The 144,179-nt window shown below is 45.8% G+C and overlaps 1 protein-coding gene across 1 annotated transcript; it reads left to right on the forward strand.

Moving 5' to 3' along the window:
- Nucleotides 1–6,344: 6,344 nt before the first annotated feature.
- LOC147659613 (IgGFc-binding protein-like) lies at nucleotides 6,345–112,035 on the forward strand. The gene is made up of 8 exons (XM_086951603.1): nucleotides 6,345–6,444; nucleotides 7,584–8,029; nucleotides 12,161–12,725; nucleotides 13,478–14,076; nucleotides 14,583–15,144; nucleotides 31,165–31,364; nucleotides 64,711–65,103; nucleotides 111,745–112,035. Exons 1-8 carry the CDS (start codon nucleotides 6,345–6,347, stop codon nucleotides 112,033–112,035), a joined length of 3,156 nt encoding a protein of 1,051 aa, XP_086807729.1.
- Nucleotides 112,036–144,179: the final 32,144 nt, after the last annotated feature.

A 144,179-nucleotide genomic window follows, 5' to 3' on the forward strand; every position in this document is an offset into this window, starting at 1 on the left:
ACCAAGTTGTTTTCCCCCAGGTGAATAACCACAACATCTGGGCAGACCCCCTCCGCACAACATTATTCAAAACCAGCACCAACTCGTGCCAACGCATGCCCCCTTTGCCCCTCCAATGACACCTAAACAAATGCTCGTCCAGCTCCAGATTGAGGTTCCTGCATTTTTCCCACTCAGCCCTCTCCGCTCTTTTTACAAACGAATGGCCCACCACATATATGGACACTACTGCCGCCGTAGGCCCCGCCACCGCACCTGCAAAGAGACATATGTAAGCAGCGAGCCCAAACATCTATGCTAATCCACTACTACCCCTCGCAACCTAACATATGACTTATAGCAGTCTGATTTCCATCGCCCCAGCCGTTTGATCTCCTCCTTCCCCCAGCCCTTCCGCGCTGCCTCCGTCGCCGCACCGATGCGAAATGAATGCGTTCCAAACTCCCCCGGGTCCTCACCCATAGACCGCAGGGCGTGCCGCTGTACCCACAACAACTGCGCCGCCGTCACACGTCCACCCCCGCTCCTGCCAAAAACCTCCGCACCATCCTGTACCCCCCCTTCTGCCAGCCATCTCCCCCACTCCGCCGGACACACCGCCTCTGTTCCCCCCGGACCCAACAACACCCACGTACCCTTTCCCCGCTGATCAGTCTTGGACCGCCGAAGCCGCCACACCACCTCCCGGCCTCCGATCTCCACATCCCCCCACGTCAACCCCGCACCTCCCCTCAAACCCACCAACTCCGACACCCGAAAGGCTCCAAAGTACAACCACGACATCAATGTGGAAAACCGCACTGTCTCTGCCCGATCCCTGCACACCAGCGGTAACTGGCCCACCAGGCCTGCCAACATGTCCTCCATAATCAGCCGCCGCTTCCGCGCTCGAGCGCCTCTCTCCCTCTCGCAACCTTCCAGCAGTCGCCCCCCCAATTTTCCCGCCGAGGGGGCATACCCCCACCACAGCTTGCCCATGAAGGCCACTCCTGTCAGTTTACCCGCGATGGTCACTCTCGCCAAACCTTTGTCCATTAACCCCAGCATGAAACGCACCACCTGCTCCTCCCGACACCACTTGCCCCGCTGCCTGACCGCTCCGAAGCGCAGAAATTCCAGCCAGGCCTGCTCGTAACTCTTCCATGTGGACGCTGCCATGGACGACCTCACCAACTGAACGGCCCGCGCTCTCCCACCAACCACAGCTCCTTCGGCACCTCCGTCTTGACCGCCGCTGCCTCCGTGGCTAGCCCATGGAACCTCCGCCACTGAGAACGAGACAAAGCATCCGCAATGTCATTGTCCACTCCCGGCAGATGCTGAGCCTGGAACACGATATCGTGTTCCAAACACCTCAAGACAAAAACGCGCATGAGCTTCAGCACCTGTGGTTCCCTCGCGGGCTGCCGATTCACTACCTGCACCACTGACATATTGTCCACCTTGAACAAAACCCGCCTGTGCGCCAACTCCTGCGCCCACACTGTCACAGCCACCACCAACGGGAACAGCTCCAAGAATGCAATGCTCCTACCCCCTGCCTGCCACTGCTCCGGCCATTGCTCCGCGCACCATCTGCCCGCCCAGTAGAGCCCAAAGCCTCCGACTCCCGCCGCATCTGATGACATCGTCACGTCCCACTCCCAGTCTTCCGGGGGTGCCATGGGCACGCCATTGAACCGCTCCAAAAACGCCAACCACATGGTCAGATCCTCCCTCGCGCCCGCCGAGATCCGCACATGATGATGCGTCAGTGTCAGACCGGACTACGCCAAACCCAGCCACCGACAAAAAGTACGCCCCGCGCGCACCGCGCGGCAAGCGAAATTCAAATGTCCCAGCAACACCTGTACCTCGCGCACCAACACCTTCCGCCTGGCCAACATACTCTTCACCAACTCCACCATAACCGCCCGCTTCTCCTCCGGCAGGCGTGCTTCCATGGCCGCTGAGTCGAGCTCTATCCAGAGGAACGACAGCACCGTGCTGGGCCCTTGTGTCTTCTCTGCCGCCAACGGAACCCCCAGGTGACCCATCAGGTCCGTAAAACTGTCCAGACTCTGCTGGCAGTCCGTCGAACCGGGCCGAACCACCAGGAAGAAGTCGTCCAGGTAATGCGTAATCGCCTCAGAGCCTGTGCGCCAGGAAAAAGCCCACTGCAAAAAGGAGCTGAATAGTTCAAACAAGGCACACGACACGGAACACCCCATAGGAAGCGCTCTATCCACAAAGATGAGCCCATCAAGCTGAATCCCCAGCAACTGATGATCCGCCGGGTGAACCGGCAGCAACCAAAAAGCCGATTTCACATCGCATTTTGCCATGAGCGCCCCCGGACCTGCCGTCGTCACCAACCTCCTCGCGACGTCCACGGACGAGTACAACACGGACGCCAACTCCGCCGAGATAAAGTCGTTCACCGACGCGCCTCCGGCCACGAGAGATGCTGTATCAGCCGGAATTGGCCCTGCTCTTTCTTCGGGACCACTCCGATAGGGGAGATGATCAAATCTGGCAACGGCGCCTCTGTGAAAGGCCCCGCCATCCTCCCCTCCTTCACTTCCTTAATGAGCTTCTCCCGGACAATACCTTTGTGCGCGTTCACGGACTTCAGGTTTTCCGCCCACCGAGCGATCCGCGGACCCTCGTACCCCAACCGGAAACCCTCCCTGAAACCCCGACGCAGCACGGCCGCATCGTCCCCCCGCGGATATGCCTCCAACAACGGCTCTAGCCTATCCAGCCTAACCGGTGTACGAGCCTTTCCCCAGGGTACCTGCCCCCCCTCCCCTCCCCCTGCTGGGGCCTGGAGCCGGGTACTGGGCCTGTGCTGGGCCTCCCCCAGGCCCCCAGCATCGCGCCTCCGGGTGTCGCCTCCCACATGCGGAGGACTCGTGCCAAAAACGGCACACCTGCCGGAGACAGGAACCCCTGTTGAAATCCCAGCAGGTCCCGACGCTCTGACTACTTCCGGCTCCCCCCGCCCCCACTCCCCCACGGGTGGGGCGGGCCGAAAAGGGGGGCGGAGCCAGTGGCAACCCACTGGCCGTGAAAATGGTGCGGCCAAACTTTGCCCCATTCATCGTCTGTTGGTAGAGGTCGGCGTCCAACTCCCCCCACTTTGCCTCCGACGCCATGCGTGCCCGAAACTCCTCGTCGTAATGCGACCAAGCATTACCTCCGTAAGTCACCTGTGCCCGTCGCACCACGTCCATGTACTTGAACAGCGCAACCGCCCTATCCGGGTACTTCTCACAGTACACACTGGCATAGATCAGGAAAGCTGCCGACCAATTCTCAATAGTGACAGGCACCTTCGGACGCCTAGCTAATTCCTGCTCCTCCACCTTCGACCCTTCTTTGGCCATCAACTCCCTGTGAAGCAACCTCAAGATCTCCACATACTACCCCTTCCAAATCTTCTCCTTAGTAGCCAGCGACAAATGAGCCCCCAGTGGCTTCGCCACTCCCATGTACGGCAGCTTCTTGACCGGCACCTCACAGCTCTCCTTCGCCCCGGCGCTGGACGCGGCTGACCCGCCGGCCTTCGCCGCTTCCCCCGTCGCCTCAGTCCCCGACGCCACGCCCCTACCGCCTCCGTACCCTCCCCCGCATCTGCTACGTATCTGCCCTTCACCAATCGCACTTCGTCTCCGCCGCCAGCATCTGTCCCCACTGATCTCTGGCATCCGCCATCTGCACCCCCACCCGCCTGGCCTCCATGAGGCCTGCCCAAGCCACTCCCCGACCCCGTACTGGTCTTACCTGGCGTCAAGGCTTGCGTCCTCACCAGATCCCGCCGCCTAACCAGGTCTGTTGGGGGGCCGTCACTCGCGGCACCGATTGCCGGGGGCATACCTGCAAAACACTGCCAACAACATTACAGGTTTCCCCCCCTTCCTCCCGAAGTTCCCCTTCCTCTTCCGACTCCATCTCTCTATCCCCGCCCCCCATGACCGCTCCTGCCGACATCCTGCTCAGACCTCCCTTGTCCCTACACGCTGCCATCAACGACCCCAAATCCACACTCTCCATTCTCCTGTCCCCAGTTTGGTAATCAGTAGAGCCTGCCAGATTGCTGCTCCATCCCCGTCCCCCGGCAGCCGGAGCGACCCATTGGGAGGGGGGCGTTGGAGACCTATGACCCTGCCATCTGCTGTCCGCATGCACATGGTCCCTCGTTGGAGCGCGACCGCCCGTACTAGGCAGAGCCGGCCCATCCTCTCGGCGGGTTGGAGCCGCATGCTGCTCACCCGAGCCCCTTACCAACTGCTCCTGCCAAGAGAAAAACGGGGAAGTCCAGCATGCCGGGGCAAAACCAAATCCGTCGCCACCCCACCCACTCTCCCCCCTACCGCCGAATGCCCCCCACGCCACGCCAGAAACACCCCCTAACCACCCTCCCCGCCTCCCCCGTCCCTCCCACCCACTCCCCCTTGGCCCCCAACAATCTTGAAAGCTCCTGAGGCGGAAGCCGGGAGAAGAAACCCTCATTTTTAAAAATTGTATCTGTGTCACAAAAGCGCCGAAAATACTCTGTATTTTTTAATTTCACTTCACTCACCCGTGCTCCTCCTGAAGCGGGCTCTGAGTCAACAAAACAGCGACTCCTTCGCTGCAACGTTAAGCGACCAACAAACTTCCCTGCCGTCATTCTCGGCGAGGGAGAGAGGCCACGCCCACTCTAGGCCACGCCCACCCGCCACCCCTGGTACTTAAACGCTGCCTTCAGCGCAACTCGCTTAGAATCTTGAAAGCTCCTGAGGCGGAAGCCGGGAGAAGAAACCCTCATTTTTAAAAATTGTATCTGTGTCACAAAAGCGCCGAAAATACTCTGTATTTTTTTTAATTTCACCTCACTCACCCGTGCTCCTCCTGAAGCGGGCTCTGAGTCAACAAAACAGCGACTCCTTCGCTGCAACGTTAAGCGACCAACAAACTTCCCTGCCGCCATTCTCGGCGAGGGAGAGAGGCCACGCCCACTCTAGGCCACGCCCACCCGCCACCCCTGGTACTTAAACGCTGCCTTCAGCGCAACTCGCTTAGAATCTTGAATGCTCCTGAGGCGGAAGCCGGGAGAAGAAACCCTCATTTTTAAAAATTGTATCTGTGTCACAAAAGCGCCGAAAATACTCTGTATTTTTTTTTTTTATTTCACTTCACTCACCCGTGCTCCTCCTGAAGCGGGCTCTGAGTCAACAAAACAGCGACTCCTTCGCTGCAACGTTAAGCGACCAACAAACTTCCCTGCCGCCATTCTCGGCGAGGGAGAGAGGCCACGCCCACTCTAGGCCACGCCCACCCGCCACCCCTGGTACTTAAACGCTGCCTTCAGCGCAACTCGCTTAGAATCTTGAAAGCTCCTGAGGCGGAAGCCGGGAGAAGAAACCCTCATTTTTAAAAATTGTATCTGTGTCACAAAAGCGCCGAAAATACTCTGTATTTTTTAATTTCACTTCACTCACCCGTGCTCCTCCTGAAGCGGGCTCTGAGTCAACAAAACAGCGACTCCTTCGCTGCAACGTTAAGCGACCAACAAACTTCCCTGCCGCCATTCTCGGCGAGGGAGAGAGGCCACGCCCACTCTAGGCCACGCCCACCCGCCACCCCTGGTACTTAAACGCTGCCTTCAGCGCAACTCGCTTAGAATCTTGAAAGCTCCTGAGGCGGAAGCCGGGAGAAGAAACCCTCATTTTTAAAAATTGTATCTGTGTCACAAAAGCGCCGAAAATACTCTGTATTTTTTAATTTCACTTCACTCACCCGTGCTCCTCCTGAAGCGGGCTCTGAGTCAACAAAACAGCGACTCCTTCGCTGCAACGTTAAGCGACCAACAAACTTCCCTGCCGCCATTCTCGGCGAGGGAGAGAGGCCACGCCCACTCTAGGCCACGCCCACCCGCCACCCCTGGTACTTAAACGCTGCCTTCAGCGCAACTCGCTTAGAATCTTGAAAGCTCCTGAGGCGGAAGCCGGGAGAAGAAACCCTCATTTTTAAAAATTGTATCTGTGTCACAAAAGCGCCGAAAATACTCTGTATTTTTTAATTTCACTTCACTCACCCGTGCTCCTCCTGAAGCGGGCTCTGAGTCAACAAAACAGCGACTCCTTCGCTGCAACGTTAAGCGACCAACAAACTTCCCTGCCGCCATTCTCGGCGAGGGAGAGAGGCCACGCCCACTCTAGGCCACGCGCACCCGCCCCTTTTCTCGTACATATAGGATGTGCAACTACCGGACGCGCAGCGGACGGGCGCAGCGGGCGCGCCGTCAGCGCGCCGAAGGCGCGCCAAAGGCAAGCCCGTCTGGGCCCGTCCGGGCCCAGAAGACCCTAGGTCCCGTCACTATGCCTGGCACCCTTCAGGATCGAGTAACGTATACAGCGGACACCTTATATAACCTACGACCTAAGAATACCCTAGCCTGTCACCACTCGCTTACTGCAGGTAAGGCATTCTCTACCTGCTCACAATGCACTCTGATTCCCACCTCAAAACCACCCATTTCTGCTCTGAAACTAGGACTTCTTAATTGCCGCTCCCTTCCCAAACATGCTACCGAAATTAACCTCCTGATTCAGAACCAGGAGCTTGACCTTCTGTTCATAACGGAAACATGGCTCTCTGACAATACCGATTCAGATGTTGTCACGGCCCTCCCCACCGGGTACATCTGTCAAACTCTTAATAGACCAAGAGGGAGAGGAGGCGGGATAGCCATTATCCACAGGGAACAATTTACCTGCCGCATGACCAACGCTGGTATTGAGGACTGTGAGAGCGGCCATTTCTCCATCCAAGTCGCCCCAGCTCTTACCCTGGCAGGACTTTTAATCTACCGCCCACCAGGGGCCCGGGTAATTTCACCAACGCTGTTGTCGAAACCAGCTCACAACTAGCTTCTTCGGCCCCCAATTTCCTCATACTAGGTGACCTGAACGTCCATTTTCTGGACCCCATGGATCGAGCAGCATCGGACATTAGGATCGATCTATCATCTCTAGACATCCGTCTAGTGAATAATGAGCCTACTCATGACAAAGGCCACCTATTAGACCCGATCCTCACCAACATAGCATCAATGACCTCTGACCCACCGCTGTCCTTACCATGGACGGACCACTTTTTGGTACCTTTTTTTTGGGAAATCTCCACTCGCACTTACTCGATCCCAAAAACCGAAGTCACCGACCGACAATGGCGCAAACTATCTCCGGAGACCTGGGCCGCCTCTCTTGCAGAGTCCACTCCTGCGCTCTCATCTGATCCCAATATAGCTGACAAACAGTTCAACGACTGGATCACTTCCTCACTGGATACGTTGCTCCCGATAGTTACCACCCTTAAACAACCTAAAAGAATACCACCTGCTTTATGGTACACTCCTGAGCTTAAAACTCTGCGGCAAGAGTGTAAAAAAACCGAACGCGCATGGAGGCGCGACAAAACAGCAACTAACAAAATCCTCTACTCTACTTCTCTCCTGACTTATAAAACTACTATTCATAAAACCAAAAGTATGTTTTTTCAGGAGAGAATAGAGAATGCAGGTTGCTCCAGTAAGGAAGCTTACGCCATCCTTAAAGAGCTGTCTAAACCCCAAGGACAAGGAACAAGACCCATTGCCGACCCTGAAGCAGACCTGAAGAAATGCCAGGAACTGGCCAATTTCTTCCACGATAAAATCAGACTTATTTTGGAAACTATCCCCCCCTCCAGCCCCGAGGAAAACATCGTTTGCCCACACACCTCCACCTACCTGTCCACATGGGGCCAGGTCACGGTGGATGAGGTATCAAATGTGCTCAACTCTATGAAGAGCGGCTCCCCTAGTGACCCTGCTCCTATCCGTAACCTTAAAGAGGTAGCCCCCACTATCATCCCTTCCCTGACCCACCTGATTAATACCTCTCTCCAACAAGGAGCTGTACCCCCAAGCTGGAAGAAGGCGGTGGTAAAAGCCCTGCTGAAGAAACCTACGCTGGACCCCGAGAATCTGGTTAACTACCGACCCATCTCCCTATTGCCGGGAGTAAGCAAGGTCGCAGAAAAATTGGTCAATAGGAGACTCTCTCAGTTCCTAGAGGCCAATAATAAATTAAAAAGCTCCCAGACAGGTTTTCGACCTGGACAGGGCACGGATATCGCCCTCCTGGCTGCTGTAGAGGAGGCAAGAGCACTATTGGATGGGGGAGGATCAGTGGCAGTGATCCTCCTCGACCTCAGTGCAGCGTTCGATACAGTTGACCACCAACTTCTTATCGAAAGACTGGCTAGGGTGGGAGTGAAAGGAACAGCCTTATCCTGGCTCTCATCTTTCCTGGCCCAACGCTCTTACCAGATCTGGGAAAAGAACGCCCGCTCCTCCGAAATGCCCCTCCAATGTGGTGTTCCTCAGGGCTCCTCCCTGAGCCCCACTTTATTTAATATCTATATGTCCACATTGGAGGAGGTTATCATCCCTTTCGGAGTGAGCGTCGTCAGCTACGCCGACGACACTCAACTAGTGGTGTCCTTATCCCACCCCAAGCAACAGAAAGCTGATCTGCTCAACTGCCTTACCCAAGTCCATCACTGGATGAACAGATCAGCCCTAAAACTCAACGGGACAAAAACCGAGGTCCTTATACTGGGCCCGAAAGGAGCCTCACTTCCTCTGGACTGCTGGCCAGCCTGTCTGGGCCCGCCCCCTGACCCTAAGAAAGAGGTTAAAAGCCTGGGGGTGTGGATCGATTCCGATCTCTCCTTCACCTCACAAGCCAAGAAGGTGGCGGGGACCTGCTTCGGACTCTTAAAATCTCTGAGGAAAGTCCTGCCCCTTCTCCCCCCTAAATCCCAAAAACTTTTAGTCCAAGGTCTCATAATATCGAGACTGGACTATAGCAATGTGATTTATCTGGGTGCTCCTGAAGCTACCCTTACTAAACTACAGATTATTCAGAATGCGGCCGCCCGGATCATCACCAACACCCCGGCCAGATCATCTGCCAAGCCCGCCCTTAAACTCCTTCATTGGCTCCCCATAAGGGAGAGAGTCAAGTTTAAAGCCTTATGTCTCGTTCACAAAACACTGCAGAACCAAGGCCCTCCTGTTCTCAGTAAAATGGTCACTCCCTATAGGAACTCTAGGCCCCTCCGCTCCAATGCAGAAAACTTCACGAACATCCCTAGATTCAGAAAAACTCGAGCAGGAGGAAGACGTTTCTCGGTTCAAGCCTCCCGCCTTTGGAACGCACTCCCCCGTAACCTACGTCTTGAACCCCAATACCTGCGCTTCAGGAAACTGTTAAAAACTCATCTTTTTCCCTAATCCTGTACCCCCCCTCCCCTCCTGTTGCTTCAGTTTCCCCCTTCGTTTCCTGCCCTTCTTAGTCTCTGGCCCCGTTTGACCTGGTGAATTCAGGGTTCTTCAGCGCTGGGATACCTCCGGGTGACTATCGCGCTTTACAAAAATAAATAATAATAATAATAATAATAATCCCCCCCTCCCCTCGGCCCCCCTCCGCGACCCCCCGCCGCCCCCCGAACTCGACGTCTCCACCGCCGCACCCCCCCCCCTCCCCCTCCCCCCTCCCCCATCCAGCCCTGACCCCCTAGGCATCCTCCCCGCCCCACCCCGTCCCCCGCCGCCACTCCTCGCACCCCCTCTCTGCCCCACGCCCCTCCCTGCGCCCCGTGGCGAAACCGTCCTACTGGGAGCCACTATGTCATCTCCTGAAGACCCCCAGTCCAAACTGCCCAATCCCCCCTCCCCGTCCCCCCCTCCTCCTCTGATTCCTCTATCAATACCGGCGAACACCCCCCTTACTCTCCCTGCCCCCCTGCAACCCCCTCCCCCACCGTGTCCCCGCTCTCCCCTTCTTGCATCCCACCCCCCCACCTCCAGTGCTCCCTCGCGCCCCCCTTGTCTCCCCCCCACCCCCTGCCCCTCTCCTCCGCGTTCTCCTACCGCCTGCCCCCCATCTCACCCCACCACCGCCCCCAGTCTGGTGCTCTTTCTCGTGGCCTGCGAAGCCTGCACGCTCCCTCGTCCCCTGGCGGGCCCTGCCCCTCCCCCCCAAGCCTCCCGACCCCCCCTCGTGTATGACCCCGCTCCCCCCCGGCCCCCCCAGGTCCCCCGCTCCCTCCACAAATACCAGCGGCGCCTTCCTCCGGCCACCGCGCCCCCTCGCTGTGCCTCCTCCCTTCTTCTGCGCCCAGCCGCCATCCGCCCGCCGCCTCGCGCCGCTCCACCCCCAGCACCCGCCCCCTCCCCCTTCCTCGCACGCGACCGCGGAGGCTCGCACGCCGCCACTGCCGCCGCGGCGCCATCTGCAGCGCGCCGCGGTAACCTTACCCTGACATCGTCGCGCAGGAGGTCCGTCCTGCCCGCCTCCCCCAGGAGGCGCAACGCTTCACGCACCCTGGGATCTGCCATCGCCTCCGCCGCCATCAGACCACAGGTACGCTCTGCCTCAGCTCCGCCGCTTCAAGGTTAATCCCTCTTATCTACCGCCCGGCACACACCTGTCCTCCTCGTCGATGCCCCGCTCACCACTGCCACAGACCGCTACCGCTAACAGGCCTGAACCGACCCCAACACGCTACCACTACCAACCGACAACAACGCTCTCACTACGCCCCCCGGCTGCTGGGTCACTGTCCCACGAAATGGTGCACAGTGACCCAAAATGGCCGGTTTTATTACCTACAGCCCAAAAGGAGCCCAAACCCTACTAAATAGCCCAACCAAGCCTATGTCCCTTCCTGTGTCCTGGTTTAATTCTTCCCCCCTCCCTTCCTCCCGGGGCCCCAAACTTCCCCGGGGGGGAGAGCCTCCCTCCGGTCGGCCTCCCCCCGCAAAGCCCCAATGAGAGCGTCTCGAGTCTCGCCCGGACTCTCAGATTCCCCCGCCGCTTAGTTCCTCCTGACGTGACTGCACTCTACGCCGGCACATCCGGTCTATTGAACCCGGCCCCCATGGTGCCACGCCGGCGTTGATTTCAGCTGCAGTATCAACTGATGAGAGGGCAGTAGGCCCCCCCCCCCCTGTGTGTGTGAATGTTTCTAAAGCCGCGTGCAGCCTCGCTGGCGCCGCATTCAGTTTCCAGGGCAGATACATTGTAGCGCTGCTCTCAGCCACTCCACAGAGCTGAGAGCAGTCTGGTTATTAACTATTTGGGAACCCGGCTCAGCAACCAGCATCTCTCTCGGAGCAGCAGAGAGCCGGGGCACAGGCGTAGCTGGTGGTGCGCCTGGCAGGTGACAAAATGCGTGACAATGCATTTCAGTGCGGTGATGCGGATCACCGCACTGAAATGCGTGAGCGTCACACCTGTTGCGTGACGCTTGACAGGACTGGGCAGGAGCACAGCACAGCCGGATGCACGCAGTAGCAGGGAGCTCGATCCCCCGCCAGTAGACTCAGGACCTCTAGGAGCTGATCCTTGCAGGGTCGATATGTCCTCAGGTTAAGGATGTTGTTTTGTGATCATCGTGGCATCGCTCCCCAGCTTCCTGGGGTAGAATACATGAATTGTGCTAGCGGAGTGTGTACATAATCACCCCAAGCCCCCTTGTTACGACGGCGGCTTAATCCAATGGGGGTTCGAACAAATACTTGCACTCCCCTGATTGGCCAGGTGTTTCAGCGCCCTTTTCTTGGCATGCTCGCCCTTGACGGGGGTGTGGGCCACCACCCTCAACCACTTTTTCTCCAGCACTCTGACGCGACCAAACCGGATTTTATGGGTCCCCTGTGGCTGTTAATTGCACCAGCCTGTGAGGCCTCCTTCGGTGGCGGCCTCAGCAAGGGAATACGGGCCTTTTTATTTATGAGTGAAGGTGTATGTTTTACATGAAACTCTTGAACCTCTTGTTAGGGCTGGCTGTATCAGACAGAGGTATTGTTTAAGGAATACTGGTATGGCTTAGAGGACAGATCCGTTATTTCAGTTGAACATGGCTGTGGTTGAGCACATATTTGTATTACAGCAAAAGAGGGAAATTACTTAATATGGTACATGCTCAAGCATAGTGTGTGCATAGTATATGTTTTGAGAGACTGTTTACATGAGACCATGTGTGGTTGGGTCAGTGTGTGGTGCTACGTTCAGGGAATGCTGCTATGTAAATGTCCAGATAGGCGCAGACTCACAGATTTGCATGTTGTTTTTCGTTTCAGTTGAATGAATCACTGGTCAACCTCCCGGTTAATCTGCAGTCAGGGAGGATCCAGGTCGTTAAAAGCGGCTCCACCGCCAAACTGCAGACAGACTTTGGCCTCTCTGTGACCTATGACTGGAGCCAACATGTGGTTGTGAAAGTTCCCGTGGCCTACTCAGGGCTTCTCTGTGGCCTCTGTGGTGACTTTGATGGCAACAAGAGTGATGATTTCAGGGCTCCCAACGGTACCTTGCTTACCAGAGCAGGAGCATTTGGCAACAGTTGGCAAGAGGATGTCTCCCAGTTTCACTGCTTGGATACCAACAGCCAGCCACAGTGTAACCTGACTCTGCAAACTCAGTACAGATCCCTACAGTCATGTGGGATAATGGCTGATCCCACTGGGCCATTCAGGGGCTGTAATAGGTTGGAGGATCCCAGCACATTCATAGACAATTGTGTCTATGATTTGTGTGCCACAGATGGTGATAAACAGAGTTTGTGTGACAGTCTTCAAAGTTACACCCAAGAGTGCCAAAACCGTGGTCTCCCAGTTCTATCCTGGAGGAACCTGACAGGATGTGGTGAGTGATGCTCTCCTTCCACTCTCATTATTGGCACCCTTTTGTTGTTAAGATTAAATGCCCAGCAGAAAGTTCCATCTATAAGCTTTGTGAATCAGGCCTTACGTTCTCGCAAATGTTTATATTTTAATTCAAATGCAACCATGCTCTGGAAACAGGTACAGCTAAAGAGACCTCCTGGAAGTCCATATTTCATTCAGCTTGATGGTTAGTGAGCCTGTGTATACCACTTCATATTAAAAGGTTGGTTTACTCATGCATGTCAGAAAGAGGTTAAAGGTCTAATAACCGATTAAAATGTTTATAAGCTACTCACTGTAATAGTTTTCTCAGAGTCCCTCTCACTTTTTTTTATTTAGCCTTATTTTCTCTTGTTGTAAGACAAAGGGAGGGGATTTTGTTTCCTGGATCAAGTTACTTGCCTTGAAACTCAATAGCACAAAGTATTAAATCATATTTACTATTTCTGTTCATAGTATTTCTGTAGCTCATACTATAAATGAAATCATCCCAAGATGTAGAAGAGAAGGAAAGGTAAGCCTCGGACATTGGGGAATGCAAACCAGAAGATGCAGCTTAGTGTCTTGTTGGCAGCACAATATGAATAAAGCCCCACACAGACCATTAAATATATTAATTTAGGAGCTGCAGTAGGGGAGGATGAGTCTGCGGTTAAGGTTGCAATCCAGTATGCCTAGTCCTAAAGGCTAGATGAATGTTTATTCAACGACTGTATTACTGTATTTTTACAGATCTCATCTGTCCCAGCAACAGCCACTATGAGCTCTGTGGGTCTTCTTGTCCTTCGTCCTGTGCCATGCCTAACTCTTCATCCAACTGCCATTCTCCATGTGCAGAAGGATGCCAGTGTGACAACGGCTTCATCCTCAGTGCTGATGAGTGTGTGCCCCCTAATCAGTGTGGTTGCACCTACAATGGCCAATATCTCAAAGCTGGCCAGACCTATCGACAAGGAAGCAATTGTGAGACATTGTGTGAATGTGATGGATCTACAGGAACAATCCAGTGCTCAAGCTCCCCCTGTGCATCCACTGAGGTCTGCACCAGCATCAAAGGATTGTACGATTGCCACACTTTACCAGATGGTATCTGCCAGGCCTCTGGAGATCCTCATTACTCCAGTTTTGATGGACAGAGATTTGATTTCCAGGGAATATGCACATATGTCCTGTCTGAGCTCGTAGGGACAAGTGGGTCTCTCCCTTTCTTCAGAGTGGAGGTGAAAAATGAAAACTGGCTCGGTCTTCCTGTTGCTGTAACCACAGAGGTTTTCGTAACAGCATATAACACACTGATCCATCTTCAAAGTGGTAGACATGGGACAGCGGTGGTAAGAGTTTTGTTGTTTGCTGTTGAACTGTTGTATTATACCCCCTATTCAAGGTAGATTACAGATATCTCAGACGCCTTTGGACGGTCTATCTATCTATCTATCTATCTATCTATCTATCTATCTATCTATCTATCTATCTATCTATCTATCTATCTATCTATCTATCTATCTATCTATCTATCTATCTATCTATCTACTTTTATTTATTTTGCAGTTTTATCTAGTACGAACAGACCCTAAGGTATCAGAGTGCTTTACAAGAGCACCAGATTACACTATAAAAGATTCAGCGTTATTTTCGGCACAGAGACAAAAACATTTGCCCTTATATATATATTGAAATTTATCTCTCACTGCAGTAGATTTTTTCCACCCTTCAATGTCAGACAAGATAGTTTTTAAAATGCTCACACATCGAACCTGAGATTTGTAAACCATATTACTCTCTTGATCCTTTCAGTGGTGTATGTTACGACTGAACCTTCTCTTTCGGTCTTCTTCAGGTGAATGGAGCTGTTGTGAGTCTGCCAGCTAGCCTCAGTGGTGGAAGCATTATTATCTATCAGAGTGGATCTTATTCAGTCCTAAAAACAGACTTTGGTCTGCGGGTGAACTATGACATGGTCTACAGCGTCTTTGTTACCCTCCCTACTCGATACTGGGGGCAAGTTGGAGGACTCTGTGGAAACTTCAATGGCTTGACTTCTGATGACTTCACCATGCGCAATGGATCCATAGTTAAAAATCCCTTTGAGTTTGGAAAAAGCTGGACGTCAGGTGGCAGTACAGGCTGTGACCATGGGTGCTCTGATTCCTGTCCTGTATGTGACCAAGATATGCTTAGTCAATCAAAATCTGCCTGTTGGATCATTCAGAACCCTCAAGGTCCTTTTTCATCCTGCCACTTGAAGGTGGACCCAGCTCATTACTTCTCAGACTGCGTCTATGACTACTGCGTCACTGGTGCGAACGGCACAGTCCTCTGCCAAGCCATCCAGACCTACGTGGCCACCTGCCAGGCTGCAAACGCCACCATCTCAAGCTGGAGAAGTACTGACTTTTGTGGTAAGAACATTTCTTACTTATATGTATGTGTATTTATATTTTACAATACAAAACATAGCTGAAAGTACCGTATTAATGAAATTGATAAACCGCATAACAAAGAAATACAATCTTACTATTTGTTATTAAGTTGTTCCTGAGAAATATAACCACATCAAGAATATGCAGTGTATTGTAATCTCCCGATAGTTTTAAGTATTACTTTACATATGATAAATTAACACCAGCTGCAATATGTTTGAAGTGAAATACCCCTATATTAATAACAGCATTGGAGTGATTCTTCATGTAGTGGAAAGTATTGCCATGGAGAGGATGCCGACAATCCTAAAAAAGGTGCCAAAGCTATGTATTCCACTTAGATGAGACCCATCTAAATGCATTATGATAACAATTAGCAATTCCTCATCTCCTCATTAAGACCCAACCTTTATGTTCTTAAGTGGTGCATGCAAGATCCTTTCCCCCCAAACAGAATAATAAATGTTCCACAAAATAATTATACAAGAAGTAAGTTCCTCAAAATGTAAGCATGTTCAGCAGGGGGCTTGCCCTTACAGAAATGTAGACATCCCTATAGGAAACAGAACAACATATTTTATAGACTAGTTTGTCAACTGTTCAAACATCGAGAAGTACCCTAGAGTGGCCATAGATAAGCGGCATTAGGTGCTATGTTTCAATATGTTTTTATGTGAACCTCCTATTATTGCTAAAGTGAATGCCGGTACTCGGGTTTGTTACGGAACAGAGGACCCTAGTATTCAGAAATCAACAAATTGATAGACATATACTAAATAGTATATATGACTACTGTCCAGCCGGACAGAGTTTTCTTTATTTTCAGATATAAGGTTAATTGTGTCAGTATAACATTTATACAAAAGTGGGCACAACCTGTGACCCACAAAGGACAAGACAAGACATATGACAAACCAATTACGTAAAAGCGCACAAAGGCGGTCTGTGCTAATAATCCATTTTACAGACTGGAGTTAAACCATAGCAACCCATTGTTTAACGCAATATGTGAATTGAAATAAAACATATGGTGCAATAAGGTCGACGACGTTTCGATGCAATTACCAGATACATGCATCATCATCAGGACAAAAACTTTTGTGTCAAGTTTGTCTTGAGAGGTTTTACAAGTTCAATACCCCTATGGCAATTTACATAATGTTACAACAACATTTAAACAATACATAAGAAATTTGGGGAGAGACAAAAACAAAAAAAGTAAAAAAATAAAGAAATAATTATTAGAACTTGACTAGGTAAAATTACATCATACTTAAACTGTCAGCTAGCTACTTGGTGCTGTGGTGAAGTGGTGAGATCCTTTACACAGATTGTGTGACATGTTGACACATGCTTGTGACCACTCTGTGACGAATTAGTGACTAACTCCGGTAGGACTTCATTGTGAAGAGGATTTGGTTATGCACATGCAGTTGCAAGACATATTATATGCGGAAAGTAGTTCAATAAAAGCATGCTTGCGGTCTAACTTAATAAACATCGATTAGTGGTCATGTCGCAAAAGAGGGGGATTTTACACTTGCGCCATGTGTTTAATTTATCAGCTGCTTAATGAAACGTGCCAAGGTAGAGTAAGATGATCTGCGGGGCGTTTACTTGCTCAGTGTAGTAATAGCGGCGATTCGAGGTGAGTATTCTTATTTCATGCGGAACGGCGCAGTGAAAGTGCTTGTGATTAAAAACGAGACCGGGCATAGTGTGTTCAGAATTACCTTAACTTTGCATAATAGCATTCTGGGGGATTTATTTATCAGACTGTCCAAGAGTGTGGAGAATTAATTGCAACACCTTAACCATTGGGAGCTATGAAGACAAAATTTAAAATTAACCTATGGAATATGGACAGGAGTGGGAAGATCATAGGACATCGTGAAACTTACTTAAGGTAATGTTGCCATGCTCGCGTTCTTATTGGGAGTTTCACAGGGGGAGAAGAGGTATTACAATGCCCATGGATGTGAAGGAATAATCACAGCGCATCATCGTTTGTAACTGTGGGGAGAAATTGCTATATTAAGCCTAAGTTAAATGGACCAGGTCAGGAATGGGCATGATTCTGCCAGGAACTTACTGTGAGTAATGCTCGCGTTCTCAGCGAGTCAAAGATCCATGATAGGGTTATTTAAAAAACAGAGTCGTGCTCGCGTTCTCGGCGGTTCTGCATTCCATGGTAGGGTTATCTATGGGAGCAGAAGTAATGCAGCGGTTAGGGGGTTATCTTATTCGCTGGAGGGTTAGGGAAAGTGCGAGGCTCAGGCGTTACTTACAGTTTTGACATTGCCTGATAGCCGGACAGCTGGGTTCTGGCGGGGATCGCTTCGTGAATGCTGGCGGTAATGCGTGCTTATGAAAAGGGGATTGGACTAGAAACAGTGAAAGGACTGTTCCTGAGTGGTACTGTGGGTTTGGCGGCCATCTTAAGGTGGTCATTTGTACACGGAGGGCTGAACAGAGTTCCTGTATATACTCGGTGTACACTAGTTCTACGTAGATGGACATTAATATTTGGAACTGACATAATCATTGTTATCAGAAAAGGCGCCCTTACTGGACACTGTTAAAATCGGCGACGTGTGAAAATAAAAGAAGGGACTGTGCCTGGCGGTTCTGTGGATTAGGCGGCCATCTTAGAGTGGTCATTGTTCTAAGGGTTGAACATGTTACTGGTAAAAAATCAATAAACAATAGTTCTACACGGGTGGGAATCATTAGTTGGAGTATCATGAAAACCGTCCTTAGTGAACAGGGTTAAAAACGGTGATGAGGGTACGGAGGGGTAGTGATTAGGCGTCCTTCTTAAAGTGGTGAAACATGGAGTGACCAACGTGAAGTGAATGTGCTCGGTGACCTTCTCAAGTCATAACTATTAAACATTTTTTTAGCAGCAACATATTGGCAATATTATTGGCTCAGTTAGAGCAGAGAGGTCCAGTCCTCAACTCTATTGAGTCCCTTTTGTATACTCTCTGTCCTCAGGATCCAATGCAGCTCCTCCTTATTTAGAATTTGCGAAATGTCTGCTCCTCTTGGGGGAGCCTTGACTTGTGTAATTACGGTCCATGTGAAGTCGTTTTCAGAGTGCCCTTTATCTTTAAAATGTTCCACCAGTGGTGCATTGGCAGTTTGGCATCGGATTCGACTTCTATGTTGTCCCATACGCAGCTTGATCTTCTGGCTGGTCTGTCCTATATATATCATCATGCAAGGACAGAAAATTGCATACACCACATTTTGTGAATTGCAGTTTGTAAAGTGATGTCTCGTATATTTGATTGTACCATAAGTGAATATTTTACCCTCTATAGTTGTGTCACACGAAATACATTGCCCACACTTTGCATGGCCTTTCACAGGGGGTAGATTCCACATGTCATTTAAAGTATTTCTTGTGTCAAGTTGAGGGAGTGCAGCACACACCAAATGGTCTTTTATGTTTTTTGCTCTTTTGAACGCAAACATAGGTCGGTCCAAGTTAAGAATGCCAGCATTTAGAACTGGCCAGTGCTTTAAGACACTCTTTTTTATAGCATTAGATGCGGGGGAGAATGTAGTTACACAAGTAATTTTCTCATGAGCAGTCTTAGGGTGAGGCTCCAGTAAGGTGTCTCTTGGACAGTACCATGCTCTTTTCAATGCCCGACGTACCAGTTTTCGTGGATAGCCTCTATGTCTCAATTTTTGACTCAATGTTTTTGCTTCCGCAAAATAGTCTTGTTTGTAGTAGCAATTCCTCCGTATGCGGAGGAACTGTGAGTAGGGTAAGGAATCTCTAAGAGCACGGGGATGATGACTTTTATAGTTCAATAGAGTATTCCTTTCTGTAGGTTTACGGTGGAGAGATGTAATCAATTTGCCTTCTGAATGTTTTATTTCAATATCAAGAAAGGGAAGGGAAACCTTGCTGGTGGACATGGTGTACTTAAGTCCTCCACTATTGTTATTAAGCCAGTGAGTAAATTGATTTAGAGAGGTCTCTGAGTCTGACCAGATCATAAAGATGTCATCAATATACCTCTTCCACAGGGCAATGCCACTGTGGAAGGGGTTTGATGTGTCCAAAATGGCATAATTCTCAATATGGTCCATATAAAGAATAGCCAAGTTGGGGGCAAAAATAGCCCCCATAGATGTTCCGCGGACTTGTTCATAGAACTGTCCCTCAAACAGAAAGTAATTTTTAGATAGGCAAATCTCTAAGAGCTGCAGAATAAAAGTGGTAGGGACATTGTGGGGCCTAGGGCGTGTATCAAGAACTGTCTCTATCACGCGAAGTGACTCAAATTGAGGGATATTAGTGTAAAGTGATTCCACATCCAGCGTACACATTGTGCTGGATGTGGGATCAAATGGATATTCTTCTATGAGATTAATCATTGACATAGTGTCTCTGATGTAGCAAGAGGTATTAGGGACAAAGGGTTTGATAAAATAATCAATGTAGTGTCCTAGTGGTTCTAAAATTGAACCACAACCAGAGACTATGGGTCTTCCTGGGGGGTGTTCCGAATTTTTGTGAATTTTTGGGAGGCAATATATGACCGGGATTCTTGGGGCTTTTATGTTGAGGAAGTCATATTCTTTTTTTGATAGGAAGCCGGCTTCCAGGCCTTCGCCAGTAACAGTAGTTATCAATTCCTGTATTTCAGCAGTGGGATTACGTGGTAATTTGCTGTAATGTTCACGGTTGTCAAGTTGGCGTAGAATTTCCTGTTTGTATTGGTCAATTTCCTGAAGCACAATACCTCCTCCCTTGTCTGCTGGCTTTATAACTAAAGTTTGGTTAGTCTTTAAGGTAGATATGGCGTTCTTCTCTGAGAGAGTGATATTGTAGGGAATAAAGGATTTTTTATTTTCCAATTCAGTGAGGTCATTGAGGACTAATTTCTCAAAAGTGAGAATTTCAGATGGCACCATATTGCTTGTAGGTGAAAATTTGGATGGAGGTTTAAAAGGGGTGTTCGCATTTTTCTATGGGCAGGGGTTCAGTAGAAAGTAGCTGTGTAATCTAACTTTACGAAAGAACCTTAGAAGTTCTGTCTGGGCGTCTAGAAAGTTGGGTCTAATAGTAGGGACAAATGAAAGACCTTTACTTAAAAGTGAAATTTCACTGCTAGATAATATATGTTTCGTCAGATTAAAGATAGGAAGGACATTGTTGTTATTCGGCATTGTTAAGGCAGTATCATTAGTACCATTCTCTATGGACGAGGAAGCCTCCTCGTATAGATTGTGATTAGTTACCATCGGTAATGTTGCCGACGGGTGAAACGCTCGCCTGGAGGGTTCGGCCATTTCTGTGGTTGTTTGCCTCTGCCTCTCCCCGGGGGTTCTTGTTGACCTTGGCCTCTCCCTAAAAAATTCCTGTTGGAGGGCCCTGGGCTATCACCTGAGTCAGAATTACCCGATGTTTCTGCAGAACTGTCTGAAAATCCTACAAAATTTCTACGTCTGTTGAATCTACCCCACGGTCTTTGGTTCTGGGGACCGTTATATGAACGGTTTATATAATAATCCTTAACAAGGTAGGGATATGCCCTTTCTTGGCTGAAACTTTTTATATCTTTTTTAACTTTATTTGTTTTTTTGTCTGTTTCAAATTTGTGGAAATCGTCTACAGTTTTTTGAATTTGCTCTAATAGTTTCTTTGCTTCAGTGTTTGTATTGTCATCATTTATCTGTTTTTCAAGATCGGCTATTTCTATAGCCAGTTTTTTTAGCTCTTCTGTTGCAATATCAATTCCCAGCACCATCCAGTGCCGGGAACAAGTAGTACTAATGTAACTGAATCCGTTAAGGTATTTCGGATTATCTGTAAATACCCCAGGAATATTCCCCCAGAATGCTATTATGCAAAGTTAAGGTAATTCTGAACACACTATGCCCGGTCTCGTTTTTAATCACAAGCACTTTCACTGCGCCGTTCCGCATGAAATAAGAATACTCACCTCGAATCGCCGCTATTACTACACTGAGCAAGTAAACGCCCCGCAGATCATCTTACTCTACCTTGGCACGTTTCATTAAGCAGCTGATAAATTAAACACATGGCGCAAGTGTAAAATCCCCCTCTTTTGCGACATGACCACTAATCGATGTTTATTAAGTTAGACCGCAAGCATGCTTTTATTGAACTACTTTCCGCATATAATATGTCTTGCAACTGCATGTGCATAACCAAATCCTCTTCACAATGAAGTCCTACCGGAATTAGTCACTAATTCGTCACAGAGTGGTCACAAGCATGTGTCAACATGTCACACAATCTGTGTAAAGTATCTCACCACTTCACCACAGCACCAAGTAGCTAGCTGACAGTTTAAGTATGATGTAATTTTACCTAGTCAAGTTCTAATAATTATTTCTTTATTTTTTTACTTTTTTTGTTTTTGTCTCTCCCCAAATTTCTTATGTATTGTTTAAATGTTGTTGTAACATTATGTAAATTGCCATAGGGGTATTGAACTTGTAAAACCTCTCAAGACAAACTTGACACAAAAGTTTTTGTCCTGATGATGATGCATGTATCTGGTAATTGCATCGAAACGTCGTCGACCTTATTGCACCATATGTTTTATTTCAATTCACATATTGCGTTAAACAATGGGTTGCTATGGTTTAACTCCAGTCTGTAAAATGGATTATTAGCACAGACCGCCTTTGTGCGCTTTTACGTAATTGGTTTGTCATATGTCTTGTCTTGTCCTTTGTGGGTCACAGGTTGTGCCCACTTTTGTATAAATGTTATACTGACACAATTAACCTTATATCTGAAAATAAAGAAAACTCTGTCCGGCTGGACAGTAGTCATATATACTATTTAGTATATGTCTATCAATTTGTTGATTTCTGAATACTAGGGTCCTCTGTTCCGTAAAATATACTACTGCCCAAGGACCCAAGTGGCATTCCTTTTGGGTTTCCCTTGTCTTTTGAAAATATAGGTACTCGGGTTTGTGGCATGGAATAACATCACAGATTCATCCCGCACCAATGGATAAACGAGTTTGACTGAATAAGCAAACGGTTGACTCCAATATCATCCCTCAAAGTATTATTTCCTAGGGTTATCCAAGTCATGATTGGATACCAATAAAATCCTAACTTTTTGGGGGACCAGTGAGTGAGCTGGGCTGAAATAGACCGAGAATGAATCTATATCAAAGAATTTAGGAATGTTGGTTATAGTCCAGAGATCCATATTATTATCACGACCTGAAAGGTACTGCATGGTGGGTGTTATGTTTTTAGATTCACATTTATCATGACCATGAGAAATTGGGTTACTGGATGAAGGTGGTGAAACCCTATTTAAGTAGAAACCACATTATCTGTCATGGTGAAACATAAGCAAACCACACATTAACCTGTGCTTAACACTTTGGTAACTTGGCAAAAAGCAGCCAGGATTAATTTAGAGGCAATGTGGAAAGTAATTGTACAGCACATCAAACAGTGATAAAGGAAAAACACAACACATGAAAAATCCCATACAAATTTAGAAAAACAAAGTAAAATTGAATAAATTATTTGAAACCAAAATGACAAAAATCCATTTAGTAGAACTGAAGATATATTTAATGTTAAAGTTTGAAGTGAAAATAGCACCTAGGAGCAGAAAGCACTAACTATGGTTATCTTTTCGTGCCCGACCTATACAAAGTTACAATTTCAGGCCGACCCCGTGAAGTGCGGGTCGGAGTCAGTTACCAAGCTTGACCCGCTGCACAAAATACCATAAATCTTGGATGAAGAGTGTTGCGAGATACTGTATCAAGGGTGCCTTGTGGAGAGGCAGTTCTAAGAAAGGTGTTATGTTATATTAGGGCACTGGGGCTTGTAAAGCGCATACCTGCCCCAACAACGGGGCTTTCCAGTGCTGGACCCAGAGGACAATATGAGCTCCATATGCCAGCACCCGATAGAGCGGGTTGGGGGGTAGATAGAAAAAAGCCAGGTCTTAAGGGATTTACTGAAAAGCAGATGGTTTCGGGTTTTCCTGAGGGAGAGAGGGAGTGAGTTCCTGAGAGGAAGGGCCAGAACACTAAAAGAGTGACCACCCTTTCTTGCTCCTCTGACGCAGGGAATGATGTGCAAAAGGCACAAGGGTCAGTAAAGTGATATGAGGTTGAACAGGATTGGAGACCCATGGGACAAAGTCTTGAAGTGAATACGCATATCCACAGGGAGCCAATGCAGCTTGCGAATGAGACCAGATGCGGAGCAAAATTTGGGGAGGGGGAATAGCAGCCTGCAGGACTGCTATGTGTTGCATTGCACTTCATCAGTTTTTCCCACAGGACCACAGCTCGGCAGGCAGAGCACCTTCAGGCCCCCTTTCAAGTGTCCAGGACTTGCCCCCCCCGCCACCCACTTCTTGGTGGTGGCGGGGGGGGGCAAGGCCCACAGCAGATTGAGTTCAGGCACTGTCCCTAAGACTCTGACCAGGAGGTGAGCCAACGAGTCCTTGGAGTCTCTCAGATGATCCTGGCCACAACAAAAGTGACTACCACTTAATTTAATACATGCCAACATTATAGCACCATACACCCATGTGGCATAATGACAATGTGTACTAGGCACATAGGACACATGTTGGACACCCCCGGGCCGCACGGCCACCAGCTGCTGCGTGTGCCCCTTGCCTGCCCTCTGCCTCGCTGCTGCCTCGTTTGCCGGTTGCCGGCTGCCTCCGCTGCGGGGATTGTTTTTGCCTTGTTTTGTCGATTATTTGTGCCTGTTTTGTTTAACTTCATTTTTCCCTTGTTTTGTCGAATATTTGTGCCTGTTTTGCTTAATTTCATTTTGCCCGTGTTTTGGCTTTCCTTCCTTGTTGTCCGCCTACCTCGCCGCCCTCCGCCCTCCCTTCCCGCCACCGCCGCTTGTCCCCGCCCCTTTTTTTCTCTTCTGTAACCCTCCCCGCCCCCGCCTCCCAGCTGCTCCGCCCACCCGCGCACTTCGCCTTAAATGGCGACTGTGCGACGCAGGTGAGTGTGACCCACTTGTGGGACACCCCCGCGCCGCACGGCCACCAGCTGCTGCGTGTGCCCCTTGCCTGCCCTCTGCCTCGCTGCTGCCTCGTTTGCAGGTTGCCTCCGCTGCGGGGATTGTTTTTGCCTTGTTTTGTCGATTATTTGTGCCTGTTTTGTTTAACTTCATTTTTCCCTTGTTTTGTCGAATATTTGTGCCTGTTTTGCTTAATTTCATTTTGCCCGTGTTTTGGCTTTCCTTCCTTGTTGTCCGCCTACCTCGCCGCCCTCCGCCCTCCCTTCCCGCCACCGCCGCTTGTCCCCGCCCCTTTTTTTCTCTTCTGTAACCCTCCCCGCTCCCGCCTCCCAGCTGCTCCGCCCACCCGCGCACTTGGCCTTAAATGGCGACCGTGCGACGCAGGTGAGTGTGACCCACTTGTGGGACACCCCCGCGCCGCACGGCCACCAGCTGCTGCGTGTGCCCCTTGCCTGCCCTCTGCCTCGCTGCTGCCTCGTTTGCCGGTTGCTGGCTGCCTCCGCTGCGGGGATTGTTTTTGCCTTGTTTTGTCGATTATTTGTGCCTGTTTTGTTTAACTTCATTTTTCCCTTGTTTTGTCAAATATTTGTGCCTGTTTTGCTTAATTTCATTTTGCCCGTGTTTTGGCTTTCCTTCCTTGTTGTCCGCCTACCTCGCCGCCCTCCGCCCTCCCTTCCCGCCACCGCCGCTTGTCCCCGCCCCTTTTTTTCTCTTCTGTAACCCTCCCCGCTCCCGCCTCCCAGCTGCTCCGCCCACCCGCGCACTTCGCCTTAAATGGCGACCGTGCGAACGCGCAGCGGTCACGCGCAGCGGGCGCGCCGATTGTGCGCCGAAGGCGCGCCAAAGGTAAGCCCGTCTACGCCCGGATCGCGACCAGCGCCAGGACCCCTGGACCTCGAAGACCCCGACCGACCCGCAGGACGTACTCAGCCGCCACCCTCAGCGCACTCAACACCGGCCGACGCCCAGAGTGCCACCAAGCCACACCACGACGCACCCACGGACCCTTCAGCTGCCACGCCTGCAAGTTCTCCTGCATCCGGACCTGCCTCGCACCAACACCCGCCAAGTCAAACACCAGCAGCACCCACCTCAAGTGCATCCTGCTCAACACCCGCTCCGTCCACAGACACGCCATCGAACTCTGGAACCTCCTAGACGCCACAGCCCCTGACGTTGCCTTCCTCACGGAGACCTGGATGAACACCTCTTCAGCTCCCGACATCGCCATCGCTATCCCAGAGGGCTACAAGATCGTCCGGAGGGACCGAAATGCCAACCAGATGGGAGGAGGCATCGCCATCGTCCACAGGAGCACCATCCGTCTCACGACCAGCACCGACAACACCCTGACCAGCGCCGAACACCTGCATTTCCAGATCCACACCAACCCGAACACCACCCTCAGAGGCACCCTGATCTACCGACCCCCTGGACCACGCACGCAATTCAGCGAGGACATCGCCGACTTCGTCAGCCCGCATGCCCTCCCCTCCGCTGACTACATCCTCCTGGGAGACCTCAACTTCCATCTGGAGAACAACAACGACCGCAACACCAGCACCCTGCTCGACAACCTCGCCAACCTGGGACTCAAGCAACTGGTGTCCACCCCCACCCACCTCGCCGGACACACACTCGACGCAGTCTTCTCTTCCAGCACAGACATCGACTTCAGCCACGCCACTGAGCTTCAATGGACGGACCACAGCTGCGTCCACTTCACCTTCAAGAGAACTACGACCCACCACCACCAGCAACAGGCCGCCCGCAGAAGCTGGAACAAGATCACAGCAGACCAGCTCGCCACCTCCCTGAGCCAGCACCCTCCTGCCAGCTCAGCGAACCCCAGCCAGGCCGCCGACAACCTCACGAAGTGGATCAGCAACTGCGCGGACGAACTCGCCCCACTGAGGACCCCGCCTAGCAGACCCGGCAGCAAGAAGGCCCCATGGTTCACCGACGAACTCAAGAGCTCCAAGAAGAACTGCCGAGCCCTCGAGAAAGTCTGGAGAAGGGAACCGACACCGGACAACAGGACCTCCTTCAAACTTGCCACCCGGAAACACCACCAGCTGATCCGCGCCGCCAAGAAAACAGCATTCAAGGACCGGTTGGACAACAACGCACACAACTGCAAGGAACTCTTCAACATCGTGAAAGAGCTTTCCAACCCCAGCGCAGGAAACAACGACATCACCCCATCGCAAGACCTCTGCAACTCCCTCGCTTCATACTTCCACAACAAGATCGCGGACATACACAACAGCTTCAACAACCAACCAACGCACACCATGACCGAACAACCACCCCCCACCACTACCCTCCACGCCTGGACCCCGATCAGCACCGAAGACACCATCCGCACGATGAACTCCATCCACTCCGGATCACCGACCGACCCCTGCCCTCACCACGTCTTCAACAAGGCCGACGCGGTCATCGCACCCCACCTGCGAGACATCATCAACACATCCTTCGACACCGCCACCTTCCCTGAGAGCTGGAAGCACGCCGAACTCAGCGCTCTACTCAAGAAACCCACAGCGGACCCCACCGAACTCAAGAACTACCGCCCCATCTCGCTCCTCCCGTTTCCAGCCAAAGTCATCGAGAAGACCGTCAACAAGCAGATGGCCGCCTTCCTCGAGACGAACGGATCCCTCGACCCCTCACAGTCCGGCTTCCGAGCCAACCACAGCACCGAGACCGCCCTCATCGCCGCCACCGATGACATCCGAGCCCTGATGGACAATGGAGAAACAGCGGCCCTCATCCTCCTAGACCTCTCCGCGGCATTCGACACGGTCTGCCACCGCACCCTAGTACAGCGCCTCAGCAACATCGGAATCCAGGACAAGGCGCTGGAATGGATCATCTCCTTCCTCGACGGAAGAACACAGAGAGTCCGCCTACCACCGTACAAGTCAGAGGCCTCCGAAGTCATCTGCGGCGTCCCCCAAGGATCATCTCTGAGCCCCACCCTCTTCAACGTCTACATGAGCCCCCTTGCGGCCATCGTACGCAAACACAACCTCAGCATAATCTCCTACGCCGACGACACCCAGCTGATCCTCTCCCTGACCAACGACCCGCCGCCGCCAGAGCCAACCTGCACGAAGGGATGAAAGAGGTAGCCGAGTGGATGACGACCAGCCGCCTGAAACTGAACTCGGACAAGACGGAGGTCCTCATCCTGGGCTCCTCACCCTCCGCCTGGGACGACTCCTGGTGGCCTCCCGCCCTGGGCACCGCACCCAAACCGACAGACCATGCACGAAACCTGGGCTTCATCCTGGACTCCTCCCTCTCCATGACCAGGCAAGTCAACAACGTCTCCTCGGCGTGCTTCAACATCCTACGCATGCTACGGAAGATCTTCTGGTGGATCCCCACCGAGACCAGGAAGACCGTCACCCAGGCCCTCGTCACCAGCCGACTGGACTACGGCAACGCCCTCTACGCCGGTACCACCGCCAAGCTCCAGAAGAGACTCCAGCGGATCCAGAACGCCTCAGCCAGACTCATCCTCGACATCCCCCGAACCAGCCACATCTCCGGACATCTGAGAGACCTTCACTGGCTCCCCGTCAACAAAAGAATCACCTTCCGCCTCCTCACCCACGCACACAAAGCCCTACACGACCAAGGCCCGAGCTACCTCATCAGCCGAGTCAACTTCTACGCTCCCAAACGCCACCTCCGATCAGCCAACCACGCCCTCGCCGCCGTCCCCCGCATCCGAAGAGCAACTACAGGAGGAAGGTCCTTCTCCTACCTGGCCGCCAAGACCTGGAACTCCCTCCCGACCGACCTGCGCCTGACCCAAGACCACCTCTCCTTCAGGAAGAAGCTGAAGACCTGGCTGTTCGAGCAGTAGCGGCACCACCCCTCCCCCCCCGCGCCTTGAGACCCTACGGGTATGTAGCGCGCTTTATAAGTGTCACTGATTGATTGATTGATTATAAAGGTGGCATGTTCTGTCTTTTGAGTAGCAGTCACTTATGGTGGTATAGAGGCGACCCATTGTGGCAAGCAGTGCACATTATGTACTTCGGCGTACTGTTTATCTTCATCACATTCATTATTGTCCTATTTTATTAGACCATTCAGGGGATTGCCCCGGTCTGGGCATTTCTACACTGCTTCATGATGATGGTCTTGTGGATATTTAAAAGACATCTTAAGTGAGTGACACAATCAGTGCTGCAGGACCTCTAGTATTTAATTTACAGGCCCTGGGAACATGTAGTACCACTTCACTAGGGGCTTACAACTAAATTAAATGTGCCAATTGGGCATAAACTAATTATAGCATGTTTAAAGGAGAGACCAGAAGCCCTTTAGTGTTGGTTAGCAATGGTAAAGTGTGCAGTCTGAAAAGCCAACAAAAACAGGTACAGCAAACAGGAGGGTGAAAAAACGGTGATGGATCAAGCCCTGATCTGTTGACTGGGTAGTAGTATTCTGCTTAATTCAAATACTCTGTCCATCACCACCCCCTTTTCTGAATCGTTTTGTCCACCACAAGCGTGGAAGGGTATTTTCAGATGTGAGTCCCTTGCTCACTGCACCATCAGGATTCAAGCAAGCCGGGCCGAAGACGGCTGTAATGCCAGAAACCGGTCCCCGGAAGCTTGTTTCCTTTCCAGTAAAAGAATTGGCTTGGTAGTTTGGTCTGCCCTGTTCCCATGATGCACTGGGCCAGGGACAGACTAATTTGCATGTAGCCAGGTTCTGAGCTGGGATGGTGCAGTGAGCTAAAAAACGGTGATGGATCAAGCCCTGATCTGTTGACTGGGCAGTAGTATTCTGCTTAATTCAGATACTCTGTCCATCACCACCCCCTTTTCTGAATCGTTTTGTCCACCACAAGCGTGGAAGGGTATGCTCAGATGTGAGTCCCTTGCTCACTGCACCATCAGGATTCAAGCAAGCCGGGCCGAAGACGGCTGCAATGCCAGAAACCGGTCCCCGGAAGCTTGTTTCCTTTCCAGTAAAATAATTGGCTTGGTAGTTTGGCCTGCCCTGTTCCCATGATGCACTGGGCCAGGGACAGACTAATTTGCATGTAGCCAGGTTCTGAGCTGGGATGGTGCAGTGAGCTAAAAAACGGTGATGGATCAAGCCCTGATCTGTTGACTGGGTAGTAGTATTCTGCTTAATTCAGATACTCTGTCCATCACCACCCCCTTTTCTGAATCGTTTTGTCCAACACAAGCGTGGAAGGGTATGCTCAGATGTGAGTCCCTTGCTCACTGCACCATCAGGATTCAAGCAAGCCGGGCCGAAGACGGCTGTAATGCCAGAAACCGGTCCCCGGAAGCTTGTTTCCTTTCCAGTAAAAGAATTGGCTTGGTAGTTTGGTCTGCCCGGTTCCCATGATGCACTGGGCCAGGGACAGACTAATTTGCATGTAGCCTGGTTCTGAGCTGGGATGGTGCAGTGAGCTAAAAATTGGTGATGGATCAAGCCCTGATCTGTTGACTGGGTAGTAGTATTCTGCTTAATTCAGATACTCTGTCCATCACCACCCCCTTTTCTGAATTGGTGTTATAAAGGTGGCACGTTCTGTCTTATGAGTAGCAGTCACTTCTGGTGGTATAGAGGCGACCCATTGTGGCAAGCAGTGCACATTATGTACTTCGGCGTACTGTTTACCTTTATCACATTCATTATTGTCCTATTTTATTAGACCATTCAGGGGATTGCCCCGGTCTGGGCATTTCTACACTGCATCATGATGATGGTCTTGTGGATATTTAAAAGACATCTTAAGTGAGTGACACAATCAGTGCTGCAGGCCCTCTAGTATTTAATTTACAGGCCCTGGGAACATGTAGTACCACTTCACTAGGGGCTTACAACTAAATTAAATGTGCCAATTGGGCATAAACTAATTATAGCATGTTTAAAGGAGAGACCAGAAGCCCTTTAGTGTTGGTTAGCAATGGTAAAGTGTGCAGTCTGAAAAGCCAACAAAAACAGGTACAGCAAACAGGAGGGTGAAGGCAAAATGATTGAGGACTACCCTGTAGAGAGGGCCAAGTCCAACAATGACCGAGTACCTTTCAGAGCATTTCTGCATGAGGTATTTTTAAAATGATGTGATTCAATTATGCATAAACTGACTGTATAGATAAACATAAAGTATGTACATAACACTCCAGACACTCATTTAAGAGTAGAAGGGTCTGAGTTGCAAAATGCATGGCGAAACTGCACAATCATTTTGCCTATGCAAGACAAAATCTAAATGGCACATTTTACTTGATAAATTCTTTTTTTTAGACAATTAAGTGTGCTTACCTTTTGTGCATGCGCAATAAGAGGCTAGCTAGTGGGCATATTTCAATTTTCTAGAGGCCATTTGAACGAGGTCCATGATTCTCAATTAATTCTGACAGACATGCACATCTAATTAAACTCCTCATGATAGTACTGAGATGGTTCAGCAATCAGTAATTAAATACTAGAATGACAGTGATATTGCATGTAGAGGATAATGTTAGAAACACATTTGTGAAATGTAGCAGTGATATTACTACCCCTTCGAAAAATAAAGTACCATATAATAACTTTATCATTAATTAAAATGTGTTGTAGGTTGTAGATATAGAACAATTGGAAATGCAATAATATATTGGGTTAAAGACTAGAAGAGAATGGACATAATCTGTTTATTAAAAGCACTGCTTTATAAGGTACAGTCACAGAAAGTTCAATTGACAGATAATATAGCAATAACATCACGTGCCAATTTCCTCTCTCAAAGGTAGTGTTTTGATTTTTGATTTTAAAACACATTTCTTATTTTCCTAGAAGATAACTCGCAGAGATCTGGATAAATATCAGCAGGATGTCTAATCAAGAGACTTCCATTTAGTAGTTTCCAAATGCAGTTGTTAAGGTTATTGAGTGTGTACTGTCATGGATGTTCTAAGGTAATTCTCTTTTTGCTTTTATCGTTTCTAGCCATGCAGTGCCCAGAGAATAGTCAATACAAACTTTGTGGGCAGCACTGTCAAGATTTGTGTGCGAGTTCTTTAGTGATGCCCAAGTGTGATGCTACCTGCATCGAGGGTTGCGTCTGCAACAGCGGGTTCAAGAGAAGTGGAGATGTTTGTGTCCCAATATCACAGTGCGGATGTTCTTATAATGGATTATACTACAATGTGAGTAGTTCCACTATGTACCATCTCTACGTAGTGGGCAAAATATTATATATTTGAGTGTGTAACACCCCTGTAAATACAATCATCTGATCACAGTTCCTTCTTACTCAAAAAATGACTGGAATTCTGCTGCATCTATCAAAGGGAAGCAAGGATGTATACAGTTTAGCAGTGTTTGATAGTCGAAAAGTCAGGCAGTGACTGCCACAGACAACTTTAGGGGAGGGCATACTCGTACACACCCGCAAGAGCTCTGTAGCTCCTGGTACCACTGTCCCTGGACACTACTAATGCAGCATTGTCAACAAAGGTAGGTTATGAAGGTACACTGCTGCTCCCTGGTAAATTTGTACAGGCCAGGAAGAACAAACCGTATGAGAAGGGAATTTGGGACATTCTACATCTATATATATATATATAATCCATCAAAAAGCCCGACAGTTTTAGGGGCGCACACTACGATGTAGGAACCATCCGGTTTTCCTCATGGCAACCTACCCTGCTCTTTCAAATTCTATTTCTTTAGACCTTACGCTTTTCAAGGCTCCGGCCCCTTCTTTGGAGGTCAATTGCAAAATGAAGTTCTCGCAGGATTTCTCTGCATGCCTCTTATACTTCCCTAAGTGGGCCCCTCCCTTTGCGAGTGACAATTACTGCATGCTGGGACATCTAGCCCCGTTGAGATATAACAATGTACTTTGAGTAAGTCCTGCACATACAACATTTATTCAAAGCATTTTATTTTGCCAACAGTGGGCTTCAAAAATAGCAGGCAAGTCCATTTAGCTACCTCCACCGTGCTGCATTGCAAATCAGATTTAATTTAAAAAAACAATGGTCCTAAGCAAACAGTAAGATTTCAAAAAGAATTGAATATAGACCATGATAGGTTGCTATATAAATCCAATGCCCAGCCGGACAGGGAGTTTAATTCATACAATGTTTTGAAAATAAATCAAAGGATGAACGAAAACAAACATTTATAGTGGGGCACAGTCCTGTACACTGCAACAAGGGGGAAGTGCGGGTGAATGGAGTAACAATTCAAACAATTTTGACAAACAACAAATACAGGCAAAGACTAGGAGCAATGGCAACTTGCATTCAAAATTATGCAGACAACATATTATTATGCAGAATTAGGTGTGCTACCGGTGCCGTGAAGGTATCTATTCGGCGCGTAAGGAGCACAGTCGTGGTAGAGATTGAGCAGTGAAATAACGGCAAAAAATAAGTGCGAGACTGGACTGATCGCTCAATCAGCGTGAGTGGAAGAAGTTGCCGGGAGTCAAGTTGCAATGAGTTGTGAGTCACAATTCTGGTCAATATTGTGAGGCAAAACCTAGTCTGTGCGGTGCATGAAAAGGGGTGGAACAGGAGGGTAAGAATTACTATTCCCACTCCAAGGAGTGCAACAGTAGGGAAAGCGTTGGATAGCGTAGGGGCGAAAATTACTATTCCCACTCCACTGAGTGCAACAGTAGGGAAATCGTTGGTTAGCATAGGGATAAAAATTACTATTCCCACTCCAGAGAGTGCAACAGTAGAGAAAGCGTTTGATAGTGTAGAACTAAAAATTACTATTCCCACTCCAGAAATTGCAACAGTAGGGAAAGCGTTGGATAGCGTAGGGGTAAAATTTACTATTCCCACTCCAGTGAGTGCAACAGTAGGAAAAGCATTGGATAGCGTAGGGGTAAACATTACTATTCCCAATCCAGAGAGTGCAACAGTAGGGAAGGCGTTGGATAGCGTAGGGGAAAAAAATTATTATTCCCTCTCCAGTGAGTGCAACAGTGGGTAAAGCGTTGGATAGCGTAACACTAACAATTACTATTCCCACTCCAGAGAGTGCAACAGTAGGGAAAGCGTTGAAAAGCGTAGGGGCAAAGATTACTATGCCCACTCCAGTGAGTGCAACAGTAGGGAAAGCATTGGATAGAGTACACGTAAAAATTACTATTCTCACTCCAGAGAGTGCAACAATAGGGAAAGCATTGGATAGCGTACACGTAAAAATTACTATTCTCACTCCAAAGAGTGCAACTGTAGGGAAAGCATTGGATAGCGTAGGGGTAAAAATTACTATTCCCACTCCAGTGAGTGCAACAGTAGGAAAAGCATTGGATAGCGTAGGGGTAAACATTACTATTCCCAATCCAGAGAGTGCAACAGTAGGGAAAGCGTTGGATAGCGTAGGGGTAAAAATTACTATTCTCACTCCAGAGAGTGCAAAAGTAGGGAAAGCATTGGATAGCATAGAGGTAAAAATTACTATTCCCTCTCCAGTGAGTGCAACAGTAGGGAAAGCGTTGGATAGCGTAGGCGTAAAAATTACTATTCGCACTCCAGAGAGTGCAACAGTAGGGAAAACGTTGGATAGCGTAGGGGTAAAAATTACTATTCCCACTCAAGAGAGTGCAACAGTAGGGAAAGCGTTGGATAGCGTAGGGATAAAAATTACTATTCCCACTCCAGAGAGTGCAACATTAGGGAAAGCGTTGGATAGGGGGAGGGTAAAAATTACTATTCCCACTCCAGTGAGTGCAACAGTAGGGAAAGCGTTGGATAGAGGGAGGATAAGAATTACTATTCCCACTCCAAGGAGTGCAACAGTAGGGAAAGCGTTGGATAGCGTAGGGGCGAAAATTACTATTCCCACTCCAGTGAGTGCAACAGTAGGGAAAGCGTTGGATAGTGTAGGGGTAATAATTACTATTCTCACTCCAGAGTGTAACAGTAGGGAAAGCATTGGATAGCGTACAGGTAAAAATTACTATTCCCACTCCACTGAGTGCAACAGTAGGGAAAACGTTGTATAGAGTAGGGATACAAATGACTATTCCCACTCCAGAAATTGCAACAGTAGGGAAAGCGTCAGATAGCGTAGGGGTAAAATTCACTATTCCCACTCCAGTGAGTGCAACAGTAGGAAAAGCGTTGGATAGCGTATGGTAAAAATTACTATTCCCAATCCAGAGAGTGCAACAGTAGGGAAAGCGTTGGATAGCATAGGGGTAAAAATTACTATTCCCACTCCAGTGAGTGCAACAGTAGGGAAAGCTTTGGATAGAGTAAGACTAACAATTACTATTCCCACTCCAGAGAGTGCAACAGTAGGGAAAGCGTTGGAAAGCGTAGGGGCAAAAATTACTATTCCCACTCCAGTGAGTGCAACAGTAGGGAAAGCATTGGATAGCGTACACGTAAAAATTACTATTCTCACTCCAGAGAGTGCAACAGTAGGGAAAGCTTTGTATAGCGTACACGTAAAAATTACTATTCTCACTCCAGAGATGCAACAGTAGGGAAAGCATTGGAGAGCGTAAGGGTAAAAATTACTATTCCCACTCCAGAGAGTGCAACAGTAGGGAAAGCGTTGGATAGCGTAGGGGTGAAAATTACTATTCTCACTCCAGAGAGTGCAACATTAGGGAAAGCATTGGATAGCGTAGAGGTAAAAATTACTATTCCCACTCCAGTGAGTGCAACAGTAGGGAAAGCGTTGGATAGCGTAGGCGTAACAATTACTATTCGCACTCCAGAGAGTGCAACAGTAGGGAAAACGTTGGATAGCGTAGGGGTAAAAATGACTATTCCCACTCCAGAGAGTGCAACAGTAGGGAAAGCGTTGGATAGCATAGGGGTAAAAATTACTATTCCCACTCCAGTGAGTGCAACAGTGGGGAAAGTAAATACTTCATATATTAATGTTAATTAAATATTAATACCAATTACAAATTAATTAAAAATAATTACCAATTTAATATAATATAATAATAAATCAATTAAAAATACAAATGAAAAGTATTTATTAAAAATCATTACCTATTAATACAAATTATTTACCAATTAACAATTAATTAATTAGCAATTGAAAAATAATTAATTAATTCAAAATAAATACCAATAAATTAATAAAAAATGTAATCAATTATAATTCAATTACTTCCCACCCTATTCCCCTATAAACCCACAACCCGCTAGAGAAAATAAATTAATGAAATTAACATAATTATCAAATAGGAAATTAATAAAAAATAATTACCAATTATAATTTAATTATTACTAATTAACAATTAATTAACAATTCATTCAAGATAAATACCAATAAATAAATTAAAACATTTAATCAATTATAATTAAATTACTTCCCACCCTATTCCCCTATAAACCCACAACCCACTACAGAAAATAAATTAATAAAATTAATATTATTATCAATTAATAAATTAAGTAAAATTAAAGACCAATTATAATTTAATTAATTACCAATTAAAAATTAATTACCAAATATTTCAATATAAATAGCAATTAATAAATTAAAATATTTAAATAATTATAATTAAATTACTTCCCACACTATTCCCCTATAAACCCACAACCCGCTACAGAATTAAATTACGCTAAAATTAAACACCATAAAATTCATTACTTAAAATAAATTATAAAATAAATATACACTTTTCACACATATACTAACACAAAAAACACTTTAAAAAATTTTATATTAAAAAAAAGATATATTTAATACCTATATTATATACTTTGATATTTTGACTTTCTATATTTATGTAAATCGATATTAACTTATTTACCTCAAATTCAATATTTTTGTTGTCTATATTCTGTCCAATCGATATTTTGTCCATTAAATTGGATATTTTTGTTGTCTATATTATGTCCATTCGATATTTTGTCCATTCTATATTTTTTATTCGATATTACTGTAATTCTACATTTTTTACTAGATATTTTGACTGTATACCCATAAAACCAAATCAAGTTTTTGTGTCTCTAAACAATATGTACATTAAAAAGACAATATACATATTAACAAGCATTTACAATGCAACGGTCTCGGCATTGCAAAAGTTAGAGCTATTAGCATTGTAAATGAACGCGAGTTTAAGCTCTTGCCATTGTAAATGACAATGTCTTTTATTTATGTTTTAAAAACCAAATCATAAATAAAAGGCATTGTCATTTACAATGCCAATAGGTCAAATTCGCATAAATGCAAGACCTATTACATTGCAAATGCTTGTTTTCAAATGTTGGCAACTACGAATTTAATTAAGTGTCGTGGACCATTGCACTCTTGCAGTGTCAGCCATTATTTCAGTTGTGGTTAATAGGTGCTAAAGTGTACATGCAGTTGGTGGCTTGATTAGGAAATTGACTTTATGATTACAAGTTTGGGTTGTACGCAGCTGGTATAAATTTCTCAAATTGTAACTAAGATCCTAAAGGCGGGCATGGGTTCAGCTCTGCTACAATGTCTGAAAAAGGCACTCAAGCTTAGAATCACCACGGTTCTCCCCGCACGCTTTCACTGTAGCAGTGACCAGATGCTAGTGCATTCATACAATGGCTCTGCACCACCACCCCCCCCCACCCCTCGTGTTCTAATTTAGCGCAAACTTGACCCAAAGGTATTGAAGTGCTTTACTTGAGCACCCGTTACATTACACACGGTCACATGCGTTATTTATAGGCAATGGGAGATAAGTGATTTGCCCAGAATTCCGTTGAGCCGACGCCGAGACTCGAACCTTGTTCCCCAGTTCCAAAATCGGTATCTCTGGTTGTTACGCCACACCCTCTTCACTTTATTTTACCTCAAACTAACATTTGCGGGAAGTAAACCTAAATATAAAGCGTAACTAAACAAGTTGCAGCAGAGAAAGAAAAGCACATTAACTACTCGCAGTCGTGAAAAACATTTGCGCTGCTGGGAAAGGTGTGAAACAGAGGAGATTAAATACTGGATCAATCCATTCTCAACAATGCATGCCAGTGGGTTAGTAAGAATCGTTCCAAGCTCCCTTTATAGCAGGCTGAAGCAAGCATAAGGCACTACACAACTAACATGATCATGTTTTGGAGTGCGCGCAGAAGAAACCGAGGGGCTCTGGGCCAGAGCAGGTCTAGAGGGAGGGCCATGTGAACTAAGCCGTCCCAAGGTAGCCCCATGGCCCACCAAGGCCCATTTACAATTAGTAAACTTTCATTCTGTTTTTTAATGAGTTACCTGCACTTCAGCATCGCGTTCTCGGCTTGTTTAGTGTTTTGAAACCTGTAGTGCCTGGGACAGGTGTGGAGTCAGTCGGAATGGGAGAGATTGTGTGCGTGTGTGTGAGAAACAGAGTGAGAGAGAGAGAGACAGAGTGTGAGAGAGACAGTGTGAGAGAGACAGTGTGAGTGTGAGAGAGAGAGTGAGAGGGAGTGAGTGTGTGAGAAAGTGTGTGAGCGAGTGTGTGTCTGTGTACACAGCAGGGTACCTGTGACACACCCCTTACATCAAAAGCGACCTACCCAAGCTCCCATCACACAGCACGCAAGAGACGCGTATAGCAGAAAGAATCTAATAGGATTTTGCCAGCCCAAGAACAGTGATTGAAAATGTACCTACAATTCGGCAACTATAAAGTCAGCTAACATAATTTAAACGACCTTAAGACACAGGCACCGCACTTCGGCGCGCTGGTGGCTGTGTTGGTCTCTCAAAAATCCCAGAAGCTACGAATGGATTACAGACAGCAGTGCTGTTATCAGCGCCGCGCGCCCCAAATGAGTTGTGTTATAAGTGAATTAATTCTTCTTAGAAAACGACAAAAATCCCCTTCACATTAACACTAGACAAAACTGCATATTTCATGCCTTAAATCTGTAAAACATATGTGTTCAGGCTGCACACACCTTCTAGGACTGTGTAGTGCGTCGTAGGAGGAGTATGCAAGACACAGAAGAGCGAATGGTCCAAATTGCTATTCTTTCAGCAATCAGAAAGGCCACTCTTTCAACAATCAGAAAAGGGCCCTAGGCTGGGGAGGCAAGATGGCGGGCGCTTCAGCGGCCGAGTGAGAGGTTGTGCGGAGCTCCTACCTGTTGCTGATCTGCTCGTGTTATCCCACTGTTCTGCTGCCTCCTTGGTGTATCGGCGTCAGTGGGGCTTTCCGATTCCTGCATGCCGGCATTTGCTGTTGCTCTGAAGGCTCTGACGGCGTGCTCCCTAGGAGGTGCTTGTCTGACCGGGACTCCGCTCCGTGGCTACTGGAGGGGAGTTTGTGCCGTCTCGAGCAGTGTGGACTGACATGGCCGCAGAGCTTTGCCATCGCTCTATTGCTCCGGTCGAGCACTGCCCACATAAACCCGTTGGACGCTGCTGCTGACGGGTAGTGGGGAAGCAAGCATCGGGTTGAGTTGCGAGGAAGAGCCGGCTTGAATTATTGATATCAGCTTGAGGAGAAAAGCTGTGGAGATTGCCGACCGCCGAGTGCGGTAAAGTTTGACTTTGAGCACGGTTTCTGGGACTGCTCTTTACTACCACGAGGGCGTGTTTTCAACTACTGACGAGGGAGAGGCTGAAGGTGGGCGGGTGAGAGAAGAGGCAGCCAGAACAGCGCCGCGCGCCCCTCTGCAGACTCCCCCTGCATTCCAGAGAGGCGCGCGACGCAATCCGCTCTGCATTGCCATGCTGTGGAGACAAGACCTGGCCGCGCGCACAACGTTATCCTATGGGAAAACGCTGCGCGCGGCCAGGTCTTGTCTCCCTTCGGCGCTGAGACGCCGACTATAGTTCTCTGGCGAGAACGCGCTTTTCAAGCGCGTTATAGCCGAGACCTAAAAAACAGTATCAAGGGAAAGGGGATGTCAATAGCAGCATAAGAGGGAAGTACATAAAATATAGATATATATATATATTCACTGAAAAAAACATAGGTTTCACACCAGTTATAGTTAACTGGAAATTTTACTGACATAAAACCATTGAAATTCCACGTTATAGTTAGTTGGACTCACTATAACTTGCGCGCCTGCAATGCACTGCTGATGACGTCACATATTACATCACTCATGACATGGTCAGTGACATCACTCATGACATCACTGATGACACCATCCAGTGAATGTGTGTCTTTCTGAAAAATAAATATGTTTTATATATGTATATGAAAAAGGACGATGGAAGAATAAATGTTTAAGTAAGTGTCTAAATGGATGGTTTAAAAAAAAAAAAATGATTGGTTAACTGGCTTATTAAGTGTATCTTAGTGAATACATATATTAGTGAGTACATTTTAAATATTTAAATATATGTATCAGTGTTTCACTTTGTGTATAAGTGGCTGCATGGGTTGGTGACTGACTCACTGTTTGTATATGTTTTAAATACAGCATATGTGCAGGACTGTATGGGTGGATGAGTGTATATATGTGTGTGTTAGTGAGTGAATGGCTGTCTCACTAGTGTCTTTATCAGTAACAAGATATGTTTTAATCTAGTATATGTGAGTATTGATGTATATAAGTCAGTATATGTGAGAGTGAGAGATTGTAAGAGTTCCTGTTTAAATAAGTATGTGTTTCTATAAGTGATTGTTTAAGAGAGGAAGTATGTGTAAGTTTCCTTAGAAGTAAGGTGGTAGTGTGTGTAAAGTTGTATATGCAAATAAATGGATGTTCAATACTTTATTTGCATGTGTGAGTAACTTTTGGATGACTGTCAGTGTGTAACAGGATGAATAGGTGTATCACTACATAAGATGAGTGAGTATATGTATGAGTGACTATATAGAAGTGTTGGTGAATGAGTAGATGTGTATATAGATGGTGGAATTACTGAATTGGTTGTTGTAACTGGTATGGGTATCTCCATTTTTTCGAAAATGTTAGTTTCTATTTTTGAATATGTGTTTCAAGGGCTACATTACACTAAAAGGAGGTCTGTCACTCTGTCACAAGGATGGTGTCATCAGTGATGTCATGAGTGATGTCACTGACCATGTCATGAGTGATGTAATATGTGACATCATCAGCAGTGCATTGCCGGCGCGCAAGTTATAGTGAGTCCAACTAACTATAACGTGGAATTTCAATGGTTTATGTCAGTAAAATTTCCAGTTAACTATAACTGGTGTGAAACCTATGGTTTTTTCAGTGAATTTAATAGGTTTTTTAAATGCTAATTCCTAACTATAACTGGTGTGAAACCTATGGTTTTTTCAGTGAATTTCATAGGTTTTTTAAATGCTAATTCCTTTCTATATCGAGTTTGTAACCTACGATTTTTTTTAATATGCTGTTTTGTGTGAGTATTAATTAGTATTATTTTCTTTAATAATAATATATATTTTTTATTTATTTTTTTACTAGTTTTCTTGGGGTGCTCTGGGTCCGCGCACCGGTAAGCTCTCCGGAGAGCGCACCCAGAGCGCTACTTGCGTTCGTGTAAAAAAATATGAATGAAAAGTAAATAATAACGCAAGACATTTTGTACCATACATATAAAAGCAGTTTTTTTGAATAAGGAAATGAAAATAAATTTGCGTTTCCGTGAAACTATCAAAACGTCACTTCGGTGTGCCGCGTAAGCGCCCCCCGGAAGCGCCTACGTTCGCGCCGCGTATGCGCCCCGGGAAGCGCCTATGTTCGCGCCGCGTATGCGCCCCCGGAAGCGCTCCGGTGCACACAGCGTCAGCGCGTCAAGTCATGTGACCTTAAAATAACACTTTTCATTGGTTGCTTACAGATTTTTTTACAAAGAATGAAATCCCCACCCATTTCCTTCACTTCTTCTTTCACTTTTGTGACTGAAAGACCTGCCTTTTTTCTCTTCGATCTTGCTTGGTTAATCATGGCTGCCAGACCATCCAGCAGTGAAGATGAGCCTGAATTCATCGATGAAGAGCCTCCTCAGCCAAAGGTGAAAGAGCATTTCATCTGGAATTTTTTTTCCATACCAGATGACCAGAAAAAGGTGAATGCTCCAAAAGTGGAGTGCAGGATCTTCCAGTCCTGTCACGGGGTGACCCCAAAAAAATATATTCTTTTGGGAACTCCACAATGCTTCGCCATGTGGAGAGGAAGCACCCCCAGAATTTTGCCCGGGAAAGTGTCAGGGCTCTGGCACAAGAGGTTCCCAGTGATGGGGCCTCTACATCCACCGGAGGAGCAACTACTTCTGTGAGGGGGCGATCGCAGGAGCTGGTTCCAAACATTTAGCCTGCATTCAACAAAGGTGTCCTGAAATGCAGATACTGCGATCAACTACTTACCTTTGGGGAGCAAAGTGTCCTGCTCATGATTGATAGTGTGCATATGATTGTTGAGGTCCTGAGGCGGAAGCCGGGACTGCTGCTCGAGTGAGTGAAAGAATTCGCATTTCTGACCACCTTTTAAAAGATTTACTTTTTAAAAGTGCTTTTGTATGTTTACTGTGTACTTTGCTTTTAAAGATTTAATTTTAAAAGCGTAATTGCGACTTAAGAAAAACCTAGCTAAAAGCTCGCTTATCAAATTTCACTCCCCCCACTGTCCCCGCCCCGCCCCACGAACCCTGCCCTCCCTACCTCAGCCGACTTGGTGCTGCCGGGGATTAAAATCTAAAAGCACCATCTTTGGTGAGGAGCAGGTGAGCGGCACAGTGCTCGGCCCCTCCCACCTCTACGGTTACAAATGAACATCTTTCGCAGGCAGCGCAGCGGACGAGCGCAGCGGGCGCGTCGACGGCGCGCCGAAGACGAGCCAAAGACTAGCCCGTCTGCGCCCGTCCGCTTGCACGGGACTAGGGACTGGAAACTCTGCCTCACTAACTAGGGATAGGCCAGATATACCGCGACTGACTTACTCAAAAGACAAACTCATGCTTCTTAATACAAAACCCCCACAGGGCCATCCTCCATGTGCTATAGTGGAGCCTACCAACATCATGGGATCGTTTGGCTGCCAGACATGTAGATGGGTTAATAAATCCAAAGATGATTTAACATCAAGAAACTCCACTAATCTCAATATATCTTGTATCTATTTGAACACAAGATCACTCCCCAAACATTCAATTGAACTCTGGGACACTCTATACCAACTGCAACCGGACCTAGTGTTCCTTACGGAGACCTGGCTTGACACCCACAGTACTCCGGATATCGCAATTGCACTCCCTATAGGGTATAAAATGTTAAACCTTAACAGACCCAAAAAGAAGGGTGGAGGGGTAGCCTTTCTATTTAAAGAGAAGTTCACTTGTATCCAAGAAGCTCCCAAACAGGATAGCAAACATGAAGTAATGATTTACTCAATCTCCCTAGGCTCCTATCTACTGATGGGAGGAGCTATCACTTATAACCCTCCAGGGAGCACAGCTGAATTTAGTACTCAACTCCTCTCTCAGATTCTTCCCACCTGTTTAAAGCACAAAAATATCTTAGTATTAGGAGACTTTAATGTACATTTTGAGTCATATAATAATCCGCTCACCAGGCACCTTGCAGATAATATGCGAATCCTACAATTAACACAACTAGTCAACCAGGACACACATAGAGCCGGACACAGACTGGACCTGATATTTACAAATATCGAGACCACTACTATTAAATATATTACGCCTCTTACATGGACCGATCACTATAGAATAGATTTTAATATTAGACTACCAATAAATAAAGTGAGACCAATGACACAGAAACCAGTTACAACCAAAAACTGGAGCAAATTCTCCTTGGAGAAGTTTCAACAGAATTTTCACTATACTAATTTAGGCTCCTCCACTGAACAAGAAATACACCAACTACAGAAAAGTATTGGTGAAGCACTTGAACATTGCTCAATAAACTCCACTAAAAGTACAACTAGGCGAACGATGTCGGAAAAGTGGTATGGTCCAGATCTTAAGGTACTCAAAAGAAAATGCACTACGCTGGAACATAAATGGAGATTAAGCAAAACCATGATTGATAGATCCATTTATAAAAAAGAACTGAAAGCCTATAACGCAGCTATTCGAAAGGCAAAAAAAGATCACTTTTTTCAACAAATATTAGAACACAAACATTCCTCTAAAGAACTTAAAAATAGTTAAAGAACTGTGCAACCCCCCTAGCCTTACAACACATTTGCCACCCTCACAGGAGGGATGTGATAAAATCAGCAATTACTTTTTTGATAAAATAGATACAATGTATTCATCTTTCACCAGTAATGACCAGGAATTGAATGAGCACCATATTGATGCAGAGCCTCTCCCGCTGGCCACCTGCTCTGCCTTTGGCCCTTTTTCAGAGGAAGAAGTAAATAAAGTCATGTCAGAAATTAAATCGGGCTCACCATCGGATCCATGCCCACATCACATTTTTCTACAACTAATCCCCTTAATTGATCCAATAGTGACGCAAACATTAAATCAGTCATTAGACCATGCGGAATTTCCAGCTATCTGGAAGACAGCAGTAGTGACTCCCTTACCAAGTTTACCCAGGAATTAATTTTAGACTGCATTAAATTGGACCAGCACTTAAAAATCCCCTGGCTAAAACACATTTTTCACTGGTATAATTCCCTCTTTGGTCAAGATATTCTTAAAGACACCCCAACAGAATCAGTTTTAACGAAGCGTGACCTTAAATCCACCTACATGGATCATGCAAAAGGGATTAGAATGAAGGGGTATGCTACACAAAGTACTTTTAAATTGTACCTGGAATACAATTTAAGCACAGGATTCCCACCATACCTTACATTCGTCAGTATTAACTCCCATCGCTTCGTTCTGGCACGCCTGAGGCTGGGTATAGTCCACCATTTGGTGGCCTTCCCTACTGTAAAGAAGCCGGGGTCCTGCCCGTGCCCATGCAATGGGAAATCGAAACAGAGTATCTGCCACTTTTTACTACTTTGCAACTTTTATACTGGTTTTAGAAAGTTTTATCTAAAGCAACTATTTTTAGAATACAGTACGTGTGACATAAGAGCTGCAATGCAACTGTTGTTTGACCTGTCGTCCCCTAATGTATGTTACTGTGTAGCCACCTATGTTCTTAAATGCATCGGGCACAGGAAATCAATCATTATATGATCTCTGTTGGAAAAGACACCCATTGACCAACTGTGAGCTACTGCCAAACCTTTTGCATTTCTCTTATACATGAACTTTGGTTATTATTATGTTTTTAGATCCCGTATCAACTGTTCCCTTGGTTCTGTACCCCTCCGGATTTATACTTTTAAAACTGCTTGTATATAATTGCTGCTAAAATACGTAAGAGATTTTATAGACATTGCACTTTAGTTAACCTTGCATATTTTTGCACATACTATTGAACTTTATGCCCAGTTCAGGCCTCTCTTTGACTTGTACATAATTGCTGCTAAGATACGTAAGAGATTTTATAGACATTGCACTTTAGTTATCCTTGCATATTTTTGCACATACTATTGCACTTTATGCTCAGTTTAGGCCTCTCCCCGACTGGTACTACCTCACTTGGCATGTTTCGCACTAGATTTTAAAATTGCTGCTAAATACAACGGTCAATTTTTGCATATTTTGCACATATTATTGCACTTTACGCCTAGCATAGGTCTCTTGTCTAGTACCATCTTATTTGCATGCTGCATCAAACGTTTAAAATGGCTGCTACATATAAGTGATTATTCTATGGTTAATAAATGTGATATGTTTTGCATTAATTTGCTAAATTGCTGCTAAATACTATGTCCAATTTTTGCTTATTTTGCACATATTACTGCACTTTACGTCCAGCATAGGCCTCTTGTTTAGTACTATCCCACTTGGCATGCCTTGCACCAAACGTTTAAATTGACGCTATATTTAGTGATTATTTTCTATTTTTCAGGTTTTTAACTTGATTGGCTGTATTAATGTAATTGTTTTAGCAAGTTTCATCATTCTTTAATCCTTTATAAAAGTGACTTCAATTGTATTCATGAATGTTGCTATATGGTTGTACCTGTACAAACCGAATAAAGCATTTTGAAACGAAACGACTCCCTTACTTAAAAAAGCTGGTAAGGACATAAACAACCCTGCCAACTATCGACCCATTTCGCAGTTGCCATACCTTTCATAGGTATTGGAAAAATTAGTGAACAAACAGTTATCAAACTATCTGGAAACTAATGACCTGCTCGATGTCTCGCAGACAGGCTTCAGGTCGAACAACAGTACCGAGACAACTCTCTTGGCAGTACTGGATGACATCAGAAGCCAGGTTGATGAAGGTAAAACGGTGGCCCTGATATTGTTAGATTTATCAGCGGCTTTTGATACCGTATCTCATAACCTCCTGATGCAAATGTTAGCTGCAAAAGGACTGCAGGGAAAAGCCTTGACCTGGTTGAATTCTTTTTTATCAGACTCACAATCTGTCCGATTAGGCAGCTACACCTCTACACCCTGTAAGATCAAGTATGGTGTACCACAGGGGGCATCATTAAGTCCAACATTATTTAATGTTTATGTATCATCATTGGCCACTATCGGGAAAAAGTGGGGCGTTAACATCTGCTCATACGCCGATGATACACAACTAATGATTGCCTTAGATGGTGAAGAAGATCCCAAAAATAGACTGCTCAACTGCCTTTCTGAACTATCCAGATGGATGCATAATCACTGTCTGAAATTAAATGCCGATAAATCGGAGATTTTACTGTTCGGCGGTTCCCAACAACTTTATGATGACACCTGGTGGCCCAACATTCTTGGTGCCCCCCCCCAAACCAACCCAGATGGCGAGGAATTTGGGAATCTACATTGACAATAAATTGTCAATGAAAAACCACGTGACAACTATCTGTGGTAAAGGCTTTGCACTACTGAAAATGCTACGAAGAGTGTTTCCATGGATTCCCCTGGAATGTAGAAAGATCTTAGTACAGTCACTACTAATTAGTAGACTTGACTACGGGAATTCCCTATTCGTTGGCATGGCAGATTACCTATTCTCAAAATTACAGCTTGTTCAGAATGCGTCAGCAAAAGCTGTATGTAACAAAAGAAAATATGACTCCGCTACAAATTGTCTGAGAGCCTTACACTGGTTGCCAATGAGAGAAAGAGCCACATTTAAAATGCTGTGCATCACCCACAGAGCATTGCACAAAACAGGCCCAACCATCCTAAAAAACAGAATTAATTTCTATGTTCCAAATAGAAATCTTTGCTCCCAACACACAGCAAGAGCGATAACCACTCGAATAAAGAAGGTTAGGACGGGAGGCCGTGCCTTCTCACACTTAGCAGCAAACCTGTGGAACAATTTACCGACAGATCTGAGACTCACAGATGACTATCTTATCTTTAGGAAAAAACTTAAAACAACACTGTTCCCTAATACCCACTAAATCACAATATCACCATCAACAACTACCAGTTACATGTACATTGTTAATTTTAGCGCCATGATATCCTTTTAGGATGAATGTCAGCGCTTTATAAATACTTTTTACCATTACCATTACCATGGTTCGAGCATTGGAGAACCATCGCTGCCGTTCCCAGCCCTAATTCTTTTTGGGTTTTTTGCTCCTGTTGAGCAGTTTCCATTCCCTGTTTTTGTTTCTGTTCTAAACAAAGAAAAAAGAAGAAAAAAAAGTTATTTTCAGAACTACCTCTAATTCTCATCAAAGAGCTATATTCTTAAAAAAATGAAAAAGAGTAAGTGAAGTGGAGTGCATTGATAATGGAAAGGAAAATGAGTAAGAAAGAACAGAAAGGTATGAGAGGAGAAAGGAAGTGAAGTAGTGTTGGGAAGGAAAGTAAGGAGAAGGAGAGTGAACATGGGGAATTTGGATATTCAAAGAAAATGTTGAAAAGGAAGGATAAGAAAAGATGCATTGCTGGAGTTGCATCATTTTTGTGACACACTCCAGCAATGCATCACTTTTGCGCTTACAGATACGTCTGAAATACTGACGTATCTGTATGTATGCAAAAGGGACGTATTGATGCAAGAAAGGGTTGTAGAGGTGACGCAGTGAAATCTATGAGATATCACTGCGTCACTTTTAGGACGCTGTTGCGTCCAAATCTTGCGCCTGTTTCACAGCAGGCGTAAGACTGATGCAGGCCCTTTCACATGGGGCCTGGCCCCATGTGAAAGGATGCATTGCTGGAGTTGCATCATTTTTGTGACACACTCCAGCAATGCATCACTTTTGCGCTAACAGATACGTCTGAAATACTGACGTATCTGTAAGTACTTGCCACATAATACGTCATATATTTAATATGACGCATAACTAGAAGACTGAAGGCCTCATTTATGAGGCCATGCGTCACTTTAACGCCACAGGTAAATCACTTTTTGTGACGCACCAGTGCTGTAAAAAATGCACCTTATTCAGTCATATTTACAAAGTGACGCATCTAGGTAGATGCGTCACTTTGTAAGCTCCTGCACCACATTATACCTACGTCAGGTGTAATGTATGCAAAAGGTACGTATTGACGCAAGAAAGGGTCGTAGAGGTGATGCAGTGAAATCTATGAGATATCACTGCGTCACTTTTATGACGCTGTTGCGTCCAAATCTTACGCCTGTTTCACAGAAGGCGTAAGACTGATGCAGGCCCTTTCACAAGGGGCCTGGCCCCATGTGAAAGGATGCATTGCTGGAGTTGCATCATTTTTGTGACACACTCCAGCAATGCATCACTTTTGCGCTTACAGATACGTCTGAAATACTGACGTATCTGTATGTATGCAAAAGGGACGTATTGATGCAAGAAAGGGTCGTAGAGGTGACGCAGTGAAATCTATGAGATATCACTGCGTCACTTTTATGACGCTGTTACGTCCAAATCTTGCGCCTGTTTCACAGCAGGCGTAAGACTGATGCAGGCCCTTTCACATGGGGCCTGGCCCCATGTGAAAGGATGCATTGCTGGAGTTGCATCATTTTTGTGACCAACTCCAGCAATGCATCACTTTTGCGCTTACAGATACGTCTGAAATGCTGACGTATCTGTAAGTACTTGCGACATAATACGTCATATATTTAATATGACGCATGACTAGAAGACTCATTTATGAGGCCATGCGTCACTTTAACGCCACCGGTGCGTCACTTTTTGTGACGCACCAGTGCTGTAAAAAATGCACCTTATTCAGTCATATTTACAGTCATATTTACAAAGTGACGCATCTAGGTAGATGCGTCACTTTGTAAGCCCCTGCGCCACATTATACCTACGTCAGGTGTAATGTATGCAAAAGGGCCGTATTGACACAAGAAAGGGTCGCAGAGGTGACGCAGTGAATAAACTGAGTTTTCCCCATGCTACGCTCCCCGGTCCACTCCCCGGTGCGCGTACCGGGCGCTCCCCCCGTGAAAATCTATTTTTTTTTTTTGCCCCGCGGGCCCTTTTATAGCCCCCACATCAAACCTAGGGGGTCAGGGGGGGTCTACCCTGCCCCCTTATGGTCATTTCCCCCTTTGTTTTTGCCACCTCTTGTGTCTCGATCCTACCGAGACACAAGATGGCGGCCGCTCCGGACTGTTTCGAATGTTTACAGACACCCGAGAGCCAATCAGCTTTCCGTGCGCAAGTCGCGTAGCGCAGCCGGTGCGCTCCCTGGTGCGCGTACCGGGGCGCGCCTATAGATATATATATTTTTTTGAACCTAAATTACTCAAAAACCACTGGAGCACATATCTTGAGACACAGCAAAGGCACATCGGGCTACCAGTCCCTACAATTTTGCCAAGTTTGGTGCAAATCCATTCAGCCGTTCGGGCTAAAAGTGAGTTCGACCGCCCTATGGAAATTAACATGGAGAAAACATGTTTTGGGACCCCCCTTTTATCTCGGCCCCCGCTTGACGAATCCCCCCCACATTTTCAGGGAAGGAGTGGAGCGGGCCACGAACTTTGAGAAATTTGCGAAGATTCGTCCACCGGCGCCAAAGTTATTCCCAATAGAATGTTGCTGATTTCCTATGGAAAGTAGATCCTAACTATAGCGGTAGCCAGTAGGTATATATAGTTAGGACCTAGTTTCCATAGGAAATCCCCAACATTCTATTGGGAATAACTTTGGCGCTGTTTGATGAATCTTCGCTAAATTCTCAAAGAAGATGGCTCGCTCCGCTCCGCTCCTTCCCTGAAAGTTTGGGGGGGATTCGTCAAGTGGGGGCTGAGAAAAAAGGGGGGTCCCAAAACGTGTTTTCCCCATGTTAATTTCCATAGGACCTTTAGACTCAGCTACAGCTTGAACCGCTGAAGGGAATTACACCAAACTTGTCAAAATGGTAGTGTCTGGTATGCAGATCACGCTTTTGGTAAAATAGTGTAAATCCCTCCAGTGGTTCCTGAGAAAATTAGAAGAGAAATCAATTATATATCTATAAGCGCACACGCGTGCACGCACCCCGCGAATTTTCGGAATTTCTTTTTAGGGGGGGGGGGCTTGGGGGGCTTCTGTCATATATTTTATTGTGTTTTATTTTAATTTCGAGGGCGCTCACCCCTCGTTTTACTGCCGAGATCACCGCCGCGGCCCGAGCCGCCTTAAGATGGCCGCCGCCTGGTTGTGGGCGGGGCCGGGAGGATGTGGTTTCCGCTTCCCCCTGCCTGGGGGAAGCCTGTGCCTGCTGGTCTCCCGTGTCAAGGGGGAGACCGGATAATGATGCCGGCTGGTGCGGGGCTGGTGCGGGGCTCCCGTGTGCTGAGGAGCCCCGGGAAAAGAGGAGACGTCGTCGTGAGCGCTGATTGGCTCCTCCTGCAGCCCTGCCTGCACAGGTGTGTGCTCTGATCTCAGCGCACACCCGTGGAACTGGAGGGACCGGCAGTTGGAGCAGCATCGGCAGGGTGGCCGGAGTGTGCTAGAGGCAGCGAGGAGCTGGAAAGACGAAAGACTGGTGGCTCGAAAAGCCTTTGCTGTAAGGACGGCTGCGCTGTAAGGACGGCTGCGCGGGGGCTGTTGAAGCGGCAGTGAGGAGATGGTAAGCGCCGTATACGCCTGCGGTCTGTGGACTGCGGACATGGAGGAAGGAATTGAAAACCGGTGTTGTTACTGGCAGTGAGAGAGGAGTAACTGCAGTGGTGTTTAAAAGCGGGCACATTTTTGGCTTTAACAAAAAAGAATAACTACGGGATTTCTGCAGCTGGGGGCCAGTGTTAACAGCTATTGAAGCACTGCTACGAGTTAGCATGCCTCCCAAAATGGCCTGCGGGGGAAATCAAAGCTGTGACTGAAGCTGTGAGCAGGGCGCAACTTGCTGGGTGTTCTGTTAAGGGAGCACTAGAGGGAGCGGAAGGGCTCATGGAGAACCCACTGCAAGGTGGTGAACAAGGGGCAGTGAGCAAAAAAGTACCACAAATACTCCTAGCAGGAAATAGGAAAAAACAGCCAAACCCGCATGTACCTAAGGTTCACCCGCGTAGCTATGGGGGGGGGCGAGGGGGGCGGTCCGCCCCAGGCGGCACTATTTTCGGGGTGGCGGGCTTTATAATTTATTTGCGGACACTGACAGTGTCCGCAAATAAATTATGAAGGCCGCCATCATGGGCAATCAGTGCTGCGCAGTTGGCGGCATGGAGGGTGACTCTCTGATAGTGCCCTGGGTGTCGTATGAGAGACGCCTGCATATCTTTGGCACGTTTAACTGGAGAGCCTCCGTTGGATTGTAGCTGCCTTTGGGGGGTCTGTGAAGCATTCTGTGCCCATGTGCGTCCCAGGCTGCACTCCTGGCTTCACAGAAGCCTATAACACATTCTCTCTGCCGTTCTTATTTCAGTGGAGTATTTTAGTTGAAGTGCCTGTTTGGAAGGAGCACACGTACCGCCCCCTGCGCTGCAGTGACGACATCACGTGCTCCACCACTGCGCGCTTTCGAGTCTTGAGAGTGCAGGGAGATGTGTACCAGCTTATTGATCTTGTTTTAAAGAACACAACGAAAAGATGTTAAAAGCGTGTTTTAAGAACATTGGAACCAGTGCGTTTTTTGTTCCTGCTGAACACCTATCATTAACTGGGATTTTCAGCGGTCTCATTATCCCGTTTAACTGGCTACATGACTGCATTACCTGATTACGATCTGGACTCTTACGCTTCTGTGAGGGTATGTGATGGACCTATGATATTTCTATCTGCTTTATTGCTGGATGTCTGGCTGCATAGAATGGTGTTTAACATTGTTCTTTTTAAATCAACCCACCAATGTTAAGATAGGTAGAATACACGGTTATCATTCAAATATTTGGATCTTTGAGTAAACCTCTACAGCTGAGATGTTACTGTTTGAACCATAAACGATGTACGTGTAAGCTTCCTTTTTACTCGGATACCTAGGTAATTGATGCAACGTTCTGTTTTAAAGACACTGTATCCATTGCCTTATGTTTTGGATTTATTTAGTGCACCAAGACCGACTCAGTAGGTCCAGGAATAGCAGCTTGGAAAAGGAATAGATTTCTTTAGTGATCCGGTCCAACATGTGGTGTTTGCAGGCATTTTAGAAAGGGGCGGAAAGGGCAATTATATAGCAGATGAATCTATGGCCATGATTTCGATACAGTCCCAGGGTCTGACATAAAACTGTGGCTGTATTATGATGAATTTAAGAAATGATGGGGAATATTATTAAGAAGAATGGCAAACATACTACCCTGTCAACCCATCCATCCATTCATCCATCCATTGACCCATCCTTCATCCATCCGCACCCTACCATCCATCCACACAACCGTTCACCTATCGATCCACCTATTTTTATTCAATGTATTCTGCTACAAATTACTTGCATACCTTTCACCTATCCTCAAACACTGCTCACCCTGCACACTCACCCACCATTTACTACGCACAGTCACCCTGACATTGTGCAGGCAGTCTGATACTGCTCACCCACCACTCACACAGTCCACCATCCAGCCATCATACATCCATCCATTATTCATTCATTCATGCATGCATGCATCCATCCATCCAGCTATCCACCCAACATGCATCCACCCATGCATCCATCCATCCACCCTGCATCCAACCATCATGCATCCACCCAGCATTCATTCATCCACCCACCCATCATGCATTCACCCATCATGCATCCACCCAACAATCATTCATCCATCATGCATCCACCAGCCATCCATCCATCTTCCAGCCAACAATCATGCATCCATCCAACACCCAACCACCCTCCGGCCCACCAATCATGCACCCCATTCATCCACCCACCCATCCATCCATCCTGCATCCATCCATCATTCATGCATCCATTCACCCATCTATCATGCATGCATCCATCCATGCATCCACCCAACAATCATTCATCCATCATGCATCCAAACATCGTTCATGCATCAAAAATCGGATCCCTAGGGCTGCTCAGGTGGTCCCACAAGGATATTAACATATTTAAACGTTATCCGCTAAATAGAATTAGCATTTTCAAAACCTTGCAAATTCACTGAAAAAACCATAGGTTTCTGGCCTTATATATATATATATTAGCTTTTAAAAAACCAATGAAATTCACTGAAAAAACCATAGGTTATACACTATATATAGTTAGGAATTAGCCTTTAAAAAACCAATGAAATTCACTAAAAAACCATAGGTTTTAGGCCTTATATAGTTAGGAATTAACCAATGAAATTCGACATATAGTTAGTTGCACTAACTATATATTTCGCGCATCCGCAATCCAATGCTGATGATGTCACATATTACATCATTCATGACATGGTCAGTGACATCACTGATGACTGGATGATTCTGCTACCGGTGGCTGTGTGCAGTAACCCCTGCTGGTGTGATGTTCTCATTTGGGGCAACTTGTGTTTTACTATATTCAGCGGCTAGCCTGGCCGCAAAGATGTCCCACCGCTGTGTTAAGGGTCCTTGGCATTCGACATCGAGCGCTGTGAGGAGAGCAGGGGGCCTAACCGCCGGATTTTCATTGGCGGAATCACCAGCAGCCTTCCAAGAGCCCGTGCCCACAGGGGTTGACATTGAGTGAACTTTTCAATTTGAACTGCAGTGCCCAACCGGGTTTTTGAAGGAACTAATTGGTCTAAGCAGCGATGGGCAATACTACATAGACCATGATGCCTTGCTTTGCTGACGCCCATGGAGGCGGGACTAATATTTAATAGTGTGTACCACTCTAAAACCACTGTTCTTGCACAATTTGAAGAGAGCCAGTGATCAAGAGCGTTACCCGCTCGAAACGCGTTTGGCAGTCACATACGTACCTTGGATGGATGACTGGATGATTCTGCTACCGGTGGCTGTGTGCAGTAACCCCTGCTGGTGTGATGTTCTCATTTGGGGCAACTTGTGTTTTAATATATATATATATATATATATATATATATATATATATATATATATATATATATATATATATATATATATTCACAGAAAAAACCATAGGTTTTACACACGTTATAGTTAGGAAGTAGCATTTAAAAAACCTATGAAATTCACTGAAAAAACCATAGGTTTGACACATGTTATAGTTAGCTGGAAATTTTACTGACATAAAACCAATGAAATTCCATGTTATAGATAGTTGGACTCACTATAACTTGCGCGTGCAATGCACTGCTGATGACGTCACATATTACATCACTCATGGCATGGTCAGTGACATCACTCATGACATCACTGATGACACCATCCTTGTGACATAGTGACAGACCTCCTTTCACTGTAATGTAATCCTTGAAACACATATTCAAAAATAGAAACTGAAATAAAAAAAATGCAGATACCCATATCAGTTACAACAAGTAATTCCACCATCTATATACACATCCACTCATACATATACTCACTCATCATATGAAATGATACACCTATACATCCTGTTACACACCGACAATCATCGAAAAGTTACTCACAGACATACTCACACGTGCAAATAAACTATTGAACATCCATTTATTTGAATATAGAGTTATACACACACTTCCACCTTACTTCTATTGAAAATTACACATATTTATTCTCTTAAACAATCACTTATAGAAACACATACTTATTTAAACAGGAACTCTTTCAATCTCTTACTCTCACATATACTCACTTATATACATCAATATTCACATATACTAGATTAAAACATATGTCGTTACTGATAAAGACACTAGTGAGACAGTCATTCACTCACTAACAAACACATATACACACTCATCCACCCATACAGTCCTGCACATATGCTGTCTTCAAAACACATACAAACAGAGAGTCAGTCACTCATGCATCTATGTGCTAAGTAATACCCCCACCAAACCATATAGACACTCATACTGATACTAAGAGAAACATCTAATAACCCATATACATACGCATGTAGCTACTTACCAACACATGTAGCCACTTATACACAAAGTGAAACACTAATATATATATTTAAATATTTAAACATTACTCACTAATATTTATTTTTCAGAAAGACACATATTCACTGGATGGTGACATCAGTGATGTCATGAGTGATGTCACTGACCATGTCATGAGTGATGTAATATGTGACGTCATCAGCAGTGCATTGCACGCGCAAGTTATAGTGAGTCCAACTAACTATACCATGGAATTTCATTGGTTTTATGTCAGTAAAATTTCCAGCTAACTATAACATGTGTCAAACCTATGGTTTTTTCAGTGAATTTCATAGGTTTTTTAATTCCTACTTCCTAACTATAACGTGTGTAAAACCTATGGTTTTTTCTGTGAATTTCATTGGTTTTTAAAATGCTAATTCAGAAAAATGTCGTGTATGCAACCTATACTTTTGGCAATAAAGTTCTGGCAATATTTTTTTCGAAAACAAGCCGTTTTCTTCACTGTTCAAGTTCCATAGAGACTCCTTGTAAAGCAATACAGAATTCGAAAGTCTGTATCTTGCCTTTTTTTAAACACATTAAAATTTGTCTGTAAATAAAAATAGCCTTACTAAACTTTCGTGCGCGACCCGGTGTGCGCACTCTCGGCAACAGTTGTCAATAAAATGGATATCGCATTTCCTGGCTTTCGTGCGCGACCGAGTGCGCGCACAGACCTATATATTTCGTGAAAACGTTGCGATTTGAACTTATTGAAATTCTTCATACACCCCTCAAAGAACTTATAGTACGTCAAAGAGACTGTACCTAGACTTTTTTATTCTTATGAAACTTTTCAGTAAATGGAGCCGAATGTCTTTTTAAACTTTTGTGCGTTACCGGATGTACACACCTTGGTATTTTTTTTTAGAAATATAAAACGTTTCATACTTTAACAATTGTGCGCTTAAATCCAGCTCAGAAGATATACAAAATCATGATGGTAGTTGGTTCAACCCGGACCGTTTATTAGAGGTAGATCGTCCGACTCCACTGGAAGACACCCCTAATAAAAAGGACATATATATAAAATGCGGACTAGCCGCTGTATCGTGCTAGCAAACTATAACATATAAATCGTTAGAAAAAACAAAAGGAATCGAGCAAAATCAGTAGGCCACTGATGAGATCTTTTTTTGACCTCGCTAAAATAGAAAAATTAGGAACAACCCCTCATGAGAAATATGAAACTAGTGAGAGAAACCGAGCTCGACGCCATGATGGCTGCAAGACAGCTCGGCTCCGCCGTCCACCCCACCCAAAATAACGACAAATATTATAAAGATACACAACACACCAGCAAAGTAACAGGGTAAAACGTTTTATTAAATAACTATTTACATGGCAGCCTACTGCAACATGAAAACAACACTTTCAATTGGTTCTTAATAGTTTCAATTCTGGAATTTACACGCAGCACTCCACCCACTTCCCTCACTATCTTTTCTACTCTCAGGAGACAACAACGTCCTACATCTTTTGGAAGACTTTGGTGAAATGGCTACCGTATCTCATTCATCTTCCGAATCTGACCAAAATGATCGACTACCTTTAATAAGAAAAAATAAATCTTTCATCTGGCAATTTTTCACTTATCCTGAAGATCAAAAGAAAGTGAATGCACCAAAAGTAACCTGCACGATATGTGACTTGGTTCTCTTAAGAAGAAATCCAGCAAAAAAATATTTCTTTTTCCATACATACCATGGTGCGGCATGTCAAACAAGTGCACCCTCTGCAATTTGCAGAGGCAACGACAAGAGCCCTGGCCACGCTATTACCATTAGAGGTGGCCAGCACATCTTCTGATCGACGACCTGTATCTCCATGCAGTGCAGAGATGGACTTCAGATATTTAACTATATATGGTCTATAACCTATGGTTTTTTCAGTGTTTTTCTTTGTTTTTTAATAGCAAATATCAAAATCTTTTTTGTGGAAAATGACTACAATTAGGTATACATAAGCGGCGTTCATTTATGTTCACCACAGCCATTGTTAAAAGTAAAGTGAAAGTCGCGAAACAGTGGCCACGCCATCTAGTCCCTTTTAGGCCCCATCATGCACGTAAGTAACAGCCATTTTCTGTGTCATGGCCTCTCTGCCCACTGCCAATAGCCTATGATTGTTCAAAATTGGTTCTCTTTGGGTCATTCTCTGTTCACAAATAAGCATAAAGTCGCAATACTCTATTTAGTTTTTGCAGATAGTGAAGGATAGGTAGTGCACACTTTTGTCCCCTTTGTAACCCGTCATGCCTATCTCTGCCCCATTTGTTGCTAGTTGGTTCAACCCGGACCGTTTATTAGAGGTAGATCGTCCGACTCCACCGGAGGACCCCCCTAATAAAAAGGACATATATATAAAATGCGTACTATCCGCTGTATTGTGCTAGCAAACTATAACATATAAATCGTTAGAAAAAACATGAATATAGAGAGAGGAACCGAGCTCGACGCCATGATGGCTGCAAGACACCGCGGCTCCGCCACCCACCCCGCCCAAAATAACGACAAACACTATGCAAATATTATAAATATATACAACACACCAGCAAAGTAACAGGATAAAATGTTGTATTAAATAACTATTTACATGGAACCTACTGCAACATGAAAACAACACTTCTAATTGCTTCTTAGTAGTTTCAATTCTGAAATTGAACACCCAGTACATCCAGAGGTCATGTCCGACAAGTTGTGTGGGGGGATACCTTGCTAATGCCGCCACCCCCACCACCTTCTGTTGGAAGGACTCTGGATATCCCTGCCTTGCACAAATGTCATAAGTTCTGGATGTTGAGAGCCATACTTCAGGGTCCGACAAGTTGTGTGGGGGGATGCCTTGCTAATGCCGCCACCCCCACCACCTTCTGTAGGAAGGACTCTGGATATACTTGGTCCCTGAGAGGCTTCGATGTCCCTGCCTTGCACAAATGTCATAAGTTCTGAATGTTGAGTGCCATACTTCAGGGTCCAAGAAACGCGGACTCGGAGGGGGCGCTTGGCGCCTGCCCCCTCCCCAAATCTTGTTCCCCTGATATGGCCTGAGATCGCCCACGACATAGGCGGCCGGCTCCCGGGGTCAGGCGGAACTTCTTGCCTTTTGATGCCTCTTCCATTCTGGACCTTGTCCCACAATCCGTTTGACCTGAAGACACGTCCTGCGGTGCCCTGGTCCAACCATCACATTTACACCGTCTCACCCGCCATCCGGCTGAATTGCACCCACTCTTCCGATACAGCGACAGGCGGCTGCCACGGAGCTCAGGAAATGGCGGTCGGCTCCACAGACTTGGGCCTGGCCTGCAAGGATGGCTCTGGGCAACCCTGGAACTCGGACGCTTGACTGCTAGGGCATGAGCCCCATTCCCAAAAGCGTCCCGTCAGCCTTGAAGATTCTACAAGAGTCACCGAGGCCCCCAACTCCTGCAGACTTCCGGTGGGGAGCGACTGCCATGATTGCTCGCGGAATGGCCACGACGTAGCCACGAGGTGCTCTCATGCTGACGCCAGCTTCAGTCTGAAACATCCAGAAACACTGTAGACTACCAATTCGATCAGTTCCGGTGGAGCCCCAACGACGTATCGCGTTCTTGCGTAATCCATCATATGACGCGCCGCGTTAGCGCACCCGGAAGTGCTCCGGTGCGCGAGGCGCGAAGCGCAGCTTCCCGGAAGCAATGCGGAGCGCGTAACCTAAGCAATTACATTTCAGTTGGTTCTCCCTCACAATATTTTCAATGTCACATAAAACTCGCCCATCACCCACTGCCATCTCTGGCTGTTTCCATGGTAACACCTCATTCTGCACCTGGCTGAAGGCACAGGTCAAAAGTTCATATCTCAACGTTCTACAGCAAAGTAACAACACTGTTTTCCCTCCAGAAACACCTGCCAATCCACAGCTCTGTTACATGTCTTTTTTTTTCACACCCAATAGTACTTTTCGTTTAACATAAACATTAACATGCAACGTACTGTTCAATCTCCACTTCTTACAATCAACCAATCATTTTTATTTTTTAAACCACACCCAGCCTCTTCCTTTTTCTTTATTTAGAATTTCAACTTCTAACTACCATTCCACTTCCAGAACCGATCGGAGGACGACTACAAATCCCTTGAAAATGAACGTCTGGCTAATAGGACACAGTTATATTCACTGGAGTGAAAAATATGCAGTAAGCAGACGAATTTGCAACCTCAGCTTACCAAATGTACACATAACATGGATTTCCAAAAGAGGATTGAAATGTCACCAATTGATTCCATTGGTGAAAACTTTTATGTATCTCCCAGAACCAGACCTTATAATTGTGCACTGTGGTGGGAACGATCTAGGCACAATCACTGGGGTAGGTCTGGAAATGCTTCTAAAAGACACCTTTCGACAATTGATGACACTTTTTCCTCGATCTGCCTTGGTATATTCCAATATATGCCAAAGACAGAAATGGAATTGGTCCAATCACCATTGTGCACAATTTGAGAAAGCAAGGAGACATGTAAATAAATCTGTTTCTGCGTTCCTCAGAGATTATAGCATGGGTTCTATTTACCACAACAACTTGCGATACCACATGCAAGACGTCTATAGGAGAGACGGTGTTCATTTCACGAATGAGGGAAACAGAATCTTCCTCTGCAACATCAGGCTCTGCATCGGTACTTACTTATAAATGCAGAAAACACTCAATTAACACAATGGCTCTTTTCAGAGCCACCTTATATCTAAGCACTCAAACTTCTGATTTATCTCCATTTTCACACTCTTGTAAAAAGGTGTGCGCGACCGAGTGCGCGCACCACGCAACTTTAAAAAAAATATATATATATATATTTTCGCCTTTAAGGGCCTTACTGCACACCCTGAGAAAACCTACGCAGCAAAACAATCTCTACCTTCTCCCCTTTCCATATTCCAACGCTTTGAAATCAACAATATATTTACTCGCAATGACAAAATGGCGGTCAACACTTCCTGATTTCCTTCGAATCGAACGTTAACAGACGTCACGCAACAAAATTCCGCTCGCGCGCGCAGCCGTTTGGGTGCGCGCACGTGTGCGCGCGTATAAATATATAATTGACTTTAACTTTAATTTCCTCAGCAACTACTGAACGGATTTACACCATTCCAAAAAAAGCGTAATCTGCGAGCCGGACTGTACAGTTTTGCCAAATTTCTTATAAATCCATTCACCCGTTCGACCTGTAGCCGAGTCTAAAGGTCCTATGGAAAATAACATGGAGAAAACACGTTTTGGGACCCCCCTTTTATCTCAGCCCCCACTTGACCAATCCCCCCCAAACTTTTAGGGAAGGAGCGCAGCGGACCGAGCCATCTTCTTTGAGAAATTCGCTAAGATTCTTCAACCAGGGCCAAAGTTATTCCAAATAGAATGTTGAGGATTTCCTATGGAAACTAGGTCCTAACTATAACTACCTACTGGCGACCGCCAGTAGGTAATATATATATATATATATATATATATATATATACAGCACGTGACTCCTCTGGATCTCTCGGTGTTTCAGCAACCACGCAGCACACCAGCAAACAGGAAGGAGACGGACCACATCACATCAGCAGAGTTGTTTTTTATTGAACAACAGAAAGCAGCTACGCGTTTCTGGCAAGATGTGCCCTTGTTCACGCTGCAACTAGTACATCAAACTCAATGCTTTTTTATATGCTAATTATACATAGTGACCATCCCCTCACAGTGACATAGTGAGTCATGTGACTTCATAGAAATAAACAACATACTTCCACAGTAAAATGACAGTGTATCTAATGGAACATTACCAAAAGGACAGAAAAACATCACTGGTTAAATCCAGATATTGTTATACATGAATCATAAATTCTCACCGGTTAAATCCACCTATGACACTCATGTATCTCATACAGCCTATCCAGTGTATAATAGAAATAAAATCCCTTACTTAAAGAGCAGATAAACATCTACTTCACAGTAAACCATAACGGGGAAATTCTAATATCTACAATTCAGGCTTATGGGTATATCCGTCTATGTACCAGCGGTCGTATGATAAAGTGCTAAGTGAGTAAAGTGCTACATTTGTAAAAAGTGCATGAGAAAAGAAAGCTAAACCAGCTAAAGTGCAATACCAGTCATTATATCTAGTACGATAAGCAAATATATATTCACAGATGGATAGATGGTGGGTTATTGATAAACCTATCATTTCATGTGTATATTTCACGTACTTTAATAATAATAAATAGTATAAATAGTTAAAAAGGAAGGAACCTAGAACAATAAACTATACCTGGGTTTATGATAATCACATGTCGATGTATAATAACCTTTCAATTTCATAGGCCTATATATACACAATTCTAAATTTCATATTTACAACCCACATTGATTTACATATGCTTATTTACAAAGTTCACCTCCATTGTCCCATTAACTAATCATATATGTACAAGAGTAGAAAAATAGGAAAATAGAAAAATAGAAAAACAGTAGCAAAACAGTATCAAAACCGTATCAACGTTTCTGAAAAAGGGGAAAAGTAGAAAATTACAAAAGTACAAAAGTACAAAACTCTTCATATATATATACATATGTATAAATGTATATACAATGGATCCATATATACACATAAATACATACATACATAAATTAATACAATTCATCAAGGATTCTAATCATTCCAAATTTACAGACCAGTAGAAAAGGTTATGCAACCATATATACAATTTAGGTGACCAAAATAAGCAGACCCAAACTCAACCTCAAAATAGGGAACCTAACTAAGAGGGAGAAAGATAGTGGGGATGGGTCTGTGTCTATCAACAGAAAATATGCAGGGACAGGAGATTGATATGGTTATAAGAAGTGGTGTAACTCATCTATGTTATTCAAACCATTGGGCCAGCGTGTGTCGAGCTCCAATATCATCCTAGTTTCTAGCTGTCTTAACCGTGACTCCCTATCTCCTCCCTATCTCCTCCTATATGTATATATGTATATATGTATATATATATATATATATATATATATATATATATATATATATATATATATATATATATTCACTGAAAAAACCATAGGTTTCAGCCACGTTATAGTTAGCTGGACATTTCACTCGTACAAAACCATTGAAATTCCCCCGTTATAGTTAGTTCAGCTAACTATAACTCGCGTGCCCGCAATGCACTGCTGATCACGTCACATATTATATCACTCATGACCTGGTCAGTGACACCACTCATGAAATCACTGATGTCATCTCAAATGACATCACTGATGACATCATCCATTGGGCATTTATGGATCTATCCACTGCTTTCGATCTTTGCCTCATTACACCTCTCTGCAACGAGCCCCCTGGCGCATACTGGAGGTTCCTGGTGGGCTATTTGGCCCCCAGGGACCCCCAGTAGGCAAGGGGTATTAGTTCCTCTCTGCAAACGCGCCAGGGGACTGCGCTGCAGAGAGGTATAAAAAGGGCGTGGCCTCATTACACCTCTCTGCAATGCAGCCCCCTGGCGCATGCTGGAGGTTCCTGGTGGGCTAGTTGGCCCCCAGGGACCCACAGTATGCAAGGGGAATTAGTTCCCCCTCTGCAAACGCACCAGGGGGCTGCATTGCAGAGAGGTGTAATGAGGCCACTCCCCTTTTTACACCTCTCTGCAACGCAGCCCCCTGGCGCATACTTGAGAATCCGGGTGGGCTAGTTGACCCCCAGGGAACCCCAGTATGCAAAGGGAATTAGTTCCCCTATGCAAACGCACCAGGGGGCTGTGCTGCAGAGGGATGGAAAAAGGGGCGTGTCATCATTACACCTCTCTGCAACGCAGCCCCCTGGCGCATACTGGAAGTTCCTGGTGGGCTAGTTGGCCCCTAGGGACCCCCAGTATGCAAGGGGAATTAGTTCCCCCTCTGCAAAAGTGCCAGGGGGCTGCGTTGCAGAGAGGTGTAAAAAGGGGTGTGGCCTCATTACACCTCTCTGCAACGCAGCCCCCTGGTGCATACTGGAGGTTCCTGGTGGGCTAGTTGGCCCCCAGGAACCCCCAGTATGCAAGGGGAATTAGTTCCCTCTCTGCAAACACGGCAGGGGGCTGTATTGCAGAGAGGTGTAATGAGGCCACGCCCCTTTTTAAACCTCTCTGCAATGCAGCCCCCTGGCACATACTGGAGGTTCCTGGTGGGCTAGTTGGCCCCCAGGGACCCCCAGTATGCAAGGAGACTTACTCCCCCAACTTAGAAAGCGCTACAGGGCCTGTTTGCACATTGGTGAAGGTAGGGGCGGGGCTTGAGGTGATATCTGTGCAAACATGCCCTGTGGCGGGTTTTAAGTTTGGGAATTAATTCCTCTTGAATCCAGAGGTCCCCTAGGGGCCAACTAGTCCAACAGGTACCTCCAGTAAGCGCCACAGAGCTGAGTGTTGTAAAAAGGGGGTGTGCTCTCTGAACACCTCTCTGCAAAGCAGCTCCCTGGCGCATACTGGAGGTACCTCATGGGCTAGTTGGCTGACAGGGGACCTCAGGATAGAAGAGGAATTAATTCCCCAACCTAAAACGCACCACAGGGCGTGTTTGCACACATCACCTCAGGGTCCGCCCCCTTCCTTCACTATTGAGCACAATATTCCTCTAAAATCAGCGGAACTATGAATTCCGATTTACTCACCTGTTAACACGAGAGATGTCAGTGCTGCATCTTTGAGGCCCATACGGACCCTGAAAAGTAAATCTAAGCGTACTTACCAGTAACTTGTATTTCCTTCCATAGGAATCTATTGTGTGGTTTTCACCAGAAAAGTTTCTAAGTGTCTATTTTTGAAACGTACAAATATTCCTCTAAAACCAGCCGAACTACGAATTCCGATTTACTCGCCTGTTATCAGGAGAGACCTTAGTGCTGCATCTTTCAGCCCACTACTGATCCTGAAAAGTAATTCTAACCATACTTACACTTTTTAGTGTGGAATTTTGGAACTTTAAAAAAATTCCTCTAAAATCAGCCGAACTACAAATTCCGATTTACCCACCTGTTATCAGGAGAGACCTCAGTGCTGCATCTTTCAGCTCACTACTGTCCCTGAAAAGTAATTTTAACCGTACTTACCAGTAACTTGAATTTCCTTCAATAGGATATCATAGCCTGCTATATAAAATATATATAAATTTAAAAAATATAAAATAAAAAATAAAAATATTACAATTTCAATATTTTTAAAAACATGTTATTTTCAAATTATATTAAAAATATGTAATGTAATTTAAAAAATAAAATTTCAAAAAATAAATACTTTAAAACAATGTAGTAAATCAGTATAAAAAAATTAACAATTAACCCCTTCCATGCTCATGACAAGGTCAACTCGTCATGGGTGTTACCTGCACTGTGGGTGTTGACCTTGTCATGAAACTATAGTATTCATAAATCATCAGCACAGGAGGGGAAAACCCCCTAGCAGCCAAGGTGTTAATACATTTAAAAATTCAGTGAATTTCTAAGGTTTTTTAAATGCTAATTCCTAACTATAACGCGGCTGAAACCTATGGGTTTTTCAGTGAATATAAATATATATATATATTGTCCTTGCTTATTTGTGAGCAGCACATCTAGTTCTGGTTCTTACTGTGTATCCTGGGGAACCTATTTCATCTTGTATGACAGGGCAAAGCAAAACTGCAATCCCCAAAGGCAGTTATAGAAAACAGTATTAGGTGAGAAAGTCTAACAAAGAACTTTTGAATGACCTAATGTATTCACCTCAAACTCTAAATTGTTGGATTTTTTAAGCCTGTGTAGGATTGTGCAACTTTAGTCCATGACCTGTGGCATCGAAATCTTATTGCTGCACGCTAGCCCCATCCATAGTAAAGCTCCAATCGCCTAACAATATTCTTGTACCAAGACAAAGTTGTATAGGTTATCTAGTTCATAAAAACATTTTTTTAATACTATTTAAAATGTTGAACTCCTTTGTTAAAAGGCTTAAAATAGTGATACAATGCTTGCATTGTGTGTGTTTTAGTGCCATGTTTTTGTTGTGAAAGATAGTTATTGGCGTTTTTTATTTATGTTACTATCACAATGCATATTTTGCACAATTTGAAGCTAATAAGACTGAAAACTAATTTGTATCAGTCACAAGAGTGACTGTATTTTTCTTTTTTATATCTTTAAATGGTTCTCTTCATCTCTGTCTCTAAGGTTGGTGAAATAGTTTGGCTTCCTGGCTGCTCCCAAAGGTGTCGGTGCAGCTCTTCAGGCCGCTTCACCTGTGTCAATAGCAGCTGTGGAGAAGGGCAGGAATGTGCAGTGAAGAATGAAAAGCTTGGTTGCCAGATGCCGGGGGCAATCTGCACAGTCACTGGCGATCCCCACTACCATTCGTTTGACAAGGCTGTGGCCAATTTCATGGGAACCTGCACCTACGAGATCAGCCAGGGGTCCGATTCCTCATCAGGATTCTCCTTCCGGGTGGTGGCAGAGAACAGACGTTACCAGAACCCTATAGTGTCCTTCGTATATCGGGTCACCATCTGGCTCAACAGTACTGAGGAGATTGTGAAGTTGATCTTTGAACAAGGAAAAGCTCCTCTGGTAAGATATGTTTTTGTATAATGAATGTCAATGTACATCATAAATGTTGCTGGGATTTCTGAGGACTTCCTCTCACTTATCTCATGACCCAATGGGGCATATTCTCAAGGAGCTATCGCAGAGTTAATGGCACTTTATCATAGCCAAATTTGTGATACATTTATCACCCTATTCACAAGCTGGTGATAACAGCCCATAGCACCAATTTACCTGCGATTGCAGCCGCAAAAAACATTGCCACAGATGAAACCGGCAACTATTGCTAATGAGATGCAGAGTAGGTTTTCCCGTGGCATAAGCCGCGACAACACCACTCCCCAACATTCTCAACAACCAACCACATCAGCGATAAGAGCACCAAACATGGGATAAGGCTTGTTTGCAGCAGGAAACTGACACCTGCTCTGACCTGGTGCAAAGTAGGACCACAGCCTGCACCACAAAAGGGGGCCCAGCCTAGAGCCATATCTGTAGAACAACAGATGCCATGGAGACACTGAACATGCGGCCGGACACCCAAGAGTGCCACAAAATCCACCGCCACCACCCACAGGACCACCCCCACCCCCCAGGGCACTCACCCTGGGCTCACCCCACCAATACCGGACCAAGACACTGCACATCAATGGCCCAAAATCAGGAAAAAAAGCACCCGCCTGTTGTCACGCAATTGCAGAAATCAACACCCATGTGAGTACGGAAATCCTGAGTCATTCATGCACCATTGAAAGACCAAACACTAATTTGTCGCAAAACAATTATTGTGAAGAGTCATAGAGGGCATCCCTGGACAATCTGTGAGTCACAGCCTGCAAGACAATATCCAAGATGAAAAGGTGTGTCAGGCACTCAGCAAAGGACAGGGAGAGAGAGTAAGAGAGAGACTAAACAAGGAGCGCAATGCCAATCATGCCCTTGGCCCATGCAAACATGCAAACAGCTGCGTGTGTCTCGAAATTCGTGTTCCCCAAATCACAGGCCTGGCATCAGAGTCAGCGCCAAGGCCACATCACATCTCAGAAATGCAAGCAGTAGTCAGACTAAAAACAGGAATAAAGCTCCATTGTTCACAAACACAAGTCGGAAGGCCAATCGACCCTCTAATCTTGGTCTTGAATGCAGCTGGCACACTCTGCGTGAGATACCAAACCAGCCTCCGACAACTCACACACCACGAACAGCACTAATGAAAAACCAACCTGCCCACCCCCAACACACACTTGTCCCTGCATGACCTACACTTGCAAGGATGCCCTTGACACAAGAGTCAAGAACTACCCATACGTCCAAACATTGCACACACATAAGACTCATTGCCCTGAGCTGTAGCATATCGTCCACAGAAGTGCCGCCAGTCTGAGGAATACTGGTGCTACGAGACCAGCAAAAGCAATGGCAGGCATTCCCGGGCACATGCACAACCCCTTGTAGTGTAGTTCCTATTTCCCTTATAGACCCTGCGCATTGCAATAATATACACTATAGTTTTGACATTGGACTGAGGTCAGTATGTCTGTACTGAGTACATTAAACTTAATTACTTGTGTGTGCCAGCTAACTCAGAGGTCACTAGAAACTTCTGGAATGAACAAGAAGGGATTAGTTTCTGACAACCGCATAAAAATGACTACTTTGTCTTCTTTTAGAATCGGAGCAGTCTCAGAATCGTGGAAACAATCGATAACAGTTTCACTAAGTCAATCGTGCATGCTTCGTTTCTACAGAGTTACACAAAATAGGTAGACGGGCGTTTCAATAAAAAAAGTTTATTGAACAGTCTTATTTCTTATGCAAGAGATATGAACTGCTACAATCATAAGACAGAATGCAAAGTATAATACGTACAGCGTTAGCAGTAAGATAAGATAATACTGCAATAGCATAGTTTGTAGCTATGACATTTATCCATAAAATACATACATAAATAACACAGGCTAAAATGTGAATACTCACCTGGTGCTTCTAAATAGTTCTACCCTAGTGTACTTAACCTAAGTGTAGTACGATGTAAGCAGTAAGTGCTATTTAGCTATATTTAGTATTTGTCAGAATTGCCAAGAGTCCCTTTATGTTCTAGTCTGCTCCATACCTTAGAATGAGAGAGGTTGGAATCTCTTTTCGGGTCTTGATCTCTAACACCCCACAAAGGGAGTTAGAAACACTGGAGCTTTATTCTCTGTGAGGAGGATGACAGCGTCTGGTCAGTGCGTCAGGTGGGTACTCTAATTCCTTCCGAACTTTCCGTATTGAGCTGTGTAGGTGAGCCGAGCCGTGGCTTGCCATGGTAAGTGCAGGTATATTTATACCTGAAAGGTGTTTAGGAATGCCAGTATTGACGTAAAAGTCGGGCAGAAGAAGGTCATGAATGAACCCCTAAGGAATAGATGTTTATGCATAATTAATGAGTTCTTGGAGAAATCAATAATTCGAGCAAGGGAAGTCCTAAAGGCTTAAGAGTCTGGTTTTCCAAGAACTCGTTGTGACGTGGGATGGACGGATGCAGGTGGCCATGTCTGTATTTGGATTACATGGCTAATGCCTAAATAAGGGCTTGAATTCTATACCTAAATAAGGGCAATGAGAGTTGTGTCTCCATAAGGGCAATGTACGGGAAACCTATGTACGGTATCTAAATCACCACACAACACCCACTCCAGTTTCGTGTGATCAATATTACTAAATGCTAAACAAATCTAAAATATAGTTACACATGAATCGCCAAAACCATGGCTAAAACATATTTCTAAAAATGCATTTTAAAACTGTTGCTATGCATGAAATGCAATGGTGCTGTACATAATAAAGCAATGTTTCATTCTAAGCACATATTTACAGTGAATGCTAAATTAATGAACATACATATATATATATATATACACATGATGGAATGGCTCGTAAATACCGAAGAAAAAAGTCAGAAACCATTTCACGTCAAGTTACCTAAATAAATTGGTTGCTGACAAGGTGACATATTGTCTCTGGAAGTGTTCAAAGTATTCTGTTCTCTCTGAATAGTTCTACTGTAAGCAGATTACTTTGCCAAAAAAATAAAAATAAAAATCTGGAAAAAAAAATCATCATAGAAAAAATTTCCAAGCTTAGGGGCCCATTAAGGATGTCGGGCGGATTGCCCCCGCCAGGCTGGCGGTAGCCGCCACCAGCCTGGCGGGGGCAATCCGCCCGACATCCTCACTCGTTTTCCCCCGCCATATTAGTATGGCGGGGGGACCTCGGCAGACGGAAAGACCGTCCGCCGCTTTTCCGACCCAGTCGCCTTGCGGCCGGGGCGGAATAGGAATAATATGGTGGCGGTGTCTATCAGACACCGCCAGCCATATTATGATGGGCATTTTACAATGCCTTTCCGTGGCGGCAATGCCCCCACGGAAAGGCATGCGGTATTCACTTTGGGGGCCATTTGCGGGCCCCCAAAGTGAAGGAGTGGTGGGGGGTAAACACGGGGGTACCTGTGGTACTCCCCTGCATTTGCATATACAATGCGGTAGGCACCGCGCGGTGCCTGCCGCATTTTGTTTGCAAATGCATACCTGCATTTATGGCATTGTGGCGGGCGTTGCAGAGAGCACCGCCCGCCACAATGTTATAAATGCAGGATGCAGCTGCCACTGTGGCGGCCGCATCCTAATACCACCCATGGGACCCCCGCCCTTATGGCGGGCGGTCCCAATCCCAGTCAGGATGGCGGGCGGGCAAAGTCCGCCCGTCATCCTAATGACCCCCTTAGTCTTTGTTTTAAAAATTGAAGGCCAAATTCAGAGACTTTCCGGTACACTGTGTATCAAAAGTCAGTGTATGGGGATGGAGAAAACATAAAATCTTCTAATCCTGTAAATAAAAAGTTGTCTACCGTTGTAGGTGAAAGTTGGATTACCTCATTTAGAAGATTAACCGCACAAAGATGAGAAGCATTGCCTTCAGCATTGGAAGCATCAGCAATGTTTATTTCAGATGTTACCTGCGTGCCTGTTGTTTCCTCTCATACCTCAACAGTACCAATTTGCGTCTGTGAGATCTCAATGAATGTGGTCATCAGGATTGGTAGCCATTAGGGACCACACACAGCATGGGCTGTTACCGGTCCACCAGAGTATCGACAGCCGTTGGCATGACTGATGGGAGTGTTAGACAGATGTCTAGCTCACATCCTTCACCGCAAAGCAGGCAGCGTAGAACAGGTAAGATGCAATATTGCCAGATTGGTCTGAATGACCGAAACCATGTAGTATTTAATTCTCGTAGACAAGGTAAACCCAAAATTTGGACGATGCGCTCACGACACATCCTTTCCAGTAGAGCTTTCTCAATGGTACTGAGAGTGTCGCTAGTGATTTGGCTTGCCATATCGTAGCAGTAGGAATAAAAACAGGATTCCTGCAACAAGGGCTAGAAGTCGCGGCAGTCTGCCACACATAGAGTGCACAAAGTTTGGAATGATTCAGAGGACTGCTTGAAAAGGTGCTAACAGTCCTGCACACACATTCTTAAATACATGTACAATTCCGCTCGTATCAGACATGTTTAAGATGCATACCAACATTTCTGAAAAATGTATAGGGCAGTTTGTATTCAAAAGGGCCTGTATCTCAGCCGACGTCCTTGCAACTTGTATATCATAGGTCTCTTTGTACGAGGTCAGCAGCACGGTTTGTTGTAAAAGAATAGCTTTTATTCTGCTCAGAGTATCAATTCGTATAGAAGAGATGTTCAGAGAAGGCCATAAAGGCAACTCCCTGGCATTATCTATTTGGGGGAACAAGACTTGCATGCAACAAGTGACCCTGGATGTAACAGTTACAAGGTATGGGATGCCTGGCAACATGTCACAGCAGCTGTGATCATTCAACATAATGTAACTTCCATATGAAAGTTGTCCAGAAATTGGATTAATAACCGCGGCTGGTGAACCTTGCAGGTGGCAGGATAAGTTTGCAGTGGAACCAGTACAGGCCCCGTGTAAATTAATACCCTGACATAGGGGAGAATTGCTTAGTCCGCTTTCACAGTTTGTACCACTAAGAAACACTTCATGGCTCCCACTCCAACATCTGTGTGTGTAAGGTAAAGCCCAGGATGCCTTGATGTATTCTTTACCCAACCTTTTATATTTGCCCGCTGGTATATGTTTTAGGCAATACTGAAAATGGAAAGTTGTAACAGGTGGAGTAATTTTACCATGTATGATTCACTCATAGCTGTTTTTTCTGCCACTGTGAAAGGTAACTTCTCCAGTTTTTCAATACTCAGTACCATATACTCTGCTCCCCTTTGTGCCAGTGTGATCTGTTTATCAGTGAGATTGTATTGTGAAAACAGTGACGTTGTGTTGATTAAACAGATCACTGACAGAATATCAATGTAGAAAATATCAACGTCAAAAATATCGGAGGTGGAATATTGACATCAAAAATATCGAAGTCCTATCTACATTAAGGTAAGTACAAAAATATCGAGAAATAAAAATGTTTAAAAATAATATAAAAATAAATAACGAATACATCTAATTAAAATAAACGTAGTAAAAAATTTATTTATAAGTAATACATTTAATGTAAAAAAAATAACACACATATGAAATATAATATATATATACTTGATAATATTTACAATTAATTACTCTAATAACATAAATTGTTAGATTTGTTTTATAAATTATAAATACATACATACTCATACAACAATAATATAAATACAAATATCAAAACTATATATAACAAATAAAAAGAAAATAATTTTAAAAAAAGACACTACATTAACTTAAACAATAAATATTGGATAGCGTAGGGGTAAAAATTACTATTACAACTCCAGAGGTTGCAACAGTAGGGAAAGTGTTGGATAGCGTAGGGATAAAAATTAATATTCCAACTCCAAAGGGTGTACCAGTAGGGAAAGCGTTGGATAACGTTGGGGTTAAAATTACTATTCCAACTCCAGAGGGTGCAACAGTAGGGAAAGTGTTGCTTAGCATAGGGGTCAAAGAATTTACTAATAATTAAAATAATGAAAATAAAAATAACAATTTAATTGTTAAATTACAACAAATTAATAACAATACCAACAATAAATTTAAATATAAATATCAATTATTAATTAATTAACAATTAAAATAAATACAATTAAATAATAATTATTAAACATTTCTTAACAAATTATAAACAAATAAAAAAGTCACAACCAAAAAACAATAATTAAAAAACATTTAGCAAATAATATTTAATTAACAATAAATTATTGATAAATAACAATAAGTTATAGAAAATACAATGTAATTACCAATTAATAATTAATAAACAATTAATTTTAAAAATTGAATAATTAGTAAAAATGTATTACCAATTAATAATTAATTAACAACAATTTAATTATCAATACTCAATGCTAAAAATATATACGTACAATTAAATTATTTACCACCCTATAACCTCACAACACACTTCAATAATAAATTAATACACTTAATATAATTACCAATTAATCAATTAATTATAATTATTTACCAATTAATAAAAATTAATTAGCATGTATTAATTAACATTAAAATATTTTTTAATGTAACTGAAACGCTAAATCTATTCAAAAACATTTCATAATTCCTAAAAAATATTTAATACATTTACTATAATTAAAGTACTTCCCACCTTACTTCCATATAAACCCACAACCTGCTACGGTACTAAAACGCAAAATTTACTTAAATAAATTATTGCTAACTTCAAAAATGTAATACATTTATTTTACAACTAGTACAATAATTAACAAAAATTATAAAAATAAACATATAAAATTAAATACATACCACTAATATTAATATTGATATTAACATCAATATTTTTGCTATCGGTATTAATAACTTCAATATTATAAAAACTATATTCCTTACCTTCAGGTCGATATTCTGGTAGTCAATATTCTTGTTTTCTATATTCTGTCCTTCCAAAATTTTGGACTTGATATTATTGCCTGTCGAAATAAAAAATTTGATATTTAGACTGCTTACCGTTTAAACGGCAAGGCATATAGGCTGCACACAGGTTTTGTAGCGTCCAGCCTATTAGCATAATAGAACATAATTGAAACTGACCATGTTGCAACATCACCAAGTCTTGTTCCATGATGTCTATGGCAGAAGATACAATGTTGTCCAATGAACATATCCTGGATGACAGAGTCGTTAACCCATTGTCGACTACAGCAAGAGATTTCTCTAAATTAATATGATCAATTTCTCGTATTCTTTTTGCAGTTTCTGCTTGGGAACCTTCCATATTTCCTTATAAGCAGTGTAGATACTGGCATATATGAAACATTTTTGATGCAATTTTCTTGGTCCTAGCAAGTATTCCCTAAGGTCTGCGCCTTCTTTAAAGTTGTGTTGTTTTACATCCTCTAGTGTAGCTTTCTGTAGCCAATCAAGGCATAGTTTCCCTACACTGTTTGTTGGTATTACCCCAGGATGTTGTCTTTGAACATATTGTGGGTCTGGCCTATTGATAGTAATAGTGATGTGTTGGTTTTATCTTGTAGTGTTTTTCCTTTCACCTACAGGTCACATCACCTAAGTGTATCTTACTGGCAAATCGCAAAGTCACCATATATCCTTCCACAGGTGATATATGAACGCGCATTGGGACGCGCAGTAAATACTTACGTGCTCTTTCTTTATCTTTGCAGGCCCACGACTCAGAAATACTGACAGGGCTATAACTGTTCAAAATTGAATGCCATATTGCAGTTTTATTATAATCTATACACTTGTATATACACATAGCACACATTGTTGCCAACCTTAGTGAGTGACAGAGGGATCTGACCCCGTCCTGACGAAGAGGCAGTCAGCCTCGAAACATGTTGACAACACCAGGAGAACTAGCCCATTGTTAAGCTAGATTGTCTCCGCCACACTATTTTTAACGATACCAGCCTATGACTAATGAAGAATTTTTTGCTTTCATAAGGCCAGGTATTCTTTTAAATCTCACTTTTCCATATCACTCCTGACCCTACTCACACTCACTCAATACACATCACATAGCACTTACAATATCTAAGTGCTCCAGCGTAGTCGCCAGTCGTAGCACACCACGTCCCGCAGCGGGCGGGAAGACCCCGATGATGAAGCATGACACCAAGGGTCCTTTTGGTGTGTGAGGGGTATTTTAACAAATACTGTATATGCCTGATATACTCTGACTCACAGGAAACCTTCTAGAGGTGGACCTTGTTGTTTATTTATACCATTAACTGGAGGAGGGTGCGCCCACCTGAGTGTTTTCTAGCACTACCTCTTCACTCCCCCTTTTGATTCTTTGTTTAGAACCCTCTAAGTATTCCTGATTAGAGAATGCAGCTGACATTTCTAGATCAGACATCATGTTATTAACAGTCTCGAAGTCCCAATCATCAGAAAAGGTACTAGAGGTAATAAATTCACTTAATCAAACTTTAAATAAGTATGGAATCTTCAAAAGTTCAGACGGGCCAAAAATGTCATAAACAGTTTTGTCACTAATTATACCATCCAGTACAGGAACAGCTGTTGATGATTTGTGTGGATGGAGAACTAAGTTCACTTTTTTACTTGCTGTGTCCATTCGAATATATTTTCCATTGATCAGCATACCCATAGTCATTACCAGAGCTAGCCAAAGTAGAAAGAAACATATTCCTAAAACAATCCATAGTTCAATCCATGGTGAAAACAAATAAGTTTTTTTCAGATGATGAAAAAATTCTGTTGCTTGTTCTTTGAAAGTTCTTTGTTCTAGCGTTGTTTCAGGTTCGCTGGGACCCTGAGAAAACGAATCAAAGTTAATGAAATAGCCAGAGGCAGTTCTGTCAATGGTCAGAATTGCATCGGGATTCATTGAAATAGCTGGAACCAGTTGATCACTTGTTAGTTCATTGTAGACAGATGTATCAGGTTGAACTGTTATTTGGGTTTCAAGAGGAATAAGTTCCATAGCCTTGTTGCTTAGTCCTACATTTCTTACTGTAGAATCTTCAAAGGTGATGAGTCTCTCAGTTTGAACCTCTTGTATAGTACTTAGAGGAGTGTGTCTGCTACATTGTCGGAGTCCACTTGGCCTACTACTTAGTATCGGCCACATAGTCAGGTTTGATCAGGTCAATGGACACAAATCTTTTTTCCTTTTTACCAGCAAGGGGCGGTAGAAGTACTGTTCTTGATCCGTGGATTGCTAGGATAGGTACTGGTTGTCTGTAAAAATGCCCAAATTCCTTCTTCTCCGCAATCTTTTCTCTGACTAGATCACCAAGCTTTGGGATCCAGACAGGCCTTGCTGGGACGGCTGTTTTTTCCCCAGTTGTGGTTGGCTTCAGGAACACGTTGCTTTGTTTGGTTCTTAGTTCATTTAAGTCCTGTAAAACAGCCAAACAATCTTTGACATCAAATTATTTCAGATTCAGATTAGCTTTATTCGATTTTTGTTACATAAAATCATAAAACCAACATTTCATGTATATACATACGTTATGTTATGTTGTGTTACGGTTATTTGTTGTGCGCACAGATACTCCAGCCAAGGAGCGTCCTGGCGCAGAGACAAGGTAGAACGTAACACAACAGGAGAGTAAAAACAAAACAGCTAAAACAAGAAGGTTTTTATAGCCCTCCGAAAGGTCAAAAGGTCCTCCATCAGACGGATTTCAACAGGCAGGGAGTTCCATGCTGACGCGGCCATTACCCTAAACGAGCGGCCTCCCATGCGACTGAGCCTGAATCTGGGGACCACCGCAAGGGCCAGACCCTGGGAACGGAGGCTACGGGTGGGAACATAAAAGGAAAGACAACTCGACAGGATTTCCGGGCCAATACCTCTCAAGATCTTAAAGGCAAGGCACAAAACCTTGAAGAGGATGCGCTTCCTAACCGGAAGCCAATGTAGGGAGCGAAGGACACCTGTCACCGAGCAGAATCTGGGCAGGCCAACAATCGCCCTCGCCGCAGCATTCTGAACCCGTTGCAAGCGGGTTAGCTCGGCCTGGTTAGCCCCAGCCAGGAGAGAGCTGGCATAGTCCAGGCGAGAGATGATAGTGGCCTGGATCACCAGCTGCCTGGCTGGGGCATCAAAGAACTTGAGAACAGGTCTCAAGCCCCTCAGGAGTCCAAAGCAGCAGGCCGCAGTTTTTTTTGTATGCCCTACAAAGGAGATTTACAAAAGGGGGTGGTGATGAACAGAGTGTCTGAATTGAGCAGACCACTCTTACCCAGTCCAAAGATCAGGGCTTAATCCATCACCGTTATTTATCTCACTGCCCCATCCCAGCTCAGAACCTGGCTATATGCAAATCAGTCTGTCCCTGGCCCAGTGCATCATGGGAACAGGGCAGACTAAACTACCAAGCCAATTCTTTACCAGAAAGGAGACAAGCTACCGGGGACCGGTTTCTGGCATTTCAGCCTCTTCGGCCCGGCTTGCTTGAATCCTGATGGAGCAGTGAGAAAGGGACTCATGTCTGAGTATACCCTGCCACACCTATAGTGGCCAAAATCGATTTACAAAAGGGGGTGGTGATGAACAGAGTGTCTGAATTGAGCAGACCACTCTTACCCAGTCCAAAGATCAGGGCTTAATCCATCACCGTTATTTATCTCACTGCCCCATCCCAGCTCAGAACCTGGCTATATGCAAATCAGTCTGTCCCTGGCCCAGTGCATCATGGGAACAGGGCAGACTAAACTACCAAGCCAATTCTTTACCAGAAAGGAGACAAGCTACCGGGGACCGGTTTCTGGCATTTCAGCCTCTTCGGCCCGGCTTGCTTGAATCCTGATGGAGCAGTGAGAAAGGGACTCATGTCTGAGTATACCCTGCCACACCTATAGTGGCCAAAATCGATTTACAAAAGGGGGTGGTGATGAACAGAGTGTCTGAATTGAGCAGACCACTCTTACCCAGTCCAAAGATCAGGGCTTAATCCATCACCGTTATTTATCTCACTGCCCCTACAAAGGAGAGGCCCGCATCCAGCCATACCCCCAGGTTTTTCACCTCCGATACCGGGATCGGAGTAGGTCCCAACTCTGAGGGCCACCAGTGGTCACCCCACAGCTCCACTCCCTTACCGACGACCATCACCTCTGTTTTTGTGGCATTTAGCTGAAGGCAATTGCCTGTCAGCCAGCTAGCCACAGCCTTCAGTCCAGACTGAAACCTGGGGGCCTCAATCTCCGCATCCCCGCTGAGAGTAACCGCCAGCTGTGTGTCGTCGGCATATGAGACCAAAGTTAGGCCCCACTGCCTAGCGACATCAGCCAGCGGTCTCACGTAAAGGTTGAACAACGTGGGGCTCAGCGAGGACCCTTGCGGAACCCCCATGGCCAGCGGTTGGTAATTGGACTTGAAGGGAGGGATGGCAACACAGAAGGAGCGGTCATCTAAGAAGGAGCGGAACCATTGCAACGCCTGACCGCCAATGCCAATCTCCTCGAGCCGATGCAGGAGGATGCTGTGGTCTACCGTATCAAAGGCGGCGCTAAGATCTAACAAAATAAACGCCACCGTTTGACCTGCATCCAACCTTGCCCGGAGATGTTCCACCATCACAAGTAACGCGGTTTCCGTACTGTGACCAGCACGGAATCCGTTTTGTGTGGGGTCGAGGGCTTTGGTCCGTACCAGATGTTCAGACAGGGCCAGATTGACATGAGCCTCAGTGATCTTGGCTGGCCAGGGTAGTAACGAGATGGGGCGATAGCTTTCAGGCTTGGATGGGTCCAGGGTGGGCTTTTTGATAATTGGGGACACCACGGCTTGTTTCCACTTAGATGGAACAACTTCCGTTTCCAAGGAACATACAATAAAAAACCTTTTGTTAAAACAGTATTAAATCAGTTTAAGGTACTTCGCTAATCACTAAATTCCGTTTTCTTAAAACATTTTTTTAAAAACACAGTCATCACCATGGTACAGGTAGCGTTTCCCAGTTGCTGCAAGCTAAGAAACGCAGGGCGGCATTGCCGACAAGCACCTTGTTTCAAATACTGTTTAATCCACCTTTTACGCTCACTCTCATACAATTTACAAAACAATACTACGTGAAAGGTGGATTGCACCGATGTACAATCACATGGGCAAGGAGCTAAGGTTCTTGACCAGTCGTTTTTTCTTGGGAATGTAACTAACCGGTGGAATAAGTTAAACCTAAATCTTGTTAAAATAAATCGGTCAAAGCCCAAGTTACATGAGGTCAAATATGGCTGAATCGTGTAGGTGGTCAGCGATAGTTGATGCTCACTAACTGTTTTCTTCGTCATCTCTCCTACACACCTAAGAAGTTCAAAATGAGCCATACCTAGCCTCTTCAATTCAGATTTCGAAATGTTCATGATTGAGACTGGATTACTAAAATACTCAAACCGTTGTGTGTCAGTAAATATTTTCCTGATATACTCAAGCCAAGCTATGCGCTTTACGTTTTCAAGGCCCATAACATCCTTTATTATATCCTGGTTTAGGACAAGGGCCTCTGAGACCCATACTCTGCGCCAGAGTAGAACCCATTGCAGTTTAATCAAATCGGATATATAGTCCATCCCCACTTCCTGATGACAATTAAAGACTGAGGTACCTTTCGGGAGAGCTAATAGGTATCTAAGGAAGTTATTTTCTTCAATTTGGATCGCCGATGTATCCTGATACCCCCAGATCCCTGCCCCATACAATGCAACACTTCTGCATTTAGATATATAAATCTTTAACATGATTTCAGGGGGTCTTTTGACCAGCTTGGCGGCGAAGTTTTTTAGTGCTCCAATAGTGCGCTTAAAAGATAGGGTCCTATTCTTGACCTCGGGCCCCTAGGAGCCAGAGCCCTCAATTATGACCTCTAGGTATGGGAAAGTTTTAGTGTGCTCAATTACAAGTCTAGACTCCTTGAGATTTTTACAACTTGCTTGTCCCTTTCCACACCGCATCACGTATGATTTTTTAGCATTTATCATAAGACCCCTTTCTTTCATGAATTCAAGATATTTTGTTAGGGCTTTCTGTGCTCCCACCTTAGTTCTCGCCATCAGTACCGCATCGTCTGCGTACAGAAGTGATACAATTGGGTTATTTCCATACCTTGGGGAGTCTATTTTGCAAGCACCCAGTTCTTCCTCAAGTTTGTTCGTATAAAGGGTAAAGAGAAAGGGTGCCAATACGCACCCTTGTCTTACCCCTTTTTGTATACTGAAAGACCCAGTGCACTCTCCCCTCACCCCATATCTAACTTTGGCAGTTGCCCCCGAATACAGCTGTCTTAGGAAGAGTACAATGGCAGGCTCAACTTCTGTTTCCTCAAGAATTTGCCACATCTTGGAATGTATCACGCAGTCGAAGGCTGCGGATAGGTCAACAAAGATGACATATAGTTGACCTTCTTTAGCCCGAGTGTATTTGGCTTGTAACAAAACGAACTTTAGAACCTGTGCCCATCCCTTCACGAAAGCCATACTGTACAGGGCTCAAAATATCGTGTTCCTCAGCCCATAGTTGTAGTTTATTTAAGGCCACCCTCCCCGCCATTTTCATGAGGGAATCTAGTAAAGAGATCGGTCTATAATTAGACGGGCACTTCCTGTCCCCCTTTTTGTATATCGGTATAATAACCGATTCTGACCACGTACCAATAAAACCTATGGCACAACAAGCCTGAAGAACCCGGGTACAGAGTGGGGCCCATAGATCTGTATTTAATTTAAAAATGTCATTAGGGATCCCATCCGGTCCCGGGGCTTTAATATTTTTTCTAGCTTGTATAGACAAATGTACTTCCGGTAGGGCAGCAGTCTTCATTCTGTGGGGCGCGACCCCCAGGGGGGTCGTGGAGTCCTGGGAAGGGGGTCGCAGATTCTGCAGAGTGCAGTTCCTGGCATTGGGCTGATCGAGGGTGCTCACGACGGAGGCCTAATTCACACCGAGGTGTGAAAAACATCAACGCCTCATTAACAAGTAAAAGGTCGTTTAAAGACCTGTCAAGTACTTGGGTGTGACTGTGTGTGTGTCCCTGAAGCTGTTACAGCCGGGCTCACATACACGAGCTGGGGGGAGCTGGGGGAGTGGGGGCTGGGGAAGTGGCTGGATGAAAGGCTGAAGGATTGATGGATGTGTGAAAAGGTGGGTGGGTGGATGAATGATGAGTGGATGGATGAATAAAAGGGTGGATGGATGAATGATGGATGGATGGATGGATGGATATGTAAAAAGATGGGTGGATGAATGATGGGTGAATGGATGGATGGATGTAAGGGTGGATGGATGAAGGATGGATAAATGGATGGGAGGATGAAAGGGTGGATGGATGAAGGATGGATGTATGTATGGATGGGAGGATGAAAGGGTGGATGGATGAAGGATGGATGTATGTATGGATGGGAGGATTAAAGGGTGGATGGATGTATGGATGGATAAAAGGCTGTATGGATGAATGATGCATGGATGGATGTGTGAAAAGGTGTGGGGATGAATGATGGGTGGATGGATGAAAGGGTGGGTGGATGGATGTATGGATGAAAGGGTGTATGGATGTATGGATGGGAGGATGGATGAAGGATGGATGTATGGATGGGAGGATGAAAAGGGTGGATGGATGGATGAATGGATAAAAGGTTGGATGAATGAATGATGGATGGATGTGTGAAAAGGTGGGTGGATGAATGATGGGTGGATGGAAGGAAGGGTGGATGGGTAAAGGATGGGTGAGTGGATGGATGATGGATGTATGGATGGATGGATGTGTGAAAAGGTGGGTGGATGAATGATGAGTGGATGGATGAATGAAAGGGTGGATGGATGAATGATGGATGTATGGATGGAAGGATGAAAGGGTGGATGGATGAAGGATAAATTGGTGAAAGATAGATGTATGGATGGAAGAATGAAAGGGTGGACAGATAAAGGATGGATGGATGAAAGGGTGGGTGGATGAATGATGGATGGATGGATGGATGTGTGAAAAGGTGGGGGGATGAATGATGGGTAGATGGATGGATGAAAGGGTGGGTGGATGGATGGATGAAAGGGTGGATAGGTGAAGGATGTATGTATGGATGGAAGGATGAAAGGGTGGATGGATGAAGGATGGATGTATGGATGGAAGGATGAAAGGGTGGATGGATGGATGTGTGAAAGTGTGGGTGGATGAATGATGGAGGGATGTCAAAATTTGTTGATGAGGAGTACCAGTTTCTAGAAACTTTTCTCGGAAGGGGGTCCTTGCCTAAAAAGGTTTTACAAGGGGGTCTCGGCATCAAAAATTTGAAGACCTCTGCTGTAGGGTGATCCTCATAGTAATAGGATAACAATTGCCCCCTCTCAGTGGGCACCCTATACGTTTTTCATCTGTTGTGGAGGCCCCCTGTTTGTTTTCATAAACCTTTGAAAAGAAGTCAATCCAGGTTTTTTCATCTATGGCGTTTTCCAGCCTTTCTACCTCCTTTTTAGTAAAGAAGGGTGCGTTGACTGCCTCCCAGAAGGCCCGGCATCTCTACACTGTGAGGCAGTCAACAGGTACTGCCACGCTAGGTCCTTGATTTCCTTTTTCCGCTGACACCTTGCCTGGGTGTACACCTTCCTGCAATGTCTTATTGCCTCGTGATCCCTTGGTTTTCAGCTCAAGGCATCATTAAGAGCGATATACGCCTTGGTACACCTAGAGTCAAACCAGCCCACCGCTTTATTGGGCTTGTCTCTCTGCACCCTGGTTAGGTTATCTTGAATGATCCTTGTAATTTTGCCAAAGGCCTCCAAGGTTCGTTCTTCTGGAGAATTCTCATCCAGACACACCACTATATCTGTAAGGGCCAAGGTTATTATTTCTTTAAATTTATTGACCGAGTCTACAGTGCTCCATTTAAGTGTTAGCCCATTGTAGCGAGCTATGGCGATGTTTTGAGTCCAGGTAAGTGACTCGATAGTAGTGGTACTAATTAGCTCCCCTATGGTTATAGTCATACTGAGAGGAAGGTGGTCACTTAGGCCAATAGTTGGAATCTCAAAGTTTTCTACACAATGTGTGAAACTTTTTGGCACAATTATAAAATCAATAACGGAGTGACAACCTTTTGCTAAAAACGTAGCACTAAATTCTACCTTGGGTGTACACATTAAATTTGCAAAGCCAAGGTCAAGATTTGCCATAATATTATTTAGTACCTCTCCTTTATCGGAGTGCATAAAGAGGCACCTGCTCACATATTCCCCCCTTCCATATTCCTGAAATCCACAACTTTCTTGGTCGCAGATATTCAAATTAAAATCCCCTACCCAAACCAGCATTTTGTTTCCCCCCTCCCTCGACAAATTCTGGACATTTAATTCCCCTAGCAAGCTACTTAGAACCCCTGCAAACTTCTTATTTTTTATATTATTATAGAAATTAACTATTAGTAGCTCAACCCGATTGTTAAGGGTGACTGAGACCATCTGATAATACTGTGGGTAATTATTTCTCGTAATTTTAACAACTTTTAATAAGTTGGAGATATAAATACAGATTCCTCCTTTATGTCTCCCAAACAGGGAACGAACCGCAGGGATGTGAAAAGTTTTAAAACCTAAAAGATGTTTCTCATTAATAAGCCATGTTTCTTGTACACATAAGATGTCAATGTTTTCGACGAAGTCTCCCCAGATTGTGTTGGGCACTTTGCTCTCTAGCCCACATATATTCCAGGAGACAATCCTCACCAAGCCACCCGCTCCCTGTGTACTTTCTGCTTTAACAGCGATTTCTCCTTGTTAGTGGTCACCCCCTGTAAGTCTGGCATGAGATTTAGTCCAGCATGTTCTTGCTCATAATTTGACTCTTTATTCCCAGTTGACATTAACTCTATGCACCTACAGTCCCTGATATTGATTACTGACACAGGTGGGATGTTGTGTAAAACATCTTTAGTGAGTACAGTTTCCTGTTTGTTGGAGTCTAATTGATCATACATTATCCCTGTTATTCTATCTCCCTTGGTTACATGATCATGTTGGTTTTGTGTTGCAGGAGACTTCCTCCCTTGCAAAGCATCTATCTGTATCAGTGTGACTTTATCGTTTCCACCACCCAGTCAGTCACAGTCATTTAGACCGGAAAGAGGTATAAACCGGTTCGGTCCTATCAAGACAGGAACATATCCCGGATTTCCCCTTTGTTGCCGGAATGGGTGGCATAGATGTCTCTTTCTAGGATATTCCCAGGGCTGGCTTATTTGTGAGTACGGTATCCTATCATCCTGATTTTGATATATGGGCCTAAAGTGCCTATACTGGTGTTGAAATAGCGGCCTAGTGTATTTAACCTGAAGTTGGGATGAGTACCTAAAGTGATCTAGCTGCTGTTGAAATGGGGGCCTAAAACAATCATCCTGATAATGAAATGGATGAAATGATTCCCCAGAGCGATCATTCTGTTGTTGAAATAAGGGCCTAATGGGATCGTCCTGATGTTGAAATAATGGCCTAAGATTAGTTACAGGGACCAATGGAGCTCTGGGGTAAAAATAGGGCAGTTCACGTGGTGTAATTACATTGCTACCATCTTGGGGGTTACAATTTAAGATGTATCTAACTGCTCTATCATCTCTGAAATTAATTATAATGATATCCCCCATTATATCTTTTACTCTGTGTCCCAACCAGGGAAGACGCCTCACATGTAGAATTTTACCATTTATATTTGGAGGGAGTGGTCTGTTCTGCTTTAGCCAAAATTTAACTTTATTTTTTAACTGGTATTGATCTTCTCTCTTAGTATACCCCAAAACAGGCACTCCAGTGAGAACTATCACCAGCGGAGCTGCTTCTGGAGTCAGTTCTACATTGGACCTCTTGGGAGGAATTACCCCATCAGGGATTTCACAGCTGTTTGATTTTTGTTTATTTCCTTGGATTTTAAGTTTTACACCTGTCGAAGCCTCTTTATCACTGGTTTTAACATTTTGTCGTGTTATTTTAGGAGGTAATGTCAAGGATTTCAAATTAACTTGTTTAGAGATTTTTGCTCCCATTTGGATAGTGCTATTTGAGGATAGACCAGTGGTCATAGACACTAGGGGGGGCTTTGGTAAGTCCTTAATAGCCCCTTTAATGTCCCCACTTGTCTGCTCTAAATTTCCCAACTGCTGAGCTAATCTTTTTAATCTCTCTGTTAGTTGCAATATGAGAGACCTAATTAGGTGTTCCATACTTCCATTAAGATCAGAAGATGATATGTTTTCTGGGAAGAGTAATGGAGTAGATATGGCAGGTGTTATGGGTGCATTGGGTGAAGAGCTCTTAGAATTATGAGAGTTAGTTTGAATGATCTTATTTCTCTGAAATCCACTCCCCCTCTTTCTACTTCTTTTCGGGGGTGGACCTTGGGCTCAGGGATTTTTAGAAGATTTATTGGGTTTTTGGACAGACTCTACAGTTGTCTGCAGTGAGTCTGTCAGAACTTCTACCTCTGGTGTCAGATTGCAGGGAGATGCAGAAACACTTATATTCAATTCACTACTTGCATCTGGTAAAAGAGTTCTGTCTTGGAGGAGTAATGGGATGCTATCATTGAGAGTTGCCCCAAGTCCCTCACATTCAGATGGTGTACTAACGTGTGTGCCAGCACATGGTGAGATAACTAGTTGTAGTGGACCCAAAGATGAACGCCTGTTCTTCATTAATTCAACTGAGCGGCGTCTATCGGCCCGCCTCTCGGCAAGTACAATTTCCCTATCAATGCCTGCTGTAACCCTGATGACGTAGTTATCTAACGTTCCCTTGTTACCTCCTCCAGGTAATGCAGTTTTTTCTTTGCGGAGGGTTGAGGACATGATGCATATAGAGACAATGGGATCCTGATTAAACCACACTAAACCCTTACAGTTAACCTGGACAGTCTAGCAGGCATATGGTGTTCAAAGAAATCAGAAACAAATGAAAATGTCAGATAGTATATTTCTGATGAGACCACTTACTGGAGTAGTAGTCCTAGGTCCTTGCCGGGATATAAACGATAAGGGAGGTGGCCCAGCCCGGCCTCCTCTGGCATCTGAGGGCCTAAGAGGGCCCGCCCTTTGCCCGGGCTTCGCCCGGCGCAACCCGCGCGCGATCCCGCGACGCGGGGGCTGCACGGTGTTTAAAGCGCCTCCGGGCGCAGGTATGACGGTGTCAGGGAGCGCAGCCAAGGATCCTGGGAAGTTGAGTCCCCCGCTCGGCTGCCACAGGTGTAGGCAAGGCGGCAGTGGGAGGACTCACAGGGCGGGGGAGAGCGTCCAGCGCCAGGAACAAAAGCAGGTCAGCAGGGAAAACAGCAATGTCCCAGATGAAAAAAGCAGCGCCCGCTCCACCGGGGCTGCACGGCGTTTAAAGCGCCTCCGGGCGCAGGTATGACGGCGTCAGGGAGCGCAGCCAAGGATCCTGGGAAGTTGAGTCCCCGCTCGGCGGCCGCAGGTGTAGGCAAAGCGGCAGCGGGGGGACTCACATGGCAGGGGAGAGTGTCCAGCGCCAGGAACAAAAGCAGGTCAGCAGGGAAAACAGCAATGTCCCAGATGAAAAAAGCTCTCGCCCGCTCCACCGGGGCTGCACGTCAAATTATTTGGTTTCCACCACTGTGCCTTTCATGTCAAGGTCCGGTACCAGCATTAAGGGGTCGATTCCAATTCGGGAAACTAATCCGTACGACGATTCAAATTCGTAGCAGTTTCTGTACGAATCATACAAATCTGTCCGAATCGCGTAGTAGAATCCGTAGGAAAAAACATAAGTCTGAATCATTGCGAACCGTACGAAAAGCAAGGGAAAATCTGTACGATACGGGACCCTCACGATGAACCGTACGAATTGTAAACATGCTGTATGACCCGACAAGTACGATCCAGGCCGGGGAACGAGAACACAATTAGTTTTGGAAACATCGCATGAGCAACTCCTAAGGAGAGCCACAAATTCACATACGCACCGTACCCCTGCAATCATGGGGGTACGCACTGTACCCCTATGCACAGTATACCTATGCACCATACCCCTATGCACCATACACCTATGCACCGTACATCCATGCACCATACCCCGATGCACCATACCCCTACGCACCATACCCCGATGCACCGTACCCCTACGTACTGTACCCCTGCAATCATGGGGTGTACTCGCGTATCCAGGGGGTCTGTTTCGTACGGGGTTTGAGTCGAAATATGCTTTTACAGATGTTTACAGATGTTTTCAGCTCCTGTAGAAAAAGAGTTGTACGGAGTGTTGTCCTGACAAATCGTACTTGCTGGGTCGGAAAAAGCTGCTTCAATCCATACGGACGTCGCTTACTGCGTGTTCCAAATGTGATTTGTACGGATTTTTAAGTCGTATGGTCTTTCGTATGATTCATACGGATATCTGCTTCTGGTTCAGATCGTACTTCATCGTACGTACGGGGACGTTGAAGGTGTATGATTCGTACGGGAAAAATGCTCCGTACGGCTATTCGTAGGGGATTTTACCGAATCAGAATTGGCCCCTCTATGTTGGTACCAGACCATTCTATGTTGGTCCAAATAGGACCTCATATGGAGTGACACCACCTAGAGAACTTCTTGGCAATTTATTTAATGACCGTTGGACCCCATAGAGATGTTTGACCCATCCATCACCCGAACCCAATATCCTAGCTCTTATAGACTGCTTTATGTCCCGTTTTTTTCTTTCCACAACAGAATTTCCCTCAGGATGGAATGGAGAAGAATACCGCAATGCTACGCCAAAACTGGCCATGGCTTCTTTGTAAGCTCGAGAGCTAAACGCAGGGCCCTGGTCAGAGTGTAGTGTGCCATTTGAGTATGTGCCAATAAAGACTCACAAATCTTTTATAACAGTTTGAGCGTAAGCCAAACGCTGAGGCCACATCCAGAGGAACCTTGAACACAAATCCACTGTGACCATGATATATTTACAGTTACCATCCCTTTGTAAAGGACCGCATTGGTCCAGGTAAACACACACTAATGGTTTATTTGAAAATAACAGGGGCATCTGTGCAGGACGTTTTATATTAGAGACTTTCATCTTCTGGCATATTTCACAGTCCAAAACAAAATTTCTGGTCTGTTTCCTAATGCCAGGCCACCAGTATGTTTGATGTTTGATGTTTGTGGTGTTTTATATAGCGCTCTGTCACTCCAGGGAGCATCCTGGCGCTTCATTTTCATTGCTGACCGGTAGTATGATGTTTTGACTGTGTTTGGGATGTTTGAGTATAATCAGACCAAAGTTTTACACTTGGATTCTGGGAGTCTGTATATCCAAGTTTTTAAAGATTTTTTGAAAGTCTGTTCTGATGCTATTTGACGAAGTTCTGTAGGGAGCGTGTTCCAGGCCTTGGCCCCCAGAACTGTCAGTGACTTTCCCCCCTTGGTGGTGAGTATCTCTGTTTTAATAACGATACTGTGGAGGAAAAACCTGCATGAGCAGAGGCGATCCCTACATGTGCTGCTAGGGATAGTCCTAATCTATGTTCCATGTTTGGAATTACCCTATCCCCCACTTCAGGGATTCCAGCAAACGGAACATTGTTTGCATCAATTATATAAGAGTATTTGAGTGGAAACTTTTTAGGTATCGCTGCACCATTGCCTTTGCTTGAAGCATTGACAGCCAGTATTATTTTACTGTCTATTTTTGTTTTTGAACGAGTAATTGCAGCTACAGAAGCCGTTTGCACAGCCCCCTCCATGGTTTCATCAGCCAATGAATTCTCTTCAACGTGAACGCCATCACATTGATAACTCAGTGTGTATCACGTGAGTGTTTTGTAGTCCATTTCGCAACTGGACTACGTGTTCCCAAAGCGTTTTAGGCTTGATTGTGCCACCTTTCGTATCTTTAAAACGTTTTGAAGCCAATTCGGTAAATATTGATTATATGATTGAACACAGTAAAACGAACCGCATACTATGAGTGTAGGGAATTCACGATCCGTATTTTCTAGTGCCAATTTGAATGCGTGTAGTTCAGCTCAATGAGCTGTAAAATCTCCTAGAGATGGAGTTTTAGTGACCATTGGTAGGCAGAGGAAATTTGTGTTCGTATTGCTGGAATGCTTGTGTTTTCAAATAAGGATCAAAAACATATTCAACATCAGTTGCAGCAAGAGAATTAACACATTGTATCCATCTCAGATGTAATGCTTTTGCATTCGAAATGCTCGCTTTTGTAACTGCCTCTAAGGCTGGTTTCAGGTGTTACGCCCATAAAGTGTTTCCCCTGTCCTAGGGCTCTTTCTCTTGCTACAGAGGTTTGAACTGCTGTCAGAATTTTTTTTTCTCTTGATGTAAATTTCATTTCTGCTTGTGTATAAAAATGTGATTTGTATGCAATTGGTACTTTTTCACCTCCATTAAAAGTTAAGTAGGTGAATCCGCATTGACCCAGAATGGTTTGGATGACTAGATTGTGTACGTTTACGCATGTTTGTAAGTGATTTGTTGCTAACATGTCAGCTTGAAGTGAACACAGGATATCTGTGTGTTCCTGTGTCCAATGTATGATTTTAAAATCAGGTTTGATTAATTTGTAGAGATGTAACCCTTTCTGTGAAATTTAGAATGTAAGTTCTTCCAAAATTCAGGAAACCTACAATCAACTCTATGTTTTTCAGCGTTTTTGGAAGTTGGAGCAGTGCACACTTTTCTAGAAAGTTAGCTACCAGGCTTTTGCCTTCACTTGAAAGCTCACATCCTAGGAAAAGGACATTGAGATGGGCAATTCTTGATTTCTTGAAATTGAATTTGTAGCCCTCAGAGGCGAAACCCAGTATAATAGTATTCCCCCTGTTCAAGTGCCTATTCAGGTCATCATCTGTCAGATAGATATCATCGGCATATGAGTATGCCTCATCATCATAAATTTGTAGTAACTCTGTTACTCTTGCCGAGAATAACCCCAGGCTGTTCTTGAACCCTTGAGGGAGTCGACAGAAGGGACTCTAGGTCCCCATTATTGAGAAAGCTGTCAAATTCCTACTTTCAGGTGCTGTGTTTTGACAAAAGAAACTGTTAGAAATGTCTAATGTAGTTTTATATTTTTTACACACAATGTTATTCATTAATGCTGTACTGTGTGCATTTTGCTATGCAAATGTTTTAGAACAAGAGTTCAGCTGTCTGTAATCCAAAACTAGACAATATGTATTGTCTGGTTTGGAACCAGGAAACAAAGGATTGTTCATTGATGAGGTGCATGTTTCAATCACCCCTTGTTATTCAAGTTAATCTAAGATCTCCCTGACCTGTTTTTTAGCTTCTTGCCTAATTGGATATGTGGTGAGGTGAGTTCTCATCCCATCAAACATGATTTTTGTATAATGCTGGGACTTGGGCCACTGCCCATTTCTTGGCATAAGTATATTTTAAATGTACTGGAACATAGTTGGAGAAGGCTGGCATAATGATGTCTTCGCCATGTGGGCACTCCCTGACAGAATCTGGTGGCCAGTCCTTTTCTGCTAGAAGTATATCATAACCCTTTAAAAGTTGCTCCCAAAAGAGTGCTTGCACTTTTCTTGGTAAGTCTCCCTCCATCCAGAGTGTTATTTCATATAACCTATGTGGCGAACTAACCCTGGTGTCCGCAGTCTCAATTTGAATGTCTTCATTCAAGTCCACTGTTTCCAGAAGTTCCTTCAGAATCTGGTGAGCTATTGTTATTTCAGCTGCACTGTCCAGCATTGTCTGAGCCCATTCTACGTTCTTGAGTTGTGTTCTCAGAATTTTTGTCATGTCTGATCTTCAGACCAGCTACCATCTTCTTGGTGAATTGAGGTTTTGGTTTGTTTTTCTGAACGTGTTGATTGTCCTTGGACTTCATGCGTTCTTTTTGATCTGACTGTCCTCTTCTTTCGGATGTCTGTGATGATATCTGAAAGGTACAAGAGGAAAGTGTATCAGTATCTCGATACCTATCAGGTTTTCTCAAATTATCCCTATTCCTGAGGTTATACCTCCTTTCAGAGGGCTCCTTTTGAGGAGACCTACCTCGCGATTGAGACCGTTTCTATTTTAAATGTTTTTTGTTATTTTCCCACTTCTTTTTGGAAGATGTAGGATTGTGTTTAACAGTCTTTTCCGGGATCTTCAGACAGTTGTGGTTTAATTGGTTTCCCACCCAAACTGTCTCTGTCTAATTCTTCATAGGATTTTTTAATTATTCTGGGTAATACCTGTTGTTGTTCTGTTACATCAAATCCCTTCTTTTATGGTGGATCGCCACTGATGCTACTTCTTCTTTAATTTTAGATAATATTATTGTTCACACCTGGTCGAAATTGTTCTGTAATTTAAAACCTAAATTCAGAGCAAGCTCATCCATGTATTCATTTTGAATTTGTTTCAGGACATCAGGTATTACTGTCAGACTCCACGCTGCAGGATCCGATCGTTGCACATATGACTCTACCTCCCTATCTCACCAACACGCCAGTACTTATAACACAGCGAGTTCGAGTGATAGAGCGAGGGAATAAAGAAGAAAACAAAACAAGGAGGGGACGGAAGGGGACTGCAGGGAAGGGATGGCTGAAAGACAAAAACAACAGGCACACAGGTTATAAATGCTCGCAGGGAATCCCTACTCTCATTTGCATTCTCACTACTGGTAAAAAGAGTTTCACCTTTCCTGAAGCAAAGCGCTCCACCTTTCCCCTGTGTTTTCTGATATGAAGAACTGCAATGATAGTCCCTATGGAACAAATAACACCAGTTACTCACAGTCACTCGCAAGATCATGTAGTTAAAGCTCTCTAGTATTTTGGCACATACCCTGCCTTGTGTGTTTCAGTGCTCAAAGAAAACAAGTGTCAATATTCCATAAATCGTGAATCAAAAACCAAAGTCTGTCTCTTAAATGCTAATTCCTTCCTTCAGGAATGCCCAGACAATAATCCTTAAGTGAAACGGTAAGTTGCAGCTTTCTACCACTGACTTCCGCTCTTATTTGTAATAGCACACTCCTTGGAAAACAAGATCCAAACACGGCAAGGTGTAGGCTTATCCCACTGCCCTCCGCTTTGGCAATTACACGAATAAACACTAGTGTTTCTCTTCGTAACGGCAGCGAGCAGGAGGTTATCTCCCACTACACCCCGCTCTCACTTTAGTTCCAAAACACGCTTCTCCGTGCACAAATGTCCCCGTAGGAAAGTCTGCTCTACTGTTCGAGCCACGCGTGGAGATATCACACGCCGCTCGTTAACTCACAGTTACGATGCCGCTTTCTGGCTTCTCTCTGTCCGTTATCCGCTCGTAGCAAAATGCTCTCCTTCCTCGTCTCCGGTGCGGAACAGAACACTGGATCGCCAAGGAAACCAAAAAGAATACACAAGTTGCGCGTCCTAAGCGCTACTCGTCCAAGACTCGAGTAAACAAAATCCCAGGTTTTCTCCTGCTCCTCTTGCGCAGGACAACGATAACGCAAGGGAAAACAAACTCTCTCTGACTCCCAGAAGAGACCAGCACAGCACCTCACAGATGTGGTTCTAATGCACTGTGGTTACAAAATCACGAACAAAGTGGTGATAGTCCGCCCTGCATTTATAGTGCCACGCCCCCTTGTAGGGCTTCTGGGAGTTGTAGTTTACAGGTTAGGTAGGCGCGTTTGGTGGAACCTGACAGTATGTCCCCGTCCCTAGCGCCTTCTAGGGCCAGGTTTAGCAGGGAACCTCCTGTGGAAAGAACGCACCGCCGCAGGAGCATGCACATCTGAGCTAAGCTCCCAGGAATCGTCTTCAGCTGTATACCCCTTCCAAGACACCAAGTATTTCAGACTACCTCTGCACCACTTGGAGTCCCTTATGCTCCCCACCTCATACTCCATACCCCCATCACACAACACCGGAGGAGGTGCAGCGCTGCGCGATGTAAGCGCAGGTTTCAGCAATTGAACATGGAACACAGGGTGTATGCGCATTGATCCTGGCAGTTTCAACTTATAAGTTACGGGATTCACCTGTTTCACAATGGGGTATGGGCCTATGTATCTTGGATGAAACACACTACGCAACTTAAACTTGATGTTCTTCGTTGACAGCCACACCTTATCACCCACCACATACTGATGACTCTCCCTCCTGTGGCGGTCCTCCCACCTCTTGTAAACCTCCTTTGCCCTGTTCAAGTGAACCTGCACTCCCCTGTGTACCCTCCTCAACATCAAGACCCTTTCTTTTACCGAAGGCTGGTCACCGAGCTCAGCGGGCATGTCAACCGGCAAAGTATTAGCATCAAAACCAAAATTAGCTTTGAAGGGTGACATCCCCGTCGAGCAATGCCATGCATTATTATAGGCCAGTTCCGCCATCCACAAAAGATCCACCCAAGACTCATGAGCCTCTTTCGAAAAGCATCTTAAGTATTTCTTTAACTTTTGGTTCAGACGTTCTGTCTGCCAGTCTGTCTGTGGGTGAAAACTGGTGGACAGATTGGACTCTATATTCAGGGCACGACACCACATGCGCCAAAAACGCGCGATGAACTGCGGTCCTCTGTCTGACACTATAACCTTAGGGATACCGTGTAACCTGACCACATTGCTGGCTAACAGTTGTGCAGTCTGGCTGGCATTCGGGAGGTTCTTACAAGGGATAAAGTGTCCCATTTTAGTGAGGCTGTCTACCACTACCAGTACTGCTGAATGACCTTTATCCAGCGGAAGACCCGATACGAAATCCAGACTAATATGTTGCCAGGGTTTACTGGGGGTAGGCATGGGTATTAGTTTGCCGGCTTTCTTGCTGGTCATTCCCTTGGCTTGAGCACAAACATCACAACGAGCCACCCACTCCGAAACATCCTTATTCAGGGTAGCCCACCAAAAATGCCTTTTGACTGTCTCGAGGGTTTTACGTATACCAGGATGTCCCACCAGTTCCCCCTCATGACACCAGCAAAAGGCCTTCTTCTGCAAAGGGATCGAGGGCAAAAACAACTTCCCCTGAAAGAACGGCAAACCTTCTCTCACTTTGCAATCCAATCTGTCATGAGCCCAAGACCCGCATCCACCCGGGTACTGATGTTTTCTCACCTCATCCAAAAAGTTCTCAGCTCTCACCACACACAGAACCTTCCCAGTAGGGATGATCGCCTGTTTCTCTTCCACACATTCCACAGGCATGGTCTGTCTAGATAAGGCATCAGCCTTCCTATTCTCAGACCCCGGGCGAAAAGTGACACAAAGTTATACTCTGCGAAGAAGAGTGTCCATCTCATCTGCCTAGCTGTCAAATGTCTAGCAGAAGACATAAACTGCAGATTCCTATGGTCAGTGTACACTGTGATGGTATGTAAGGCCCCCCATAGGTATTGTCTCCATTCCTGAAATGCTCTCTTTATTGAAAGCAATTCCTTTTCTGCTATCGTATAATTGAGCTCGGCCGAACTCAATTTCTTTGACAGGAAGGCCACTGGGTGCAACTGCCCTGTACTTACATCCCGCTGCGACAATACCGCCCGATTGCTTCATCCGAAGCATCTGCCTCTACCACAAAAGGATGTTCTAAGTTGGGATGTGCCAGCACTGGGGCAGTAATAAAGGAAGACTTAAGAATCTGGAAAGCCTCTCCTGCAGCAGAGGTCCACTCGAACGGCACTCCTTTTCTCAGAAGTTTTGTAATGGGCACCGCCATTAATGAGAAATGCAAAATGAAGCGCCGATAGTAGTTCGCGAAGCCCAAGAAACTCTGGACTTCCCTCACGCTCTTCGGTACTGGCCAATCTCGCACTGCCTCCACCTTGCGCTCGGACATCTGTAACCCCAAAGGACTGATCATCACCCCCAGGAATTCCACACTGTAAACACTAAACTCACATTTACTGAGTTTCACAAAGAGGCTATGTTCTCTCAGCTTCATCAGTACCTTGCTGACCTGTTCTACGTGACAGCTTACATCCATAGAATAAACCAGGATATCATCGATGTACACTACAACGAATAAATCAATGAACTCTTTCAGGACATCGTTGATCAGAAATTGAAAAGCCGCAGGGGCATTACACAGCCCAAACGGCATGACTAGATATTCATACAGGCCATACCGCGTCTTGAATGCCGTCTTCCACTCATCCCCCTCTCGTACCCTGACCAAGTGATAGGCTCCTCGCAAATCCAAGCGAGTATAGATCACAGCCTCTCTCACTTGATCAATCAGCACCGTAATGAGGGGGAGAGGGTACCGGTTACGAATGGTGTTTTTATTCAAAACGCGGTAGTCCACACATGCCCTCAAATCTCCGTTCGCTTTTGCTATAAAGAAAAGGGGAGAGGCAGCTGGGGAACGAGAAGGTCTTATGAATCCTATACTCTCGTAGTGATCGATGTACTCCTTCAAGTGCACCGTTTCAGGAACAGACAAGGCATATACTCGACACGTGGGAATCACCGCCCCGTCGACCAAATCTATCCTACAATCATAGGGTCTATGTGGTGGGAGTTGTTCGGCCTTGCTTTAGCTGAAAACATCCTGAAAGGATTCGTAGTGTTTAGGGAGATTCACCTCCTTCTCGGCGGCAGTAGCCACCATGAACTGTAACGCTAACACTGCTACTGGAGAAGATGCATAAGGCACCAAGTGTTCCTTGCAAAACCCCGAAGAGAAATGGACAGTGCGTGATTTCCAATCAATGGAAGGATTATGGAAGGTGAACCAAGGCATCCCCAGAATAATCTCATATTGGGGAGCATCTATTATATTCAACTCCACCGTTTCTACATGCCTTCCCTCCGACACTTCAATGGACAATTCCACCTCTGCGGTTTTCTCCGTTATTAGGCCAGATTTAATGGGCTGTCCATCGACTGCCAAAACCTCCTCTGGATTGCCTCTAGGTATCCTAGGTATCATCAAACGAGCCACCAACCCATTGTCTATAAAATTACCGGTGGCCCCTGAGTCCAGCATGACCATTACTTGATGGACGTTATTCTCACACTCCAAGGTCATAGCCAGGACCAGGTGGGATTCTGTTTCTCCTATCCCTGAGGAAGACAACGAAGTTAGTTTCCAGTCAGGGTTCTCCTCCCTAGTTGGCGGCGATACCAGCCCTTCTTCCCCCTCACTACCGGTTTTGGATACAGCCACCCGTTGGTTCTTATTCCATGGATTGTTAGTCTTGGGCTTAGAAGGGCATTCTCGAACATAGTGACCCTTCTTCCCACAATACATACAAAGGCCTTGTACCCTTCTGCTTTCTCTTTCGGTTTTTGACAATGGAGGTCTTATAGCGCCTATTTCCATCGGCTCAGCCCCTGCTTCTGCGGTTCCCAAAGCCCTAGAAGGAAAACCCACATTACGAGCATAGCCCCTATCCCATTTTCTCCGATCCCCACTCCGCTCTGTCAATCTGCCATCCAATCTCAATACCAGGTTCACCATATCTATACAGGTAGTGGGTTGAGGATCAATTTGTGCCACCGCATCCTTCAATTCATCCCTCAGTCCCTGATAAAATAAAGACATCCTCTTACCCTCTGGCCAATCTGTTTCAGCTATCAGCCTATTAAACGTGGTTAGGTAAGTTATCAAGTCACTCCTACCCTGACGCAGAGACAATAGCTCCTTATCTGCGCTGAAGTTGGTGGCCCTCCTGTCAAAGACTTTCTCAAACTCGTCCCTGAACGCGGTCCAATTAGACAACATTGCATCATCTCTTTTCACCAAAGGTACTGCCCAATTGGCTGCGTCTCCCACCAAATAGGAGATAGCAAACGCCACCCTGGAATGATTTGTAGGAAATGAGAAATGAGGCGGGTTTACAGGAGAAATGGAGCAAGATTTGAGTCATAAATGCTTGCGTTTTGCGTGGATCCCCCCCATACCGTTCTGGAGTGGCTAAAGGAATAGGGGGAGGAACTGTAACCTGAATCTGAGAAGGACCGGTAGAAAAAGGATTCTTGGATAGCTGTTCAACCCTATCCTTAAGAAGCACAGCCTCCGCTTTGGACGCTGCCAATTCTTGTTGAACCACCACCAGGGCCCTCAATACATCCTCCAAAGTGGCCATATGTACCCCAACCGGACCAAGCAGAATGCAATTTGTGGGTTCGTGATTCTGTCAGACTCCACGCTGCAGGATCCGATCGTTGCACATATGACTCCACCTCCCTATCTCACCAACACGCCAGTACTTATAACACAGCGAGTTCGAGTGATAGAGCGAGGGAATAAAGAAGAAAACAAAACAAGGAGGGGACGGAAGGGGACTGCAGTGAAGGGATGGCTGAAAGACAAAAACAACAGGCACACAGGTTATAAATGCTCGCAGGGAATCCCTACTCTCATTTGCATTCTCACTACTGGTAAAAAGAGTTTCACCTTTCCTGAAGCAAAGCGCTCCACCTTTCCCCTGTGTTTTCTGATATGAAGAACTGCAATGATAGTCCCTATGGAACAAATAACACCAGTTACTCACAGTTACTCTCAAGATCATGTAGTTAAAGCTCTCTAGTATTTTGGCACATACCCTGCCTTGTGTGTTTCAGTGCTCAAAGAAAACAAGTGTCAATATTCCATAAATCGTGAATCAAAAACCAAAGTCTGTCTCTTAAATGCTAATTCCTTCCTTCAGGAATGCCCAGACAATAATCCTTAAGTGAAACGGTAAGTTGCAGCTTTCTACCACTGACTTCCGCTCTTATTTGTAATAGCACACTCCTTGGAAAACAAGATCCAAACACGGCAAGGTGTAGGCTTATCCCACTGCCCTCCGCTTTGGCAATTACACGAATAAACACTAGTGTTTCTCTTCGTAACGGCAGCGAGCAGGAGGTTATCTCCCACTACACCCCGCTCTCACTTTAGTTCCAAAACACGCTTCTCCGTGCACAAATGTCCCCGTAGGAAAGTCTGCTCTACTGTTCGAGCCACGCGTTGAGATATCACACGCCGCTCGTTAACTCACAGTTACGATGCCGCTTTCTGGCTTCTCTCTGTCCGTTATCCGCTCGTAGCGAAATGCTCTCCTTCCTCGTCTCCGGTGCGGAACAGAACACTGGATCGCCAAGGAAACCAAAAAGAATACACAAGTTGCGCGTCCTAAGCGCTACTCGTCCAAGACTCGAGTAAACAAAATCCCAGGTTTTCTCCTGCTCCTCTTGCGCAGGACAACGATAACGCAAGGGAAAACAAACTCTCTCTGACTCCCAGAAGAGACCAGCACAGCACCTCACATATGTGGTTCTAATGCACTGTGGTTACAAAATCACGAACAAAGTGGTGATAGTCCGCCCTGCATTTATAGTGCCACGCCCCCTTCTAGGGCTTCTGGGAGTTGTAGTTTACAGGTTAGGTAGGCGCGTTTGGTGGAACCTGACAATTACCGCCATAGACGGGACACCATGTGTTTTTAGTGTAGATGGCAGCAAAGACTGTACCCCAAGAGGTGCAGTCTTCCAGTTGTGGTGTGATTCCCATTGGTCAACAGATCATTAGGATTCTGTGTTTCTAATAGGGGCTTGTATCAGGAACTACTGCTTTGATTGGAGTAATTTTTTGAGCTATCGAGAATGTAATTTGTTCACATTTTGTGTGCAATTTACCCATGACTGTCTGTAAAGTCTGTGGAGTGATTTTTAGTGTGTTCGAAAATCGGCAATGTATCTCCTGGTCTACCTAGTGGACCAAGTCTGGTAATGTGATTGAAATGTTTAGGGTGCCTTTCAATCAATCAATCATATCATTTGTAGAGCGTACTACTTACCCGTGAGGGTCTCAAGGTGCTGGGGGTGGTGGGTGCTGTTTCTGCTCGAAGAGCCAGGTCTTGAGGAGTATTCTGAAGGTCAGTAGGACTTGGGTCAGCCGTGGGTGGGTGGGGAGGGTGTTGCAGGTCTTGGCGGCGAGGTGGGGGAAAGATCTGCCACCGGAAGTCGCACTTTGGATGCTGGGGACTGCGGTGAGGGCGAGGCCAGCGGAGCGGAGCTGGTGGGTGGGGATGTAGAAGCTGAGTCGCCTCTTGACGTACGCTGGCCCGGTGTTGTGAAGTGCTTTGTGTGCATGGGGGAGGAGCTTGAAGGTTATCCTCTTGTTGACTGGGAGCCAATGCAGGTCTCTCAGGTGGGGAGTGATGTGGCTGCGGCGGGGAAATCGAGGATCAGCCGTGCATAGCCATTCTGGATGTGTTGCAGCCGTCTCAGGAGTTTGGCCGAAACTCCTGCATAGAGTGTGTTTCCGTAGTCCAACCTGCTGCTGACGATGGCCTGGGTGACCGTTCTTCTCGTATCAGTTGGGATCCACTTGTAGATCCTGCGGAGCATGCAGAGGGTGTTAAAGCAGGAGGAGTAGACGGCGATGACCTGTTTGGCCATGAAGAGGGTGGAGTCAAGGATGAGCCCTAGGTTGCATTCGTGGTTGGTGGGTGTTGGGGCTGTTCCCAGTGCGGTCGGCCACCAGGAGTCGTCCCAGGCCGAAGGGGTTGGTCCGAGGATGAGGACCTCCGTCTTTTCCGAGTTCAGCTTCAGTCGGCTTCTCCTCATCCATTCGGCGATGACCTTCATTCCTTCATGGAGGTTGGTTTTGGCAGCGTGGGGTTCTTTGGTGAGGGAGAGGATCAGCTTGGTGTCATCGGCGTAGGAGATGATGTTGAGGTCATGCTGTCGGGCGACGTGGGTGAGGGGTGCCTGTAGATGTTGAACAGCGTTGGGCTGAGGGATGAGCCCTGGGGTACGCCGCAGATGATCTTGGTGGTCTAAAAGGGGGTGGTGGTGATGGACGGAGCATCTGAATCAATCAAACACTCACACCCAGTCAAAAGATCTGGGTTTAATCCATCACCGTTCTTTAGCCCACTCTGCCACCCCAGTTCAGACATGGCTATATGCAAATCAGTCTGACCCTGTGCCTCATGGGAACAGTTCAGCCCGAACTGCCAAGCCATGTCTTCCCTGGACCGGAAACAAGCTTCCGAGGACCAGTTTCTGGCATTCCAGCCGTCTTCAGCCCGGCTTGCTTGAATCCAGTGGCAAAGTGAGCAACGGACTCACGTCTGAGCATACCCTGCCACACTTATGGCGGCCAAAAGCGGTACAAAAGGGGGTGGTGATGGACGGAGCATCTAAATCAATCAAACACTCACACCCAGTCAAAATATCTGGGTTTAATCCATCACCGTTCTTTAGCCCACTCTGCCACCCCAGTTCAGACATGGCTATATGCAAATCAGTCTGACCCTGTGCCTCATGGGAACAGTCCAGCCCGAACTGCCAAGCCATGTCTTCCCTGGACCGGAAACAAGCTTCCGAAGACCGGTTTCTGGCATTCCAGCCGTCTTCAGCCCGGCTTGCTTGAATCCAGTGGTAAAGTGAGCAAGGGACTCACGTCTGAGCATACCCTGCCACACTTATGGCGGCCAAAAGCGGTACAAAAGGCGGTGGTGATGGACGGAGCATCTGAATCAATCAAACACTCACACCCAGTCAAAAGATCTGGGTTTAATCCATCACCGTTCTTTGGCCCACTCTGCCACAGATGGGGGAACAACTGGTTGCTCGCAGTGATATAAGGGTAATCGAACTTAATCAGACTTACGGACTTCCGTGGTTTTGTACGATTAGCATACCACGCTGTAACTCGTCTACAGAGCGAGTCCGCTCTATAACAGAAGGGAAACAGATTACTCGCAGTTGGGACCCTCGAAAGCTGATTGGTGCGAGCTTGGTGAGGATAATTGAAGAAAGGGCGCATCGCATGCCTACAGCTAGCCCCGCTGGGCAGGCTGTACAGAGCGTCCGGGGTCGCTTAATTAGCCACCGAGACACCCGTGGAGATAATAATTGATTGCTGCCCAAGTCCTGAGGAGGCCAAAACAATATAGGCTGAAACGCGTCGACTGTAGTTTATGTTGGCATCACTAAAACATAAAATTAAATCAAACGGTTCTTTAAGAGCCATAATTTGAAAGGGAAGTAGAAAGGGCTATTTTTTCCCAGCTTCTTTTTGTTTAAATATTGTGATGACCAAGAAGAAGGAATTAGGTTGATAAATATGTGCTATACCTTTCCTTTGTTACAAATAATTGGGCACTGAAAAAAAGTGCATTCTGTATGTTGTATTTGTGCTTCGTTTTTACTGTAGATACTGTGTATAATTTAAAAAATGTATAAAGATTCAAAAATTATATACATATGTAAAAAACAAATGTAGATAGAAAGCAGAAAAGAAATACGAAGAAAAACTTATGTTTTCTACAAAAAACCTGACTGACTAAAAGCAGTTGAAAGAAACCTAATTGTGTTTGATTTTCTTCTTTTTTGAGTTGAATGGATAGTGATTGGATGAACCATGAGAGATTATTGGTTCGATTAGTTCTAGAATTATTGGCTAAAATTGAAGACAGTTAATTCATGGTACCTGTCTGAGCAACTAGACGTAGAGAATTGGTACCATTGACACCACTATATATAAGTTCAGTTTGTATTCCCGGGTGCCTATATGGTTTAACGGGTAACCCCTTTGATAAGAGGACAAATCAACAGCAGCACAGCACAGTTACACAATTTACTAGACAAACACAATGCAAGTTAATGAAAATGGGGAAACGAGCAAGACCTACGGCGGATACGAACCCGGCAGCAGCAGAGCTGGGAACACAGGCGCAGTCAGGTGGAGCTGCGCAGCATGGGGAGCGACCTGCCTGGAAGCAGGATCAAGGGTCGCTCCCTTTAAACCAAAGATCGTGCTCCTGATATATGAGAGGAATTTCAACATCCTCAAAAGGAATATATTCCTCAGGTGGATCATCTTCTTTGTAGAAATGAAACATTTGTGTTACTAGATGTGATTCTTGGAATACTATCCATGAGTAGAATAACTCTGTCTGATAAGATTCATGTGCCTCTATCACAAAAACTGCTCTACCACCTCTTGGTGTTAGGCCATGTTTTATAAGTTTTAGAGTGAGGGCTTTCCTTAAATTTGGAGGGATGACTATAGCAACCTCATTGGTTTCATTAAAACCTGTATAATCAAAAGCTGCTGCGACTTCGTCGGTTACAGCTTCACCTGCCCGGTGTTGTTGTCCTTGGACATTGTTTAATGAAAAATACAGAGCAAGTTTCAAGGGAACAAAAATAAGGTGCACAATATTTTGGAACACTGTATCCTTCAACGTTGAACAAACCAAACAGCTAATACATAGATTTTTGTCCTACTCAGCTGTGGTAAATAAAATTACCTGGTACTTAATTTCTATGTGGTAAAGTTCAATAAAATAGCTCAATCAAAATAAGAGATACAGAGTCCGTGGCATCTGAGTTTTAAGGGGTTTTATTCCATAAAATGGAATTGGTTCGAACCAGGTAGCATGATCCATCGCCACGAGGGTTCAGGAAGGGAATCATGGACATGTACAATGATTTATTAACAGTACACAGTATATATAGTATCATTACAGTGGTGATGGGTTCAGAAGGCGTAACAGCTGAAAGAAACAAGATAAGAAACATGTGCGTAACAATATGTAATCAGAAGGCGTGCACAAGGGTGTACACGGAGGTGGGTGCCAGAAACGTCACATAGAAGAAAAAACATTCCAGCATTTCAGTCATAGAAGTGACGCAAGTGGGTGGATCCCTAGAAGAATCCTGCAGTGTCAGCAGAAATATATGGCAGAGATGCGCGCGCAGCAGCATGACGTGTGACTGACGTGGAACTGGAGGGTGAAGGGGACTTTGACATTTAGCGCTAGGATTAGAGACAGAAGTCTGGTGGGTCAGATCGACTTGTTCCTAAATCATATCTGGTATTTTGTGTTTGGAGAACTGTATTATCTAGAAGGAAATGTCTCTCGGGCAGAGGCTATTCTATACTGACTGCTAAATGCGTGCATATGTGTCTACGTGTAATGCGAGGGGCCATGGGCCTACCATGGTAACAGGAGCTATGAATTATTTACATGGAGACAGAAAGCCCGGGCCCTTTACTCTGCAGCTGGGGGGATGTTTACCTAAACTACTGGACAAGAATGTATTTTCGAGGAGCGGAGCAGATAACTTGAAGGCTGAATACAGTTTTGGCAGGCAGTCAGGCAGAGCCGGGCACCACTTGCCGCGCAGGGAGTAAGTCAAAGTTCAGGGATGCAGATGCAGGTCCAGGCTGCAGCTTTCAGAGGCAGAAGTCAGGAAAAGGCTCGATGGCAGAAATCAGGGCCTTCGCCAGAGCCATGAAAACATGAAAGTGCACCATGTAAAGACGGTGGCACGGCATACTTAGGAACTGAATTATTGATCCATTCATGGCGGATCTGAAAGAGGACATGTTAACGTTGGACGCAAATGTATTTGCGTCTTCATAGCGGGTTGTGGAGGGAACTTACATGCACTTTAAGCACGTACATGGAGCCGTTGGGGTACGTAGTAGGGGACACAATTGAGCATAAAAATTTATATTACCTCATTCCCTCCTTGTCCCCTACGGACCCTTCATGATATATCAATCTTCATTAATCCATCTATTTGTTCATATAACATCATTTGCTCTTCCTTTTTCTGACGGGAATTTGAACTTGAACTTGAATGGGGAATACATGATGTGGCGCACAAGCCGCATATCGCCGGCCCACATTGTAGACATAGGCAACAACTGAATACTATGAGAAGGGCTATTCCTAGGAAGGATAGGACTTTCCATCCCCAGGTGGATAACACGCTCCAGAACCAACCGGACCAAGTCCAGGTGCCTGGATTCTGGTGTATCTGACTAGCAATTTTGTGAAGACGGGTAATGGCTTTATATACTGAAGGTGCGTTTTGTGGAATGAAAATACAGCAACTCGATCCGATGACTCTACAAGCTCCGCCCCTATCGGCCAAGATGACGTCAAGAACAAGACGATTTTGAAGGACAACAAGTCTCATAGCAGACTGTTCCTCTGTTAAGTTGCCTAGGGCGGAAGTAGTTTCATTCACTACTGCTTCAAGGGTTCTGGTCAATCTACGTATCAGTTTACTATTCGAGACAGTACCTAAGTAGGGAAATAAACCTTTATTGAAATCTGTATATTGCTCCCATGCTGTTTCAGTATAGTCTACAATCGGGAGATCTCTCTTGTGTCTAGTATGTACTAGGTGGGAGTTCCTATGATAGTTAGGTGGGGCTAGAAAAACAGGTGGCAGAACGAATGCAATGTCACAAGTGCCATCCCAATCTAGAGGTAAACGTATGTATGCTGTATGGCCACAAACAAAATAGGAATGACGGGAAGCTTTGAATGTAGACTTGCCTTTATCACTAAATTCGACTATAGTAGTACATTCGCTATGACCTAGGTGTACTGAACCATTCTTTCTGACACATAATTCACCTTTAACAGGTAATACTGACATAGAAGGTAAGTCTGGCTTGGTTTCGGACTCAACATTCAGAATCATGAGGTTAAGTGTAAAGTTACCTAATCCATATACTTCGTTTTCTAGATCGGTCCCTGTCCTTTTGGGAAGACCCTCCTTGTCAGGGAAACATACTTTGTGCAGAACAGTGTTCAGATTTCCCCATACCCAATTGCCTTGGTAAACTACGGAATCAGAATCTAAGGAATTTATTAAACTAAACCATGCACCACAGGAACCATTGTGTGTGAACGGGTACGGAAAGAGGGGCAGAACTCCCTTGTATTTCTGATAGGGGGGGAGTCGGCCACATATCCAACAATTGGTAGCATTGCTGGTTTGATGGGAATGGTGTAACATACTAATGAATGTATTGTTGCGCAGCGCAAGTCTGTATGACAATTCATGCGGGGGCAGTTCACTGAAAGTGTGCTCGACAGTGACATTTGAAGAAGAATGTGTACGCTTGAATATAGGGTAGTATAAGTTTAACAGTATACTTGCAGTAATAATCATAAAGCTCAGAAAAAACATAATCAATAATGTCACTATACAGTGACTGCGGAGAGTTTTACAATATTCATGTTTCTTGAGCTGTTTCTGTCTATCTCTCTCTCTGTCGGGGTCTAACGGGTACATGTCAGAATCAGGTTTAACCGATTCACCTAGGGGAGGACTTAAACAATTAAACTGTCTGACTTGCTAGACCTTAGTTTGGATTTATACTCCTCGGACTGAGTTTTCTCTATCAGGGGAAGTTTAGAGTCACTGAAATCTGGGCAGTCCTTAGAGGGGGAGGGCTGAGAGTCTAACTGGAAGCAGTCCATGAAATATCTTGACGTGGCTGGAGTGGAGCCACCCTTTGCGGCCCTCGACCTTGATTGCAGTCCTCGTGGTCAGCAGGACAAGTTTCGGCTCCTGCCAACGGGGCTCCAGCGGACTCCTCCGATCAAAGTTCCTGACGAGAACAAGGTCCCCCGGAATGATCCCATGTGGCTTTACATCGGTGTTGTCGGGAAAGGCTGCAGCAACCTGTGAACGACATGATTGTAGTGCAAACATCAAGGAGGCAAGGTAATCTGTCAGCATATTACAGTCAACATCTGTGATTTTTCTAGGCAGAGGCGTCCCCCACATATTCGGTGGCCTGCCAAAGACCACCTCATACGGGGATAGCCCTGTTCTCGAGTGCGCTACCATCCTCATGTAGAAGAGGGCAACGGGTAATGCAACTATCCAGTCTACGCCCTTTTCTTTACAAATCTTGGCGAGACGAATTTTCAGAGTCTGATTGTGACGTTCCACGAGACCTGCTGCCTCGGGATGTCGGACACAGTGAAACTTCCATTGATAGCCGAGCAGGAGTGATACCTGTTTCATTAACTCGGACGAGAATGGCTGTCCATTATCTGAGTACACGACACGGGGCAAACCGTACCGTGGGAAAAATTCACGTACCAGCTGCTTGGCAGTGGTCGGAGCAGTGTAATCTGGGACTGGATATGCTTCTGTCCAACGGGAAAGTGCACAGACAACTACGAGGACATATTTAAATCCTCGACAACGTTCCATCTGGATATAATCCATCTGGAGGACTTCAAAAGGGTGATCGGGAGGATGAAATCCACCTTGCTCTACGGGAATGCCTTTACCTGGGTTGAACTGACAACAGATCATGCAAGTACGCACTTTCTGTTTTGCTGCTGCTCGTAAATGTTTATTGAACCAGAGATTTTGAATGCTGTCCAACATGGCTTTTTCTCCTAGGTGTGCAGGACTATGTGCTGTGTTAATGATAACTTGAACCATAGAGTCGGGGAGAAACCATGTGGCTTTTCCCTTCGTCATCCATCCCTGTTCTGTCTGGATCCCTCCTAGTTCAGTCCATTTCCTGATTTCGTCTGGTGTAGCATGTGTCTGTATGTCAATTACATCTAGGGCGGGATCCTTAACTGTCATGCAATGAGTTGGCGTCGGGACTATTGTCTTTGTCAAGTCAGGTGTGTGAGTCTGTGCCATGCTTGTGGTACATAAAGTGCCCTGGAGTGTCCCTAGGTGGAACAGGCACTGCTTCTTCTAGAATCCCCTTTCTAGTTCCTATCTGTCGTAACTTACAGAACAGCGGCATTTTTGAACCTTGATACTTGATACTTACTCGAACTCGAACACCATAAATACAATATACACAGTAATGCAGATCAAACAATCACTCATACCACGACATTAAAACACATTTAAACATTTCGAACAGAAAACCACATATTAACTAGTAACATTTACTTGATGTACTGCTAAACAGCACAGATACACTGCTAAACAGTGCAGACCGGGTCTGTGTACCCAAACCCGTCTCGACCGGGGCAAACTAATGCACCCGTCTAGATGCGTCCCCAGCAACGGTACTCACCGGGAAGCACGGAACAGAAGGCCTCGGAAAACTCGACACTGGGCTGCACCCTGGACCGGACTCGACTCGTGACGTAGGTACTTCGGAACTTCCGAACTGGTGGGCCTCAAGACACCTCGGACCTTGCACTCTCGGCTGGACTCGGGTCGGGATCCTCCGCACTCCTCACCGCCTCGTCTGGGTGTCGATCGCAGTCTCAGTCACCTCCGTTGGCCTGAGGGAGATACAGGAAATCCTGCGGATGCGCATGAGTGTCCGTCCGGCTGCGGCAGGGGACTAGGCCTGCAACGCACCGCCGGCGCGTAAGGTGGGGGAGGGTCCCATCTGGGGTGCCAATTTATGTGGTAAATAAAATTACCTGGTACTTAATTTCTATGTGGTAAAGTTCAATAAAATAGCTCAATCAAAATAAGAGACACAGAGTCCGTGGCATCTGAGTTTTAAGGAGTTTTATTACATAAAATGGAATTGGTTCGAACCAGGTAGCATGATCCATCGCCACGAGGGTTCAGGAAGGGAATCATGGACATGTACAATGATTTATTAACAGTACACAGTATATATAGTATCATTACAGTGGTGATGGGTTCAGAAGGCGTAACAGCTGAAAGAAACAAGATAAGAAACATGTGCGTAACAATATGTAATCAGAAGGCGTGCACAAGGGTGTACACGGAGGTGGGTGCCAGAAACGTCACATAGAAGAAAAAACATTCCAGCATTTCAGTCGTAGAAGTGACGCAAGTGGGTGGATCCCTAGAAGAATCCTGCAGTGTCAGCAGAAATATATGGCAGAGATGCGCGCGCAGCAGCATGACGTGTGACTGACGTGGAACTGGAGGGTGAAGGGGACTTTGACATTTAGCGCTAGGATTAGAGACAGAAGTCTGGTGGGTCAGATCGACTTGTTCCTAAATCATATCTGGTATTTTGTGTTTGGAGAACTGTATTATCTAGAAGGAAAGGTCTCTCGGGCAGAGGCTATTCTATACTGACTGCTAAATGCGTGCATATGTGTCTACGTGTAATGCGAGGGGCCATGGGCCTACCATGGTAACAGGAGCTATGAATTATTTACATGGAGACAGAAAGGCCGGGCCCTTTACTCTGCAGCTGGGGGGATGTTTACCTAAACTACTGGACAAGAATGTATTTTCGAGGAGCGGAGCAGATAACTTGAAGGCTGAATACAGTTTTGGCAGGCAGTCAGGCAGAGCCGGGCACCACTTGCCGCGCAGGGAGTAAGTCAAAGTTCAGGGATGCAGATGCAGGTCCAGGCTGCAGCTTTCAGAGGCAGAAGTCAGGAAAAGGCTCGATGGCAGAAATCAGGGCCTTCGCCAGAGCCATGAAAACATGAAAGTGCACCATGTAAAGACGGTGGCACGGCATACTTAGGAACTGAATTATTGATCCATTCATGGCGGATCTGAAAGAGGACATGTTAACGTTGGACGCAAATGTATTTGCGTCTTCATAGCGGGTTGTGGAGGGAACTTACATGCACTTTAAGCACGTACATGGAGCCGTTGGGGTACGTAGTAGGGGACACAATTGAGCATAAAAATTTATATTACCTCACAGCTATGGCGGATATTATCCCTACCCCCTCCAGACGTCTTATGAAGTTTAATGAGTAGAGGTCTCTGAGAAAAGCACAGCAGAGTTACTTCAGTATCTAGCGTTAAATTAGTGCCTTACCAAACCGTTGGGCGCATGTAGTGTAGTTCCTATGTCCCTTATAGGATCTGCACATTGGAATAATATACGCTATAGTTTTGACATAGGACTGAGGTCAGTATGTCTCTATTGAGTACATTAAACTTAATTACTTGTGTGTGCCAGCTAACTCACAGATCACTAGAAACTTCTCGAATGAACAAGAAGGGATTAGTTTCTGACAACCCCATAAACCCCATAAACATGACTACTTTGTTTCCTTTTAGAATCAGAACCCTCAGAATCATGGAAACAATAGATAACAGTATGAACTGCTACAATCATAAGACAGAATGTGAAATATAATACGTACTGCACTAGCAGTAAGATAAGATAACACTGTGATAGCATGGTTTGTAGCTATGACAGGTATCCATAAAATACATACATACATAACACAGGCTAAAATGTGAATACTCGTCTGGTGCTTCTAAATAGTTCTACACCAGTGTACCTAACCTAAGTGTAGTACGAGGTAAGAAGTAGGTGCTGTTTAGCTATATTTAGTATTTGTCAGAATTGCCAAGAGTCTCTCTAGGTTCTAGTCTGCTCCATACCTTAGAATGAGAGAGGTTGGAATCTCTTTTCGGGTCTCGATCTCTAACATCTCGCGAAGGGAGTCAGAAACACTGGAGCTGGATTCTCTGCGGGGAGGATGACAGCGTCTGGTCAGTGCGTCAGGCGGGGACTCAAATTCCTTTCGAACTTGCCGTGGCGAGCTGTATCGAGCTGGGTAGCTGAGCCGAGCCGTGGCTTGCCATGGTATGTGCAGGTATATTTATACCTTGAAGGTTTTTACGAATGCCAGTATTGACATAAAAGTCGGGCAGAGGAACATCATGAATGAACCCTAAAGGATTATATGTTCATGCATGAAAAATGAGTTCTTGGACCAATCAATATTCCAAGCAGGGGAAGTCCTCAAGGCTTAAGAGTCTGGTATTCCAAGAACTCGTTGTGATGTGGGATGGACGGATGTAGGTGACCATGCCTGTATTTGGATTGCATGGCTAATGCCTAAATAAGGGCTTGAATTATATGCCTAAATAAGGGAAATGGGAGTTGTGCCTTTATAAGGGCATGATTCTGGAAACCTATGTACAGTTATCTAAATCGACACACAACACCCTTTCACGTAGAACTGTACCGTGCATGAATGCTGCATCTGTTGGGAGCTCTGCCAATGTGAATCAGTTACCGTCTGAGTTTCCGTCTTGCTTACGTCACCTGTGTCCAGCCCTGATTGCACTGTCGATCATGCACATTCGAGTGGCCCATGGAGGTCTGCCTACACAACGCAACATTAGCTGTATTGGATTATGACCTGACAGTGGGCTCCCCGTAGGCCCACGAACAGGAGTTTCACCAGGATACCGGAGCATGGGATGCAAAGATCTTTGGTGTATGTGCCAGCAGTTGTGCATGGGAGATTGCACTACTCCTCGTGTCGAGGCAATCCCCTATTGGGCTGTGGTGCAGATAGGGGAAATGGTGTATACTGAGCACATCTGCCGAGACCAGTTAATGGATTGGGTCACTCTGGTGTTCCTTGAGCACGACAACAACGTACTATTGGAACACATTGCCCATGACGCTGCCCTGGCATTCATGGATGGGTAACTACGTTCCTGCAGCGACATCGGATTGTCACCCACTGCAAGATCCCAACACCTTGTTGTTTCGTGGGGAATGCTGACATAATCCACCACATCAGTGGTCATTTCTGCCTTCATCTGGACTCGAAATGCATGGCTAAGGAACTACGCAAGTGTACAAACACCTCTGCAAGGTGAGGCACTTCCATGGTCGGAGCAGCACAGCATCGTTTGGCTACGTTCACAAATCGGAAATACTACTGGGAGGAGTACACACATGGCAATGTAGCACGACAAGGGACCTTGTCGGAACCTCCGACCTGATCACTGTCAGCAGAGCAGACAGTCGGCGCAGTCCGGTGGCACAGCACTATGCAGATCCCATGGGCTGTGAGTCATGTCCCCTGACACGGGGCAATGGGCAGACGCCAAACATCACATGACTCGTCCAGCAAGGCAAGTTGGACGAAGACCTTTGCCATCCATAACGACTGATATAAAATTTTTGCACCTCCATGTCTTCCACCTTGACAGGTACCCATGCTGTGTGTAAGTGTCTCAAGCATGTTCCTGCATGTTATGGCCCTTGCCTTGTTTGTACTGATACGCACATGCCAATAAAGTCCCCACAACTAGACAACTGTGATGAGTGTTGATTAGATGTCTGAATCTTGTGCCACAATGAGCATCGTCCATACACAGGGAGGGACTGAGTGCCGCCTGTACAATAGGGGTGGTTTCCTTTTGCCTGCTCCACCTGTGTGAGCCAAACACTATGTTCTGGATTGTTGCTGGCAGGCCTGTGCACATACGTGTCTCCAGCAATGTGAGTATGGTGTCCAACCACTGACCAGGTGGAGCAATGCTATGAATCAAAACTAATTGTGTCCACACAGATGTGTGTGAGTAGGTATGCGACATGCTGTTCGGGTGACACATGTGATGTAGGACACCATTCTGGCCTGCTGCCAATTTGGTCATTCCTACACACAGCCCTACTTAATACATGGATGTGTTCCTACATTGGGGGTTTACGAGATTTTTGTTAATGTGCAACGAGGCCACAGCCAGTACTCACCTTCACAGACATCCAACTGGCCATGTGGCTCGGGGATCAACATGCCCATTGATGTCATTTACACGGGTGTACCTTCTTGTGGAATCATTTTCTAAACATACATACATACTTTCAAACTTGAGTGAACATAGCCATGACACATCTGTGTGATTTTGAATGTTTTATTCACATTCTGGTGCATTCCGGAGCTGGAGCTGTACATGGCAATGCCAAGCCCACATTACTTGGGGGCCCAATGGTGGGCTAACCAGAGTCCTTTGAGGATTGAAAAGTGATTTGGGAGAGGGTGAGTGCAGTCCACTGCAGGAGTGCTCTGTTATTGTCCACCAGTTAAGATATGTCAGGCCATGTCTGGGTCCAGGTTTATGTCGCTGAGTGTTCTGGAAGTCAGTGGAAGGTGTTGTCCCAGGGCATGATGTATAGGGCACAACCAGGCAGGGACAGGTCAAATGGCGGTGATGGAGGCTACTACCTCCTTCCTCACATACTAATTACCATCCACATCTTAGTCCTTTGATACTTTCTCAGTGTCTGGTGTGTCCGGTGTGTGTGGCGAGGTATTGGCTGCATCACTGGGTACCACTGACACATCCGGATGCAAAGGTGATGAGGCTGAATCACTGTGTGCCGCTGACGGACCTGGGGTTGGAGAGGTGAGTGTCGTAGTTCACGCTGCAGTCAACTGGGCCTGGTGACGATGGTCTGTCATGTTTCAGTTTGGGTTTCCAGGGCCGCAGTGTTGGTAGTTGTTGGTAGTGTTCTATCACCTCTGTGATGATGATCCGGTCTTCCTGCGGACGGAACCCCCGTCTTCCTCTTCCTCTTCTCTTTGCCCTTCCCCGAACAGGGGGTTCCTGGCTGGTCCTCAGTGGGGCTTGCGGGGTTGGGCTTCTCCTCTGAACTCGGTCCAGGTGCATCCATGGTGCTACGCAGTTTGAATTGGTTTTGGCATGTTTTTAGGGTTTTTCAGGGCTGTCGCTGGTTATCGTTGATTTTGGTTTTGCGCTTTGGAGCAACGCAACTTTTTGGGCGTTCATGTTTCGCAATTTTTGTTGGTCGCGTTGGATTTTGCGCAGTCATTTAGTGCGTTGTCATGCTACTATTGCATTGTGCTGCCGGGTTGGGAATTAGACGTTAAGACGGTGCTATTTTCCCACGATAGACTGCGATATGCACAGTTGCGTTAAGTTACTTTTGTGATGGTTATCTCACGTTCTTGAATATAAGCCCCAATGTCTTTTCCAGAGTTTACCTAACATTCAGTGCTTTATTGACCCCTCACCAAGTTCAGAACATTTTACTATTAGCTAGTAACACTATCTTTCAGAAACCAATTGGTGATTTAATCTGGCTTCTTGACCTACAAAACAGTAGCAAAGTCCTACATGGATATGCTGCAACTGATTAATAAAACAATTTTGAACTTGAAGGTGTCGCTTATGAATGAGTCGAATTAATGAGTCTAAATTGGTTTGGGATTATTCTTGTGTTGTGTGTTCACTTTATAACTGTTTGAGTACTGCATACATACTTTACACATTGCCTCTAAGTTAAGCCTGTCAGCTCTGTGCCGTGCTACAGAGTGGAGAACATAGGCTTATTTAGTGAGTCTAGTGGTTCACCCTGGGAAGGATTGTGATCATTATTTGAGGTGGGTTCTCACTTCCCTCAACTAATACTCCAATTTCCTAAATAAACCAAATGCATCTAAATATTTATTAGAAATTGGTCTTTCATGTTGGTTAATGAGCTTGCCATGTTGTGAGGTCCTGTTTCCCTTTTATTAAAGTGGCTTTGAAGCACTCAGAAGCTAGGTTCACAAAAGGTTTTAATTATTAGTGTGTGTGTGTGAGTGAATGTGTGTACTAGTGTGTGCAGTGGCGTCTCCTCCGCTATGGTGGAGGAGCGTCACCCCACTGCTTTTGAGAAGTATGAAGGAAAAGAAATATAAAATGATAATAACTTTATTATCATTTTATGTTTCCTTTGATGGCGGGTGAGTGGGCGGGGCTGCTCTGCTCACAGAGCAGGGCAGGGCAGGGCAGGGGAGGAGTGGTTTGCCTCTCCTAAGTGCGCAATGACTGTTTGGTCGTCCCTCTTGGGCCACCGAAACCAGTCATGCACACTTAACCCATTTTCCATGCTGGCTGTATTACAGCCTGCATGGAGAACAAGCCCAGGCCCCGATTCCCTGGTTGAGCATCGAACCAGGATGCTCAAAACCAATCACAATGCTACATTGCAGTGTTGTGATTGGTCACAGGAGCCTTGCTGTTCTTCCTGGCTTCCTGTCCCACAAGGAGAGCAGGAGCAAGGAGAAGTGTGTAAAGGTATTTTTGTTGCCTTTGCACAATCCCGCGCCCATGCGCCAATTCGCTCACCCCGCCACCCATGAGTCACGCTCACCTCCACTGTGTGTGTGTGCATTTGTTGGTTGCATGTGTGTACTCATGTTAAAAAGGGGCACAATGAATGACTCACTTTTATGTCTTTCAGGTTAATGGTGTCAGAACCACACTTCCAGTCAGTCTAGGATCTATCGGCAATGTGACAACAAAGATGAGCACTATCTCTGTGGTAACCCCCTTTGGAATCCATATTCAATACAATGGAGTCAACACATTAATGGTGCAAGTCGGGTCGCAGTACCAAAGCCAACTACAGGGGATGTGTGGCAACTACAACGGAGATAGCAGAGATGACAAGTTAAAGCCTGATGGAACCATGGCAAGGAATGACATAGAGTTTGGGAATTCCTGGAGATCAGATATCAGTGCCCCTGGGTAAATACAGAAATATGGACACTGGTAGATAAAGAATACATTACAAAATAGGCTGGATTGGCAAAACCTAGCCCAACATATAAAATATGTATATGCCTGTACCTGTAGTACATATTAGTTCCTTTACCTATATAACCTCTTAGTTTGTGAATGCAGATTTGTTTTTTACCACAGTCCTTGATTGGAAACAGTTGATGTACGCAAAATATTTTGTTTGTAATCCATCATTTGTATTTAAAATGATCCTACCAGCAACCTCTATGATATGTTACACTATGCTCAATAATTAAACTTTGCACTGTGCAATTCCTGTACATGGAGAAATTGAATTTGCGAATGCCATGCATGGATGCACATATTAGAATGGGTGACCTCCTGTAATTTCTATCTTCAGAGTCCTTTTTTGGGGCTCTTTCATAATGTCTGTGTCCATTAGAAGTAGCAGGTATGATGCAGAGGATAAGCTTATCCCAAACTATTTGTCTCTCTTTTTTGAAGTCAAATCAACCCAACTTTTTCTAAACTATATGACCTATGTTCACCATCAACAACTTATGTTTACCTGTTACCTAAACAACATTCTTTCCGTTACCCACCAAACCTCATGTCATCCAATTTTTATAACACTCAGTTTAATTCACTGATTTGATTTCTTTGAAATTATATCATTTCATATTTTTGTTTATGATGCTTCGAGGTCTCTGCAAAAAGTGACATTTTCAGCAACAACAGTCAGGAGTATTCTACTATAATAAACTGGCCACTGAAGGATGGTTTACACATAGACAAGAAAAGGAAACATAGTAATGCACTTTTACTCCTGGTCCCGATGTCCTCATTCCATTCATGGCATATGGAGATAACCATCTCCCAGACAGAAAAAAAAGAGAAATGCTGGGATCCCTCACCCCCTCCCACTGGTACTACTTATCCAGTATTTACCCAGCATTCTTCTTAAACTACCAAGCCACCAACAGGAAGGGCAGTCATCCGGGACAGAGAGATGGGCGTCTCTTGAATGGGATGAAGACAAGAGGACCAGGAGTAATGAAGATTACCGGTAAGTAATATGACATTACCCCCAAGCCCCTCCAGTCCTCAACCCATTCATGACTTATGGAACATACCAAAGGCAGAAACCTGGCCTTCCGAACCCCCCCAAAGAACCCCCCATGATGCCACACTGAAAGCAGCCTCATAAGCAAAGTAAATTGGAGAACCAGAGAAAATTAAGCAGGAGCACACAGCCTGCAACACTCCCAACCCCCAAATGAAAACCCACAGACAGAAGTTAACGCAGAGTGGCCAGAAAAACATAGCAATAAAAAAGGACAGACCAACAGCGACAAAATGCAGGCACCTGAAGAATCAGGGCCCAACACCGCACCCGGAGGCACCAGCCCCAGAGGCAAAATGGAAAGAAGAAGCCAACACAGATACAAAAGAGGACCCCTAACACAGAAAAAATGGCAAGCCGGGCACCCCATCCCCTAGAGCCCCCGATCCCCACACCACCCAGCCGGAGGGAGCCAGTCCAGAAAATCACCACGAAGGCGACAGGGCAACAACAACCAACACCTAAGGCCAGCCAGGGAGCATACAACAAAGAACCCAAGCCCATAAGCAACACCCAATAAGGAAAATGGTTGCAACAATACAGGATGGGAAATAAAGAAAGAATCATACAACATGCCCCAAGGACGGCCACAACAGAACTAGCACCCAACCGGGCATGAAAAGATGGGAAAGGACACACTCAGGGCCACTAGGCCGCTAAAGCCCTGGGCCCCCAAACCTGACCCAAAGACACAGCCGTAGAAGTGACACAGAGCATTCCAAACCATACAACCAAAGGAATGCCAAACAAGGCCAAGAGCCCCCACAACAAAACCCAAACGAAAGCCAAGGGGAAGCTGGGGAACACCCAAAAGCTGCATGTTCCAACCAGGAAATGAAGAGTGACAGGGCCAACCTCGGTACCCACTCCACCACCACCTGGGAGACCCACAGCTGATCAGCCCAAAAACAGGGCGATTGCCACCACTAGGGCCAAGTCACACACCCAGAGGACCAGCCAATGAAGTACAACACAGTCACACATGAGACTCCCGCACACGAACCCCAGACAGGAAACCAGGGAACAAGTGCATGAGGATGAATAAAACCAAGCCTGAAAAAGTCAAAACTAGGAAGGGTTGAAGCACCAACCCAAGAGCTACCCCCCACCAACCTGGAAGGCACGACCACTGGAGAACTCAAATGACACCATAGCCACCACGAAATCCAAGGGAGGACCAGGCTCCATGGCAAGAACTTCCAGCCCCGATCACCAGTGCAGACACAGGACAAACGCCTAGGCACCCAAACTGGGAGAAGGAGCCGGAGCCGTGGCACTGGGACAGACCAAGACTGAGGCAGTAACAAAGAACACAGGCGAAACTGGGCCACAACAACCAGAACACCAGCCAACAAAGTCACAGCCACCCCCATCCACCCCCCCATGGCTCCAGAAAGGAAGCAGGCCTGACGAGCGACACAAACCCAGCCACCTGAAGACCAACCAGGAAGACCAGGCAACCAGAAACTGATTTCCACCTGGACAGGAAAAGACAGGGGTAGAGCCAGCAGCCAGAACCCAGCATAGCATAACACCCCACGAGGAAAAGAGGCCAACAAAGAGGGAGGCAGACTTGCAAGGCCAAGACACCACGGAACCCAAAGATCAAACTGGAACCCCAGGGAAGACCCTGCCTCAAAGAGAACCCACCAAGGATGCACCCCCTACAACAACCCCTGGGGTTGACCCAAGGGGGATCCCACAGAAACAGCTCCAGAGAAATACTAATTCACCAGCCTCCTGAGATGAACAGAGCACAACCACGACCCAACAGCATGGACTAGGGCAACCAACACAGTGCCAACCAGCCCAAACCGAGACAGAGGAAACCCTCAACCAACAACAATCTGACCAACCGACCCGAAGGGCCAAGGACAACACCCAGGAAACATCCCTAGCAAGCCCACACACCAGCTGTCTGTACACAGCCCAAATATGGTTCCAGAGCAACGAGAGAAACAGACAGCCACAGGCCCCTCAGCCCAAGGATAAAAACAGGCAGGACAACACTCACCATGCCATGACCACAGGTACAGGGGAGACAAGTGGGGTGGCCCACAGCCCAACCCTACCATGGACTGCAGAGGCATCCAACAATCCAGCCGTTCGAACCACAGACCCACCAGCATACACAGGAGGAGGAACTCTCCGCCAGCCATTAGAAGCCAGACCCCAAGACAGGAAGGCCGAAGCAGGCCAGGATAACACGCACCAGCACCCAACACCCAGGCCAACTAGCCGAAGCTGCACAGTAGGCAACCCCCAACACAGCAGCAGGACCACAACCAACTGTCCCAGGCAACAAAGGATCCGAGGTAGAAGGCCTCAGCACAGCACAAAAGGCCAGAAGCAGTCAGCATAATCACCCCCAGAACGGGATAAAGGAGTCCACTAATGCCACAGCCCAGAAAGATTGACACCGGACCAAACAGTCACACCCCAGAAATCTCCAACCATCGAGGGCATAGAGAAAAGCTGCCAGAACCAGCAACAGCCAAGGCCACAGAGGCACCACTACAAATAGCAGCCGGGAAGCCAGGGCTGAATCCAGTAGGTGGCATGGGGAAGCCTCCACCACTAGCTGCCAACATCTGGGAAAGGCAGGCCTGGAGGAAAGGCCCATTAGGAAGGGCTGGGAGGATGTCCCAGGCCCCAGCTATGCTTGGCCCAAAACCACCAGAACACAGGTTGCCAGAGACCCCCTACCCTAGCAAGACATCAAGAAGCAGAATGTAAGTCAGAATGGCCCACAGGCAGACACCCAAAAGGTGACCCCAAGGCACCAAGGACCCGAAGGCCAGGATTGGACCCACCAGAAGACATGCACAGAGAACGAAAGCCCAAACAGGCAGCTATTCCTCAGAAAAGAGGCAGAAGCCAAAGTCCCACGTACCAGACCGGCAAACCCACCGAGCAAACAGAGGCCGAAAAAGGCACAGCCAACAGCCGGGCCGCAAAAAAAAACCAATGGCGAAATAGGTAACAAGCAGGAAGAACCAACCCTACCCACATCACCAAACAGAGGCCACCAACCATATCTTGACCCCATATGAGACAGGACGGCCTGCACCTAACCGGCCGAAACCCCCGCCCCGCTTTAATGCCGGCCAGGGCAGCAAAAGGCTGGCCCCAAGACACACCAGACCCTGAAGAACAGGAGGTCACCATAAAAATCCAATTCTAAACTGGATCACCAACTACAGAGATAGCGATGGAGACTCCATCCACAAGGCTACCCGAGACAGCCCGCAACAAGTAGCCATCCACCAGCAATTCAATGTTGCATGGAAAGGTTCCCAAGGTTCCACTTAGAACAAAGCCACAAAGGGACCCCGACAACCCACAAAAATGGCAGCAAAACAAACCGCTAGGCAGCACTCATGGACCAGGCCAATGAAGCCACAAGCAGGATGTGCCTTCAGGCCTCCAAACCAACCCAGCCTGTGACACAAAAACAAAATCAAGGAAGAACACCAACCATGCCCCCTCTCCCCTGAAGACAGAAAGACCAGGCACCCTCCAAGCTGATATCCCCACCCGCTGGAATGCTGGGCGGGGTGGTGAAAGGACATCCACTCAGCTTCACAAGAAGGTAATGCTGATTCCGACATACAGGGAGTAACAGAACCCCCACACCCTCCTGGAGGGAGGCCAGAAACATCAATGGCCATGTCCAGGCCGTAAAGCAAGCACACATGTCACAAAACAAGCAAACAGCAGGAAGACAGACATCACAACCGCTCTGCAATACTTATCCCCGGGGCAAGCAGACTCAGAAAACATAGACTTCCTAAATAATGCCCCCAAAGCCAGGCCAGGCACGCACCACATGCCTTTTTACCTGGGACCCAGCTGCCATCCTCACCATCAGCCAGCCATCCTCCACAAAAGTCTCATTGGGGACGGCCCAGCTGTCAGACGGGGAATCCAAGGCAGACTCCCACTCCTGATTAGCAGGAGCAGCATCCTGCACAATCCTCATCCCATTTTGTTAGCAAACAGAAAAAACAACAGGAAGAATGCTGGGTAAGTACTGGTTAAGTATTACCAGTGGGAGGGGGTGGGATAGAGGTTCCAGCATTCCCCTTTTCTTTTCTCTGGCTTGGGATATAGTTATCTCCATAAGTCATGAATGGGACGAGAACTGGAGGGACCTGGGGGTAATGACTTTCAATGCATGCCTATGATAGAGACAGCAAAAAGCTTCTAGATGATTGCCACTGATTCAATAATATTATTTCATTAGATATGTTTTAGCTGATGCGTAAACAAATATCCTGCTAGAGTTTCAGTCAATTTTTCTCTCTGCTTTCAGTTGTGTGGATGATACTGGTTTGATCAGCTATAATGGGAGCTGCACTAATTTGGGAGCCATTCAAAGCCAATGTGGGATCATCACCCTCCCATCGGGCCCCTTTGAGGAGTGTTACTGGTTTGAGAATGCGGATCCATTCTATGAATCATGTGTGTATGATCTCTGCTTCTATGGTACCAACAAGGGGATGCTCTGCACAGCTGTCCAGGCATATGAGGCAATCTGTAATCTTCACAGCTTGGAGATTCCAGATTGGAGGTCCGAGCTGCAATGTGGTAAGTCAGCATCTTTCCCATGCTGCTTTAAATGGTTGTGATGTCTAATTCATCTACTTTTAAAATGTAAATGACGGAAATTGTGGTATCTGGGCTAGTGGTCCAGTGCTTCTTCGCCTTGCATACCCCTGTTTGAGTTTAAGGCTTCCTTTTGTGACAGTTGATGTTGAGGTATTCATCGGACTTGTGGGTTCAAGTTCTTAAGTAGTAAATCTCACTTTGGCTCTTCATCCTCTGTCCAAATGTGGTCCTGTCTTGTAAGAAGCCTTCTGTATCTGGTGATGAGTGGAATAAACAATCTTGCATCTGTTTTGAGGCTTCAACTTCAACTTTACTACTACAGCCAATACTGCATGTTTAGCTTCTCAACACACACTGATTACGCTGTTCTGTACTGTCCAGTTTCACTCATTCGATAGATTGTAAGGCACCTAACTGTGGTGGGTCACTCATTAGATGCATTACATTTAAAGATATAACAAAGTGCATGGTTAATTCAGTGACGCTGCAAACAAACCATCAACACACTGCTACTGGTGTGTGTTTCTTTTGGCTCTAGCCTGGCAGTAACCCCATGCATGCTTGGTATACTACGTGATCACACTATGGAATGGTGTGCAGCGTCCTGTGATGCATTGGATTCTTCAAATTTTGAATTCATGTGATATGTGCTAAATACTCTGGTTGTTCAAGACACTGAGACAGCACCACCTCAAGTCTTTGTAGAGCGAGCGTCCACTCATGAGTGATTCTGTTTGAAGCACAAGTTTGTGATGGATGCTTCTGGTGTATTGTAGCAGCACATTCAATAAACTATGGTACATAGAGATGAAAATGTATGGCAATCAAATTCATTGTGAGACTATAAGGCATTTTATGTTTTGATCATCCTATTACCTTTACAGAGCATTGACAGTGAACCTTTGAGATTTCATTGATAATTTTTGTTTTCTTCCTTAGATTTCATTCACATAATGAAAATCCATTATCTGTAGGGATACAATTTTCCTTTCTTGAATCTAAACAGGTTGGTTGCTGAATACCACTTTCAGATAATTGGGAAGGAAGATTGTGAAATGATTTATTTTTTCTTTCTTTTATTTAATTTCACTCTATTATTTTGCATTAGGTATTGTTGGATCTCACATTGTATCACTATGTAAAATATTATGTTGCCATGTTTTCTCTTCTCATCTTCCATGAAACCTATTTGTAAATAGATGACACAGGAAAACATGCTTACATTCTGCACCAAGGTTTGTGTACCAAATTTAACTCCAGAAAAGAAAACATTTAATGCGTTGTTGAGGTCCTGAAGGGCAAGCAGATTATGACACTATACCTAATTTTAGTGAGAAGGATCAGAGTGTAGTACATTCTCAGTATGACACATCTGTGAAGAAGCTAGTCAAAAATCTTCCTATAATGTCCACACATTTGGGTAGATACCAATGTGACATACATGGTCAGAGGGTTTGTAGTGTGGAAGATTAGGTAACTGATTTGATGAAACTTATATCTAGGTTTAGTGCCACATTATGAGAATACATTCATTACTCCTTTTGGTGTTTATCATTTTAACAGGATATCTTATGTCTATGTTCAGCAGTATCAGGTTTCCATACAGTAATGTCCAATATATTGGATGGGATGCTTGGTACACAGTCTTTTATTCAGGATCACATTTTGATATTTGTTAAAACTAAAGGAGAGCACAACAAAAGTGAAACAAGGGTGTTGACCTTTTTTAAGAAGAAAAAGATATTGAACTAATAAAGGAGGGATTTACTTTTTCCAAAAGAGAAATACATTATTCGGGACATGTTGTGTCAGATAAAGGAATGAGGACCAAAGCAAGCAGCCAACTGGAGTAAAGGCACTTTTGTCCCAGGCTGTACATGGAACTACCCTTGAATTTCTTTAACTTATTTTTATGGTTATTCTCGTGTTATCTTGTCCTCCAGTTCCTTTACTTGCTCTCTGGTTGTTGCAGGACAGAACATATCCCATTCCCTTATTGAGGTGGCTCTGTTTCTGCTGTTTTGCCTGTGTGATCATTGGGGAATTGAGCTCCTTGTAATTTACTCCTCAAGAGTATCCCTTCCCTTCCCATACTCCTGCTCATGACTAGAGTTCTAATTAATTCTGTCTGATTGCCATATATCAAGGTTGAATCATATGTTACTAATGTTGTGAATCTATTAGAATGTATGTGAGCAGTCTATGTTAAGTTGTAATTAGTCTACTGTTGAGTGGGCTGTTGCTGCTCTATGGAGTGACCAGTGGAAGGTAGCATTCTGCTGGATTGTCTCGAGTGTAGGGTGGGATATTACTGGAAAGGTTTATTGTGCAAAGATGTAACTTATGTGGCAGGGTTTGTAAAGTTTGTGTGTACTACAGGAGCTCTTTTATAGTTTTCCTTGTATGCTAATTGGCCTTCGTAGCCCAACTTAGCACAAAGGGGGCCAAGAAAATTATGAAAGAAAGGTCACTTGACCGTATTTTCTTTTAATAACAAATGTTATTGAGTGTTGTAGTGGTACAGTAGAGGCCCGAGGCCGACACATAACTAAGTTACATATCTTTGTCATATTATACCAGTGAAATAATACAGAGAAATAACAAGCATTTACAATGCAACGGTCTAGCCTTTGGAAAAGTTAGAGCTATTGACATTGTAAATGACAACATTTTCATTTATGTGTTGGTTTTAAAAACAGATAAATAAATGGCATTGTCATTTACAATGCCAATAGTGTAATCTCTCGCAAATGCGAGAGCTATTGCATTTGCACACACACACAGAGCCACACACACACAGAGTCACACACACAAACACAAAGCCACACACACACACACACACACAAAGAGCCACACACACTGAGCCACACACACACACACACAGAGCCACACACACACACATAGCCACACACACACAGAGCCACACACACACACACGGCCACAGACACAGCCACACACAGAGCCACACACACACACACACACAGCTACACACAGAGCCACAGACACAGTCACACACAGAGCCACACACACAGCACCACAAATAGAGTCACACACACACACAAAGCCACACACACAGAGCCACACACACACACACAGAGCCACACACACAGAGCCACACACACACAGCCACACACACACAGCCACACACACACACACACACAGAGCCACAGAGCCACACACACACACATTAGCATGGCATTCCCTCGCTGATCAAGCATTCCCCCTCTTGCCCTTTCCACTGTCGTGGCACTTTCAACACTGTTGGAGCATTACACAGATGGCACTGCTCCCTCCACTCTAGTTCCTTATGACTTATGGCTAGGACACTGTTGGTGGGCAATAGTAGTCTTTGCAGAAAACTGTTTTCCCACTCCCGACATCTTGGACTGCTCAAACCTAGATGGAGAGAAAGACGCTAACTGTGCACTACCACACCAACATTGACGGCACAAAGGCGAGACTTTCTGGGATTAGAAACTTTAATACAAGTACAACAATTCAGTTCGTAAATATTGTCCATACAAGTTTTGCTTCAATGTCTTTCTTCTCGAATGAATAAGGCACCTCACGATGATTAAACGTTGATATTCTCAAGTATTGATAAGGCGCAGTTTTATTTCGCCCCACAGCAGCGTTTATAGTTTTTTACTTTGAGCTAACATTTTACATCGAAGCAAGCCCTCCTTAATGTATGTCACTCTAGTCTTTCTTTAGTTTCGACAGCCAAAGCGGACACCACAGGGTGGAGGAAGGAAGGGGGCGGCGAACAGATGATGTGATGCCCTCCACCGTCGTCACCCACAATGCCTCACGGTTGTACAGCTGCTCAGCAAGGTGCTGCGAGTGCTGGCTCCGTGTAACCCGACACAGGGTGGTACGGGCAGGCCAATAAAGACAAGTAGGCAGCAATGTAGGAGAACTGGAAATTCAGGTTGGGGCAAGTGTGCAGCCTGCCCGGCAAGGGCTGGGGCTCTCCAGACCTCTGACAGGCTGACAGTGCAAGCAGCGAGCGCCGGGTGGGACTGCTGGCGCTGGGTGAACGTCTGCCAGGTGCAACGCCATCACGGTGCAGGTAAGATCCTTCGGGGTGTTGAAGCCTGCGCGCGCGCCGGCGTCCTGGGCTCTTGTGAGGAGTCAGCAGAGGGATTGGGCAGGTGTTATCACCTGCGGTAGGTGGTGGTTTGTGTGATGGGAGCTTGTTTTGTGGCTCCACCATTCGACTGTGCAACTTGTACCTCATCTGGTGGTTAGCGAGACGGGCAGCAGGAGTCTGTAAGCCCCATTCTTTTCGGAGTGGGGGGCGTGTTTTTCTTTCTCCCCTCTTCTCCATTGGCTGGAATGTAAACAACAGCCGTGTTTTTGACTGTTGTTTTTACACTCCAGGCAATGGAGAAGAAAGAGTAAGAAAGTTAAAAAACACGCCCCTCGTTCCGAAAAAGACGGGGCTTAGATCATCACTGGGACCTCTTCTCCAATGGCTGGCTGCCGTTACGGAGGCCAGTCAATGGAGAAGAGGGGCCGGGTTTACCCTTGCTACTCTAAGACATTAAGTCCCCCCGTTGGATGAGGTTCTTGTGAGAAGAGGGACAAGATCCAAAAACTCACCAGGCTGGCACAAAGATTATAGAATGGTGTGATTATGGGCCATATGTAGGAAGGTGTTTGGGATTCACAAACGGCATTTTGGTATGTAGGGGCCACATAGCAAAATAAGGAATCGCAAAAAGTGTGATTCCCTATTTTGCTCAAGCATTTAAGGAATCACAATTTTGCAATTCCTTAAATGCTATGTAGGGATGTTTTTCTAATTGCGATTTTGGCTTAAGGAATCGCAAAATACCACCTACTCCAAGTAGATGGTATTTTGCGATTTCCTGTCAAAATGCTTGTTTTTTTAATTCAAAGTGCCATGTGGCTCACAGACATGCCCTTCGGGCATGTATGTGCGCCACATGTACTTACAAGCACATTCCAGGGGTGCAACAGGTGTCCTTTGGACACCCTGGCACCCTTGGAATTGCGATTCTCAAATTGCGATTTTCTCATAGAAAATTGCAATTTGAGAATGTATCCCCATTCATTCCTATGGGCCTCTTTGCCCATAGGAATGAATGGGACACTCATTCCTTAATTGCGAATAGCAATTTGCTAATCGCAAATAAGGAATTTTAGAGATTCGCAAACAAATTGCGATTTATTACCTACATTCCATTTTGCAATTCTCAAATAACGATTCCTTAAAAATCGCTATTTGAGAATCGCAAAATGTAAATTACCTACATATGCCCCTAACTGTTTTTATGGCTATATCCAATTTATCTGTGTCTTCTGTGCAACCACTGCTATGATGTTTATCTTGATTCTGCCTCCCCTCTTTCTTCCCCTGCCTATCCTTACCCACTGCCCTGCCTTCCTGCACTATTCTTTTCTTTACCTCCCCCATACGCTTTTTTTTCTCCATCTCTCTCTCCCATTCCCGCCTTTCCTCTCTTGCCTCTCCTTCCCCTTCGCCTCATTCCTTAGGGAGGAAGATATGTTATAGTCTTCACTTGGTACACTCCCCCACCCCCTCCTCATCTCCCCTTTGGTTCGTCCTTAGAAACCCCAGGCAAAGGCAGCTTTGGAATGTTGACAAGCTGTGCTTCAGAGTGACATACTGGCACTGGCAAGCTGAGGGTGCAGTTATTTCTCCATCAAATAAATAACTTTTCACTTACCTTCTGCATTGATCATTACTTCAAGAGTGTTGGAAAGTGCAGTGGAGTTGGAGGCTGGTAGACGGTGGAATCTACGTCAAGTGAGTTTGTGCAATGCTAAGGGTGGTGGTGTCATGTTGTATAAGGGGGTGGGTTGTGAGTCGAGTGAGGAAAATGGTTATACGGTGGGAAAGTGACATTCTGATGTATTGCAAGTGCTCACTATTAGTTGCATAAGTTATATTTGTTGTTGTTTGAAGAGGTATGATGTGTGGTATTGTAATAGATGGTTAGGGGTAGAACAACATGGAATGTGGGTTAGCGTGGGTGGTTCTAGGGTGGCATTTGTAAGGGACAGTTACTGACATTATGTTCAGGTTGCACGCTGTGCCTCTCTTTATGGGGAACCTGTTGCTCTTAAAGAAACCGTCTTCTTACCGGACCTGTGGGTTCATCTTTCCTATAGAGTACATACAGATGTAAATAATCCAGAGTATTTTCGTTTAATCTAGCGCTTAACTCGAAATTATGTTTTCATTACAGTCATTTAGGGTCAGGAGACTTTTAGATACCTCTGAAAGCTGAGTATGAACATGCATGCGCAGCACATGTGTATTATGGAAAACGAATATACACACCAACCAAAACAAACATAATGCAGAAATAGCAAACACAACACATTACTGTAAGTAACACCGCTCCTCGGACGAATGATAACATACACGCCAAAACACAACTAGCTCCGCTCTTCGAGAAGCCATGTTATTGTCAGGCAGAAAGTCACTGTTTTAGATGCATAATTTACGTAGAAATGGTTACACGTTGACAGCATGCCTGAAGTTGGCATGGAGGCGGCTAGGACAAAACACCGCCCAGACACGCTTGTCTATTGTCACCAGAGGCGAGCGCACGTAGTGACAGATCGGCTTTCAGGGGCGCACGGCAACGCATCTGTGAAGTTGCTCTTCGGACGGGTTCTGAGAGAGCTCCGATCCTGGACAGTGGGATGGCACTAGCTGCGATCTCTAGTGCTCTACGACCGCAGCACTGACCGTACTCCAGGACGGATGGTGGAGCGAGGAGCTGAAGGTGGCCAGGAGGCGTGTGTGCTCTCTTTGGCTGATCTCGGGCAGCCCCATTCAGGGCAGCGGGCAACGGTGCCGGGTTGTGCTGTTCGACTACTTAGTGGAGTCTCTCGGGAGGATGATGCACAGGCGAAGAAGAACCACTGCTGCCTGTGATAGAGTCCTCATCTCTGCCGATGCGGAGAGCTCCAAAGGCCCGGTACAGCTCCAGCTCTGACCGCGAGCACTTGGGAGGTGAAGTTACCCCTTGTTTCTCTGTATGTTCTCCCGTGTGCCTCTGTCTGTGCCCCACCCAGAGTGTACCTTTCCTTCTCTTTCCGCTATGTTCCTGTGCCCCCTTCCTTTTGCTCTCCTATGAACTGCACCACCAGTTCTGGTGGTTAGCGAGATGGGCAGCAGGAGTCTTTAAGCCCCGTCCTTTTCAGATTGGGGGGCGTGTTTTTCTTTCTCCCTCTCTTCTCCATTGGCTGGAGGAGAAGAGAGAACATCACATAGACCTCTTCTCCAATGGCTGGCCGCCCTTTAGGAGGCCAGCCAATTCAGAAGAGGGGCAGGGTTTACCCTCGCTACTCTGAGACATCAATTCTCGTTGGCAAGACTGCGCATGTGCGCAGCCTACGCCAGTCTTGACCTAAAAAAGGAAACATACAGTAACCTTGGCTAATCTGAACACTGGAACAGCTCCCCGCCCCCAACCCCGCATCCCTTAAACTTTAATACAGTACGTCTTCTGGATAGCTGTGCCGAATGCCCAGAGACTACACCATTAAATTACTTTCCCACCATATGAGGGTATCTGGTGATTCCATTGCCTGTAAGTCAATGCTCCTGTACTCTGCCCTTTCTGTGTTTCTGTTGGCAATCCCGTGCCTGAAACACAGCCAATTCCATTCCCATGCATCAATCCACAGCTTTTTTCCATTTGCCTGAGTGTGGCAGGGAGCTACTCTTCCAGTACTGGGTGATATCCCTTTTGGCTAATGTGAGCCCTATGAAAAGTAAGTTTTGTTTGTTCTTATTGCCCCCTATTCCATCTGCGGTATGCAATAGAATGACTTTGGGATAAGACAGAATATTCCATGAGAGTATTTTGCCCAGGCAGGTAGGTATTTTATATCAGTAGGGTTGGAGGGCATTGCAGTTCAACACTGTGTGCAGGAAGGTACCTGCCTCCCGTTCACACCTCAGGCACACCGGCGAAGGTATAACCCCCATGCGCCAGAAGTGATGTCTAGTGTGATAGGCTCTGGGCAGAAATTTGAATTGTATCAGACGGTAACAATCAATCAATCAATCAATCAATGCATTTATATAGCGCACTACTCAACCGGAGGGTCTCAAGGTGCTAAGAGGGGGGGAGAGGTCCGCTACTGCTCGAACAGCCAGGTCTTGAGCTGCTTCCTGAAGGCGAGGTGGTCCTGGGTCAGGTGGAGGACGGTCGGGAGGCAGTTCCAGGTCTTGGCGGCGAGGTAGGAGAAGGACCTTCCCCCTGTGGTGGCTCTTCGGATGCGGGGGACGGTGGCGAGGGCGTGGCCGGTCGATCGAAGCTGGCGTTTGGGAGCGTAGAAGTTAAGGCGGTTGTTGAGGTATCCTGGGCCTTGGTTGTGTAGGGCTTTGTGTGCGTGGGTGAGGAGACGGAAGGTGATTCTCTTGTTGACCGGGAGCCAGTGCAGGTCTTTCAGGTGTCTGGAGATGTGGTTGCGACGGGGGATGTCCAGGATGAGTCGTGCTGAGGCGTTCTGGATCCGCTGGAGTCTCTTCTGGAGTTTGGCGGTGGTTCCGGCGTAGAGGGAGTTGCCGTAGTCCAGATGGCTGGTGATGAGGGCCTGGGTGACCGTCTTCCTTGTCTCGGTGGGGATCCACCGGAAGATCTTACGTAGCATGCGCAGGATGTTGAAGCACGACGAGGAGACGGCGTTGACTTGTCTGGTCATGGAGAGGGAGGAGTCCAGGATGAAGCCCAGGTTGCGTGCGTGGTCTGTCGGTTTGGGTGCGCTGCCTAGGGCGGGGGGCCACCAGGAGTCGTCCCAGGCGGAGGGTGAAGATCCCAGGATGAGGACTTCCGTCTTGTCCGAGTTCGGTTTCAGGCGGCTGTTCTTCATCCATTCGGCTACCTCTTTCATCCCTTCGTGAAGGTTGGCTCTGGCGGGGTCATTGGTGAGGGAGAGGATCAGCTGGGTGTCGTCGGCGTAGGAGATGATGTTGAGGTTGTGCTGGCGTACGATGGCTGTGAGGAGGCTCATGTAAACGTTGAAGAGGGTTGGGCTGAGCGAGGAGCCTTGAGGAACGCCGCAGATGACTTTGGTGGCTTCTGATCTAAACGGGGGAGGCGGACTCTCTGGGTCCTTCCGGCGAGGAAGGAGATGATCCACTCCAGTGCCTTCTCCTGGATTCCGACGTTGCTGAGGCGATGCACTAGGGTACGGTGGCAGACAGTGTCGAAGGCCGCAGAGAGGTCTAGGAGGATGAGGGCCGCTGTTTCTCCGTTGTCGAGCAGGGCTCGGATGTCATCGGTTGCTGCGATCAGGGCGGTCTCGGTGCTGTGGTTGGCCCGGAAGCCAGACTGCGAGAGGTCGAGGGATCCATTCGTCTCGAGGAAGGCGGCCAGCTGCTTGTTGACGGTCTTCTCGATGACTTTTTCAGGAAACGGGAGCAGCGAGATGGGGCGGTAGTTCTTGAGGTCGATGGGGTCGGCTGATGGCTTCTTTAGTAGAGCGCTGAGTTCGGCGTGCTTCCAGCTCTACGGGAAGGTGGCGGTGTCGAAGGAGGTGTTGATGATGTCCCGCAGGTGGGGTGCGATGACAGCGTCGGCCTTGTTGAAGATGTGGTGAGGGCAGGGGTCGGTCGGAGATCCGGAGTGGATGGAGTTCATCGTGCGGACGGTGTCTTCGGTGCTGACCGGGGTCCAGGCGTGGAGGGTGGTGGTGGGGGGCGGTGGTTCGGTCTTGGCATGCGTCGGTGAGGGAGTTGCAGAGGTCTTGCGAAGGGGTGATGTCTTTGTTTCCGGCGTTGGGGTTGGAGAGCTCTTTAACGATGTAACAGGATGCTATGGCCGCGCCACAGGGATTCGCCAACGCCTCTGTCCAGTCATCTTCTGAGAGATCAGGTATGTCGCATTCCCAACTCCGTCGGAGTGCGTCTAATGTGGCATTGTTGTGTGTAACCAATGTTTGGTATTTTTGTCTAATCTTTTGGGCACCGATATCCCGCATTAACAGTCACCATTTTAGCGAGTGGGATTCAGGGAGCTCTGTCAGTGTTGCAATGTGAGGGGATAAGGCATGTCACATTTGAAGGTATTTGTAAAATTGGATATGGTGGGGATGGAGTTCTTCTTGTAGTTGTTTGAAGGATTTAAGAATTACTCCCTTCATGATGTCTTCTAGCGTGGATATTCCAATGAAATCCCATGTATGGAACCAGGACAGCGACTCCACTTGGCGAAGGCCGGATCATTGCCATAGCGGAGTTGCCTGTGTTAATCGCCCTCCCCATCCCATCTGCCAGACCACGTGTCTCCACAGCTGAATTACAACTCTAGTGGCTGGAGGAAAGTGGCCCAAGCAGTCACAGCTGTACAACAAGCCGAGTAATATTTGGTCCTCCTTCATAGTTCTTTCTAGTGCATAGGCAGGGTCCCTCTGAGGATTGTACCACCATTCATTAATATTGAGGAGGTGGGAGGCTGCATATCAAGCAAAAATGTTGGATGCTGCTATCCAGCCACAGTAGGTGGATTGAGTACATACTGTGACCCGTGTAGCCCCACAGCCCCATAAGAAAGTATTAAAGAGCAAGTTGATTTGTTTAAACCATGATTAAGGAATGTCATATGGGTAATTTTGGAGCCTACATAGGATTTGCGATATTGAGACCATCCTGAAGGTCACTGATCTGCCATAAAGGGACAAAGGGAGAGGTGACCAGGTCCGCACCTCATTTCTGATCTTGAGTATGAGGGAATTTATTTTGTGGGCCCAGGACTTTGCCTGGTCCGTTGATATGAAAATCCCCAGGTATGTATAACTGTGAGATGTGTGTGTCAGTTGTGTCGCCCACTTCCCCGTTCCTGGTCTCCGCAGATCGGAAAGACAATGGACTTAGATGGATTTGTGTAAAGGCCCGATGTTTCCACAAACTCCCTTAGGATCTGTAGTATCCGTGGGCCCGTAAACCCTGGGTCGGTAAGGAAGAATTGGACACCGTCGGCATATAGTGTGATCCTGTCTGACACTTCTCAGGACCACTGAAATCCTTGGACCAACGGATCCCGTCGCACTCAGTTCACCAGTGGTGCTATAGCAAGCACAAAGAGGAGCGGGGACAGAGGGCACCCTTGGCACGTGCCCCAACTGATAGGAAATTAGTCGAACACGGCCCGGCGATGTGCACAGAAGCAGAGAGATCTCTATACAAGAGGCGAATGTAGGAGATAACTCGTGGGCCGAAGTTTAAGTCCTGTAGGAAGAGAAATAAGTACTCATGTCCAGCGAATCAAAGGCTTTGTCTATGTCTGCGAGCAGGACCACTGCGGAACGTCCCAACCTCTGTACCATAGCCAGGGCATTATGTACTCGCCTGATATTATGACGCGTAGATGATTGTGGCATCGAGCCAGACTGGTCAGGGTGGGCTAGTTCAGTGATGTATAGTAGGAGATGGTTGGCCATGATCTTACCCAGAAGTTTTGCCTCAAGGTTAAGTAATTCAATGGGAAAATAAGACGCTGGATCATCTGGGGGATGCCCGGGCATAAGAAAAAAAACATTTCGGCATGCCGCCAATCTGGCGAGAGGATCTCCAGCTCTAGGGACTCCAGCAGTGCCCCCAAGAGATGAGGACCAATCAAAAGAACTTACTAGGCAACCCATAAGGTCCCGGAGCCCGGCCTGGGTGGATGACATGGATGGTGATGGTGAGCTCTGATAGGGTGATGGGGCGTCCAACTGGTTGCGCACCCCATCCGAGAGTTGTTTCAGATAAATGTCATGTAAAGATTCTCGTATTGAATCTGCAAAATAGACGTTCCCTGCTTTGGTAAAGGTCAGTGTAGTATGTGGCGAATGTGTGGGGGCTTGTGTAGAGGGTGCCATCTATGCCCGGGGAGTATTATGTTGGGGCCTTATCGTGTGTTGCCTGACATAGTTGATGCAGTGTCTTGCTTGACTTGTCACCCCACTGATATAGTCGTTGCTACATCACCTGCCACCCTAAATGGGCTTCATTTGTGAGTATCTGATGGATCTGTTGTTGTAAGAAAAGAAGCTGTTGATGGGCCCCCGCTCCGACCCCAGTCCCCATCTCCTCCTCGAGCGCCTGTTGACATGTCTCCAAATGTACGATCTGGCCTAGGCGCAACCGCTTTATCCCTGTACGGTAGCTGATATCAACGCCTGTATAGTGGGCTTAAGGGCCTCCCACAGCACTATAGCTGAGGCTGTGAACCCTGTGTTGAAGGAGAAATAAATTGAGACAGTCTGGTGGAGGGTTATCATGTATTTAGTGTCTCTTAATTATCATGGTGACATCCGCCAACAGGGTCGGGATCGATGAGGTCCTATTTGGAGTTTAAGGGTCACCGGTGAATGATGAAAGGAAGGTGTATTCGGTGGCAGTCAGATGATATGCCCTCCATTCACTTTTGGCCTGATTTCAGTCATCAAGGCGCCACCTGTCAATGCAAGAAAAAAGTTACAAGGGAACCCTACTCACATGGAACCAGGGAATAAGTATTAAATGCAGAAACAACGGGTCATGTGGTGTACAAATAAAGGGATTATTATTTTCTTATGCGCAATCGCTATGAATTATAGGGTTAATGTGTTGTCAGAAGGAGAAAGGACTATACACAACTCAATATAGGGTAAAGACAACAGTATTTTATATAGTCATAGTAAAAACAATGGTTCAATTGGATAGTGCAATGTGTCCCCAGTGAAACATGGAACCTATCTAAATTTGTGACAATTTAGTGGAAAAATACATAGAACAGTTTCCATTATGGTTATAAAATGGACCCTCCAAACAGTGTATGGTGAAAGTAGTTCGCTTTATTTTCAACTACGGTGTTTCGCCCCTATGTAGAGGGGGGGGGCTCTTCAGGACCTAACAATATTGAGACTTCTACGTGCGCAGCCATTAACAAATATAACACAGGAAACATAAACATCCCACACCCCTATACTTTGAGGAATATGAAGTATCTGTCATGGTGGGGGCTCTTCCGAGACCCCAACTGGGGGTCGGGGAGGCCCCACACCAGTGGAGCCTTGAAAACCACATCCCACCAACCATCAGTCTTTAGGGTGTGTAAGTAGGACTCATGGAGGCCCACCGTGCCCTATGTTTCCCCACACACAGCTTGGTACCAGAACATTTAAGACATTTAAGATCTAGAGGAGAGAATTTAAGATCTTAAGACATTTAAGATCTAGAGGAGAGTAAAGTATACGGTGGAGCAGAGTGAGAGGTGGAAAAAAAATGGGTGGGGAATATACGAGGGATTTTATACAGCTGACTTATGAGTCTTCTCCTTGCATCTGGGAGCATCAGTTCAATTATGATCAGTGTCGTCTCTTTGACGAATGTTTCTTCGGGCGGCCCTGTCTGGTGTTCTGAGAGGAGTCCAATTCCTGTGGAGGCAGAGAATTCGGCTGCAGTGTGGCAGTTTAGCCCGTCCATTTGAAGATCTTTTTCTGGGGTGTCAAAGAATAGTGTTTTGGATTTGTATATAACTCGCAGACGCGCCGGGTACAGCAGCATGTATTGGATGTTGAGGTCTCTCTGCTTTAGCTTGCCTGCCACAAAGGATTGACGCTGCTGTTGTACAAGGCGTGTGTAGTCCAGGAATATCATAATATTTTGCGACTTCTGGATCAGCTTGTCTTTATGGCATCGGGCGAACTGCAAGACCTTGTCCCTGTTGGCATAGTTCAGGAGCTTGGCAATAATCAGACAGGGCTGTGCACCCGGGGGAAGCCACCGTGCTAAGGCCCTTGGGCTCGCTCCACAACAAAACATGGAGAGAGGGATCCTTTCGCCATCAACGAGCTCAGTCACCATGTTATGAATTGTGTTGCAGCGGTCCCTTCACAGTCCTCGGGGAAGCCCACAAAGTGCAAGTTGTTGTATCTTGCACGGCCCCCGGCATCTTAGACTCTTGTGGCGAGTTCTTGCGTAATGACAGTTAAGCAATTTACTTTTTTTTTTTAAGGTTGTGACTGTGTCTTCCACAACCGATCTGCAGGACTTTGCTTCTGTAATACGGTCCACCGCTTTACGGAAATCTTGACAGAGAAAGGAGTCTTCTGTGCCTACTGCACCAATTTTGGTAGCTAACATGTCTCGGGACTGTGTGATCGCTGCCAGTAGGGCCACATTGTCCGGTACCGGGACTGGTACTGGGACTCCCCCCTCTGCTCAGCCTGCTGCACCGGTGGGGACAGTCATAGATTGATCCAGCGTGCTCTGCTTCGTTGAAGATATGGGCACCTTGTCTTTCTCCAAGGTGGTGACAGCAGTTAGTCTCCACAGTCCGCCCTTAGGGCCTGTAGTCCCCAGCTGGTGTTGTCTTGATTAAGTGGGGATGAGGGGCCCCAGGAGTCAACCCCTCACGAACTTAGTCTATCCTGGGCAGCAACCTGCACCTGAACAACCATAGCCGCTATGGTTGTTCAGGTGCAGGTTCTGTCACCCAAGTATTGACTTCAAGTGGACCCGCTAAAAGGATCTCACCCGCCGGATCATCAACTCCCAGTAGATCCTCCTCAAATACCGGAACAGGTCCCAAGCTGTGCCGGGGGAAGGCCCGGTCACCCAGGTCAACTGTAGGGACAGCCTCAGTCTTACAACATTTCTGATCGGGAATTGGGTCACCCAGCAAGTTAGGGGACTTCTCTTATCCCCCGGGCAACAGCAATTTCCCATGTCATGTGCTTTTATGGGCTCTGCTTTGTTAAAGATATGGGCACCTTGTCTTTCTCCAAGGTTGTGACAGCAGTTAGTCTCCACAGTCCGCCCATAGGGCCTGTAGTCCTCAGCTGGTGTTGTCTTGATTAAGTGGGGATGAGGGGCCCCAGGAGTCAACCCCTCACGAACTTAGTCTATCCTGGGCAGCAAGCTGCACCTGGACAACCATAGCCGCTTCTGTCACCCAAGTATTGACTTCAGGTGGACCCGCTAAAAGGATCTCACCCGCCGGATCATCAACTCCCAGTAGATCCTCCTCACATACCGGAACAGGTCCCAAGCTGTGCCGGGAGAAGGCCCGTCACCCAGGTCAACTGTAGGGACAGCCCCAGTCTTACAACGTTTCTGAAGTGAATTGGGTCACCCAGCAAGTTAGGGGACTTCTCTTATCCCCCGTGCAACAGCAATTTCCCATGTCATGTGCTTTTATGGGCTCCTCTGAGTCGGGATTGTCTGAGGGTGTCAGCATCTGTCCCGATGATGAGGGGGGCCACACAGCGCCACCCTACAGGCACAACTGGCTCATGCCACCGGTCCTCATACCCAGCCTTCACTGCAGCCGCTGCACATCGCGGTCCCTGTCAACTCGTCACCAATGGGTCTAGGTCATCCCAGCACACCATTTACAGGCACAATGGTAGTTCCTCCTTGTCACAGGGGTGCAGAAGAGTAGCTTCAGGTAGCGTGGAATCATGTAGCACCAGGCCGCACCGTAGTTGTGGCTGCCCACTGCAGCGGAAGAAGGGTCTAGCTGCTCACAAGCAGCAATGATGCACAACTCCGTGGCCGCCCCCGGCTATATGGGCCCAGGGCAAGCGCTGACCTTCTGCTGGTAAAATAGCTATTCCCAATGGTGGTGCCCACACCACAGGACCTCAGCGTGTGCCGCGCGGTCCGGCACCACTCCCACACCGGGGCTCTCTGCAGGACAGGCCCGCGTCTTGGGAGCCAGCCGGGTGACCCACACACTGGAGGCGCCCCCCGTCACCACCTTAGGACTTCGGGTCCGATGTCTGTGTAAGTGGGCCATCCGGGCACAGAGCCGCCTGCACCTAGGGGCTGTCTGATCCCCCAGCTGCAGTCGGAGTGGCTCCATCGGCGCTGTGGCGACTTACCGCACCTTCAGGGTCTCAGCAATCTGCCGCACTCCAGCGCCACTCATCGTGCTCCACGGACAGGATGACCGGAGTGTCAAGGGGGCTCCTCAGTCGCCGCCCACAGGGGTCCTAGCCACAGTCCCGCTCCAAGAAGTGAGTTTTCTCCTGCTGCCGAAGGTCATCAAGTGGCCCGCTGAAATGATGCCAGGCCCACTAAGTCCAGCCCCAGGGAATCAAGCAGCGCCAGGTGCCGCACCCACTGCCTGACTCCACCAATGGAAAACATCAGCATCCTCTGGGCAGGCCCATCCAAGTGAGCCTGCCAGTGAGGTGCACCTTCAAGGAGCTGCAAAGGTACCCCCGGTATATATCGCACTCCGAGCCTCTAGATTCTAACTTGACTTTCGATATTCACAAAGGGCATTTAGGACTACTAAAGTTAGGATTCCTAACTTTAGTACTCCTAAATGCATTTTGTGAATAACGAAAGTCATAAAATTAGGATTTGGCTCAGATTTCATTTGTGAATCAGGCCACTGTGTTTGCGGCATATCTACAGTGCAGGATATGTTAACTTCTGCAAGGAAGCTGTTACAGGTGTAACGGGCAGAGGATCTCATAATTTGGGCAGGAACAACCATAACCGATTTAGTAAGAGAGATCAGGTTGGACTCTCCCGATATCCTGTGCATTATCCTGACTGTACTCCTGGACGTCTTACTATAGATATGTAACGTGTATTGTAGACTCACTGGGAACAAAAAGGAATCCTCAGTCATAGATCTTTTAAACTTGCATCTATCCACACTGCCAGCGAATGCAAGGAAAATTGTTTTGGGCGAATTTAACTGCCAATATGAAACATTGAGTGTTGACACCCAGGCCATTATGGCAGACGAGTATTAAGTGTGGTTAGTTCCTGAGCCCAATATTCCTCTTATTAAGAATGGGTGAAATTTGGCAATCCAAATGAATGCTTTTACTTTAAACCAGGAGCTTCATGCCTGTAATGGTAGATCAAGCCCTGATAACATTGGCAAACATATGTTTAATTGATTAAATCATACCAGCCTAATTGGCTATATATTACTGGATATCAAGCTATGGCCAAATCTGATTGATATGGAAATAATACCTCGCCAAGATAGTGACCACAATTTTTTGAACCTTAAGTTGAGCATATCTACCAGCTCCCAAATCACTAATCAGGGAGAGCCATGTGACAGAAGATTGATAATTACTAGCAACAGATGCGGGTCAAATGGAGCATTATGAAACCCTCACACGAGTCCTTAGGTGAAATTTATAGGCTGGTTGCCAATTGATTGGAGGGTTTGTTATCATTGGAGCTGGTAGGAGACTTCTCTTTTTCCTAATCATAGGAAAAAGAGTTCCAAAGTTAGTACCTTGTTTTGAAAAATGAAGGTCAAATTCAAAGTCTCTCAGAACACTGTGTGCCAAAATCAAAAGTCAGTTTTAGGGCTTGAAGAAAACATGAAATCTTCTATGTCTGTTGACAAAAAGTTGTCTACCATTGCAAATGAAAGTTAGACTACCTCGTTTAGAAGATTAACCGCACATAGATGTGAAGCATCGCCGTCAGCATTAGTCACATTAGCAATGTTCATATTGGATGGTACCTGCTCGCCTGTAGTTTCCTCTCATACTTCAGCAGTTGCAATTTGTGTCTGTGAGATCTCAATAAATGCCTTCATCAGAATTGGTAGCCGTTGAGGACAATACAGAGCATGTTACCGGGTCGATCAAAGTATCTACATCCATTGTCATGACTGATTGGAGTGTGAGACATGTGTCTAACATACATTCTTCTCCACATAGCAGGCAGCGTAGAACAGGTAAGATGCAATCTTGCCAAATTGGTATGAATGACAGAAACCATGTGGTATTTAATTCTTGTTGATGAGGTAGTCCCAAAATTTAGACTATGCGCTCACGACACTTCATCGCCAGAAGTGTTGCCTCTATGGAGAACTAGGTGTCGCTGGTGATTTGCCTTGCCATATCGCAGCAGAAGGAGCAACAATAGTATCCCTGCAACGATTCCCAAAAGCAGGGGCAATCTGCCAAACACAGAGTGCACAAAGTTTGGAAATATTCCTAGGACTGCTTGAAAAGGTGCTAACAGTCCGGAAAATGCGGTTTTAAATACATTTACAAAACCGCTCGTATCAGACATATTTAAGATACGACTTAACATTTCTGAGAAATGTATACGGCATTTGTAGTCAAAAGGGCATGTATCTCAGCAGAAGTCCTTGCGACTTGTAGATCATAGGTTTCTTTGGCGGAGGTCAGTGCAACAGTTGTTTGCAAAAGAATGGCTTTCATGCTGCTTAGAGTATCAATTCATGTAGAAGAGATGTTCAGTGAAGGCCAAAGTGGCGACTCCCTGACTAACTTTGGAAACAATACTTGCATGCAGCAAGTGACCCTGGATGACACAGTTACTAGATATGGTATACCTGGAAACATGCAACAGCTATGATCGTTCAACATGAGGTAACCTCCATTTGAAAGCTGTCCAAAAATTGGATCAATCACTGCAGCTGGTGAACTTGCAGGTGACAGGGTAAGTTGTTAGAGGAACCATCTCAGGCCCTGTGTAAATTAATACCCTGACAAAGGAGAGATCCGCTTAGTGCAATTTCGCAGTTTGAACCGCTAAGAATCACTTCATCCCCCACTCCAACATCTGTGTGTGTATGGTAAATTCCAGGATGTCTTGATGTAGTCTTTACCCAACCTTTCATATATGCCTGCTGGTATGTGTTTAAGGCAATACTGAAAATGGAAAATTGTAACAGGCAGAGTAATTGTTCTATGTATAATCTATTCAGTAGCTGGTTTCTCTGCTACCGTAAATGGCAATCTTTCCAGTTTTTCAATGCCCAGCACAGTATAGTCTGCTCCCCTTTGTGCCAATTTGATCTGTTTATCCGTGAGATTGAATTCTGAAAACAGTGATGTAGTATTGATTAAACACCAAGGACCATAGCCTGAATGAAGGTTTTGTAACGTACAGCGTAATAGCATGATAGAACGTAATTGCGACTGACCATGTTGCAACATGACCAAGTCCTGTTCCATGATGTCTATGGCAGAAAACACTATGCTGTCTAATGAATATATCCTGGATGACAGAGTCGTTAACCCATTGTTAACCACAGAGAGAGATTTCTCTGAATGAGTACGATCAATTTCTCATATTCGTTCTGCAGTCTCTGATTACGTAATCTTCCGTTTTTCATTATATGCAGCATATATACCGGCATATATAGAACATTTTGACGCGGTTTTCTTGGTCCTAACAAGAATTCCCTAAGATCAGCGCCATCTTTAAGTAAAGATAAGTGTTGCTTTACATCCTTAAGTGGAGATCTTTGTAGCCAATCAAGGCAGGAATGTTGTTACTATCCCAGGATGCTGTCTTTAAACATATATTGGGTCTGGCCTATTGAATGTGAAACCATGTGTTTTGTTCAGGAATCTATCTTGACAGTTGTTTGTGTCTGTGGGCCAGATCAACCATTTATTCCAATCTGGATCTGTTCTGTTGTGATGCAAAGTAGTATGTACGTCGACCTCCCCCTCTGAAGTATTATCACTCTCAGGTGCAGGTGTAGGTATTGACTGATTGTTCATGTCCTTGATCTTGGCTAACCCAAAGCAAGACGTCTGTTGGACAGTGTCATTCAAAAACATAATTTGCTCAGGGATGATGCAGGCTCTAAACATAGCTTCTACACCCTGTACTTGCCAATCCTTCATACCCCAGACAGTTTTTGTCTCAGTGTTGTCTTTCCAAAAGTCGAAAATTAGTTTAGACAGTTGGGCATAAAAGGCTGCAGAATAAATCTGTTTTGTATTTGTCGACATACTTTTCATTCCTGTTTTGTTTACATTTTTAAATCGATTCAGCATTGGATACATTGAACCCTGAGAAGTATGGAAATTTCATAGCAAAAGTTTTTGAGCTACCCTTTAGTGGCGTAGGACAATGTTCCCATTGGTTACACATTAATACATTTCTAGGATTTGCATATTTGTGCAAGAAATTATGACCATAATGGTTATACCAATACATTTGTTATTAGTCTGGTGAACCCTCTAAATATTCATGATGTGTAAAGACTGCAGACATTTCTAAGTCTGACATTATATTATTGACAGACTCGAAGTCCCAATCATCAGAAAAGGTACTAGATGAAACAAAGTCACTTAATGAAATCTTTTTTTTTTGTCCTCATTCGCCAGCTCGCCACCCATTTATACTAACTATTCCACCACTGGACTTTTTATCTCATAAGCTGGTTAGAGGAAGAGGCATAAACCTCACCTGTTCTTGAATCTGGCCACCTAGATAACCAACCATGCCAAGCCAGCTAACTCAACCGGTGTGTCCACCTCCTCCTCTATTATCGACCTGGGATAACGCATAGTAACTACCAGCGAGATAGGCGGAGGCTTAATCATCGGACAACATCTTTATTTACATTATATCTCATCCTCTCCTAGTCTACCTTACCCAAAACACAAAAGAAAGGGTACCCAAAACCCACATTTTTTCTTAGTGTGATCTGAAATATCAAGCTTGTGTGTATATCTCATAGCGAATATCCAGTCAATTATTTTAGGGGTGAGCGGAGAGACCCAAAGCTTGCATAGCTCTCTACGGGCTAATAAAATAGCGTAAAAAATAAGTTTCACATCATCATTCATGCTTTTTTCCTCTAAATCATATCTCCCCATTATTACTAATTCGGGACTTACCTCAATCTGCAGATTCAGGACTTGAGACAAACAATTACTTACATCCTGCCAGAATTGTCTTATATTCGGGCAAACCACAAACATATGTAAGTCGTCCACTTTGGGGGTCTTGCATTTCAGACACTCCACTACGCCACCAGCTTTAAATTTCGACAGTCTGCGAGGAGACCAATACGCCCTGTGGATCGTAAACAAGATGTTTCGCCTTAAGTTTGCAGGTTTAATAATACTGTAAAGCATAGCCATTGTTACTTGCCATTGGTTCGCCGTCGCGATCTTCGGCAAGCATTCTTTCCACAGAACCACCGGAAGCAAGAAAGGGCCATCCTCCATATCCAGTATCATCCAGTACCACATGGCCTCCTCCTTCTTGAAGACCCCCTCTGTTCTAAGCTTTAACTCAAAGTCATTTTGTGTCCCAATTATGCTTTCCGGATCATTTGCCCAGCTCTGAATCTGCAGATATTTGTATCTTGAAAAAACCTGCCCCCACATTTGCTGACATTGACCCCAGGTAACCAACTTGCCCTCCTGGAACAAATCCTTCCATCTCTGAAGTAGACCCGCTCTCTTTAGCGGGAAACCATCAAGATTTCATTAAGGAGGGCACTTAATGAAATCTTGATCAAGTGTGGAATCTTCAACAGCTCTGACAGGCCAAAAATGTAATATTCTGTTTTGTCCCAAGCTATACCATCAGGTATAGGAATGGCTGTGATGTTCACTGATGACAAGTTACTTTGTTCACGATGGGATGATTTGTGTGGCTTTAGGAGTAAGTTGACATTCTTACTTGCTGTGTCCATTTTGACATATCTTCCATTTATCAGCATACCCATAGTTATTACCAGAGCTAATCAAAGTAGAAGAAAAAATATTCCCAACACAATCCAAAATTCAATCCATGGTGAAATCAGATAGTTCGTTGGGATCCTCGGAAAACGTATTAAAGTTAATGAAATAGCCTGAGACAGTTCTGTCAATTGTTGGGATTGCATCAGGATTTGTAGAAATTGCTGGAACCACTTGATCACTTGTTACTTAATTGTAGACTGGTGCTACTTCGTTGTAGACAGGTGTTTCTTGACAAACTTTTATTTGGGTGTCAAGAGGTACAAGAGGTACAAGTTCCATCGCTTTATTGCATAGTCCTTCTTTTCGCACTGCAGATTCCTCAAAGGTGATGAGTCGCTCAGTTTGAACCTCTGGGATTGTAGCTAGAGGTGTGCGTCTGCTACATTAGCAGCGTCCACTTGGCCTACAGCTTGGTATCGGGCACATACTGTGGTTTTATCAGGTCAATGGACACAAACCTGTTCTCCTTTTTACCAGCAGGTGGCGGCAGTAATACTGTTCTTGATCCGTGGATTGCTGGGATAGGTACTGGCGGAAGAAGGCCCAAATTCCTTCTTGTCCGCGATATTTTCTCTGATTAGATCACCAAGCTTTGGGATCCAGACAGGCCTTGCTAGGACGGGTGCTTTTTTCCCAGGTGGTGGTTGGCTTCAGGAACACGTTGCTTTGCTACGTTCTTAGTTCATTTAAGTCCTGTAAAACAGCCAAACGATCTTTGATATCAAATGTTTTTTGTTCCACCACTGATGTCTGACAATCAAGGTTGGGGACCAACATTCTTGTCCCAAAAAGGACCTGATATGGAGTGATATAGAGAGAACTTCTTGGCAAGTTATTAAGAATACGTTGGACACTTATTAGATGTTTGACCCATCCGTCACCCGGACCTAATACCCTAGCTGTTATAGATTGCTTTATGTCCCGTTTTTTTTTACAACACATCCGAATTTCCCACAGGATGGAATGGACTAAAATACCGCAATGCAACACGCAAATTGGCCATGGCCTCTTTGTAAGCTCGAGAGCTAAATGAAGGACCCTGGTCTGAATGTAGTGTGCCGATTGCGTATGTGCTGATAAAGACTCGCAAATCTTTTATAACAGTTCAAGCATCAGCCCAGCGCTGAGGCCACATCCAAATTAAGTCTTAGTTTTTATTGGATTGCATTTGTTCACAGGGACGTTTGCATGTAGATAGTCTAATGCTGTTTAACAATGTTGTCTGTACTGGACTGGCTATGCTATAGTCAGGTATCTGACGGTGTTCTGTCGTGCGATATCTATTTCAGTCAATGACATACATATGAATGTGAGCATTCATGACTGGCCACCAGTACATCTCTTTTACAGTTAATATTGTTTTAGAGATCCCTTGATGTATCAGACCCTCTCCCAAATGTGATTCGTACATCAAAGCTACTCTACGTTTCCTGTTTGGAATTACTCTATCCCCAAAGGAATGCAGTCTGCATCAATTATATATGAGTGTAAATTTATTAGTAACACTGCCCGCTGCTTTTGCATGTAGCATTGACAGCTATTTCGCTAATTTTTTTTGGGAACGAGTGATTGCAGCTACAGATGCCGTTTGCACAGCTGCCTTCGCAGCTTCATCAGCCAATGAATTCCCTTCAACGTGAACGCCATCATGTTGATGACTCAATGTGTGTATCATGTGAGTGTTTTATTGTCCTTCTCGTAAATGAACTACTTGTTCTCAAAGCGTTTTATGCTCGATTGTGCCACCTTTTGCCTCTTTGAAACCAATTTGAAGCTAAATCTGTAAATATTCTCTGTAGGATTGGACACAATAGGAAGAATCGCACACTATGAGTGTGGGGAATTCGCTATCCGTATTTTCAAGTGCCATTTTGAACGCATGTAGTGCAGCTCGCTGAGCTGTACAATCTCTTAGCGATTGCGTTTTTGTGACCATGGGTCTGAATTTGCCATTGCGCATACAATCTTTAACGATCATGCATGCAGCACTGTAAGCTTGTTTAACCCCCCCTGTAGCGGGTTGTGCTGATCCATCAGTATAAATTATACATTCATACTCGTCTAGAGGTAGAATTTAAGTAGGCAGAGGACAGTCTTGTTCGTATCGTAGAAATGCTTGTGTTTTCAAATTAGGATCAAAAACGTATTCAACATCTGTTGCAGCAAGATAATTAACCCATTGTTTCCATCTCGGATGTAAAGCTTTAGCATTTGGAATGCTCGCTTTTGTCACTGCTTCTAAGTCAAGTACAGGAGTTACAACCATGATGCGTTTTTCCTGTGCTAGGGCTCCCTTTTTTTGCTACATTGGTTTGAACAGCTGTCAGAATTTTTTCTGTAGAAGTGAATTTCATTTTTGCTTGTGTGTACAAATGTGATTTGTAAGGGGGCCTTAGCACAAACTCACCTGCTAGCCGTGAGGGCAACGGCACTGCACACGCTCTCAAACGCCGTGAGGGGAACGGCTGGACCCGCCTACCGCCACCCACGAACTACAACTCCCGGCAGGCTTGGGGGCTGTGACGCGCACTCCTCACGACGGCAGCACCCCTGGAGCCGCTACAAGAAGCCGGAACACCTCTCGCCCCGTGAGTCGCGCACGGGAGCTGCACGGGAGAAGCCCGGGACATGGGCGGGGCAGTCGGGGCAGAACGAGGCTGGGCTGGGCCACAGACTTTGGCCATTGGCGAGGCCCCTACTCTACATATCGTGAGACTTTGTAATTTAATTTGTTTGTGGATATCCATTTGTGCTTCTTCTTTTAAAGTTCCGTGCCATTAGGAAGTGGCATACTTTTTTAATGTGTGAAATTTCATGATAGCTTTGGGTTCTTAATTGTTTCATATTTGTTTGGTTTTATTTAGCCTATTAGTCATGTCTAAACAAAAGGCTGTGAAAACTCCACCAGTGTTGGCCACCTTGGAGAATTACTTAGTCAAGGTTGTCAACAAAATTAACAATGAAAGGTGATTATCGCTAGGATTAAGTAGTCCCCCATTGTCCCCTACCCTGCTCGCTCCCCCTGCCACATCAGCATTGGATGATAGTTGTAACCCTCACAACTTGGATGTATCAGACAAGGAAATGTCTGAGCAGTCAACGTCCACCCAAGTTGTGTTGGACAACTCTATTGATACCATGGCACAGCGTTCTCCGACCCCTGTCCCTAGAGTGGTTAGAGCGTGCAGGAAACTTCAAACTAGACGTGGGGGAACTGTACTACCAGAAAAAGAGCAGTCACTCGCCCCAAAAATATAGTTGAGGATGAGGATACCATGAACAAAGATGGCGCTGTAAAATTGGATTCTGAGCAATTTAATCTCCTAGTTAGTATCCTTGATTCCAAAATAAAGGGCATTATTAAGCCTCTAGTGGCCAAACTTGATCGGATGTCTGTGGAGGTAACCAGATTAGGAGGTCTTCTGGACAAGTATACGAATCAGGCGACTAGCTTAATGGCTCCTACTGAGAGTAGTAATGTTAGCCAAGATGCCCTCCCTCTGGGGGATATGTGTTAGTGAAACTGATATACAGCACCCTCCCCCAACAGTCTGCCAAGATAAACAGGCTGTAAAACCAGCTGAGAGTAAGGTGGGGTGGACTGAAGCAAAGAGAAGACGCTTTATTAACCTCCCCCATGATTGTGCACCGTATGTGGTGGTTTTAGCTAATGTACCGCCCACTGAGACCAACACGAGCCACCAGGAATCACACCAATCTTTAAAAAACAAAACGGTCTCTTGGTTGCATAGACAATGTGGTTTTCCAACTACATTTTCAGATCAAGTATTAACTACCAGAAGGGTTAATTGTATAGGGAATTCTAGGAAGAGTTGTAGGGGTGACTGTGTCATTGTACATTTTAAACACCCACAACATGCCGCCACCGTACTGCTTAGAGCGGCCTCCTTACCAACCTCTGACAATAATGTGTGTGCCCGCTCACTTGGCTTCTTTACAGTCACCTTAACACTACCCCATATGATAGTAAAAGAAGCAGACCTTATCCACCCATTCATAGGCCACTTCTTGATATTACTATGCAAAACCGATTTCAGGCTTTAAATTCTTTGGATGCAAATGACTGACTTAAACAAGACGGTCAGCCCCAACCCCATGAGACCTCTAGTTTCCATACGGATGATATAAAGGATAATAATGTGGCACTTGAGCAAAATACCACACCTGAGCTAAACTTGGTGGTAGATTTAAATGTGACCATGGAGTGTGGGGACTCAAGTAATGGAAACCAGAATGAGGGTGAGGGCCTAAATAGTTGTATGATGTTGGATAGCGCTGGAACAAGGGGTAAAGGGATTACGATTGTTAGTTGGAATGTGGCAGGATTAAAGGGGAATGTCTTAGGTTGGTCAAACTTAATTAATACCTACGACATTCTCTGTTTTCAGGAAACATGGTGCAGGGAAGAGGTAAGTTATGAGGGATTTGTGTCCTATAGCTTACCGGCGCAGGGTGTGGGACCGGGAAGAGCTAAAGGTGGTCTACTGATACTAATATCCATTTTTCGCCCAATTGTAGTCAAAAAGTATATAACTGTGGGAGATCATGTGCAGATCCTTTGGCTTATCGAGGATAAAGGTCGTAATATCCTATTGATTAATTATTATAATAATATCTTTGACAACAGCTGGGCGAAAATAGTAACAGACCTGGCAAGTGCCATTGAAAATGTATGTTTAGAAGTGAATATTGCATTTGATTATATCTGGCTAGGGGATTTTAACATTACTTTATGCGAATTGTCAACACTAAAGGTCTTTGGGGTCACAAATAATGCCGGATGGGATGACCTGCATTTCGGACATAACAGCTATGGAGAAGCGTTACATAAACTCATGGGCTGCTATGACCTGGAAATCTTGGATTATATCAAAGACGTAAATGGTCTATCCATCCCTACTTTTAAA

Source organism: Lissotriton vulgaris, unplaced genomic scaffold (assembly GCF_964263255.1).
Source record: "Lissotriton vulgaris unplaced genomic scaffold, aLisVul1.2 SCAFFOLD_506, whole genome shotgun sequence".
Taxonomy (NCBI): Eukaryota; Metazoa; Chordata; class Amphibia; order Caudata; family Salamandridae; genus Lissotriton; species Lissotriton vulgaris.

Excerpts from the sequence above, each read along its gene's own strand:
- LOC147659613 (XM_086951603.1), top strand. The coding sequence starts at position 6,345 with ATGCCTGGCACCCTTCAGGATCGAGTAACGTATACAGCGGACACCTTA. Across the intron at positions 14,077-14,582 it reads GTAGACATGGGACAGCGGTG|GTGAATGGAGCTGTTGTGAG; the intron begins GTAAGAGTTTTG and ends GGTCTTCTTCAG. Across the intron at positions 31,365-64,710 it reads ATAATGGATTATACTACAAT|GTTGGTGAAATAGTTTGGCT; the intron begins GTGAGTAGTTCC and ends TCTGTCTCTAAG.